The sequence below is a fragment of the Myotis myotis genome, unplaced genomic scaffold (assembly GCF_014108235.1).
Source record: "Myotis myotis isolate mMyoMyo1 unplaced genomic scaffold, mMyoMyo1.p scaffold_m19_p_19, whole genome shotgun sequence".
NCBI lineage: Eukaryota > Metazoa > Chordata > Mammalia > Chiroptera > Vespertilionidae > Myotis > Myotis myotis.
Window position 1 is genome coordinate 17,546,780 of NW_023416323.1, and position 125,868 is coordinate 17,672,647.

Below are 125,868 nucleotides of genomic sequence, written 5' to 3' on the forward strand. Positions count from 1 at the left end.
GCAAAAACCCTACACATTGCAGCACAAAATACTAAACATTGAGTTCAAAGTCTTAAGAATCAGTAACATGGATAAGCCCACCGTTCTCTCGGGACCCCAGGGAAGTGCTGGATTTACTAGCATGATCTGATTCTCTATCCACGAGCCAATCATTCACTCCAGGGACCAGATGCAGATAATTCTTAATCCCAGGCCAGCATCTCCTTGCTATGTATTTTGTCCCTTCCTGAGTTACGTGCTTCTGTCTGCAGCTGGGTGTGCTGATCCAGCTTAAGCAAAACTGGGAGGCTACATCTGTCTAAATACGTGGGAGTTGTTAGGTGGTGTGCAGGCTCTCTTTCAAACAAAGCTAGCTTTCACCTCTCAAACCCAGCATCCTCACCTGCAGGTAACAGTGGAGCCCTTTGCAGGCTACCAGGCGGCTGAATTTAAAAGCCCGGGCATACCAGTGGGGATAGCACCTCAAGAGTGGATCAGCCTTAGCTGGTTTGGCTCAGTGGATAGAACGTCGGCCTGCAGACTGGAAAGTCCTAGGATCGATTCCAGTCAAAGGCAAATGCCCAGGTTGTGGGCTCAATTCCACCATGGGGGACATGCAGGAGGCAGCCGATCAATGATTCTCTTATCATTGATGTTTCTCTCTCTCTCTCTCTCTCCCTCTACCTTCCTCTCTGAAATCAATAAAAATATACTAAAAAATAACGAAAGGAGTTTGTGGATTCAGTTGGAACTCCGAAAGTGGATATTAAAAATGTCCACAATAAAACTGGAGTTTAAAAAAAAAAAAGTGGATCAGTGTCGCTGCACAGCACATGTTGACCGACACCGAATGTCCCACTGGACTTAGTTCATCTCGACCACTTTTGAGAGACTTGAGACCTTTCAAAGGAAGTTTCTCAATACCTCAGTCATTTCCAACATATTTTGGGCTTGACACAATATACACCTTCGCAATTTAAAAATTATGTAGAAAGCCCTATTTGAGGGGAAACTTCTCATCTAAACACACAGGATGTGTTTTGAGACTTGAAAGCAGGTTGTGTAGCAATAACATTCTTTTGTGGCCTCTTGTTCGATTCCTGTGACAGGCATTCAGGCCAGAGGGCCCTGTTCTTGAGAGGGCGTCAGTCTCATAACTTTACATCTGAGGAGCCACGTTATCCTGCTGGGAGAGGATGGCCAGCACCATCGGTGGAGGCTGAGTGCCTGCTCAGGACAGATCAGCGTGCCCAACAGGAGAGACAGGATGACAGCATGACATCCTGGCTCACAGCATGACAACCCTGAACTCAATGAAGTGCTTCAGAAATGGGTTTCATTTCATCTTCAGCTGGGTTATTGCTGGTGTGGGTTGCTTCTCCCAAAGTTAATTGGGCTTCCAAACACTTGCACGTTATTTCATTGAGAGGCTAATTGTTACAGGACTTGTAAGTTGGCCGAGTGAATCGGAGTAGGGTCACAACAGGGTGAGTAGGCCGCGTGGCCAGTGATAGGACTGCAAGCTCTGAATGTGGGAGGTGCACAGGCTACGACTGGGAACACCAGGTGGCAGGAGGGAGAACTTGGGAAGCAGGCTCAGACCATGTACAACTGCTTGTCTGGAGATCCAAGGACATTTCTATGACTTGTTTGCATGGTGAAAAAGCGTGGCACTAGTGGCACAAGAGCCGCAGGGGTGGCCCGAGTGTGGCCATCCCTCCTCTCCACCTCTTCGGTCTAGGAAGGCTTCCTTTCCACGATGCGAGGGTGGCATCCGGTGTTAAGATGCCCCAGTGGCATACAAAAGATGCTAGGCCCATCAAAACCCACCACTTTGGTGACGCTGATAATGCAGTAGACGGGGGGGAGGGGGGTGGTGGTGATGGAGGGACAGACTGGGGGGGTTAGACACAGCACAGAAACAACTGAGGGAGACTTCACCTCCCCTTTTCTGCTATCCGAAGATCCAATCCCATTTACCCATCCAGTTCTCACTTGGGAAACATTAACCAAGCACAGACTGTCTTGGCGCGTCTCTCTCACACACGTCAGCTGATCCAAGAGCCTGCATCCCCGTCACTGGAAAAGGCACTCAGTCAAAGAAACACCAAGCACAGTGTCAGACCAACTTAGTGATTTTTATTGATGGGCGACAACTTGATATCCTAGGCATCACTAAACTGTGTACAACTGGAGACGCGGCATTAGAGAAGAGCAGGCAGCAAAAGTAAACAGAGTGGACTTGAGATCAATCTTCATTATTTTGCCCATTATTTCATTATGTGTACACAGAAGCATGAATGCAATTTGAAATCTTTTCATGGCAATAAAGTTACAATCACCCATCTATGTGACTAACACCTTAACTCCAAATATTTGATCTGTAATGTGTAAGTAAGCAGTTTCTCGTCACACAATTATTAAAATGTGTTGTTTTTTCCTATTAGAAACCAGCAACTCATTTTTTGTGTGTTTTTTTTTTTGAAGAACTATTTCTTCTCCAATAACCGGCTCATTTTTATCATTTATCAAAAATTAAAGGGTGGGGGAAGAAAGTGTGATGGATTAAAAAATTCATTTTTTAAGGAAAGATAAAATTCATTTTCACAAATTTACAAGTGTCGTTGCTGGTGCAGAATTCATCCTACTAAGCAATCAGACTGGAAATCAAAGGCAAGCTCCCCTCCAACTCAGGAATCAGCATTATTTCAAAATTATGGATTTTTGTGTATTTTCTTAAATCAAGCGACAGTCTGTTTCAGCCAAGTGATTTGATTTGGAAGTTAGAAGACACCATAAACTATGTTGTGCACAAACCCAAGGCATCTCCTTTTCATTCTAGCCCATTTTTGCAAAAGGGAGGAAGAGTTTCTCTCTAAAGAGCCACTAAAGAGAGGAAAGAAGTCAGTGAGAGTTGGTTCTACAAGCAGGTGTCGGCACACACAGCGCACAGGCGGCTACAGCAGGTCCACTCGGCGGTAATAGAGGAGGTAGGCTGTGCGGTCTGCAGCGGGCTTCACCACCTGGTATTGGTTAATCACCTTGACCATCTGGTCATCGATGCGCAGCCAGCCATTCAGACCAATCTGGAAGACGTCCGTAGTGTAGTGACCACCCGTCGCACTGCTGCCGTGATGGTAGACCACTGGAAGAGAGGGCCCGGTGGGGGACCCAGTGAGACAAGCACTGCACACCAACAGCATAAACACACCCACCAAAAATCAGACTACCTCCAAAACTCTGTCTTGTGAGACACTTACCAAAATAGGTGGGGGAGAGAGAACTTAATGACACAAGGCAGTTTATTCAAACACAAAGACCTTAAACAATTTACAATAAAAAGATATATACGTACATCTTAACATCTTTTAAATGTTCAATACGTCACAAACAATAAAACAAATCCTGATAAAATAGGGTTGTTCCATTTGTCAGCCCTTTAGGCAAGGGTTATCGGCCAGCTGAATATTTGTTTGTTTGTTTGTTTATTTACTTATTTATAATATATTTTATTGATTTTTTACAGAGAGGAAGGGAGAGGGATAAAGAGTTAGAAACATCAATGAGAGAGAAACATTGATCAGCTGCCTCTTGCACACTCCCCACTGGGGATGTGCCCGCAACCAAGGTACATGCCCTTGACTGGAATCGAACCTGGGACCCTGAGTCTGCAGGCCTACGCTCTATCCACTGAGCCAAACTGGTTAGGGCATCAGCCAGCTGAATATTTAATACTTTAGAGCGAACGCTGGAAATTAGAACATGAAAGACACCCCCACAGAGCCACAGTATAAAGTAATCAACATCTGAAAACACACCCAGAGACCTACAAAAAGTTCATGCCCTTGATCTAGCCAAGACCACTTTGAGACTGTTCTAAAAGAGTATCTGAATCTTAGACACAGATTTTATAACAATGAAAAAATGGAAAAACCTAAATACCCACTAGAAGGAATTAGTGAATTATATTACTAGAGGCCCGGTGCATGAAATTCATGAACTGGGGGAGAGGGGAGTCCTCAGCCTGGCCTGCGCCCTCTCGCAGTCTGGGAGCCCTCAGGGGATGTCTGACTACTGTGGAGGCGGCAGAGGCTCCTGACACCACCTGCAGCCGTGAGCCCAGCTTCTGGCTGAGCAGTGCTCCTCCTATGGGAGTGCACTTACCAAGGGGCAGCTCCTGCGTTGAGCATCTGCCCCCTGGTGGTCAGTGCACATCATAGTGACCAGTTGTTCTGCTGTTTGGTCAATCTGCATATTAGCCTTTTATTATATAGGATGAGAATTTTCATGGAACTGATTGTGATATAGGAATATGCTATATTACATGAAAAAATGAGAATCCTAAGTTTTCTATGAAATATCTTCCATGATGACTCACAGCACCCACCTCACCGAAGGCAATACAAAAGGAAGGATGACAAAGAAGCTAGAAAACGCTAATAAAGACAGCCAGAAAAGCAAACACAACTGTTGCAAATAACTATCAAAAGAGATACAAAGCTTCCAAGGCACAAGAGACTCAGGCTATAGAAGAGAAAGAATGGGAAAAAAGCCTAGAAGACAAGCTGGAACCACAGGGAGCTCTAGGCTCCCGGTTCTGGGACAGGGCTGTCCAGCACCCCCCTTAACCACCCCAGAGGGGGATTCCTGTGCCTGACTGAGAAGCATGTGAGCTCAGGCCACCTTCTCATGCACACCTGACAGTGCCATATGAAGAGTTTGGGACTCCTAACCCAGCTGGGTGTCTCCGTGTCACAGCCACTCCAAGCACCATGTACCACAGGTACCACACGGCAGCAGGAAAAGGTCACATTCTCAAAGTGCCAGGCTGGTGGCCTAAACCTACTCCTCTGTCTCAGAGACAGAAACAATCATGTCAAACAAGGTCTTATGTTGGGCTCAGTTTAGAGCCAAGAGGGTATTTTGTCAAATTCCAAGCACCAAATTTCAGGTAAAATACACATTTTCAAATGATTTCCTGACTTAAAAATTCCATAGCAATACCAATAGTGAAATCTATTCTTTATGTTAAGTGGCATTATGGCAAAATTGTGCCTGAGTAGAAACCCTTTTATCATTGCTTTAATAGGGAATTAGTGTACAAATTTACTTACCTGCAAATAGTCTATAGGTTCTGTGGCATTTAAAATTCTTATTTTTAACTCCTGGAGAAAGCAGCTCTGAAAAACAAAATATCAACAGCTCCGATCTATAAAAGCACTTACAGAGTCTCAGAGCAACAGAAGCAAAGACTAACACGTCTCCACTCACAGAACTACCTGGTAGACCAGGGAAACAAAACTCCATCCTTTATTTGCATAAAAAGTGGCCCATGAAATTAGCTGTGCAGTGTAGTAAAAGACATAATCAGCAACCAACCCATCAAAGAAATATGAGCAATATGCTGAAACTATTAAGCTCATGCTAGGAACCCCTTAAAAGCAGATGTTCTAAAAAGTGAGGGGGGGTGGGTTGCCCACTTACAGGCAAAAACAAAACAAAACCAAAACAGTCCTGGAAAACCCAGGCAGCAGAATATTTCACATGGGAGTCAGGCCACAAAACTTCAATTACACAACAGTATATGGCTTCTCCACAGAGGTTCCAACTACCAGCTGGTGCAGGCCAGGTCTCTTGCCTTAAAGCACCCAGTTCCCCTTTATAGAAGCGCCACTCAGATGCTGGGAAGAGTTCACCTGGAGATTACTGGCTCCTTCTCTATTTCTCAACTCTGTCATTTCTCTTTCTAGAAAGCATCTGAGGTGGCAGCTGATATAAAAATACATGTAACAAGAAACGCCATGCAAATAAAATCTGTAGGAAACCACACAAGTCAGTCCATCTAGGTGGTTAATTTGGGGGTGAGGGAAGGTGCAAGAGTGGGTCAGAGGATGCCTGTTGGACTGTTGGCTGTTTCCTGAAAGCCATGCAGACTGGGACGATGACCCAGTATGTGATTCTCCGCTGGAGTTTCTTCCCTGTTCTGGTCCTCAGATGGGATCAGAAAAACATGCTGCCTAGGAATGAAGCAGCTCACTATGAGAGGAGGGGAGGACCATAAACTAGCACAGGAGTCCAAATTTTCAGCCACAGGAAGAAATGGAACATCCCTGGGGTAGTAGAAGCCGATCATAAGCATAAGGCTGCCACCCACTAGTTCCTGAGTCATCTGGCCCAAAATACAGGGCAAGTGGGTGCTGTGCTGTGGGGAGGGAGGGGAGGGAGGAAAGGTGACAGGGACCCGGGGCTCTACCCGACTCAGAGATGCCATCCCATCCTCTTTCCTGTTTTTCAGACACTCTGATTATTTTGAGAATCACCTCTAACTTGTGTTGCTCCTGATCAAGCTTCATTATCAGAAAACATTTTTCACCAATTCTGAAGCTTTCAAGGAAAGCTGCTTCAAGCTGTACTTGTAGCAAGACAACCTGAGCTTGGTGCTTTTGCCAAGAATGTGCCGCTGCTGCTAAGCCCAGGTTACCTGATGGAGACTAGTGGCAACACACAAACCTAAAAGGTATGTTACTGCAACCGGGTCAGAGAAACCCCCAGAATAGGGAACATTCCCAATTCACTAAAAAAAGCCCATTTAGCCAGGCTGATGCACACAGTTGTTAATACATAGTATAAAAAAAAATTGTTTTGTACCATTAAACTATAAATTGATACTCATTTTGATGGATAAAACCTATTTTTTCTAATTTAGTAAGATATTTTATTTTTGCCTGTATTTTTAAAAAGCCATTTTAATGAGAATTTGAAAAAAGGTCTATTAAAGGTCAAGAAATTCCTTCATCTTGACCTTCTTCAGAAATGCTCATGTGTCAAATGCCCACTGGTTTCCAGGAGTACTGTCACCATAAACACTGTTGCCTTACATATTTCTCACCTTTACTAATTTCCAAGTCCACAGGATATTCAATATTTTTTATGAGCTTCTGACATCCGCCAGTCTTCTCGTAAACAAATCGTTTCAGGTGCAGCACGAGGACAGGAGGAAGCTTTTCCAGGGTCACCCTCCGGCTAATCTCCACCTGGGACACAAAGCACACAGGTCCAGCGGCCACCTGACTCCAGGCAGCAGAGGCCACGCCCCTTCCACTCAAAGACCTCCGAGGGCCGACTCCTTACAGTACATGGCAAAGCTTCTGGACATTTCCGGGGTTGTGAGATATTTTTAACACCTTAGAAATCTACTGGTGTCCTTCTTAGAAAAATGCATACATCTTTGTAAACACCACTGCAGAGGATCCCTTGGGTGCCTGAGCCCATCTGTGAACTCACGTTAACAATCTTTGCTCTGTGGCACTAATGACAAATTGGCATAACCATAAAAAAGCTAACTTAGTGGTACCTTGAATTATATATTTACTAGAGGCCCGGTGCACAAAAATTTGTGCACTCGGTGGGGAGGGGGGATCCCTCAGCCCGGCCTGTGCCCTCTCGCAGTCTGGGACCCCTCGGGAGATAACGACCTGCTGGCTTAGGCCCGCTCCCGGGTGGCAGAGGGCAGGCCCAATCCCTAGGTGCAGCCCCTGGTCGGGCTCAGAGCAGGGCCAATTGGGGAGTTGGGGCGCCGCCCCCTGTCATGCACAGAGCAGGGCGGATCGGGAGGTTGCCATGCCACCCTCAGTCACACTCAGGGTAGGGCCGATTGGGGGGTTGGGGCACCGCCCCCTGTCACACTCAAGTCAGGGTCGATGGGGAGGTTGCAGCGCCACCCCCTGTCACGCACAGAGCAGGGCCCATCAGGGGGTTGGGGCTCCGTACCCTGTCACGCACAGAGCAGGGCCGATCAGGAGGTTGGGGCGCCGCCACTGTCACACTCAGGGGAGGGCCGATGGGGAGGTTATGGCTCTACCCATCACACACGGAGCAGGGCCCAAGGAGGGGGGGGTTGGGGCGCTGCCCTCTATCACCCACAGAGCAGGGCTGATCCGGGGGTTGGAGCGCCGCCACTCTCACACTCAGGGCAGGGCCGATGGGGAGGTTGTGGCCCCGCCCCCTGTCACACACAGAGCCGCAGGGTGATCAGGGGGTTTGGGCGCTGCCCCATCACACTGATCCCGGTGCCGGGAGGCCTCTCAGCTCTGCTGATCCTGGTGCTGGGAGGCCTCACGGCTCTGCTGATCCCGGTGCTGGGAGCCATATTACCCTTTTACTATATAGGATAGAGGCCTGGTGCACGGGTGGGGGCCGGCTGGTTTGCCCTGAAGGGTGTCCTGGATCAGGGTGGGGGTCCCCACTGGGGTGCCTGGCCAGCCTGGGTGAGGGGATGATGGCTGTTTGTAGCTGGTCACACACCCTTCAGGATGGGGGTCCCTACTGGGGTGCCTGGCCAGCCTGGGTGAGGGGATGATGGCTGTTTGCAGCTGGTCACACACCCTTCAGGGTGGGGGTCCCCACTGGGGGTGCCTGGCCAGTCTGGGTGAGGGGCTGAGGGCTGTTTTCAGGCTGGCGGGTGACTGAAGCTCCCAACTGCTCCTTTTTATCTTTTTCTTTTTTTATTCTGGGCCAGCTTTAGCTCTGGCTCCAGCTCTGAGGCCTCTGCTGCTGAAAGCAGGTAACTGGTTTGTTTGGGTTCTATAATCGAAACACTGTATCAACTCCAGCTCTGAGATCCCGGTGGGCTGAAAGCAGGTTTCTGGGGTTTTGTTTAGCTTCTATATTTGTAACAATGTTTCAAACTGCAAGCTCAGAGGGCGGCAAGGCAGGCGGGGAACGTTGGTTTCCTCAGTCACTGAAACACGCAAGCCTCATGTTAGCTTCAAGCTGCCTGGCTGCCATCTTGGCTGGCAGTTAATTTGCATATCGCGCTGATTAGCCAATGGGAAGGGTAGCAGATGTACGCTAATTACCATGTTTCTCTTTTATTAGATAGGATTAGCTTGTTTTTTAATAACTCCCATAGTGTTGATAAAACTGAGGCTGATATGTTTCTTGAATCAGATGCTTTAACTCTAAAACTACTTATTCTAACCCTTTCATAGCTTCTAATAAATGCTTTTTATTAAATGCAACTTAATATATACTTTCACAGGTCTAATGAATGCTTATTAAAATGCAACTTCACAAAAAATACTTCACTCCTTTATTGTTCTCTATACTTATAAACTCTTTAAGAACAGATAACATGCCCACCGTGTATCTTTGTATTCTAGTGTTTCTGTATCTAACAGAATCTGTGATTGAATGGAAATCTGTGACTGAATGAAAAGCGTGACCACAGCTCAACAGTTGAAACTAGGAATGATGGCTCTGGATTCACCTGAGAACTGGGAGAGCTGGATTGAAGTATCTCTGGGATGCTTCTCAGTGTGGTGACCTGTCATTTTTACCTTAACCTATTGTGCACCATAAGCGTCTATAGATGCAATTAAATTCAAAATATCGTGGCATGCCCTAGCTGGTTTTGCTCAGTGGGTAGAGCATTGGCCTATGGACTGAAGGGTCCCAGGTTCGATTCCGACCAAGGGCACATGCCCAAGTTGTGGGGCTCGATCCCCAGTAGGGGGCGTGCAGGAGGCAGCCAATCGATGATTCTCTCTCATCACTGATGTTTCTATCTTCCTCTCCCTTCCTCTCTGAAATCAATAAAAATATATTTTTTTAAAAAAATATTTTTAAATCGTGGCGTGTGGGGATGGTTTCCATTTTGGACACATGGCAGTTAACTGGTTAAGCCTCAAGCAGTTCACTAGGTGGTTAATCTGAAATTCTTAAATGTGTTTTTTGGGTTTCCAGACAAATGAAGGCATACTTTCTTGTCACTCAACAAAAGCAGACCCTAATCACATTTTCCCATGGACCATCATCCTGCGTCTCCGTCCCCCCTTCCCCCCCACCCACAGACATTTGATCTAAAAGTATAATAAAATTAAACTTGGGCTTCGCCAGAGTGGCTCAGTTGGTTGAGTGTCATCCCATGGACCAAAAAGTCACCAGTTCAATTCATGGTCAGGGCACATGCCCAGGTTGTGGGTTCAATCCCCAGTGGCAGCATACAGGAGGCAGCTGACTGATGTCATCGATGTTTCTCTTCCTCTCCCTCTCCCTTCCTCTCTCTCTCTCTCTCTCTCTCAAATCAATAAAAACATTATTTTTTTAAAAACCAACTTGATATTTTAAAAAGTTTAAAAAACCACATTCCAGAAATTGTGTTATTTGCTCTTTACAGATATCACAAGTTGTCCAAAGTGTTCCTTCCTCAAATATCTGCTTTTTCTGAGTGTTCTCTTATCTGATAACCACACACCATCATGACCATGGAGCTAGAACAGCTAGAAGTGTTCTTTTTAACCTACAAGGCTCTGCCAAAACATCACTTCTTTCTTGAATCCTTCCTCTCAGCCTGCTACCCAGAACAAATCATCGTTCCTTAACACTCTCTGACAATAGGCCAATAACCACCTCTATCTCAATTCATACCTCCCATTCCACCTCCTCCCCAAACTCCAAGTTTAACTGCAGCAGAAGTAACAGAGGGAACAATAGATACATCACAAAGGGCATTCCCGACAGCCCAGGGACAGCCCCCGCAGCAGGACGAGTAGGCAGACCTGCACAGCTGGCTCAAAGAAGAGCACAGGAAGAGTGGCCCAGTGGCCAGGACAGTGCATCCACCTCCGGAGTCACAGCTGCCAGAGAACAAGCTGTGGACAGTCCCCACAACCAAGTTCACATTCCTGCCACACAAAGCAACCTCGCTGAAACAAGTACCCCCAGCTTTCTCTTCTATTAAGTCCCACCACTAGAATCTGCTTAGCTTATTCACAAAGCCAACTGCCAAGATTTTGACACTGGCTTCCACCACTTTTAATTTTAAACAAAACTGCCCAGGAGAAGGAATCAGAAAATATGGTAAAGGATTAGGCATAGTTTCTGCAAATCTCCCAAGAGCTGGCTTCACCAATCAATGCAGGAGACCCCAGAGGCACTGAAGTCCCCAGAGAAACACATCCTACTTCTGTTCTTCACTCAGGTCACGAGTCGCAAGGCAAGGGTATGCTCACCTTGGCTATGCAAGGATCTGACACGTTTTCTACAGTGGATGTCATTCTTCACCTTGCAGTCACTACACACTATTATTTCAATCAAGCTTCACAGGAATACTACAAACTGTTCAAAAAAGCACTGTCCCCCACTAGCCTGCACTCATTTCCCAACACATATGTATGAATTCACTGCCACAATTTAAGACAATAATGGAGAAGACATTCTCAACTGAAGAGCTGGAAACAGGCATAAACTGGCACATCTGGACAGCCAGGAACTAGGAAGCCCTCAAAAGCAGAATCTACCCATCTTGCCAGATCGAGCTGACAGGTGCACCACATTGAGCCACAATCTGTGTCTCCGCTCCTGAAGGCTGAAAGGCTTTTATCTTTTCCAGATCAAATCAAAGGGCAACAGGCACTAGAACAATGACTTCCTCTACTTCAATGTCCTGGAAGATCTACAATCAAATTCAAAACAGATGTGCTATGAATCTCTTTTATGTCCTGACTAATCTCATGAAACTGTGCTCTATGATAGCAGGAATGTAAACAAGCCATCAGCCTCTGATAGGGGTAGCAATGACTTTGTGGTACCATGATTAGATAGCCAGAAAATTAAACACAACTCGGGATAAATAATCTGCAAGACCGTTACCTTGTGCTACATGACTCAGAGCTAAAGGAGATTGTTAGGATCATCTGTTTCAACCATTTCATCTAAAAATGTGAAAAATCTCAGTCCAAAAAAGTTAAGCAACTGATTTAAGAGGCTGAACTCAAATCCACCTGTCCTCATTCCTAATTCTGTGTTCTTTCCACCATACCCGAGTGCCTTGGTAGACAGGTTCAGGATCAACTGTGAATATACCTCTTGTTTGGTTTTTGTGGTATAACCTTGGACAGATTCTCTTGCCACCAAGCTTTCCAATGCATCCTGGACGGTACGGATCTTGTCAGACTGGATATCCAACTGCAGCGTGAAAAATGGCTGCAAGGTGGCAGATTCTTTTGAACTCTGCTGGTAAACCACAGACCTAAGAATTGAAAACAAAAACAAAAAACTTAAGAGACCACTCCTTCCCACTTTCTCTTAAGATTATCCAACAGGAGAAGAGGAATAAACACTGAAAATAAGATTATTCAATATCACCTTCAGAAGACCAGAGAGAACAGAAAAGCCAAAAATATACTGAATTTAAAAATAATTCTGGCCCTAGTCAGTTTGGCTAAGAGAATAGAGCGTCAGCCCATGGACTAAAAGGTGCCTGGTTCGATTCTGGTCAAGGGCACCTCCTAGGTGTCGCTTGATCCCCAGCCCTGGTCGGGTGTATGCGGGAGGCAACCAATCAATGTGTCACTCTCACGTCGATGTTTCTCTCCCCCTCCATTCCACTCTCTCTTAAAATCAATGAAAAAATATCCTCGGGTGAGGATTAAGAACAAAAAAATAATAATTCTGCTGACTGCCACCTCCTAACTATTTCTAGCAACTAAATCCAGCAGTTGACAATTTCCTATTCAAGGGCTCTGAAGAAAACATATTTCACCTTCAAACTCCTTCACCTCCTCTCCACATTTTATATAATACACCAGTTAATAAATGTGACTATCTAGCATGGCCTCAAAATGCTGACACATTTTATTTTCTCAAAGTATCACAGCCTGCTCTAATAAAAGAGAGGAAACCTCAAGGTAAACAGAATATTTTTAATGGCATTTTCCCCTATAAAAATGACTTACAAAGAAGAGGAGCAGGGTGCGTATAATAAAAAACAAGTTAACATTCCAGGAAACAGGGCTACCTCCCTCAAGAAGAAGGCTGCCAATTCAACCTTGTTTTCTTAGCTGGTTTTTCATTTCATTTTTCTTTTTCTAAGTTTTTCTGAGTAAAAATGGTGTGTTGAGCCCATCTGTCACTTAGCCTCAGCAAGGAAACATTCCAAGAGTTCAACAAGGGATTCTATTTCTGCAGCCTGAGTGACCTAGTTTATAGAGAGAATAAAATGGGTGTGGCTAGATATTCAGACTTCTTAGAGCAGATGCATGAAGAGTGAGCTGAAAGCTTTTCTGCTTAGGGTTCGATTTTCATACACTGCTTTCCCAACACAGTCTGAGGAAGCATGTCCACACTCCTCCCCTCCCTTGGTTCCGAAGAGGAGTAGTGGGAAAACCACTAATTAAAGTTAGGGAAGAAATCAAGAAGTGGTCTCTTGGTTCAAAGGGCCTAGAGTTTTTCAAAAGCATCCCGGGGGAAAAGGGTGGGGAAAGATTCTTTCTGAGGGAATATATGGAAAACTTTCAACAATAAAGATTTAAAAAACAAACAAACAAAAAAATATTCTTTCTGTGGAAACTGAAAAGCCACCAGAACAGGGTGAATTTTAGAAGAAAACCTTTCAACTTGTTTGAATAGAGAATCATACTTAACGATGGCTGCTATGCATCCTAAAAAAAAGTTCCTAAATTATAAGAAGCAATTCCTTTTCTTTCCTTTGCCATTTTTCAAAAAGACGTATCAATAACCAATTTCAACACAAAGAACCCAGAGGCTGAGGCGAGTGACCATGGCAGAGCCATTCAGGCTAAGCCAGACATGCCGCAAAGTGGATTCTGGCTTTTCCCATGATTCATTCTCCGACAAATTTGGGAACTTGGGTGTGTTGGCCATCGGTGGCACTGTAATTCTGATACTACACCTGGGCAAAAACATGATGCTCTGTCCACACATCACCCTCTCTCCCATCCCTAAGTGAGTGTCCCAAGAATGCTAACATCAGGCTGCTGGTCTAATGGAGAGCTCAGGTCACACTCGGCCTCTTCTCACTGCTGTTCACAGACCTGGACCCCTGCTCTCTTCTCCCAACAAGGCCCAACCCAAGGAGCCGTATCTGGCAAAAACAAGTTACAGTGGCAGCGATCAGAGGTTGGGCATTCCCCAGAGCGCACCTGGCCACAGGCTGACACGGGAGAGACTCCAGAACAGAAAGGGGCCCTGGAAGTAATTCGCGGCAAAGGGCACAGCAGTGACTTGTTCAAGGTCACATGGCACGACTGGCTACTAAATCCAGTCCTCCAGCATCACTGACTAGCTTGTGAGGAGTCAGTGCGTCTTTTCTGAGGTTTTCATTGGCCTGTTGAAAGGTATTCAATCTAAGTTGTTCTAGAGCAGGGAGAGATTGAACTAACCCTTGATGCCTGGAAAGGGTGTTATTTCTTGTGGATACACAGCATTTGGGACAACGAAAGGCTAAGAGTCTCACTAAAACACCACCCTGGTAGGCTCTGCTATGAGGCCTTCAGGGAGGAAATGTGCTATAATGAGGTCCTTTCAGACCGGATGAGTAAATCTCCCTGTACATACGCGTCGTATTGAATTCAACATCACATCAGTACTGAGTGGCTGACGTATGTAAATAAAAGCCTTTTAGGGAGATTTGGTGAATGCATGTAAAGCAGCTGGTTTAGGGAACTGGGGCACAGGAGGTGCCAGGTATTCCAGGCGAGGCCACATGTCCTCCTTTATGGAGAAGTAGCTCTCCTACATCCCCTTAACTTTTAACTCACTTGGTCTAGTGCCTACAAGTCCTCCAATCAGATACATAATTTCTTCTCTTCCCTTCCACCCTAGCTGTGAACAGCTGCGCTGAGGGAATGTAAATGTTGATGGAGGGGAGTCAGGAGCGGGGGGTGAGGGGGGGGCAGACAGGTCCATGGGGTATAACACCCTCTGCCGAAAGGCCACAATGGGTAGGATGAAAGCAGTGGTGCCTGGCAAGAGAAGTGTTAGAAGTCCAAGAGGAGAGTACACAGAAGTGTAGAGGGAAACCAGCATGTCAAAATGTCTTAGGACAAGTCTTACACCTCCCCGCTTTAGCAAAATCTCCGAACCTTGAAAAAGGCAAATACTAAAATATTCCAGAAAAACATGAACCTGATGTGTCCCCCAAAAATGCCAGTGATTGGGGTCTGAACGAAGTCCGCCTGGCGAGTGACTGAAGTCTTATTTCTGGGGCCCACTTGCTCCCATTCGTCCTCACTTCCTTCACCTGGTTCTTCCTGCTCTTCCTCATTAACTGAGTAGCTTTTGGGTCCATTGGAAATAGGAAGTTCTGGAAAACAGACAGTCTGCTTAGGATACTCTTCACAAGAACAGCAAAAACATTAAAATAAAAAAAGTTCTACAGACATCACCTACACAGATTTGTCATTTGTAGTCTTAAGAACAAAATCAGGCCCTAACCGGGTTGGCTCAGTGGATAGAGCGTCAGCCTGTGGACTCAAGGGTCCCAGGTTCGATTCCGGTCAAGGGCATGTACCTTGGTTGCAGGCACATCCCCAGTAGGGGGTGTGCAGGAGGCAGCTGATCGATGTTTCTCTCTCATCGATGTTTCTAACTCTCTATCCCTCTCCCTTCCTGTCTGTAAAAAATCAATAAAATATATTTTTAAAAAAAAAAAGAACAAAATCAGGGTGTGTTCTACATCAAGACTCTACCCAGTGGTTCTCAACCTTCCTAATGCCGTGACCCTTTAATACAGTTCATGTTGTGATGACCCCCAACCATAAAATTATTTTCATTGCTACTTCATAACTGTAATTTTGCTACTGTTGTGAATCGTAATGTAAATATCTGATATGCAGGATGTATTTTCATTGTTCATGACCCACAGGTTGAGAACCGCTTCTCTACACCAAGAACAAACACAACAGCCCAGGCAGTGTGCTGAGTGATTGAGGTTGGACCTATGCACCAGGTAGTCACAGTTCGATTCCCAATTATGGGCATATACCTGGGATGCAGGTTCAATCCCCAGCCCCGGTTGGAGTGCATACAGGAAGCAACTAATCCATGTATCTTTCTGTCTCTCCCCCGACTCCTTCCTCCCACTCTCTCTCTAAAAATCAACGGAAAAAACTATCCTTGGGTGAGAATTAAAAATAAAATAAAATAAATAATTCTTAAGAAAATGTTCTCACACATTTTTGTAGCAAATATATCATAACCTACTATCATTATTTGGTGAGAGAAGTTTCTTTAGGTTCAACATTTCCTCATGAAGTCCATTTAGAATGAAGCCCAAGTATTCCTCGGCATCTTCTTGTCGACCCTGAAAAGGGCAAATGTAACCACATTAATTCCAACCGATTATTATGATCACTATCTAAGACCTGCAGGGAATGTAATTACCTGCATATTCAAACTATGCTTCCTCTTAAATTTTCAACACATTCTCATGTAAAGTATTTCCCCCTGAAACATGTGAGTTTTTCTTTGGACAGCTGAGATGGGGGAGGGGAAGACGGAGGAAAGGAGAGACAGATTAAACAATTATCCTTAAGTGATGGAACTAATGGGGTGTTTTTTTTTATTATGCTTTTCTGTATTTATGAAATTTTCTACAATAAATATGCAATTGCTTTTATAAGAAAAGTTATTTAAAAGTTGGTGTTTTGTTAAATGAAATAGAAGAAGAAGAACTAGTTGTCCAGGGCCACCTCCCTACACAAGCCTAGGACTCTCATTTACACTGGGAGTCATGAAATTAGCAGCCCCAAATGCCTCCTTTGGACCTGAGTGGCAGTGCAGGACAGGGATTAAGGAGCTGAAGCTAAAGCCGTGCTCTGCCATGTATAAGTTGTGTGACCTTAAGCAATGACTTCACTCTTCTCAAGCATAACAAGGAGAGAATAATCATACTTTCCTCACAGGGTTAAGTAAGTTAATATACGGAAGAACTTACAACAGTACTTGGTGCACAGTAAATGATACGTGAGTTGGTTCTGATTGTGATTATCACCAACCTCTTTAAATTAATCCAAGCAACTGACTCCATAACAAGCCTAAATCTACTGAACACACCCACCAATCACAGCACTTACACAGAGGGCAAGCCCTGAGTAAGCAACAGTTAAGGCACAAAATGGAGTAAAAGGCAACACTCCAGTGGCTACGTTAGAGGAGTCCCAAACCTTTTCAGACAGGCTCGACTTGATGACTGTCAGGAGTCTATAAATATATGTGGGTTCAAAGGCAGCTCCAGGGCGGATATCCCTCACGATTTTATCCCCAAGAGCTGCAATGGAAACAACATAGATTTTCATAACAAAAAGGAAGCCTAAAAATGACAAAAAGCAAAATCATCAAAACTCCCTCCCACACCCACCCAATGCTGAAAATAGCGTAGGTATAGTAACATCTATTTTTAAAAAAATTTTCTTCCCAATAAGACTGAATTTATCAAATTCAGTCATCTGACTTCAAGCTCCCAATATGTAATACATCAGAAGAGCTCATTTTACTCACCTTGTCTGGGTTTTGGAGGTACTGGCATATTAGTAAACTCATTCATTAGCCGAACACTAAACACGAGGGGGGAAAATGTTAGAAGTACATTATTTTATAAGAAATGCTCTTATTAAAAAGCCTTGATGGCTAAGTAGAATATTAATTAGTATGAAGATAGCAAATTTTAGGCAACCAATGCTATAACAGCTAGACAGTTCTTAAATCTTTTCTATATAAGCTTTTGGTATATTTTAAGTGATAAGCTAGTAAACACTAAAATTTATTTCACAGACTCTAAAGAAAACAGATAAACAATGCTTCAATTCCATTTCTGGATAACTTCCATACAATATCATGAATACTAAATTTTTTTTAAATAGCATAGGGCTCATTTGCAGGAAATCAAAAACTTTGCTAAACTATTTGGATTCTAATAATCAGAGAGGGAAAAACCCACTCCCCTTCAATAGATTTTTAAGCACCTTACTTACAAGCTGTCTATCATGGGTGTTGAAGTACAAGGTCTTTGCACTTTTGAGTACAGAGGAATGAACTTCATCAGGTGATACATCGGAGGGCAAGCAACCAGTGCCTGCAGTGTCTAAGTATTGGCAGTAAGGAAGTGTAAAGGAAATGAGACAGACACTAAGTTTCCAAAAGGCACATCAAGCACACGAGCACATAAAACTAAATCAGCCGAGGACACTAAACAACTTAGATATGTAAACACAAAAGAGAATAAACCAAATCATCACGGGGGTAACGGCCTTTGATACCCACTTAAGGGTTTGCTCTGCGATCAGCACTTGGCTCAACCAAGAGAAATCAATGAAAACAAAATTTCCATTTGTAAATGGTCACTCTGCCCTAGTATTTGGGATCGCTCTACTAAGGATAAAACTTGCCTGATTCTGTCATTACCAGATCAACAAATCTTTCTGGAGCATGAGGAATAACACTGTTTTGAAGCAAGGTAGGCAAACTAAGGAACCACATTTCTGGATTCAAAATTTAGGGTAGATGCCCCATGGAGGCTGAGGATGAGAAAACTGTAGTAAGTCGGCCTTGGGACAGCATCTAAGAAGGATACAGCATTAATGTAGCACCAGTTTCCTTTGTTGATCAGTCCACGGGGTTGCAATGAAACTGGTTTATGTATTAGGGTTACATTCTCCAGTAACTCTGAAAGAGTAAAGAAGCATATTTAAGAAGTTAATGACATCTAGTGAGTAACATTGAAGTAAATTCTTATGCTCTATCTGGGAGAGTGTTCAAAACCCCTCCAATACCACACATATCCAAAGGAAAGGCATACAGGATTAAAGTTTCACTCCATTCAACATCATGTACATTACTTAATGATTAAAATTTTTAAAAAGATTTCTCCCAAACACCAACATTTGTCTTCTTGTTTGAATATAACTAGGAAGCATGAGAACTATTTTAATAAGAAACAAATGTCAGTATTAGAGGATTTTAAAAAGACAGGCTTTTCTCTTAAAGACTGAGTTAGGCCTGCCTTGGTAACAGCGTGGTCTTGGAGACCTTGGCTATAAAGGGGTTTCCGTGCAGAGCCTGAGTCTCCTTCATGTCTGAATGAATCACCAGCAACTACTCCAGCACACAGTGGGTGCTCAATTACTGTTTTTTGGGGACTACCATCTTCTACTAACTGAATTGTATTTTTCATTAGAAGTCGAATTTAGGGACTGTTTTGTACACGGGAATTCCCTTATTCCATTTAGAAACAAGCTTCTTATCCTCGGATTTCACCCATGGGCATCACTCTGCTTCATAGATGGCTGTAAATGCCATCCCCTTCTACAATGCTGTAATGATTTTTAAAATTAAATGCTTTAAATATTATTTTTTTCAGAAATGTCTTATGACACTTGTAACAGTGACAGCTACAATTTATGGACACTGTCTACACTTAGCAAGTGCTTTACAATTTACATGTTAACTGGCTGTACTTAATCCTTATTAATCCAGGAGTACCATCACTATCCCCTTTCACCAATAAGGAAATTGAGGCCCTGAAAGGTTAAGTAGTTGCCTGTGATCACACAGAAGCAAGGTAACACATCCAGCACCTGAAATGCATAGTCTGTGTATGGCCAGACCACACAGCCTCCCTTTACTTTTACGTTGTGCACTCGGAAAGAAAGAAGCACAGGTGACCATACATTTAATGGCAGCATCCCTCCAAGGCACTGCTCAAACAAAAGAAGCCTTTTCTAAAACACAGTTGGACTGGCTGGTCCAGACTTAAGCATTAAATGAAGGAACTAATTTGCAAAATTCTAACGTCAACACACTCCCTCCATCCCTCCTGTGAGAGTAAATGCCCTCTTTCCTCTAATTGAGGAAGCACAGGGAATAATTTTCCCTTTTATAAAAAGGAAACCATTACAAGCTCAAGAGAACCCAATGGAATCTAGACTAAGCTTGCAAAACTCTTCTCACCGCTCTTACTACAGGGAACAGGACTGTGCCTTCTATGAGTAATGGATCATTTACAGAATTGAACCAGGGGCCTCCATGTGATAATACCCAGCACAGACAGTAGCCGTTATGCGGCAGACACTGTGCTGTTTTATCTGTATTATTCATAATCATCTTAACCCTATCAAGCAAACAGCAGTATCACTCCCATTTTACAGATGAGAAAACTGAGGCTGAGGGGTCAGGTAATTGGTGTAGGTCACATAACTGAACTGACACGTGAACCTGGGTCTACTTGACTCCAGAGGCTGGGCTCTTTCTTCTCAGGAGACAACGGGTTCCACTTTAAAATCTTTTGACTCTAAGGCGGGGGTCCTCAAACTACAGCCCGCAGGCCACATGCAAATACAAATATTGTATTTGTTCCCGTTTTGTTTTTTTACTTCAAAATAAGATATGTGCAGTGTGCATAGTAATTTGTTCATAGTTTTTTTTTTTTTTAAACTATAGTCCGGCCCTCCAATGGTCTGAGGGACAGTGAACTGGCCCCCTGTTTAAAAAGTTTGAGGACCCCTGCTCTAAGGTTTCAGATACTAACTTTTCTCCACAGGTTAAGATCTACTTAAAACAGATTTTTACATCTTGTCTTAGAGCCATATTATCACAACAGTCATAATTTCCAATGTGTGCCCAGAATGGAAATTACTTAATATAAACACTACAAAAACCCCTGCATTTTCAAATAAGCATCAATCCCAAATGAACATTCAGCATGACACCTATAAATCTTTGTCATGGTATTTTTATATCTAGAACCAATTAAGTTTTTACAGAACTGTAAGACTCAAAATCAACTGCCTAACCCGGGAACTCTGTTAAACGCCATGCTGCCCTTGGCAGAGCCCTGTCTGGGCACCAACTGCTGGAGGCACGGAGATGGAGAGGTGGAAATGGCTGAGCGCGGCCCTGCTGCAGGAGAGCTTGCAGCCAGGGAGGGAGGGACATCACAGGGCAGGCGAAGCTGAAAGGGGTCAGTGGAGGAGATGCTCAGCCCAACGCAAGGACTGGATAAACCCTGAGGCAGCCAGGGCTAAGGACAACAAATGGCAGCTGATACCAGAAGCACGTCCCCAGCTGGGATAATAGAGCCTTCTACCCACAGAAGAAATACAACAGGATGAGTGGAAAGACTTTTTGTTCTGTGCTGTGATGAGATAATGAGTTTACTTTTTAGAGGTGCTGAAAAGAGGTATTCAGATGACACCAGTAAATAGTACACTTACAATCACAGACCAGCAAGTACATCTCTATACTTAACACACACACAGGCCCCTGCAGCTTGGGCTGGAAGTGTGCACTCTGACAACACATGCAGCAAGAGAAGCAGCACCATGTCTACGCGACAGGCCAGGAGAACCCTTAACAGTGATCCAGAAGGACAGGGAATTTGAACTAGTAGACGGGGCAGAAGCAGGTTTCAGGGTCTCAAGGGCATAGGAGGCGAAGTCTTCTAGGGTGAGGGTTTGGGGTGAAGGTCCAAGAGGAAGGTGGAGAAGGGGCTTGATGACATTAATTCCTATTCAATACAGACACACTGGGGGAAAATGGAAAGAAAATGGCCAGGGACAGGTATGAAAGATCTAAAACTTCCCTTCCATGTCAACTGTTATAATAGACTCAAAACACAAAATAACCAATATATTTATAGATAATCAAAAGCACTCTAAATTCACATCTTGTTAAACAAAAAAATCATTTATGACAAGGCTAACTCCACTCTGAAAAAGGAAGCAGGTACAAAAACATTAAGAACTGCTCTCAGCTCCACTGAAAAGCCATCTCCTCTTATGTTCTTAACTAAGCCACACACCCAGTATAATCTGCACCCCTGGAGAATGAGACATTCAAACCCTATGGAATTAAGAGAACAGATCCAACTTAAAATTGACTACTAGCTGACTTCTTTCCAACGTTCAGCTGGGAAACAGCATGTATTGGTTGGATAGAAATCTTTAGTTTCTAATCAACCCTCCCCTTAACTGATGCCAACTTCTGCCCATTACTTTGGGTTTGTGTATTTTAAGGAGCAAGCAGGTAAAAAAGCCATTTCACTGTCCATCTTCCACAATATGAAATTCAAGTCTCTTAGCATCACCTAGTGGTTTCTTCAATAACTGCAAGTGACAGAACATTCCAAGTAGACCTCTCTATATATAAAAGCCTAAGCGACCGTTTGACCAATCTCGCTATGACGCGCACTGACCACCAGGGGACAGATGCTCCGACCAGTAGGTTAGCTTGCTGCTGGGGTCCGGCCGAATGGGACTGGGCAAGATGGGCCGGGCACTCCCTGGAACCCTCCCGCCGTCCCTCCCCAGCCCTAATTGTGCACCGGTTGGGTCCTTTGGCCCGGCCTGGCCTGTCTGCACCCTCTCACAACCCAGGGCCTCTTGGGGGATGTCGGAGAGCGGGTTTCGGCCCAATCCATGCAGGCCAGGCCAAGGGACCCCACCAGTGCACGGGCCTCTAGTCTATATAAATATATATAGCCCTAACCGGTTTGGCTCAGTGGATAGAGCGTCAGCCTGTGGACTCAAAGGTCCCAGGTTCTAGTCATGGGCATGTACCTTGGTTGCAGGCACATCCCCAGTAGGGAGTGTGCAGGAGGCAGCTGATCGATGTTTCTCTCTCATCGATGTTTCTAACTCTCTATCTCTCTCCCTTCCTCTCTGTAAAAAATCAATAAAATATATTTTAAAATATATATATATATATATATATATATATACATATATATATACATATATACATATATACATTCTACTGTTCGTTATGATGTACACTGACCACCAGGGGGCAGAAGCTCAACGCACAGGCATGGAAACATGAAACAGACTGATGAATCTCAGAGGAAAGGGAGGCAGGGGGGAGGGCGGAAAGAGATTAACCAAAAATCTTATATGCATACTAGAGGCCCGGTGCACAGATTCGTGCACCGGTGGGATCACTCAGCTTGGCCTGTGGGGATCGGACCGAAACTGGATTTCCAACATCCCCCAAGGGGTCCCCGATTGCGAGAGGGCTCATCCCAGGCCAAGGGACCCCAACGGTGCACGAATCTGTGCATGGGGCCTCTATTATATATCTATAAAATTAAAAACGCAAAAACTCTGAAACAATGTAGAACCACAGGATTCATTAGTAAATGTACAAAACTAGTTTATTCTTAAGTCTTTAGCATTCTTTAAGCCTTCTGGTACAATATTCATTAATGTAGATTAACAAGTCTTTACAGATTTAGGAAATAGAAACACTGAACAATCTAGAGTTTCCTTAATGATTAAGCTGTTATTCTAGAAAAATTTTCTCTACTGTGGCAAGTCTTCCATAAGCTAAAATACATAACCATTCTGTTAGTACTATCTTCCAAAGATCCTAAACACCACTCTCAAAGTAAGATTGGCTAACAAATGGAAACAGTCTTTCATGAAGGCATCTAAGTTACACACTGTATCTCCCTAGCAACAGACACTATCAGTGGCTACCTTGTAGGGGGGGGGGGGGGGGGTGTAGCTCCTTCCCTAAATAGACAGCTCATAATAGACAACACTTCACATTGCTAAGTACTCAGCTGAGTCTTCCCCGTCCTGGGTAACAGAACTTCATGGCCTGTCACTAACCTGATAGTGTCATCCCTATTGGCTACATCAAGTCTCCTCCTCATCTTTTGCAAATGATTCCTTCTCTTTCTGCTAATAAGAGCTGACATCTGTTCCTTTCCTATCTTATTCCGTAGACAACTCTCAAGGCAAGGCCAATTGTTACTCACTGACCTAGATAGTGAATGGCATACTGTAAGTACATATTAGACCAGGAATGGGGAAACTTTTTCCTGCCAAGGGTCACTTGGATACTTATCACATCATTCATGGGCCATACCAAATTTAAAAATTAGCCTGCTATATTTGGTCAAACTTTTAATTAACTCACCCCTAATGCCTTGGCAGGGCCAAGCCAGATTTCACGGGCCTTATATGACCCACGGGTTGGACGTTCTCCACCCCTGTATTAGACAGTAGCATGGGATGAATTAACCAACTGGAGACTGAAGTTATTGGTTATGGTAAATGGCTGCATTCCAACTGGACAGAAATGATCCAGTACACTTTAAAGGTCATTCTATCACATAGTTCAGAAAGCCCCCAGGAGGACCCCTGGGGAAAAGCAGGCAAAGGCAAGGGTCCAGGAAGATAAACCAGACACTGGGGTTCACACCCTGGCTCTGCCACTTCATTCATTTTACACTCTGGAGCAGATGACTTCACTCCTTCCTCACCTGTAACAGACTGTACCATGATCAGACATGGGGGAAGCTACTGTGTGATAATGTAACACAAGTACAGAAAACTCCTAGCAGGGTTGTCAGCTCATTACAGACACTACATAATCCTTATTAGAAAACTAGAGGCCCAGTGCATGACATCTGCGTACTGGGGGGTGGGGGTGGGGCGGAAAGGGGGGGTTCCCTCAGCCTGGCCTGCACCCTCTTGCAGTCCAGGACCTTTGCGGGGAGCAGGCCTAAGTCAGCAGGCAGACATCCCTGAGGGGTCCTTAGCGTTGCTGCAGAGGCAGGAGAGGCTCCTGCCACCACTGCTGTGCTAGCCAGCCAGAAGCTGGGCTCGCTGCTCCTTAGCACTGCCTCAGAGGCGGGAGAGGCTCCCACAACCACACCAGCCGTGAGCCTGGCTTCTAGCTGAGCCCCCAGCACCCCCACGCCCGTGGGTGAGCCCCCAGCACCCCCACGCCCGTGGAAGTGCACTGACCACCAGGGGGCAGCTCCTGCATTGAGCTAGTGCACGTCATAGTGACTGGTCATTTTGCTGTTCAGTTGATTTGCATAATAGGGTTTTATTATATAGGATAAAGCACTAATAGGTTCTCAACCTTCCTAATGCAGTTGAATACAGTTCCTCATGTTATGGTGACCCCCAACCATAAAATTATTTTCATTGCTACTTCATAACTGTAATTTTGCTACTGTTATGAATCGTAATGTAAATATCTGATATGCTATATGGGTTTTCCGATGGTCGTGACCCACAGGTTGAGAACCGCTGCACTAATATTAATTTATGGAAAAGTTTTAGAGTACAATTGTCAGTACTCCAAGAAGAAATGTTAGCTTAAATTCCTTAAAATTAAGTTCTGCCAACATATATTAATAAAGTTCCATTTCAAAAAGATTGCAATATTGTAAAAAATTACAATTTTCTTACTGACTAGGATTTTCTCTTAAGACCAAATATCCAAATAATTTAAAGGTTCATTTTTGTAACATATTGTACATTCTATCACAATTTGCCCAAATAATTTCAATAACCCCAAACTGAGACAGACACTAACTTCTGATGAAGTTTGTCGGTGCACTTCTCTTCTCCCTCCTAGTAAAATAGCACAGATGCAAGACCATTCTAATTTCTGTCATCACCCGTCACTATTATTGAATCCTGTTAAAATGAATGAATCCTATTTCTATAATTCAAAAGTCAATTATTCGTGACTTGCAGACAAGCCAGTATAAATGCTGCTTTTAATTTTTTCATAACTCATAGCTCTATTTAAGTTCCTTTTCTAACAATATCACCATTTCCTTCACTATTTCATTCCTAGCCTAAAGTCCAATAAGCACTATAATTATAAAAGTAAAAAGAATCAAATCCGCCGAAACCGGTTTGGCTCAGTGGATAGAGCGTCGGCCTACGGACTGAAAGGTCCCAGGTTCAATTCCGGTCAAGGGCATGTACCTGGGTTGCGGGCATAACCCCAGTAGGAAATGTGCAGGAGGCAGCTGATCGATGTTTCTCTCTCATCGATGTTTCTAACTCTCTCTCTCTCTCTCCCTTTCTCTCTGTAAAAAAATCAATAAAATATATTTAAAAAAAAAAAAAAAAAGAATCAAATCCATGCCCTGACTGGTTTGGCTCAGTGGATAGAGCGTCAGCCTGCGGACTGAAGGGTCCCAGGTTCGGTTCCAGTCAAGGGCATGTACCTTGATTGCGGGCACATCCCTAGTAGGGGGTGTGCAGGAGGCAGCTGATCGATGTTTCTCTCTCATCAATGTTTCTAACTCTCTAGCCCTCTCTCAAATATATTTTTAAAAAATCAAATCCAGAAAGGACAGTCATAAAGGAGAGAAGGCAAAGTTATTTCCTGAAACTAAAACTTTAAATCTGACATGTGGTCCCAAGTCAGCACTCTTAGTAAGCTATTTTCCCTTCTTTTTAGGGCAAATAATCACAAGTTTATTGTAATGCCAAACTTTTCCCTTCTTTTCAATCATCACTGTTGGTATAATTTACTACTCAGACCCATTCAGAGAGTACCTTTCCTAAATGGCTTCTCCAGCCCACCTTTCCCCCAGCAGTGAGTGGGCCTCCCCAAAACAATGATACTGGAATGGAACAAATGCCAGAAGGACTCCGTATCACAGACATGAGAAATTGAAACTGATGTCTTCACTTTTGTAATAGCTCAAACACTAAATGGCTGGATTAAAGTTCAACTTGGTGAAATCTGGCATACAGAAAAAATGAGTGATTAATACCGTTTCTTGTATTTTACAAGACATATATAGGAGCTTGCATGTTGCAACATACCATTTAAATGAAATTATTTATAAACTCAGTGGCAATTCTAGCACTGTAAAATTTTAAGTCAATACAAGCTATGATTATTCCTATACACATTTTACACATCAAATTTTGTTTTCCTAAAATCAGGATTTAGAAGTCATACTACCATTTATAATCCATGAAAACGCAAAGTGCAGAACTTTCATTGAGTCTTTCACTCAATAACTGGTCCCATAATTGACATTCTGATATGCTGACTTATTTTTCTGTCATCTTCCTAATCGTCCAGAACATTATCCAAGAGTTCCTCTTTTCCTCATTACATCACTATGGAAGAACATGTGCTATCTTGGTTATCTCATCATGTGGAGGACAGCAACGCAACCCAAATGTACCACTGATTACAGATCGGCTTATGTTTTTATTTAGTGGAGGGGCTCTCAGTTTAGTTCTATAAAACAAAGACACAGCATAAACATCAGTGAGGACATATACATATCGAATCAGATATGGATTGAACTCTCAACTCACAAGGGTGGATTCCTGCCAACAGGTGCTGTACCTCTTTTTAGCTTAGGGCAGTGGTCAGCAAACCGTGGCTCGCGAGCCACATGCGGCTCTTTGGCCCCTTGAGTGTGGCTCTTCCTAAGCCTTAGGAGTACCCTAATTAAGTTAATAACAATGTACCTACCTATATAGTTTAAGTTTAAAAAATTTGGCTCTCAAAAGAAATTTCAATCATTGTACTGTTGATATTTGGCTATGTTGACTAATGAGTTTGCCGACCACTGGATTAGGACATGCTACATTATCGCTACTTTGGAGAATTTGAAGAGAAAATGCAAACTATTTGAGAAATCATTTCCCAAGGGGGAGGGGGTGAATATAAATATGATTTACAAACCACCAAAACAAAGATCAATAAAAGGCTAAATTTTTGTTTACATTTCAATTAAATATGAACACAAATTCATTTTCCTGAACAGATTCAACCTGTGATAATTTTCTTGCTCTCTCCATTACTGGTGTTTCAGTTGAAGTGTTCTTCCCTTCAGAGTTTAGGTTTAATAGAGTTAAATAGAGTTTATGTTTAAGAAACAGCCAATGGAACAAAATGCTCACAAATAATCTACACTGTGAAGATGGCCCTGCCACCCAGAAGTTGAAGCAGAACCCATTCATGTAATGGTTAAACAGTCTACGAATAATCAAGAGCTGGTTGTATTCCACTTCAAAAGTCCTTACATATGATCTGTATTCTTTACAGTTCACTTGTCATCTCACTTGTGATTGTACAAAAGTTAGCTGAACAGAGACTTAATGACAGGGCTGATGATTCGGAAATGCGAACATCCAAAATAAATGAACCTGAGATAAAAACAAATTGGCTGTGGATATTGATACTATCCTAAGAATTCAAAAAACAGTTGACAATGTCTGAACTGTTCTCTTCTCCCTCTTTCCCAAAAGCTAGTAAGTATGATGATAAACATAAAAATTACTCTCTCAGTAGAACCAGCTAGATGCTAATGTAGAGCAAATGCGATGATAACCAACATCAACAGATATTTTAATGGAGCTAGAATTTCAGTCAAATGCTGCTTAAAATAAGTGGGCCTACACTTAAGTGCCCATTTAAGGACAATTTGTGATAGTGAATCTAACATAGCAAATTGGATGCATTTTTTATCACTTTTATAAAGTAAATCTGTAAGTAGGAGACTATGACAACGGGAAAAATATTCCAAACAATACCATTTTACCTAAGCTCTATATTATTCCAGTGTTATTTAATGTGACTACTACCACTGCATTATCTTACAGAAAGTAATACTGAGAACTGTCAGCAAACCACGTTCTATATTTCTAAGGCTCAATAAACAGGCTCAAAAGAACAAAGTATTTTAAAAGGAACTAAACTTTTGCTCAGATAATTAACTCATCTTTGTAACTGGCCTAATCAAAATAGGATTAAAAAAATAAATGAGGGGGGAGACACACCACATTAATTCAAAAATAATTATTTGGATTGTAGCAATGCTCTCCCCTAATACAAGTAACTAAGAGCTCCTACATTCATAGTATTTTACAAAGCAGGTTAACATTAGATTTAGCAGGTTAAGTAGACTTCAACACACGTAGAACAAAGCAAACTATGTATCAATCCACATTTAAAGTTATATGACTATAATGTTTTAAAACATTTGAAATGAAGCTTTTCTTTCTTATTGTAACTAAAGATTGAGAAAATTCCCCAGGAATGAGAGGTTTTCCTTTGTGAAGTAATTTTTAGGAACAAAAGTATAACTACAATGACTTCAAGACTTTCAACTTAGAATGCACATTTTTAAAAGCATCCCACCATGCATTTATCATTATAGGTTAAAATAAGCTTTTAACTTAATCTATACAAACTTATACTGCCTTATCATGTTAACAGCATTTCCTTGCAAGGAATACATTCTAAAAGTTATAATAAAAAGAGAAATCACCTGGCTTTTAAAAATAGGTATAAAGTCTAAAATGATGACTGGCCTATCAATTATCTCCTCTTTTTAAGAGAACTGCAGACACCAAGAGTATTCAAAATAATGTATTTTGTATAAGGAATAAAATGCTAACTTAAAAAAAAAAGTATTGCTTGCTGTCATCTTACTGCCATCAAAAGGATGTTTTAGGTCCTGGCCAGTTTGGCTCAGTGGATAGAACGTTGGCCTGTGGATTCAAGGGTCCCAGGTTCGATTCCGGTCAAGGGCATGTACCTTGGTTGCGGGCACATCCCCAGTAGGAAGTGTGCAGGAGGCAGCTGATCGATGTTTCTAACTCTCTATTCCTCTCCCTTCCTCTCTGTAAAAAATCAATAAAATATATTTTTTAAAAAAAAAGGATGTTTTATATTTGATGGAATTGTGACCTTTCATAAAAGGGTATACATTTTAGAGCTTGCTATTGCATTCCTCCTCATTCCTGGTAATGCTGTCAGGTGCTCCAAAATGTTAAATCAGAAGGTATCACAGGAAGCCTCAATAAGACAGCTTATTTTAACTGGGCTAATAGGGTAAGAACTCATTAGCATAGGCTACTAAACATGGTCTGATGAAACCTGATGAAATAGCTCTGGCCTCCTAGATACATATAAACATACATGCTCCTCTGTATTTACGACTTCCTACTTTAACTTAAAAAGTTTCAAATTATGCTGCTTTACATTTTTATTGTGAATTGGTTCTACTTTTGAGCCTTAGCACTTCAAAATAAAACCTTAACTTTGAGTCAAACTGTTAGGTATTTTTTGTGTGTCAAGAGCTAACTTCGATGTGTTAAAACTAAGTAAAATCCATTTACTCAATCCAAAAGAGGCATTAAAAAGAAAAACCCCAAATGCTTTCTTATATCTTAAGAAATATAGAAACAATGCAAAGTGAGTCCAAATCAGGAATTATACCAAAGGTGTACAATAGGTGTAACAGATAGGACAAGTCACAATGGAGCAGAAGTACTTGATCAAAGGGCAAGAAATGGAAATGTCATTTATCAATAGAAAAGGACTGGTAACAGAGATTTTTTCAAATAACAAACCTATGACAACCCCCTCTCGTTTTGTTTATATATTATTTTGCTTTTAGATAACATGTAAGGCACAGGCATTCTTCAAAAACTCCTATTAACAAACAGGTAATCTACTATTGCTCTGTGTAACAATCTATCACCACAGTTTATAAGCCCGGACTGTCTCAAACTTCTCCCTCAACAGGCGATAAGATCTGCTCCCCTCTTCACTTTCGACCTGTATCTTTTGAACGATACCTGCAATCTTTATGGCTACAGGATCCTCTGAAACTGGAACAAGCCCTTCCTTGATTTCAGCCTGCTTTTCAGACACCAGGGGAGATGTGGCAGGAAGGGAATACTTAGTTTCCACAGAAGCCACAGGCGAGGAGGAAGAGGACTTAGAATCATGGAAAAGACTGGCCCATGACTTAGGCTGACTGACAGGAGTGGTGCCCGCCACAGAGGCCAGGGCCTCGGCGGGAGGGGAAGCTCTCTCGGCCTTAGCTGGGTCCGAGTCCGTGCTTTCGACAGTGTGCAACTCCATCCCATTGGCAGCTGAGCCCTCACCCAAGGATTCAAGTATTTGTCCGTTAGTAACGCCAAGGTTTTCAGTAGTATCAGTCCCAACATAAGGGTGAGCCACAGCTGTCCTCAACAGGCTGTCCCTGTCAGCCTCTGCAGGAAGGCAGGACTGTTCAAAGTTAGGCCCCTGGCAGCCCTCAGGTGGCTCTGCAGTCCTAGCATTGCTGTCCAAGGCTCTAGGGAAAGAACCTCCAGGCACAGCGCCACTGATGAAGTCTGTGGAGTCCTGAGGGCTGCTACAAGTCCTGGGTGTTCCCAGCAAGGGCATATCGCCCATCAACTCTACATCCTCTGTGCATATGTGGTTCAGGATTGTTAGACTGGCATGGCCATTGACCATGGGGGAAATATTACCCTCGCTGCCATCTTTCAAGTAACTATAATATCCAGGTGGACGTTTTTTCTTCTTTTTACGCTCCCTTTGTCCAAGACCACCCGAGGTGCCATCGTTTTCCAAAACTTCCGCTTCTGCGTTGGAACTGCCATCCAGATCAAGGGCAGAGCCTGGGTACTGGCAGTCAATGGAGCTGTAGTTGGCTTCTTTATCTATGCCATCAGGGGTCTTTTTGGAAGTTGTGCAACTAAGAATAAATTCAGGGGCCTGAGGGTTCAATGTGCTTGAAATACTGTAGTTGGGAGTTCTCTGCAAAGTGTCATTGGATTCAATTACTTCATTAACACCAAACTCAATTCTCTGATATTCTTGTCCTATTTAGAAAGAAAACAGTCAGTAAACATCCCATTAGTTAAGAATACAGCAATACAAACTATAAAAATATCAATAATTATTTTCTCTTTAAAAACTGAAACACTAAAGTCTTCTTCTAATGAACAAAGTTGACATTTTATTTCTCTGCTGAATAAATAATTTGCTAAAGTAATAACTATAAGATTATATTTAATTTAGGGATATGAAAAACAGCTTGAATTTATCTTCTACTCTCAGGGTAGCTAATGGAGACTTCCAAAAGGTAGAAATTAAAATTATAATATAAAGCAAGTAAGATTCTGCCTGTCTAAAAACACCCCTCAATGAAAAGTGACTCGACTAGCTTTCATTATGCCGAGAGTAAGGTATAAGCTTTTTAGACAATTAAAAGAAAATCACGCCCAGCCAGAGTTGCTCAGTTGGTTCAGCATCATCCTGTGAACCAAAAGGTCGTCGGCTCGATTCCCGTTCAGGGAACAGACCTGAGTTGCAGGTTCAATCCCCAGGGAAGGCAACTGATCAATGTTTCCCTTTCACATCGATACCCTTCCCCCTTCCCATGAACTTTTAAAAATCTCTTTGGAGCCTTCCAATACTTCGTCGCAGCTGACATCCTAGATATTCCATCCATTCTAAGATGTGCGTTTTTTTCATAGTTCTTATCTCTGAAATTAGGTTTAGAATCAATTGTGTCTTTTAACAGACACCAAGCATCAATGTAAGCTTATAACTGATAAAATAAAGTTATAAATAAATTTTGCAGTTAAGAAAAGAGCACATGCCTTATAATTCATTTTTAGTGTATAACTGAAGATTTCTCCAAGTCTAGCATAAGAGGCCAACTTTTTTCAAGGCATGTATTTCAAGGAAAAAAAAATTATAATATATACCAAAAGAATTATGTTCCATTACAGAGTACTAAATATATTGGAAGTCTTTTTATAGAAGGCTTAAAAACACTCCCAGAGAGAAGCCAGTTGTGTGCAAGTTAGTGTGGGGCAGGGCCTAGTCTGCTAATTCTTCATTTGTTTTAACAAAACACCCCTTCCTTGGGGTTGGATGGCTGCACAACAACAAAAAGTTCCTGAAAAATGACTACTGACAATAATTACACTAACAGTAAGTTTACATGGGGGGGGGGGGGGGGAGAAACATTGATCAGTTGCCCACTGTACATGCTCTGGCTGGGGATGGAACCCACAACCTAGGTATGTGCCCTGACTGGGAACCAAGCCCACAGCCACAGCCTTTGGGTATACAGGACGATGCTCCAACCGAGCCCCCTGACCAGGGCAACAGTTCCTTTTCTTACCCAGGAATTCTCGGCATGGACACACATGTACACTGCACCGCAAGGCAGAGGTTAGCACAAAGCCCTGTCAAACTGAAAGACTGGTAGAAGTCCTGCAAACTAATTCTTTGAACATCCCTGTCAATATAATGGGCACATGGGAACTCGATGCTCAGGTCAGACACGCTGTGGGTTTGTTGGGAGAAGGAAACCCAGCTCAAAGAAAACAATTAATCCTCACATGGCGTTTCTCCAAGTCTGCTCACTGCAGCACTCGCAGTGAAGCCTCCGATCTCTAGCCTATGCCACTGCGAAGATGGTGGGGGCACTAACTGAACTAGAGAGAAAGGTTTAATACGAAAGGAAAATAATCAAACAGCCCTAACCGGTTTGGCTCAGCGGATAGAGCGTCGGCCTGCGGACTCAAGGGTCCCAGGTTCAGTTCCAGTCAAGGGCATGTACCTTGGTTGCGGGCACATCCCAGTGGGGAGTGTGTAGGAGGCAGCTGGTCAATGTTTCTCTCTCATCAATGTTTCTAACTCTCTATCCCTCTCCCTTCCTCTCTGTAAAAAATCAATAAAAATATATATATATAAAAAAGAAAAGAATGAAACAATTTAAAGCACTGAGTAAACAACGGCAGCATGCTCACTATGTGCAAAGTACATAGACACAGAGAAATCCAACTGACTCAGATAAAAACACTGCTGCAGAGGCTGGGCAGCAGGGAAAGGGCCTTTGGGTCCCTCTAGCTTCATTTATTTTATTCTCAACCTAAGCCATCATTAGAACTGCTCTTTCCCTAAGGTTTCCTGTATCATTGTTTCTTATAAAACTGCTGATAATTTTAGATATAACCACTTTCTGGTTTTACTATAAAGAGTTTAGTAGCCTTTTCAATGTTTACATTTAAACCTAAATTATAATTAAAACCCCTTTCACAGGTCTGACCATGTTAACAAAACAGGGAACCAAAGAAAAGGTCTAGCGTTCAGCTTCTCCAAAGCCAGCCAGGGCCTTTGAAGTGAACCAAACTGAAAAATGGTCTAGACCAGCCGTGGGCAAACTAGAAATGAATAAAACTATTGAAAAAAAAGACCGTACCCTTTTATGTAATGATGTTTACTTTGAATTTATATTAGTTCACACACAAACACTCCATCCATGCTTTTGTTCCGGCCCTCCAGTCCAGTTTAAGAACCTATTGTGGCCCTCGAGTCAAAAAGTCTGCCCACCCCTGGCAAATTTGAACTGTGCGGTGGTAGCCTGCAATACGGGCCCTGCTGTTATTTGAACATCAGGCACTTAATACAAAATCTCTGCATCTCAGCAAGCACATCTTCAGGAAGAAGCTCATTGTCTATGACAGACATCAAAAACAAGTAACAAGTCAGAAGGTAAAGGGGTTACCTGAATTCCCAAGAACATTCGGGACAAACAGGGTCATAAATGTAAAACTGCAGGAACAGATTCAAACCGCCACTGAGCCATGCCAAGAGCACATGCTCAGAGATTTGCCAGCTCAGGGCCCAGCAGCCTCTGCACCCAGACTGAAAGAACTCTGACAAAAAGCATTGGCTATGATGAATTGGTAATGGAAAAAAAGAACTGAACTACTACTTCCTTAACTAAACCTTGAATGTCTGACACTATGAAGCATAGAATAAACTTAAATACACTAGTCAAAGTGGTTCAGTGATTAAATCTACTACAGTTTACAGCCAAAACATCAAGGTATAAGGGAATGTTTATTCAAAAAGCATGAACAGCTCTGGCTGGTTTGGCTCAGTGCATACATAGAGTGTCAGCCTGGGGACTGAAAGGTCCCAGGTTCCATTCCGGTCAAGGGCACATGCCTGGGTTGTGGGCTCGATCCTCAGTCGGGAGCATGCAGGAGGCAACCAGTCAATGATTCTCTCTCATCATTGATGTTTCTATCTCTCTCTCCCTCTCCTTTCCTCTCTGAAATCAATAAAAATATATTTTTTAAAAAAAGCATGAAGAGGAAAACACTGTTTCCAGGTGACCTGTCCGCCCAGCACGTATGGCCAGAATCCACATCAGGGAAATAAAGAAAAAGCTTACCATCGGGTAGTTCATCTGCAGCCTGTGTGCCACACAGAACTGATCCATTGTATGGAGGAAGCTGCATGGGGAATCAGAAAAATTTTAATTCAACAAAATGTTAAAACCCAACACATGCTACTTCATTAAAGCACTTCACTAAAACTCTTTATCCCTGTAACTTTTCATGACATTTTTACCAAATACACATGGAAAGACAGTAAAAGTAAATCATCTTCACTTAAGAAAAAAATATCATAGGAATACTTTAAAATATGTTATTAAATAGATCCAAAAATGAGGCCAAAAAAAAACCAAAACTACAACTGACAAGTAAATCAGTTTCAATAAAATGCTTATGCGATATCCTTTGTTTCACAGGATGCTGATGACTGCCCGTAAACACCACAGCCACCTATCTCTGTCCACTGGTAAAGATGACTTAGTGACCGTCAGCACTCTGTGTTCACTATCACTACATGTCAGCACAGCCAGGCCTGTGGGTAGGGGATAGAGAAAGCCCCCTGGGAAAGAACAGCCTGGGAACTGTGGATTCCTTTTTAATACAATGCTTTAAATGACCAAATTAATAGCTAGAAATCACATTCCTTGTTTGGAAAAGATCAAGCAAAATGGCAAGTGTCTACAGAAAGGTATTATAAATACATCAAATTGTTCTTCTTCCCAGCTATTCCATAATATCTAAGAGCTGAAAATGTTTCAAATGCGTATGTTTGAGATAAGAAAGTTAGATGGGAAGGGAAGTAGAAAAATAATTATTACCTGAAGGCAGAACAAAATAACAAATAACACAATGCTTCTCAAGCTCTGCTTGCTGCAGCACTGGCCATACAATGGGCCCCGCCTGCGTGGGGTCCCAGAGCCTGCAAACACTCAGAGGCGCTCAGGTGATCCCCCTGCCCACTACTGCTGAGAACTACTGCTTAAGTGGCTTCCTCAACCGATTTCTCCAACTAACTCTTAGGAAGTCAAGTCAATAATCAGAGATAAAAGCTTATCGCTCCAAGAGTAAGTTCTCTCCCCAGAGAATTAATGACAAATAAGAAGCTGAGAAAATGTGGAGTTATTCAAAAGCAAATGACGGCTTTCAGGATTTAGGAGCTGCACATATTTCCACCATGCGGGGGCACCCCAGTAATCTTCACACTGACACAAAAGGAGAAAGCATTCTGTACCCAGAGATGTGCTACACCAGCTTTGCACCTGAAGTGCAAAGACCATTCATTCCACACACCATTCAAACACTCGCACCAAGTGCTCTAGCATTTACCGCTGGCGCGAACATAAGGAGCAGAAAGGTGCATTTGAAGAAGCCACAAATCGGAGTCATGTTCCTCTGCAGCCACAGAAGTTTAGCAGAATCCCAGACACAGAATGCCTTCCCTTTTTCTATCAACAACACTGGGGTGCCCCCTGGTGATAGAAATCGATACAATTTTAAGTCACTAGAAGTTGTGTGTGTGTGTTTTTTAATGTCCCTGTATTTCAAAATCTAGTTAAGTGGTAGAAGCAGAATTTGAAAAGTTATCACCCAGCAGACTCCAGGGCAATACTGCCATTTTCTGTTAGTGTGTTTAAAACACTTACTTTGATATACTAATCTGGTTAAGAGTGTAATTATGGGAATTACTGAATGCTGGAATGAGTTCCGGCCCAGAAGAAGTTTGTGTGTTTCTTTTTTTACTCTAGAGCAGTGGTTCTCAACCTTCCTAATGCCACCACCCTTTAATACAGTTCCTCATGTTGTGGTGACCCCCAACCATAAAATTATTTTCGTTGCTACTTCATAACTGTAATTTTGCTACTGTTATGAATCATAATGTAAATATCTGATATGCAGGATGTATTTTCATTGTTACAAATTGAACATAATTAAAGCATAGTAATTAATCACAATAACAATATGCAATTATATATGTGTTTTCCGATGGTCTTAGGCGACCCCTGTGAAAGGGTTGTTCGACCCCCCCTTTGGGGTCTCGACCCACAGGTTGAGAATCGCTGCTCTAGAGGCACATGGACCTTTAATTTCAACAAAACCTCCTCCACTCATAAGAAGTCCCTTGGATATAATAAATATACAGCAGAATAGTCCTGGCCAGTTTGGCTCAGTGGATAGAGCATTGGCCTGTGGACTGAAGGGTCCCGAGTTCAATTCCGGTCAAGGGCACATGCCCAGGTTCTGGGCTCAATCTCCAGTGGGGGGGCGTGCAGGAGGCAACCAATCAATGATTCTCTCTCATCATTGATGTTTCTATCTCTCTCTCCCTCTCCTTTCCTCTCTGAAATAAAAATATATTTTTAAAAAATACACAGCAGAATAAACTGTAATAATTGTTTGCTTAAAGTTCCCGCTTTATACAGCTATTTATAAGAAACAAAATATAAAAACCAAAGCAAAAACATAAAATCTCACACACAAAAGTACACTGAGCAATGTAAAAAACCAAATCTAGTTATATTAGATACAGTCAAATCACCTTAGTCTGTAAAAGTGCTAACAGTCTTGTGAAGACAGGACTTGGGACCTTTGATAAGGTAATGTTTTAAAATCTTTTTGGTTCTGTCACCATTTGTTCTGCTGTCTAAAAGACCCTCACAAACCCTAACTCTCTCCTCTGAAATATTAAGACACCAAACCACTGAAAATAACTGTCCTGATTCTAACATCCCACTCCCACACACATGCATGTGCTGTGCACCTATAGCAGTGATGGCGAGCCTATGACACGTGTGTCACAGGTGACACGCGAACTCATTTTTTTTGGTTGATTTTTCTTTGTTAAATGGCATTTAAATATATAAAATAAATATTAAAAATATAAGTCTTTGTTTTACTATGGTTGCAAAGATCAAAAAATTCCTATATGTGACACGGCACCAGAGTTAAGTTAGGGTTTTTCAAAGTGCTGACACGCCGAGCTCAAAAGGTTCGCCATCGCTGACCTATAGCCTACCTAATGCTATCACGGGCTTGTTATCAGTAGCTGGTTGAGGTCTATGTGTTGTCTCTAATGATGAGAGTCTGGTAAGTTTCAAGAAGAATTAGCATTCTCTCCCTATTTTGAACACCAATAACATGATTATGACTGGGGTTTATAATAGAGTCATTCATAAACTGACTGTACTTTTATTTTTAAATAACCCTGGCTTCTAAACTAGAACACAGCTTTAGAAAAGGTATTTTTAAAATTACCTTTAAAAATTTTATATAGGCATGCCTCATTTTATTGCACTTCATTTTACAAATGCTCTTCGCAGATATTGTGAAGAAAGCATATCAACACTGAGGCAAGACCCTCCACCAACAAAATGATTATTACCCACTGAAGTCTCAGGTAATGGTAAGTGGTTTTTAACAATAAAGTATTTTTAATTAAGGTATACACTTTGGTTTTTTTTAGACAATACTACTGCACATTTAACATACTACTGTAAGCTTTTATATGCACTGGGAAACCCAAAATTCGTGTGACTGCTTTTTTACTACAATATTCACTTTGTTGCAGTGAACTGAAAGGGAACCTGCAATACCTCCAAGGTATGGCTTTAAGATCACTCAGCTGAATCTGTTTCTTCTGATTCTTTTAAACAGCAGTACTGACCAACCTATCTTGTCAGTGGCAAGATTTCAAAAAGCAAACTGAAAGAGAGACAAAAACTCTCAGCTGAGAGGAATGATGCTTTTGTAGAAAGAATGTTTGTATATTTTAACATTTATATTTTTATTTATTTTACTTAATAATTAATTTATTTAATTTAATAAATTGTTAAAATTGAATTAAATTAAAATTTTATTTTTATTTATTTTACTTTTTTATAAAATTGTTTTTATATTTCACATTAGAGGCCTGGTGCATGAATTCGTGCACACTGAAAGGAAATTAATTAGAAGAAATATTTTAATATTGCTATTCACCCTTTCTCTAAAATAGAAGTGTCAACCAAATTCACGATCAACAATGACAGATGGAAACATATGCTTACGACTGGCGCCAGCAAGAGCTTTATAGATAGATAAACTTGCTTAATTAGACCTGCTTTCTGATTTAGCTAAACTTTTTCCAGACCAGTGAAGCACCCCAACTTCTCTTTCAGGTAATTGTCAGCAACACAGCAATAAATATCAACACAAAGCACATCATTATTGTAGATCACACAGAGAGAATAAAGGGTGAAATATTTAACTGCAGCAGTGTTTGTATTCTGTGCAGTGAGAAAACCTGAAGTCATTTTTCAAGTTCCACCATTTCTTACTTCTTTTCAGTCGGGTCAAGTTTCTAAACTTTCTAAATCTCCATTTTCCAGCTGATGATAAGAAAATAGGATTCCACCGAGTCTCCTATCTACATACTCCAGGACTTTCTGTGAGTAGCAAATGAAATGACTTTTGGTTAAAGCAGTGGTTCTCAACCTTCTGGCCCTTTAAATACAGTTCCTCATGTTCTGACCCCCAACCATAAAATTATTTTCGTTTCGACTTCATAACTGTAATTTTGCTACTGTTATGAATCATAATGTAAATATCTGATATGCAGGATGGTCTTAGGCAACCCCTGTGAAAGGGTCGTTCGACCCCCAAAGGGGTCGCGACCCACAGGTTGAGAACCGCTGGGTTAAAGGGTAAAATGTTTGCACCTAGCTATAAAGCAAGCTGTGTTCCTGGGCTGGAGAAACTGCAAGGAGACTAGTCACTAGGGAGAGGAAGCCGGACGTTGCTATGTGACGTCATTACCTGGCACCCACAGCAACTGTTTCCCGGCTGTGCTGTGGGCCGCATTTTGTGCCATGGGGTCTTGGCAGTGTAGGCTGCAATTTGGTTGGGTGTCACTCCAGGGTGGTGGTGGGGCCTGTGTCCCACTTGGGGGAAGCCAAGTGTTACTTTGTGGGCACCAGGTTCGCAGTGCCGTTTCTTTGTAAATGGCCAGTGCACATCACAGCAGCTCCTGCATTGAGCGTCTGTCCCCTGGTGGTCAGTGAGTGTCATAGCAACTGGTCGGACGGTCGGAGGGACACTTAGCATATTAGCCTTTTTTATATATATAGATTACTCAAATTTTGGTTGTTGAGTTCTTGGCCCAAGGGAAAAAAAAGTTCCTAATAGCCAAAAAAATATGAGGAACAGGGCTGGATTCTAATTTATGCCACCTGGTAGGAACAGTACAGATGAGAGACGCAATTTTACCTACAAAGTAAAAGGCCAAACAAAGGATTATGCAGAAGTGAGATAACATTACTCACACACCCACTGACCCAACCATGCATCCCCACATTAAACAGTCCATGTCCTATATTACTATCATACAAGCCCCCAAATATTAATATTTATATATTGAGGATAATAACTCAGCCCAATCATGTTAATTAGCCTATATTTCCCTTTTACAGGTTATTGGACAACATTTGATTTTGACAGACAGCACTTGTTATACCCTACCCCCATACACAATGCATGCTGAAAAGAAACAAACAAACAAAAAAACAAAGACGCCCCACATACTCCCAGTCACACTATGATTTTTTACTGTAATTCATTTTAATGAGACACAGCCATTACTTTTGCAAATAAAAAGTCTGACAGCCTGGCCAGTTGGTTGGGCATCATCCTGTGCACCAGGAGGTTGCCGGGTTCGATTCCCACTCAAGGGCACATGCCTGGGCTGAGGGCTCGATTCCCAGTAGGGGGCTTGCAGGAAGCAGCTGGTCCACATTGCACTCTCACATTGATGTTCTCCCCTGCCTCCCCCCCCACCTCTCGTCTTCTTCCTCCTCCTCCCCCCATCCCTTCCTCTCTCTAAAAATCAATAAACTATTCTTTAAAAAAAAAAAGTCTGACATAACTTTACCACCAGCATCCTTATATCCACTAACATTTATTATATACTAGGTATCACATCATACATTAATGATTTTCCAACATTTCTCTGAAGTAAATAAGCATTCTCCAGTTTTAATTTTTTTTTAAAAAAAAAAGGGGAAGAATGAGATGGAGGAAATTGCCCAAGGCCACTGAGTCTGTTTAAGTAGCGGAGTGAGAAAGGAATCCAGCTCTTCAGACTTGAAATATGGTACATTTTCCACGTTCATATTACCAGGAAAACCCAAGTTTTTAATCCAACACTTACTTGCAAACAGACATTCACAAACCTAACACATATGCACAAACCTGAGAAAAGCTTTCATAAAGTACAGAAGTTGGGCTTTATTGTTTTTCAAAACTTTAATTGCAAAGAGCACTGTTAGACTCTGGCAAGCACCAGCATATTTTACTGTGATTCAAAACAGAAATTATTTAAAACTTGAATCACTGGTAGAGTATATGAGATGAGGCAGGTGAAAACCTCAATTAGACAAGAGATCAAGACCGGAGAACCAAGATGGCGGCATAGGTTAACGCCGGAGTTTGCTGCCTTGAACAACTACTTCAAAAGTGAAACTAAAAAACGGAACGGACATCACCCAGAACCACAGGAACGCTGGCTGAGTGGAAGTCCTACAACTAGGAGGAAAGAGAAACTCATACGGACACTCAGAGGAGGCGCAGTGCTGAAGTCAAATTCTGAGGTGCGGAGTGCATGGAGCGGGCTGGCGGCGGAGGGCGCGGTTGGCGTTTTCAATCGGGAGGGAGTCGCAGACTCTGAGCTCCAGATACGGGCGAGTCTTTAGGGACCCAGACTCAAACGGGAGAAGCGGGACTGTCTGGCTTCGGTCAGAGCGAGTGCAGCTTTCTCTCTGAGTTTTGCAGCGGGTGCTGGGACTCAGAGAGGCAGAGCCCCTGGGGACAGGACTGAGAGCCGCCATAACTGCTCTCTCCGGCCCACCCTGTTGATCCTGTGCGACCCGCCCCGCCCAAGCCCTGCACAGAGGCATTTGCCAGATAGCCTCAGGCAAAGGCTAGATTAGCACCTCCCTAGAGGACAGAAGTTCTCTCACTGCAGACACAGCTGATTCTCATAGCCACTTGGCCTGGAGGTCAAACCCTCCCTGGTATTAGCTACAACAATCAAGGTTTCACTATAAGACTGCGCACAAAGACCACTAGGGGGTGCACCAAGGAAGCACAACAAAATGCGGAGACAAAGAAACAGGACAAAATTGTCAATGGAAGATATAGAGTTCAGAACCACACTTTTAAGGTCTCTCAAGAACTGTTTAGAAGCCGCCGATAAACTTAATGAGATCTACAAGAAAACTAATGAGACCCTCGATGTTATATTGGGGAACCAACTAGAAATTAAGCATACACGGACTGAAATAACGAATATTATACAGACTCCCGACAGCAGACCAGAGGAGCGCAAGAATCAAGTCAATGATTTGAAATGTGAGGAAGCAAAAAACACCCAACCGGAAAAGCAAAATGAAAAAAGAATCCAAAAATACGAAGATAGTGTAAGGAGCCTCTGGGACAGCTTCAAGCGTACCAACATCAGAATTACAGGGGTGCCAGAAGATGAGAGAGAGCAAGATATTGAAAACCTATTTGAAGAAATAATGACAGAAAACTTCCCCCACCTGGTGAAAGAAATGGACTTACAGGTCCAAGAAGCGCAGAGAACCCCAAACAAAAGGAATCCAAAGAGGACCACACCAAGACACATCATAATTAAAATGCCAAGAGCAAAAGATAAAGAGAGAATCTTAAAAACAGCAAGAGAAAGAAACTCAGTTACCTACAAGGGAATACCCATACGACTGTCAGCTGACTTCTCAACAGAAACTTTGCAGGCCAGAAGGGAGTGGCAAGAAATATTCAAAGTGATGAATACCAAGAACCTACAACCAAGATTACTTTATCCAGCAAAGCTATCATTCAGAATTGAAAGTCAGATAAAGAGCTTCACAGATAAGGAAAAGCTAAAGGAGTTCATCACCACCAAACCAGGATTATATGAAATGCTGAAAGGTATCCTTTAAGAAGAGGAAGAGGAAGAAAAAGATAAAGATACAAATTATGAACAACAAATATGCATCTATCAACAAGTGAATCTAAGAATCAAGTGAATAAATAATCTGATGAACAGAATGAACTGGTGATTATAATAGAATCAGGGACATAGAAAGGGAATGGACTGACCATTCTTGGGGGGAAAGGGGTGTGGGAGATGGGGGAAGAGACTGGACAAAAATCGTGCACCTATGGATGAGGACAGTGGGTGGGGAGTGAGGGCGGAGGGTGGGGCGGGAACTGGGAGGAGGGGAGTTATGGGGGGGGAAAAAGAGGAACAAATGTAATAATCTGAACAGTAAAGATTTAATTAAAAAAAAAAGAGAGATCAAGAAAAAAAAAAAAAAGAAAACCTCAATTAACAGTAATGCTTAGGGAATATAGGGTCTGATTATGTTTATCCTAGTTAACTATTTTCTTATCAGAAAATACTAAACTTCAACCCTTAAATTCTACAGAATTCTAAAATGCAGAGATACACTGTACAGTTTTAGGAAATAAAATATATAATTTAGCTTTCACTATATCGCATCTTTATGTTCCTTAAAACCATAACTGTTAACATTAATGAATACAAGAAATAGAGATGGCAGTGAACTATATGCATTTCTAAAATGAAACCTGATGTTTTATTTTCTTCCTTTTTTCTAAAATGAAAGAGAAAACAAGTAACAGATCTTTCTTACATCTCTAAGCTTAAAATAATACTTTCAATGAGTTCTCATTTAATCCCACCGCCATAACTCTAAAATTTTTTTAGAATCCAAGAAGCCAAGGTGAAGAGTAAAGAACTTGCCAAGGTCATGTGTAAGGGGTCCAGCCAGGCCCCAACCCTGGCCTTTTGACTCATTTTCTAAGGAACTAGCTTCTCCTGCCCCATTTTACCAAATAAAGCAACACCATACATAAATATTTAATATGCGTCCAAATGTACAACTGTGTATATTTACTTAATGACCTAAAATTAAGGGATCTAAAAGGCTAGTTAGGTTTCATTAAAAGTTAGCCAAGATTTTACTTGATACACTGTATACTTACTTCTCCCTCAGTGTTCCTTTTCAATGCAATTTCAATAGGTTGTGTGTGTGTGTGTGTGTGTTTCAATCCTTACCCGAGGATATTTTTCCACTGATTTTTAGAAAGACTGGAAGAGAGAGGGAAAGACAGAGAAACACCGATGTGAGAGAAACACATCGATTGGTTGCCTCCTGCATGAGCCCCGGCCAGGGCCTGGGCCAGGGAGGAGCCTGCAACCAAGGTACATGCGCCCTGACCAGAGTTGAACCTAGGACCCTTCAGTCTGCAGACCAATGCTCTGTCCACTAAGCCAAACCGGCTAGGGCTCAATAGTTTTTATATTTAAAAAATAATCTGGAAAAATGTTCCCGGTAAATTTTTATTAAACTAAAACAGAAACCATTAATCACATAAAAGGAGTCCTGAATAAGTGGAGAAATATACCACAATCATGCTTAGGAAAATTATCATAAAGATGTTAATTCTCCTACAAATTCATCCACAATTTTAATGCAATTCCAATTGAAATTTCAATAGGATTTTTCATGGAACTGGAGGTGCTGATCATAAATTCCTAAGGAAGAGTTAAGAATGAAGGAAAGACAAAATAACTTGTAAGTGTAAGAAGAAGGTGTGTACCCTGCTGGAAGATTGACAAGGTTCAGCAATTAAAACATGGTATTGAGACAGAGCAAAAGGGGGACCCAGAACCAACCTAGCATATATGGAGATGTGACTTGAGAGGGTGGTACTACACCTAAGGGCTGAGTTCTAGGTAATGGTGCTGAGACCACTTCTATTGCCATGGAGGAGGGGTTATTAGATTCCCCACCTCACACACATACAAAAATCAATGCCTCAATTTAAGTTGTATTACATGCTAAAGTAAAAACAAAAACCATAAGACTTTTAGAAAAAAACAAATGTCTTTATTAACTTAAGGAAAAAATTTCTTTAAGGGTATTTATTTGAAAACCTAAAATCTACAAACCATGAGGAAAAAGTCAATATATTAGACATTAAAGTGAAAAGTGTACTCTCTTTACCCTGAAAAAAAAAGTGAATCATATATGAAGTTTAACCTCATGCTGCCCTAACCGGTTTGGCTCAGTGGATAGAGCGTCGGCCTGCGGACTGAAGGGTTCTAGGTTCAATTCCGGTCAAGGGCATGTACCTTGGTTGCGGGCACATCCCCAGTAGGGGGTGTGCAGGAGGCAGCTGATCGATGTTTCTCTCTCAACAATGTTTCTAACTCTCTATCCCTCTCCCTTCCTCTATGTAAAAAAATCAATAAAATATATTTTTAAAAAAATAAAAATAATTAAAAGTCCTCAAGCTAAGAGAGATACCTGTAACATGCAGAACCAAGATTATTAACCCTGTAAGTCAATAAGAAAAAGAAAAACACTTGATAAAAAATACAGACAAGAGATAGAGATCGTGTAATTCACAGAAGTGGAAATGTATCACCACAGACATGAAAATAATAAAATAGTGCTCAACTATTTGTAATCTGGGAAATGTAAATTAAAACAATGACAATCTATTTATAATTCATCAAATTAAAATATATTAACAAATCTTAAGTATGCCTATACTGAGAATTAGGCAAGATTTTTTTGCTTTTAAATGAGGTAGAGAAACATCTCATGCACTGCTGATGTTAAAACCACTTAGAGCCCTGGCCAGCATGCTCAGTGGTTAGTGTCAGCCCGTGCACCCAAGAGTCACAGGTTCAATTCCTGGTCAAGGCCACATACCTGGGTTTCAGGTTCATCCCCAGCCTCGGTCGGAGCCCATGTGACAAGCAACCAATCGATGTATCTCTCTCACATTGATGTTTCTCTCTCCCTCTACCCTACCCTGCTGCCTTCCACTCTCTGAAAATCAATGGGGAAAAAAAGATCCTCAAGTGAGGATTAAAAAAAAAACAACCCTAAAACCCACTTAGCAGATAAGCAGTCCCTAGTAAAACTAAAGGTGTAAAGATGTTTATCACTTGCACAACCCAGCAGTGTCATTCCTAGAATATATCCTGAAGTAACCCAGAGGAGCACGAGAAGACATTTCAAATATGCTTATTGCAACATTTTTGTAATAGTGGGAAGAGCTAAAGACCTAAATAGTCCTCAACAAGAACTGTGATGTGTTCAATTAATGGTATTTAGCAACTAAAATCAAAGAACAAAAACAAAATGCATCGGCATAGATAAATCTAAAGAACATTGGCTTAAAAATAAACTATAGCTGAAACCGGTTTGGCTCAGTGGATAGAGCGTCGGCCTGTGGACTGAAAGGTCCCAGGTTCGATTCCGGTCAAGGGCATGTACCTGGGTTGCGGGCATATCCCCAGTTGGAGATGTGCAGGAGGCAGCTGGTCGATGTTTCTCTCTCATCGATGTTTCTAACTCTCTATCTCTCTCCCTTCCTCTCTGTAAAAAATCAATAAAATATATTTAAAAAAATAAAAAAAATAAAAATAAATAAAAATAAAAATAAACTATAAAATGATGAATATAGCATGAGACATTTATGTGACATTTCATATAAAACAATACAATGCACTATCTTTTGATAATACGCATGTAGTAAATGATAAAAACCATCAGAAAACAATACTTACCAATTTCAGCAGAGTTGTTATTTCTGGGAATGGGGGAATGAGATGAAAGAGGGGTATAATGGAAGTTTCAACCGTATCTGTAATGCTTTGCTATTTATAAATATAGTTAAATGTTAATGCAGGGTGTCCCAAAAAAATGGATACACACTTTAATACCTGATTCTATTACATTTTTAAAATGAAATTTATTTTAATAAACACTGCCTTTATAATTATTCAAAGTGTGTATCCATTTTTCTGGTTGGTGGGTTCAGGCATTTCTCATATTAGTTTCTGCACTTTTCTGTACCCTGGAATTCCTTATCAAAAAGCATAAATTAAAAAAGCAAAACTAAAACATAACCATTAACTACATCTACACATATACTCAATAAAACAAAGTTTTGTCTTACCTCAACTGAAGAGCGAGGAGTCACAAAGAATTGATTGAATTCATCAGGGCTAAAATCTCCAAAAATATACTGAAGGAAAAGAGAGAAAGAGAGTCATTGATCACATAAACTATACAAATTATATACTTTCAGAAAAAAACACCATATATTAAAACAATTCTATGATGTATTCAGGCTAGAATGCCCAAGATCCTTCCTTCATTAAATCAAAGGTCTATAAAGTAAGATTTCTAGGTGTCCTATTTTCCAATTACAAACAAGAAAATACTACTTAGCCTTTTCTACAAAACTGTCAAAGAAAACTCTGAAATTGTTAAAGCTTATTTTGAAACAGGTCAGTTTTGTTCACCAAACTCATAAGCAGAATCCTGCTTGCAGGACAATTTTTTGATTCACAAACATTTCCAGTTGTTCCATTTACCTTTCTGCTGACTCATGTTACTACTTCCATTTCAGTGTTTTCTGCCATACAGACTAAAGAAAAGCAGAAAATATGGTTCAAATGGGAAGATAGGAAAATCCAAAAAAAGGAAAATACTAATGATCTTAATGATTTTTAAAAATATGTATGCAATTTTTATCTTTAAAAATCCACTGACACCTGATGCACAGATAGACATATTACCTGACAGACACAAACCTAGCTGTGTACCCTCACTGCACAGAATTCTAAACGTGACTTTCTGAGGGTGAAAAAAATGGTTTAAAAAGAAGAAAAAAGGAACACACACACACACACACACAAAGAAAAATAATGGTTAAACTGCATGGAAGCAAGTGTAACAAGTGTGTGGCAATTCATATTCTCCCTGGAGCTCTAAGAAATAAGTTACTGACAAGAATAAATGTGACTAGATTTCTACAAAAGATAATCACTCACTGATTACTCATTCATTTAATTGGAAACTAACACCTACTAAGTGCTATGCACCATGATCAGTACTAGGAATAAAAATGATAAGAGTTGTGGTTCCTCTGCTATAATAAAGCTGACAGTCTAGTAACTTGCAGGGAAATTTACAAGCATGTGATTCAAAAACAACCAGTAACCAAGTATTATATGAATGGATATTACCCATTATTGTTGTAAATGTGAATAAATAAATGTGAATAAATAACTCTCGCAGCCTGTTGATAAGAATGCATTGCTTTCTGGGGGAAAACATTTCTGGTTGGCTCTCTTGCAGTAGCTACCAAAACTGTAAACATATATTTAAAAAACAAAAACATCTTGACATAATAATTTACATATACATACAAAAGTCCAGAAAGAAACTATGCATTGAAAGTGATGCTCTTCCTTTCTAACCTGGACCCAGCAGGATAGCTCCCACAAAGGGTGGTGAGAAGAAGGGCCATTCTGCCATCAATGAGGTAGTGACCAGAGAATACACCACCAACATTCACAAGCACATCCAGGGAGTGGGGCAAGAAGCATGACCTTTGGTCACTCAAACGATCCAGAAATTTGCCATGAAAACTGTCAAGGGAAACCTTTATCTCTTTATTTATGTAAGTGTGAAACATTCTCCTTCCTTTAGAGAATTTTTTAAAGTTGATTTTTAGGGGGAAATATTGTTTGGGGAAAAAAAAAAAAAAAAGATGAAAATGATTCTGTGTCTGATTTTACAGGATTTATGCCAGATGTCACGAAGCCCTTCCACCTCTACATGAGTGAGGTAAGGGGCATTGCCAAAGGGGTTCTCACCCAGACTCTAGGTCCCTGAAAGAGACCTGTGGCCTATCTGTCTAAGAGACTAGACCCCGTGGCTGCAGGGTGGCCAGCGTGCCTCCGGGCAGTGGTTGCCACAGCATTGCTGGTAAAGGAGGCAGATAAGCTGACTTTGGGCCAGGAACTAGCCCTGACAACACCCCATGCTGTGGAAGCCCTCCTTCGAGGTGCTCCGGAGCGATGGATGTCAAACGCCAGGGTCACCCAGTACCAAGCTCTTCTCCTGAACCAGCCCCGCATCCAATTCCATAAGACACTGGCCATCAACCCTGCTATCCTGCTCCCAGATGATGATTCGGAGGAGCCCATACATGACTGCATAGAGGTAACAGACGCAGTACAAATGGCTCGCCCAGACTTGACAGATGTCCCGCTATTATCACCAGATAAGGTACTGTTACATACAAAATGGGAGCAGTTATGTTCAGGATGAAATCTGGTATACAGTGGGCGGTGGTAGTCACCCTACACCGCCCAAGGAAACCAAGTTGCAGACCAAGCTGCCAAGGAAGCCGCCCAAAAACCAGTGGGGCCTTTACAAGAGGAGGAATTGGCAGAACAGAAGCAAGCTACCAGAGGACCAAATGGTTGGTGGACTCTACCAGATGGCAGACTGTTGGTCCCAGAGGCTCTAGGTCGGACGTTAGTTGCCCAGTTACACCAGGCTACCCACATAGGCATCACCAAGACTTCTGAACTTTTGTGAGGCAGGTCACAGGTAAATGCAAGGTAGCGGGTCCCCCTGGGAATTCAGGCCCATGGAAACTCCCCAGGAGAGCATTGGGAGGTATAAGTATAGACTCTTCTTGGGATGGGTTGAAGCCTATCCCACCAGGACAGAAACTGCCTCTATAACGGTCAAGAAATTACTCCAGGAGATTATACCTAGATTTGGACTACCAGCAGTCATAGAACCCAAGGTATCTCAACGTACAGCTCAAGTCTTAGGCATAAATTGGAAACTCCATTGTGCATACCGGCCACAAATTCAGGGCAGGTATGAACAGGACTCTAAAAAAACTTTAATTAAATTTACCCCAGAAAATGGTGAAAACTGGACCAACCTCCTGCCCTTGGCCTACTTACAGGCCAGGTGTACCCCCAACTGGGAGGGGTTCTCTCCTTTTGAAATCATGTTTGGTAGACCTACCCCTATCCTACCCAAAGTTAGGGGAGGAATTAAAAGCTAAAAGTAATAACCATTCCTTGCTCAAGTCCTTACAGGCTCTGCAGTATACCCAGAGAGCCAGCCATAAGCTTGTTCGAGACGCCCTGCCAGTGCCCACCTCGGACCCTGTACATCCCTTTCCAGCCTGGGGACTCGGTGTGGGTAAAGAAGTTCATGACCCAAGGACTCACCCCAACTTGGAAAGGACTATACACTGTCGCCCTATGGCTGTTAAGGTTGACAGCATCCAGACCTGGCTACACCACTCCCAGCTCCTGCACCAGGAAACAGACTTGATTCCGGCAGCCAGCGGCCTCACGCTTGAGATCCCTAGCCTGGGCTCCATGCAGGCCAGGAGGAGGCTCGACGCCCGCAGGAGGGGAACTGGGCTTCAGTGAGGACAGTACTGATGGGAACTGTGGCATTAGGGGCCTTGGTAACTGTAAGAACATTTTTACTAGCCCGTGAGAAAGTCCAGGGCCAAGTGGGACTAGATGTGCTAGGAGACAGGAGAACAGGAACAGAATAGAGAATGCCCTTAAAGGAAGTGGGGTGAGTAAATAGAAAACTAAATGTGCCAAGCAGGCAGTTTAGAAAAATTAATTCGGTCAAACTACTTGTAGTTAGGGGGCAGTACAATCCCCTAACTAATGAAGATGAGTCCATGATTCGACTCATATACATAAAACCAGTGGGGAATGAAGTATGGTAGCAATCGTCTCAGGTAGAAACTATAGTTTAACTTTAACCCTGCTGTTTGGTTTCTGTACTTATCTGCTTGCTAAAATAATGGCAGTTATTTTAATTTTCTGAATTATATAAATTACCCCATTCGATTAAATACTCTATTGATTGTAATGTGAATATCCCATTGGTTGTGGTCATACTGGTCTTAGAAAGCACATATTCCTTTACCTGGGAAGGACAGCACAATTATCCCAAGGTCAGAGGGCTCCAGTTAACGTGTCCCTGTTGACTCAGTGTTCCGGAGACCCAAAAACTGTAATTTAGATAACATGCTTAAGTCTGACCAGGTTCCTCATTCCAGACCCGAGGGCTCTAGATAATGTTTCTGTCAATTCAGTGATCCGGAGACCCAAAACTACAATTTAGATAACATGCTGCTTCTGCTTCTGTAAACTGCTTTTTTGCGAACCAGGTTCCTCATTCCAAACACTGGGATGTAATCAATACCTTTGTGATTTGTGCTTATATAAATCTGGTGTTGTGGCCATCTTATCACTATGAGATTTGGGAGAGCAAAATGCCCCCTTATAGTCCCATTTGCAATAAATGTGACTCTTTAATTCGGAAAAAAAAAAAAAAGATGAATATAATTCTGTGTCTGATTTTACAGGATTTATAATCAGTGGGGAAGAAAATGCCACTGACCACATGAATTAATTTGTCCTGTAAGACAGAGTTAAAACATAGGACAATTAAGTTTGCACGGGAAACTAAACAATAGGAACAAAGAAGTACATTTCCAAAGCTTGGTGCAGGGCTTAGCACATACAGATGCTCAATAAATGGGTGCTATGAGGATGAAACAAAAGAAAATGCCTGAAGTTCCTCTGGTGGTCACACCACATTACAGAAATGTCATTAAGAACTCTACTCTTCTAATAGCTGTATCAAATAAAGCAAGTCAAAACTAGAAATTGCTCTAGGTTTTAAGCAATTCCCACCAGAGGTAGGTGAATAATGGAGTCATGAAAGCTACATCAAGTGTTCCTTTCCCAGCTGCCATGACACTCACAGGAAAGGAGAACACATCACCAGGCCGTCCAACCTTTCCATGCTCCTTAAGAAAGCCAGCCTGGGAGGCAGAGTGGCTCTCCCCACCCCCAACTCCGACCCCCAAGGAAGAAAGCTCCCTTTTCCCTCATGTCCAACTGACCCCAGCTCAGGCTTACAGAACTCCCACTGTTCTCATGTCTTATTATTTTCTCATCCTTTCTAGGAGGACATGAAAAATACATATATAAGAAATTCTTGAGGAAAAAGGGGGCATGTCCACAACACAGTTAGGATGGAAACAAGACACCTCCCTGATGCACAGCCCCTGGGTGTAGCTGCGCCGGACAAGCCAACCTGTCAGAGGGCCTGGTCTATAAACCCTGGGGAAAGGGCTGGGCAAAGCTGAAAATACCAGTGTTTGTGCTAAAGGAAAAGCAAAGATTTTCCGCCCAAGGAAGATGGAGGAGGAGAGATGTTTGCTGTTTCCCTGCATTTCTCCACAGATCTAAGGTCCACAAACACCACTTTCTGCAAAGCAGAAATGGAGAACTACCACTACGTCATGGCACCAGGAGGCACTGCAGTACAGCCTATTGAGTCTTCAATCAAGCTTCCAAAATTTCAACTCCAGAAGTGTGAATGCATGTGCAGGGTGCTACCCAACCAATGTTCTCTGCTCTCCAAAACTCACGGAAATAGGAGATCAGCCTCTGAGGTAAACATTAAGATACAAAGGCAGTGATCAATACACACTTTGCTGCATGTGCATCGTACTTCACAGGTTCCAAGGCAGTCAGGCAACTATTCAGGAACAACTCCCATGTACAGATCCAAAGTCAAGCCTCACAGGGTGAAAGGACAGAACCAAGTCACAGATAAAAGGAAGCCTAGGAGAAATACAGTCTTCTCCCTGGTTTCCCGACCCAAGGAAACTGAATTTGGGATATGAGAAATATTAAGAACTAATAAACTGTTTTGAGTAATAAATGCCTTAATTTCATCTCTAAAATGAGGGGATGCTGGTCTAGACAACCTCCAAAGTCCTTCCCAGTTCCAGAGGATCTCCTGGATCTAACAAAGACTAAGAGAAACACTCGTTTGGAAATATTCTCAGACTAATACAGGCTACCCCCTAGGATGGACCCTGAAAACATGATGCTGAGTGAAAGAAGCCAGACTCAAAGAATCACATGTTGTATGATTCCATTCATATAAAATGTCCAGAAAAGGCAAATCCCTAGATACAGAAAGTAGATTCTGGTTGCCAAGGGCTGAGGGCATCTGGGGATGACATTGTTTAAACAGTCAAAGCACAGCAGGAATTTTGTTGATTTAACAATGTGTATTGAGCACCAACTATCCACAGTGAACTGTGCTAGATTATGAGAATAAACTTTGAATTAGACAAACACAGGGTTCAGGACACACCGACATTTAGTTTTGTAACAGTGCAAGTATACTGCAAGTTGCAATGAGTGTTACAAATGGCAGAGAGAGAGAGAGAAGAAAAAAGAGGGAGGCAGAGAAAGGCTTATTCCTCAACCAACTGGGTTGTAGCAGAATTCTGCTTTACTTTCTTGGGGCAGAGGAGTCCCAAAATGGATAAATTTTGTAATAAAGTCACACCCACAGATAGCAACCCTCCTTAGGATTCAAATGTCAAAGTACTAAAATTTAGTGTCTAGTTTCACATGGTTTGTGTATTTTATTCTATTTTTTAAAAAATATTTTTTATTGATTTTTTACAGAGAGGAAGGGAGAGGGATAGAGAGTTAGAAACATCGATGAGAGAGAAACATCAATCAGCTGCCTCCTGCACACTCCCTACTGGGGATGTGCCCACAACCAAGGTACATGCCCTTGGCTGGAATCGAACCTGGGACCTTTCAATCCGCAGGCCGACGCTCTATCCACTGAGCCAAACCAGTTAGGGCTATTCTATTAAAGTCCTATCAGAAGATATCCTCTCACCTTCCAAAGTAGGCTTTTTAATAGGTTGGCTTTAATATACTCTAAGTCAGTGGTTCTCAACCTTCTGGCCCTTTAAATACAGTTCCTCATGTTGTGACCCAACCATAAAATTATTTTCGTTGCTACTTCATAACTGTAATGTTGCTACTGTTATGAGTCGTAATGTAAATATCTGATATGCAGGATGGTCTTAGGCGACCCCTGTGAAAGGGTTGTTCGACCGTCAAAGGGGTCGCGACCCACAGGTTGAGAACCGCTGCTCTAAGTGCTTTCATGGAGATTCTGGGCTAAAACTTGTTTTTAGACTGCATCTCCAAATTGGAGAACCTGATTCATTTAACAAAAAGCCAACTTACAAACTTTCCAGTCTCATGTCTGAATTAGTTATATTACACAATGACAGTTAAATTTTAACTTTTGCTAAACTAGTACTAAACAGCAAGATAATAGAAACAACCCTCATTATTCAATAACTTGCTATATAGAATTTTTATCACATGGAACACAGCTAATAAATTAGGGAAGATTCCACCTATTTTCACAACCATTACAAACACCTGAGTGCTAATCAGAGTAAGGGGGAAGAGGAGGGACAGTGGGAGGGGAGGGGAGGGAAAGGGGATGGGAGGGGAGGGGGAGAAGAGGGCAGAGGGAAGGGAGGGGAGGGACAGGGGAGGGACAGAGGGAGGAGAAAGGAGGGGAGGGGAGGGGAGGGGAGAGGAGGGGAGGGGCAAAAAGAAAAAAGACTGTCAATACAAAAGAAAACTGAAACAGTACAGTTGACCCTTGAACAACACAGGTTTGAGCTGCACAGGTCTACTAACATGAATTTTTTTTTTAAATAAATACTTGTACTGTTTTTGATCCGTGGTTGGAAGTCCTCGGACGCCAAGGGTTTACTGATGGCGAGAGACAAGGGTCTGGTAGGGTTTTGGGGAGTCAAAAATTATATGCAAAATTTTGACTATGGGAGTCAACGCCTCTACTCCTGAGTTGTTCAAGGATCAACCATAGTTCTATCTTTGCTGGGGCCAGGGATGAATGAGAAGAGATTGCAAGGGAGCATAGGGGAAACTTTGGGGAGCTTTTGGGAGTGATGGAAATGGTAGAAATGGTTGTCTTAACTCTGGAGTTAATTACACAATAGTGGAGGTAATTACACAAATATATACATTTGTTAAAACTCATCAAACAATATACTTGTAATGGGTGAAATTCACTGCACATATACTATTATGCCTCCAAAACAGGAACCAAGTTAAATTCATCTTTGTATCCTGAACAGTTAATAAAGTACTTGGCATATAGTAGTAGGTGCTTAAAATACTTGGTTGAACAAATGAATTCAGGAAAAAGAGAAAAAAACACAACAAATGAAGTTCTAGGGATAAGGAATGATAACCTCTGCATATTCACAATGGTAGTTTAAACACCCAGACATAAGTGGGCTGACAAAATTTTAACTTGACTGCTCTGACTGGTTTTTATTGCTTTTAACCATCACCAGAGATGTTCCAGACAGGAGCACAATTTTCATTTTTAAATATAATCTTTAAATATAATTAAGATATAATATCTAATTTTTAAATTAAACATCATCAAGAAAGTTGATTAAGCTTTAAATATATTTTATTGATTTTTTTACAGAGAGGAAGGGAGAGGGATAGAGTTAGCAACATCGATCAGCTGCCTCCTGCACACCCCCTACTGGGAATGTGCCCGCAACCAAGGTACATGCCCTTGACCAGAATAGAACCTGGGACCCTTCAGTCCACAGGCCGACGCTCTATCCACTGAGCCAAACCGGTTAGGGCTGATTAAGCTTTAAAGAAAACTTTAGCCCTAGCTGGCTTGGCTCAGTAGATACAGCGTCCGCCTGTAGAATGAAGGGTCCCAAAGTTCAATTCCAGTCAAGGGCACATGTTGGGTTGTGGGCCTGATCCCCACTGCAGGAGGCAGCCGATCAATGATTCTCATCATTGATGTATCTATCTCTCCCTCTTACTTCCTCTCAGAAATCAATAAAAATATGTCTTAAAAGGTCAACTGCAAACTTATAATGGGTACATTTATTGTTAAAGTATAACACAATAAGGTTGAGTTTTTTTTCATGCACAAATTAACTGATGCACATCTACAATTGAGGATAAAGCTGTATTATAAAACAGCTCTTGAAAAACAACCACCTTAGAATTAATCTTTCATTTACATAAATAGAATTCTTAAGTACTCTGTATTTGTAAACATCTAATAACTGTCCTATGATCTGATTTGGGTTTGTTTTTGTTTTTTAAGATTTCATATTCCTTGTCCACACAACAAACACTACCAAAACCAGTGGTTCTCAACCTTGGCTGCACATTAGAATCACCTGGGAATCTTTTTAAAATCCTGACTTCTGGGCCTCATCCTCCAGAAATTCTATTTCTTTGTTACTAATGTTGTGGCCCCACCCCATAACAAAGAAACAGAATTTCCGGAGGATGAGGCCCAGAAATCAGGATTTTAAAAAGATTCCCAGGTGATTCTAATGTGCAGCCAAGGTTGAGAACCACTGACCTAAACTCTTGTGTGTATTTGTATTTTGCTCCATGCTATCACTGTAAGGGTGCCTGCCTTTAAGCCTCTATGCCATCATCACTCAATTACCACCTCAGATCGTTGGCACCTGGCTCAGCCTTGATAATTGCCTGAACCCCCTGACCACCTACTCAAACCCCACACTGCACACATGGACAACTACTGCCAACAACACTGAATCAAAACTCTAGTGTTTCATTAAACAGAGTGCTACATGGGCAAAAACTTGTAAATGCATCTGTTTTACAAGATTTCTCACTTAATGAAATATACTGGAACCAAGCCAACAAAAGCTTGGCTACTAAAGCCACCTGCTAGGAAGGAAGGTGCATCACTAAATCAGAGCTTCTACATAAATGATTTTCTTCTGATTTGTTGGTCCTTGCCAATGGTCTCTTCAAATACCTTGGAAAAAATCTAGAACTGCCTAACAAGAAGTATTTATGGTAGTTGGTACATATACCCTTCTCCTTCCAATCTTGAGGAAATACAGAATGTTCCCCTTAATGAGTTGCTTTGGTTAATGAAAACCAGTTACTTAGAAGCAGTAAAAAATGCAAAATTACTATCTGCTTAAAATAAAGAATGAACAACGGGTGCTGATAGCTAAGAATTTGCCATGTCACACTGAGGAAGCAGTATTTCAAAGATATTTTTACTGATTTTTAGAGAGGAAGGGAAGAGAAACATATATGTGAGAGCAAATCATTGATTGGCTGCCTCCTGCACTCCCCCTACCTGGGATCAAGCCCCAACTCTGGGCATATGCTGACCTAGAATCAAACCAACGAGCTTTCGGTGCACGGGACAATGCCCAACCAACTGAACCACACTGGCCAGGGCAGGAAGTAGTGTTTTAAATTAATACAAATTATTCTTCTATATTACTTAGCAAAATATAACTCCAGCTGTGCCTCCAAAATAATTAATGAATTAAAGATATTTATCCTTCAGTTTACTATTGTGCTTTAATTAGCTCTAAGAATCAACTCACAATTAGAAACAACTAAAAAATGAATCCATACACCTGAAACTAATACAAAATAATACTGAATGTAAATTGTAACTGAAAAAAAAATTAAACAAATGAAAGAAAATATTTAAAAAACCTAGTAGATTAATGATGACATTGGCTGAGATATCTACAGTGATAAAGGTGGCAAATATAAAAAATAACAGGCAAACCAACTGAAAAGTTCTCTTTCCAAGCTCATCACTGACACACAGGCTCTCTACCTGAAGGCTAACATCTCCTTGCCTTGGCTCTCAAATTTAGGGGATAAGGGCATCTGCTCTTGCCATGTCAAAGAAGGATCACTGCCATGGCCTACCAACTGGGCATGGGAAAAATATGGTGAAAACATCTTATTCGCATCAATAACTGTCCTATGATCTCAGAACTACATTTAAAAAAAAAAAAAAAAACAGCCCAAATAATGAAACAAAACAGAGAGAAATATCTGATATACAGGTCAGGCACCTGGACCGAAGAAACTACATAACAGAGACACAGAGAGCCATAAAAAACCTTAAAGAAAGCTAGAGGTCACCCATTATTATTGCAGAAATTATCATCAATCTAAAATACTTTAATAGCAGCCCACCTCTTCTTAATCATGGATCTGTATGCTGTGGTCCTGTTCTTCATTGCCAGAACCAGAAACAACAAAACAAACCCACATGCAGCCCTGAACATACTGAATGACAACCAGCTGTGCTCTTTATTTCCTTCAACTGGTCCCTCTGTCAATTAACTTATCCATCTGACACACAATTAAGGCAAGATGCTATGCTAGGCAGTGAAGGCACTGGAGAACCAGAACACACATATTCAAGAAAACCTTCCTGAGCCCATCAGATCACCCTCAGGGCCCCTGAACTCCTACTTAAGGGCACCGGCCAAAGCTCTAGTTAGACGACCATCTGTCTGGTGCTACCTTCACCAAGCAGGGCCATGTCTTCTTTTCACCACCCTGAACACAGAGCCCAATACAGGCCCAGCAGGCTGCAGGCCTCCTCGAATGGCCAACTGACCATAGGAGAAAAGATGAAGCACCTACAGAATCAAAGTCCAAAGGGCCCTCAAAGCCACATATATGGAATTACTTTCCTTTTTCATAGAGAAGTGATGAACTAATTAAAAGAGCTAACTCAAATCTATCACCCAATAAGAAATCAACGGCAAAGAAACAAAAGGTACTTTAACTTTCTGTCCACCTTAAAAAAAAACAAACAAAAAACTCATTTGGCCCGCTGGTGTGACTCAGTGGTTGAGCATCGACCTATGAACCAGGAGGTCACAGTTCGATTCCCGGTCAGGGCACATGCCTGGGTTTCGGGCTCGATCCCCAGTGTGGGACTTGCAGGAGGCAGCCAAGCAATTATTCTCTCTCATCATTGATGTTTCTATCTCTCCCTCTCCCTTCCTCTCTAAATCAATAAAAATATTTTTTTAAAAAACGTGTTTGTTCAACATGTACCTTGGGATGTGAGGTAAACTGTTTCCAAACTCAGCCCTGGTAACTCTGTGTCCAAGTCTAGTCATTGCTAGAATACTGCTACAGCATCACTGTGTCAAGTTCAAGTTATATTCAGCTAAGCTTCCAGCCAAAACTGAAGAGCATATTAAGATTTTTTTTTTCTCTTACCTTTCTCACTAAACAGAACTCTAGTCACAGATGAAAAATAAAGTTTATGCTCCTGGCACTTACCTCACACTGTGTAGTTGTTGCATGGAAAAGCCAAGAGTTCTATAAGAACCAAGAGCAGTCCAGCCAGCATGGCTCAGTGGTTGAGCATCGACCTATGAACCAGGGGGTCACAGTTCGATTCCCAGTCAGGGCACATACTTGAGTTGTAGGCTTGATCCCCAGTAGCAAGGCATGCAGGAGGCAACCAATCAATGATTCTCTCAATAATGATGTTTCTATCTTTATCCCTTTCCCTTCCTCTCTGAAATCAATAAAATTAAAATAATTTGCTATTTTCAGAAAGAATAGGGAGTATACATTTTAATGAGTTAAGATGAAAGTCTCTCAAGAGAGGCACTGCACCCTAGCCGGTTTGGCTCAGTGGATAGAATGTCAGGCTGCGGACTGAAGGGTCCTGGGTTCGATTCCAGTCAAGGGCACGTGCCCGGGTTGTGGGCTCAATCCCCAGTGTCAGGTGTGCAGGAGGCAGCCAATCGATGATTCTCTTTCATCACTGATGTTTCTCTCTCTCTCCCTCTCCCTTCCTCTCTGAAATCAATAAAAATACATTTTATTTTTTAAAAAGAGAGTCATTGCTGCCTCCTCTAATGTTATAAACTGTCTACAATAAAAGAAACACACATGCAAAAAAACCCACTAGTAATCCTCCTGACAGTTATCAGAACACCAAATAAATTCACAAGTTAATTGGTCCTGACTAAATTTAAATGAATATAATAAAAATAAAAATACACTGCACAGAGAACACTATGACACTATCATGTTTACGTGAAAAAAATGAATGCAGATTGTAACACCTCGTTAGACCAAAGGCAAATCAAAATTTTCAATGCAGAACCATCTATTAAATGTTCTTGGGCAGTTCTAGTTCACAAGGTCCACGGCTTGCAAAATGTAATTTATACTGATATGCAGCTTTACTCAATATATTAAACACAAAAATGAACATTTTTGACACATATTCACAATGGTAAACTTCTATTTTTGTCAACAGTGAGAAGACTAAAGTTGAGAAGATGGTCCAAAGAGCCATCCCCACCACTTGCAGTGCAATCAGTGGATCTCAGCTAAGGACTATATAGCTCAGGTGGGCGTTTGGGGGCTATAATACTCATGGGACTCCCATCCACAACAATAAAGGCAGTCTTTTTTTTGTTTTAAGACATACTTTATTTTCATTATTTTTCATCCTTACCCGAGGATATGTTTAGAGCAGCGGTCGCCAACCTTCCGGACCTCGCGGACCACTGTCCGAGGACCACCGGTTGTCGACCACTGCTCCAAAGGTTTCCTTAAACCAGCGGTCACCAACCTTTCGGACCTCACAGACTACCGGTTGGTGACCGCCGGTTTAGAGAGAGAGACAGAGAGAAACATTGATATGAGAGAGTGACACTGACTGGTTACTTTCTGGAAGTGCCCCACCTAGGGATTGAACCTGCAACCCAGGAATGTGCCCTGCCAGCAATTGAACCAGAAGCCTTTTGGTGCACAGAACAACAACTAAGCCACTCTGGCCAGGCAACAGGTGTAGTCTTAATTTGTGTTTTTTGGGGATTAGGGCCGGCGCCCCCCTGCCCCCCCCCCCACCCCCGCTGTCCCCGCCCCTGATGGGCCCTTCCTCCCAGCCAGCTCTGCCCCCAATCTCCTCCCACATCAATCAGGGGTGGGGCTGGGGCTACCAGGCCCCACCCATGCACAAATTTGTGCACTGGGCCTCTAGTTTCTTCATAAAGACTAAAGGGGAAACAAAAATCCACCACCATCAAATATGGGGGGAAGGTGGGGACTAAATGTAATATCAAGAAGGCAGAATAGTGGGGACCGCAGCCTGTCCATTAGGATGCACTTTCATTTCTAACACATTTCTAATACTTGAGTAAGAGAGTGCAGGCTTAGGAAGTGGCCCTCGAGCTGATAGCAGAAAAATAAATTGAGAATTGATCTAAAGAATGGTAACCAATAAAGCTGCAGAGACAAAATGGGATGGGCCTGAAAATCAGACTAGTCATCATGAGAGTGTAGACACTTGGTGGCAGGCACTGGGCTAACACTATACATGCTTTAATTCTCCGCACTGCCCCTCTCTCTCAGTCCCAAACCACACTTCTACCTCAATACCTCACCTACCCTATTCACAGGAGAGGACAACCACAGCATGGCATGCTTCAAGACAGAAGGCAGAAGGCAGAATGGAGTTAACTGGCTGACAGCTTCTGGTTTCTCAGGTCTTCTGCTGAAAATGGGGTATGGCCGAGGAGCCTTCAAATAGAAAGTAGTAGCCAGCTCGTGAAAAGTCTACATTCTGAGACTCCACATCTAGGTTTATGATAGATTCTACAATGTTTGAGTCTTGAAACAAATACTATGAACATACCCCTTGGGCTACCTTTATTACTAGTATGTATACCTACAGAAATTCTTAATCCAGCCAATGGACAGAAATGGTCATAGAAAGACTTTTCGGGAGAGCAGTTCAATAAACAGGAAAATTGCAGTCCAAGCACATGTAAGTCTTTGAAAATGAACATCTACACTGCTGAAGTAGCACTAAAGTGACAAATGACAGTAATCCAATGGCCTAAGGCCAGTAAATTCCATTGCAAACAGATTTATCTGTTTGGTGCCACAGTGATTTTTGTATGTGTGGCAGTTAATAGAAATATAATAGTCTAATTACCAATTCAAAAGCAAACTCTTCCTATTTTTTCATACTTGGCATATTAGAAAGTAAGACATGTCCTCAGCAACCACCTTTAATGTGCCACTTGAAAAACCAGATCCATTAGCAAGTACTTACATGTCTGAAATCTGCAAAAACGCTAAAACAAACAAAAATAACCTTGATGTAACTACTTCAAGTAGAGAGATACAACTTTCCTGAAGTACCTGAATACTCTCTTCTGAGCAAAGAAAGCACAAAGTAAATGTGTCACTAGGCTTGGCAGTAAATAACCATTAAGCTTTGTAATCATTTTCTCCTTTAAGTTTTCCTATGTGAACACTATTAAATCATGCCAGTTCCACATTTTAAAAAAAAGCTCTGGAATGTATTTCCTAACTTTTGCTCTAAGAGTTGTTCAGAACGAGGCAGATCCACTTATTATTCACTATAATTTCAGTACACTCTGGTCCCAACAATATGGGCTCCAGAGCATGAGGGCGAGGCCCTGGATGCCATTCATCTGCACCGCTGTTCTGTGGAAACCACTGAGGCAACAACCATCAACTCACAAACTTTAAACAGCATATTAGTCTTAGGATATGTTTCAATATTTTGCTGTCAGTATGCAAAGGAAAAAAGGTATCTCCAAGTATCCTGTGTATAAATAATTTTATATACTTTAGTTGCTCCTATGTAAGACTCCAATAAAAACGTATTTTGAGAATTATTAATACAGTTGTCAGATATAAAGATATTCATCAATATATAGGGTGTCCCCAAAAAATGTACACACACTTACTTCTATAGATTCTTTTAAATTTTGAAAATGAACTATATGTTAATAAGCACTGACTTTAGAATCATTCAAAGTGTATACATTTTTGGGGGGACACCCTGTAGTAACACTCTGCCATATGCTGTAAAATTGGGTCCAAAATATTCCATAGTGTAAAATGTGGGGGCCCCACTATTTCAAGGCAATGAAAAGACTGAGGTGAGCCTGCTGCAGATGACCAGGACAACAGCAGCTGCATGATATCTAATAGGGTATAGGAAGCATTATTGTGGGGATGTCATTATAAATGACTTCAATGATCACAAAAATTTGTTCTGGTTTAAGGCAAAACTAATCTGTTCAAATTAATTATCCCGAATAATTTAATCAGTTCCCTCTCGACAAAAAATATTCATAAATTAGAGAAGTACTTATATTTCAATTGTCAAAGTTCATCACTTGTATTTGTTAAAATATTGAAAGCTAAGTATATATATATATATATATATATATATATATATATATTGAAAGCTACTGGGATCAGAAATGTTTCCAAGTTTTGCAATGTTTCATGTCAACTCAGGAAACAGAATTCGATCAACAGAATGAAAATAAGACAAAATATATATAAAGTTTTAAAACTCCAACCTTAATCCAATTTTAAAACAGGACCCTTACTCCCTGCCGGTGTGGCTCAATGGTTGAGCATCGACCTATGAACCAGGAGGTTCAATTCCCAGTCAGGGCACATGCCAGGGTTCTGGGCTCCATCCCCAGTGGCAGGGCATGCAGGAGGCAGCCGATCAATGATTCTTTCACACCACTGATGTTTCTATCTCTCTCCCACTCCTTCCCTCTCTGAAATCAATAAAAATATTTTTTTAAAGATAAAATAAACAGCACCCTTACTGTTAATTTGTGGCTGTTATTCCCAATAGTAAACAAGCAATATGCATATCATAGTGCTTAGCTCAGGGTAAGTGTTCAATCAATGTTTGTTGAATTAATGAATGAATGGCCTTTAAGGCTGAAGGACCTTTAGGACAGCAGGTAACTGAGTAAAATTTATTAAAATGCTCAACCTGACTCAAGCAGGATCCAATAATTAAATCTCATCACCTATAACTTCATTACTTGTTTTCATTACTGTACTTTAAAAGAGAGAAATCCTACTATTTCCTTTACTAAACTCTCTATGCTAGAACTTAATATCATTTAAACCATACATACTTTAAAAGAATAACCCCAAAGTGCTGCTAGTATTTATGTCCAGCTAACTTTTGCCACTCCAATTTTATGAAGATGTATATAGGCCATATTGTTGTATAAAACATACAGTACTAGAACAATGAATGAAAACAAAATTACAATTAGGTTCACATATTATCACTGCTAATTAACATTTCAATCAATTTTGCATTGTGATTAGTGCCTATAATAATGGAAGTGAATTGTGCCTGAACATGCTTTTTTCATTTCAAAATCACTATAAATATTCTTTCTTTTAAAATATAGTTTTGTTTTGTTTTATTGATTTCTGAGACAGAAAGGGAGAGGGAGAGATAGTAACATAGATGACAGAGAAACATCAATCGCCCTGACCAGGAATCAAAACACGGCAACTTTTGGGTGCTCAACGACATCCAACCAACTGAGCCACACCAGCCGACACCATGAATGTTCTATTACACATCAGTTCACAATAACCCTTGAACCTGCCCTAACCAGTTTGGCTCCGTGGATAGAACGTTGGCCTGCGGACTGAAAGGTCCCAGGTTCGATTCCGGTCGAGGGCATGTACCTTGGTTGCGGGCACATCCCCAGTAGGAGGTGTGCAGGAGGCAGCTGATCGATGTTTCTCTCTCATCGATGTTTCTGTCTATCCCTCTCCCTTCCTCTCTGTAAAAAATCAATAAAATATATTAAAAAAAAAATAAAAAAAGATTCCACTGCTGCTGAAGCGGCCTATTTAAAAAAAAAAAAAATAACCCTTGAACCTGTCCATACTTACTATAATAAGCTATTTACATGCATATTTTAAGTTGAGAAAAAAGCAAATACCAAATATCTTAAAATCTTTTAATTACACATTTGTAAAAATTGTCCAACTACTAAGTCCCTTTTTTGTACAAAGTACGATACTAAATACTAAAGAGTAGATGTACATGTGAACAAAACGTTTAGAGGAGAAACTTTTAGTGCAAACTAACTACAGTACACACCAAAAATCTAACGAAATTGCAACTCTCTGTAGATTTAATTTTTATTTTTTTAAATATATTTTACTAATTTTTTACAGAGAGGAAGGGAGAGGGATAGAGAATTAGAAACATTGATGAGAGAGAAACATCGATCAGCTGCCTCCTGCAAACCCCCTACTGGGGACATGCCGTTGACCGGAATCGAACCTGGGACCCTTCGGTCCACAGGCCTACGCTCTCTCCATTGAGCCAAACCGGTTAGGGCTGTATATTTATTTTTTTAAAAGGTTTTCACGTTTTAAGTTCCACAACACGCATTAATTGCAACAGTTATTAAAATCGACTTCATTTCCAAAAAGGCAACAAAAACCAATACTTTAAAAGGGTTAGGATTTACCCGCCACCAGCTATTTACCGAATAGCTACTTTGTTTCATTCCCCCATATTTAATACACAAGCACAATGAGGCGGCAGAAAAGTGCAATGACTTCTAGGAATTCGATGTTAACAAATCAGCAGTCTACAGCAAACCTGACAAATAATAACATGTCGATTTTTTATACAGAGTATCTGTCATGGGGGAGGGGAGGAGTGTGACTCCAACTCAACTCGACACATACATACATCTCCCTAAAATCGAAAGGTGCATTTTACTTTCTTTCCTCTACGGGGTTATTATAAACATGCCCTAACTTTAGATACTGTTGTGACAGGGTGCATACTGTCAGGCAGGCTGACATGGATTCGTGCAAAAGATGTCACTCGCGAGTAAAAGTACAGCCCTGGCGACTTATTTTCAGTTTTCTTTGCAACAGTAACCTAAGGATGTTCCTTTCATGACTTGAGTCTACAAACGAGTAACCCAGCAAGCCAAGCCCCCCGTGGGGTCAATCGAGCTGAGAAAGCAACCATTGGAGACGGGGAGAAACAGGACACCCACAAATCTGCTCAGGGAAGAAAGGCTACGGGAGTGCTGGGAGCTCTGCCCCGCGATGGGCCTGCCGAAGCCCCCAGGCTGCCTCTCCGGGTGACAAGGGCCCCATTTCCACAGTCGGCGCGGTCCAGCCAGGGAGGTTTAACCCCTTCGCGCCCTCCCCCCACGCCCTCTTCCAGCGGGCCCGTGCGCCCCCTTCCCGCGGCTTCCTACGGGCGGGGGACGGCGGGCTCGGGCGCGGGGCGGACCGCGGCAGCGGGCGGCCGAGGCACGATGACTGCGGGAGGCTCGGGGCCTAGTCCCAGGCAGCGTGTCCCGGCGCCCTCCCCCACTCCCACACGCCTCGCTCCGGGCCAGGGTGCGGGCGCTCGCCCGCCGCCCGCCCCGCTGCCCGTCCGCCGCGTCTCGGGGCCCCTTCCAGCCGAGGGCGCGGGCCGGCAGCTACCTGTGGGCTGCGGAGGGCCATGGCGGCCCGTTTCAATGAGCCTTGTCGCTCGCCCGACTCCTCACGCTGCTTCCCCCGCCGCCGCCATCTTCTCGCCCGCACATAGGCACTCGCATCGGCCGCCGCGCCTGCGCACTGGCCGAGCACCGCGGGGCGCGGGGAGTCCGGGCGCGCCGGGCGCGTGCTGCGCCTGCGCGGCGGACAGGTGGGCGTGCGCGGCGGGAGCTGGCCCGGGGTGGACTCTGAGCCCGCGCCTGTGGGGCGGATGCGGCTCTTCCTGGAGCTGAACGGGAGCCACCGGAGGCCCGGTGCAGGGCCGGAGGGGGAAAGCGCAGGCGAGGGAGTAAAAACACCAAAGCACCAGGGTGGTCCCGGCTTCTCACCTGGTGGGAGGCTGTCGAGGTGATTGATGGGCGGGACTCGGGACGTCCGGTGCCCGGGAGCCGCAGCCCCAGCCCCAGAGCCTCCCTGGGCCAGGGTCTCCGGAGTGAGCGCTGAAGACCCAGAGGAGTCCTCTGGTGTATGGAGATCACGTTTCCGTCCATTCATTCACTTACTCACTTTTCATTCATTCCACAGATCCTGACAGCCTACTCTGCCATGCCTTTTACTTGACAATTGGAGGATACTGAAAAGCAAACAAGCAAACGCCCTTGAGGCCTGGCAAAAGGAAGCACCTTCGGTGCTACTCCTTGCACACATACCGCTGTATGTGTATCCAGGCAGCTCAGCTTTAGGGTCATTGGTTCAAGCAACGGTGAGCCCCCTTTCGGACTATGCAGTTTACCATCTGCTTTGGCCCCTTTTCTAGCCGAGCGAGGTCCGGCAAGCCACTTCTCTTTCTTAAGCCTTTGGTTTCCTCCTCTATGAATGAGACTAATAAAATATCATAAGATTTCTGCGAGGATCAAATTAGATGAGTGTGCGTACACTGGCTAAAAGAGCCAGCCCTCAGTGAACATTAGAGTCTACTCCTGCCAGACCCAGTGCTGCGAGATCAACAGATCGAGTCCTGCATTCCGTAAGGCATGTAGCCTGGTCTTTTTAAAAAACGGGATGCCATGAAAAATATGTCAGGAGAGAGACTGTTCTGACATAAAGAGCAGAAAAAACATAATCAAATAAAATGATGTGTGAGCCCTGGCTGCGTAGCTCAGTTGGTTAGAGCATTGTCTGATAAGCCAACGTTGTGAGTTTGATCCCCCATCAGGGCACATACATGAATCAGACAATGAATGCATAAATGAGTGGAACAACAAATCGATGTTTTTCTCTAAAATTAATTTTTTTAAAAATCAAATGCAGTGTGTGAATCTTGAATGGACTCTGTTATTTTGTTTTTGTTTTTGTTTTTGTTTTTAGCTAGTAAATACTTTTTTGACAATTGTAGAAATTTGAATATGGCTTGGATATAGATAATTTTAGTGAATCATTGGTAATTTTCATAGTATAATAAGTAGATTGTGTTCATGTAAGAGAATGTTCTCATTGTTAGGCTATGCATCTGAAGAATTTAGGGGTGAATGTCATAGTACCTATGAGTTATTATTTTTAATGGCTCAACAACAAAAAAATCATGTAAACACAAATATACATAGAGAGAAAGCAAATAATGCAAAATGTTAACAATTGTTGAATCTAAGTGGTACTATCAACTTTGCTGTATGTTTGAAATTTTTATAACAAAAAGCTGGGGAGATGGAATATAATATTGTATCCATGTTGTGGTTACAACCCCAGAAACATTATGTTTGTACATGGATAAACACTGGAAGAGATCTGAAAACCAGTGACTTATGATAGTTTGTATCTGATTTTTGTCAAAATGGTACTTGAACAAAAAATACAAATTACAATAAATAAGACACAGTTCAAACTTTTAACTCACTCACAGAGATATTAACACATAATTTCCATACAAGGAGAGAAATGATTTGTGACAGCAGAAGCAGAAGGGAGAGAGAGGAAAAAGGAAAGATGGAGTGGGAGGAAGAGAGGGAGAGGTAGGAGATGGAGAGAGGGGGGTAGGTGTCGAAGAGAGAGAGAAAGATGAAAATGCTGTGCTGCTGGCTTTGAAGGTGCCCCTCCGGAGGGGCATGAGCCAAGGAATGCAGGCAGCCTCCAGAAGCTAGAAAAGGCAATGAAACAGATTTTCTCCTAGAGCTTCCCGAAGGAATATAATGGATCTTGGAGCCTACAAATCTGTAAAGTAAATAATTTGCCTTGGTTTTAGCCAGGAAATTTGTGCTTGTTGTTACAGCAGCCATAGGAAATTAATACAGGGGTTAATACCACCTACTTTGCAAGCATGTTGCCAGGAGGAAATGAAGTTATGGGGCTAGCACATGGAATATTGTGCCTGCCAAATGATAACAGAGTTTTATTACCATTTTCAACAAATGGTAAGAGAGTATTTATTATAACCCAGGGAGGGTGTAGGTTTCCCCAAAGAGGTAACATTTGAGCTAAGTCTTGATGAGTATGTCATTGTCAGAAGGGATCCATATTTCACCATCTGAATCAATGGGCACATGATCTGATAAGCAGGCGTTAATTCCTGGCCCCAAGGGGACAGGATATTTCAATTAGGCCGATCCTACCTGGAAAATTCTTTTCTGGAACTCTGATAGCATAGAGCAGTGGTTCTCAACCTTCCTAATGCTGCGACCCTTTAATACAGTTCCTCATGTTGTGGTGACCCCCAATTTCATTGTTACAAATTGAACATAATTAAAGCATAGTGATTAATCACAAAAACAATATGTAATTATATATGTGTTTTCCGATGGTCTTAGGCGACCCCTGTGAAAGGGTCGTTCGACCGCCAAAGGGGTCGCGACCCACAGGTTGAGAACCGCTGTTCTATGTGATTTAAAATGAACAAATGACCACAAACTGGGGGCTTAAGACAATAGACATTTACTGTCTCACAGTTCTCGAGGCCAAAGGTCTGAAATCAAGGTGTCGGCCCTTCTGGAAGCTCTGAGGGAGAACCCATCCCATGCCTCTCTCCAGCTTCTGGTGTCACTGGCAATCCATGGCGTTTCTCGGCTGCAACTTCATCACTCTCATCTCTGCCTCCACTGTCACGTGGACTTCTTCCCTGTGTGGCTCTGTCTGTGTCACATAATAAAAACAACACAGAGGGTTTCTCATCCAGAGCCAAATCAAATCTCAGGTTGTCCACTTGAGCCCCTAATTATGGCTTGCTCTGCAGGGCTTGCTATTTGAAATCTGTTCATTGATGAACATCAACTTCAAACTCAGCCCAACCATCTGCCCCTGGGAGGGAAGGGAGCAGAGGGAGGAGGGGGAGGCAGATTGCTGCCTCTTACCTCACTCTCACTGAGATCCAGCCTCTCGCTGAATGGCTTGTGGAGTGGGATTGCTCACCCTTTTATTTCTTCTCCTTTTCTTGCTCTTTTTTTTTTTTTTAATTTTTGGTGACAGAACTCAATAGTCGAAGTCTCTTCTTAAGGCAAGTATCTGTATAATGCAGTACCTCTCCTATATATTGCACTATTTCCTTGTCTCTGTCCTTCCCCAGGTCTAGCCTGCTCCCAGACAGCATACCAGCTTGCAGACACCACATCTAAAAGGACTGTGGACGGAAGGGGCCCATGCTAACCTGACTAGGTCAGGGGAGGCTTGCATGGCAGTCTTGCAAACTCAGAGACCTAAAGTAACCACAAAGAATGGTCTGAAATTAAACTTTAACTAAAAGCAGTTATGGTGGGTAGTCACCTCCTAGGCTGGTATCTTCACTGATAAGGTCAACCTTTAACTGAGCCTATCTGTCTTTTTTGCATCTATGATAACATATCCTTGAAATATCTCAGTAACTTGTAACTTCCCCTTTTCCAGATCCCTTGGGGCAATGCGCCTGGGAGCCTGGACAGATACCACAAATTCCTTCAGTGTTATCATGTTAATTGTTCCTGCACCCACCTAAATATGTGTCCATCATTTTATTTCTTATCCAATCCCAGAGGTTTCCGGGTTTTGCCTTCTCCCGCCTCTCTAATCTATCACCAGTGGATTTCACGTAACCCTCCTATGTCCCCTCTTTGATGGCAATGTATAAAATAGATGAGAAACTGCCATTCTCCGGAGCACTATTCCAATCCATTGAGATATTGCTTCCTGGCAATTGTCAACAGTTTGGCTCAAATAAACTCACAAAAATTCTTTACAGGTTTGAATGTTTTTTACGTTAACAGGACCTTGGCCAGGGGAAAAATTGCTAAAGAAAGGGAGTAAAGAAAGTGTAAGAAGTACCATCGGTCTTTTAAAAAACATTTTTAGATATTCATTTTTAAATTACAGTTGGCATTCAATATTATATTAGTTTCAGGTGTACAATATAGTGATTAGACATTTATATACATCATGAAGTAATCACCCTCATAAGTCTAGTACCCATCTGACACCATGCACAATTATTACAATACTAGAGGCCTGGTGCACAAAATTCGTCCACAGGGATGGTCCCCTCAGCCCAGCCTGCACCCTCTCCAATCCGCGACACCACAGGGGATGTCTGACTGCCGATTTAGGCCTGATCCCCAGGATTGGGCCTAAACTGACAGTCAGACATCCCCCTCACAATCCTGGACTGCTGGCTCCTAATCGCTCACCTGCCTGCCTGCCTGGTCATCTCTAACTGCCCCCCGCTGCTGGCTAGGTCACCCTCAACTACCCCCCGCTGCTGGCTAGGTCACCCTCAACTGCCCCTTCCCTGCTGGCCTAGTCACTCCTAACTGCCCCCCCTGCCAGCCTGGTCACCCCTTATTGCTCCCTCTGGCGGCCAGGTCACCCCCAACTGCCCCCCCGGCCCCTGCCCACACCGGCCTGGTTGCCTCTTACTGCACTCCCTGCTCGCCTGGTTGCCCCCAACTGCCCCCCGCCACCAGCCTGGTCACCCCACATAGCCTGCTTGTTCAGTCGTTTGGTCGTCCCCACTAACCCCCCCCCCCCCCCCCCCGCCAGCCTGGTTGTAGGCAGCCATCTTGTGAGGGTGTGAGGGTTAATTTTCATATTACTTCTTTATGATATAGGATAATTGACTGTATTCCCCATACTGTGCTTTACATTCCCGGAACTGTTTCCATAACTGGCAGTTTGAGAAGTACCAGGGGTCTTAATTGCATTCTTAATTCTGCCTCTGTGTCAGTCTAAGACCTTGGAAGATTCACTGATTTTCTGTCACTCGGTTCCTATATAGTTAGGAGAATCCAATGCGTCCTGCCCGCCTCATAGGGGAGATAAAGAGACCAACTGGGATGATGAATGTGACAGCAATTTAAACCACGTAAAATGATCCATTAACCACAATGGATTCACATTATTAATGAGTTAAAGTGGCGACATCGCTACTTAATGCCCTTTCATTTTTCTTGATCTAGTCACCCCTCCAGACCCTTCTCCTTCCCATTCATCCAAGAAATTCTTATTTTTCATTGATTTTCACTTAATGTAGGTTTTTCTTTTCTGCCACACAGACAGCTGCGGGGAGGAGGGAGGGAAGGGAAGCATTCTTTCAATCACATCTAGCCTACAAAAACAAGTATCTTGCTCCTCGAAAGGCAAGATTGATTATTATAACTGTGGATGAAAGGGGCCACATGCTGACCTGACAAGGTCAGGGAGGCCTGCATGACAGTCTCGCAAACTCAGAGACCTAAAGTAACCACAAAGGATGGTCTGAAATTAAACTTTAACTAAAAGCAGTTATGGTGGGTGGTCACCTCCTAGGCCGGTATCTTCACTGACAAGGTCAACCTTTACCTTAACTGAGCCTACCTGTCTTTTTGCATCTATGATAGCATACCCTTGAAATGTCTGGGTAACTTTTAACTTCTCTTTTTCCAGACCCCTTGGGACATAACCTAATGTACCTGGGCACCAGGACAGACACCACAAATTCCTTCATTGTGAAGTATGGTAGCAATCATCTCAGGTAGAAACTGTAGTTTAACTTTAACCCTGCTGTTTGGCTTCTGTACTTATTTGCTTTGTTTAACAATAGAAAAATTACTTTGATTTTCTGAATTGTATAAATCATCCCATTCGATTGAATGCCTTATTGATTGTAACGTGACTATCCCATTGATTGTGATCTTACTGGTTTTAGAAAGCAAATCCTCTGTACCTGGGAACCAGGACAGCACAATTATCCCAAGACCCGAGGGCTCCAGATAATGTTTCCCTGTCAACTCAGTGGTCCCAAGACCCGAGGGCTCCAGATAATGTGTTTCTGTCAACTCAGTGGTCCAAAGACCCAAAACTATAATTAATCTTTGTAGATAACTAATCGGCTCAATCTCAATTCTGTAACTGCTTTGTGCAAACCAGGGTCCTCATTCCAAACCCTGGGATGTAATCAATACCTTTGTGATCTTTGCCTATATAAGTCTGGTGTTTCGGCCATCTTATCACTATGTGATTTGGGAGAGCAAGATGCCGCCTCATAGTCCCGGATTTGCAATAAATATGACTCCTTAATTCGACTTCTTGATTCGCGGGCTACATTACAACAATTGTTATTGTTATTATGTTCATTGTTGACTGTTAACTATCCTGTACCCACCTAAGTACGTGTCTATCATTTTACTTTTTATCCAATCCCAGAGGTCCCTGCCCCGCCCCCTCCCCCGCTTTGCTTTCTCCCGCCTCTCTAATCTATCACCAATGGATTTCATGTAACCCACCTACGTCCCCTCTTTGATTGCAATGTATAAAAATAGATGAAAAACTGCCATTCTCCGGAGTATTATCCCAATCTGTTGAGATACTGCTTCCTGGCAATTGCTGACAGTTTGGCTCAAATAAACTCACAAAAATTCTTTACAGGTTTGAATGTTTTTACATTAACATAACAAAAATCAAGAGATTTTTGAAGAAAAAAAATAACCCATGACTCAGCAGCAGGTGAACCTGGGTTAAGTCCAGCGCTGGAAGCCTCAGTTTCCTCCTAACATCCCCTCAGGGTCTCCCAGTGCCTTTGAGAATCAGATGACTGTTGGGAAACTTGAAGACAATGCTGTAATAGTCTGAGGTGACATCAGAGGCCATTTGGTGTCCCCAATAACATGCATTGGCATGGAAACCAGTGGAGGTGAGGTGGGAAGGCGGTGAGGCTGAGGAGCACAAAGAGACAGGAGAATGTCACAAGTTAAGAACCTGTAACTCAGAGGCTCTCAAACCTCTGGGTCGCGACCCTTTCACAGGGGTCGCCTAAGACCATCGGAAAACACATATATAATTACATATTGTTTTTGTGATTAATCACTATGCTTTAATTATGTTCACTTTGTAACAATGAAATTGGGGATCACCACAACATGAGGAACTGTATTAAAGGGTCGCGGCATTAGGAAGGTTGAGAACCAGTTACAGTTACAGTGTAACTGAATCCCAAGCTGGAGACAATTTTCAGGCTCCCGGATACGGCCATGCCTGAAACTAAAGAAAATTCATAGACTTCCCAATTAAGCCATCCTGCATAGGCTGCTGCAGAGGAGCTAGTTAACGGGAAAGAACTGAAGGAACCGATGTGAGAGGTGAGAGAGAGGCAATGCTAACCTAATGCCATACTCTGATTTGTTGGACTGGGTAGATGGGGCAGTCCAGGAGGAGGCATCTAACTACACCCACAACCTCCCTGGCTGCTCTCAATGTGAGGACAGAAACACAAGTTAAAAGAATGGCAGTGCTTGTCTGGAGGCACAGAGTTTATGTCTCGTCTTTCTCTTCATTTCCACCAACACACCTGAGAACATCACAGCAGAGCTCCACCATACTCCACCAGCAGCGCAGTATGGTGACCCAGATCTCCCGGCTTCAGACTTCAGCGCTCCTAAGCTTGAATCCCGGCTTTGCCCGCTCAGCAAGTGATTCAATTTTTCTCAGTCTGTTTCTTCATCTGTAATCTTGTGATAACAAGTCAAACCTCCAGCACAGCGGCGAGGTATACAGATTGAGACATCAAATGCAAAGCACCTTGCACGACGCCTGGTACATGGTAAGTGTTTCATAAGGAGTGAATGTGATGACGATCATTCTGGGACCTCCAAAGAGACAAACAGCATCTGACTAACTGGCCTGTGACATGGATTACTTCTTTCCAATTTAAGATGCTTTCTTTTAACGGAAGTTTAAAAAATAATAAAAGTGTAATTGCCATTTGATAGGTAATTACTATGCTGTGTGTGCTCTGCAATTAAAGTGATTTGCATATAAGATGATGTTGCTGCTGTTAGCACGATTGATATATTAGTTATACAATAATTTTGGATTTAACTTCAGTGGAAGATTCTGAGGATAGTAGCCTTCCAAGAGAGGGAGAGGGGCACCCACCACCAGTCTTGGGCTACCCCCAATAGTACTATGATTTCAAACAAATTGGATGAAGGGCCAGAGGCAGGAGACTGAGGATCCATCTTACTTTTAAAAATCCAGTTTGTTTTAATTCTTTCCAATCATAAAGGCGATACAAGCTCAATATGGTAAAGCAAAGAAGAAAAAACTCATTTCTCTTCAACGACAAACACAAACACTGCTGGCTTTTTGGTGTATAGTCTCCAAGGTGATATATATATATGATGATTTCAGAGAGGAAGGGAGAAGGATAGAGCCAGAAACATCAATGATGAGAGAATCATTGATCGCTGCCTCCTGCACACCCCACACTAGAGATCGAGCCTGTAATCTGGGCATGTGCCCTGACCAGGAATTGAACCATAACCTTCTGGTTCATAGGCTGATGCTCAACCATTGAGCCACACTGGCTGGGCTATATATATTTTTTAACATAATGGTAAGAATTTAGTTTAATGATGCATATTAAACACGCAAGACAGTACCTGGCACTTAGTTACTGCTAATGAAATGAGAATGTTCGTTCTTAAGAATATTAATGAACATCTTCATGCCTAAGGTCTTCTCTACATTTCAAGTTATCACATTGTATTAGTCAGGGTTTTCCAGATAAACAGAACCAATAGGATATCAAGAGATATAAATATACAATGATTTATTATAGGAAACTGGCTCATGTGATTATGGAGGCTGAGAAGTCCCACTATCTGCCACCCTCAAGCTGGAGACCCAGGGGAGCCGACAGTGTAAGTGCCAATCCGAGAGCAGACCAATGTGGTGAATATATAGTCTGACCCTGTGGAGGGAGAGGGCAGACTTCTACCTGGAACACTGTCAATTCCAGCCAAGAGGAATTGCTGAGCCTTCCAGGGTGGAAGGGGTAGAAGGAAACCAACTGGCCACCAAGTGGTAGGTGGGTCTCCTTGGTGAATGGGCCATATTTGGAACTCAACATTGGCCCATGTCCCTGGCAGTGGCAGCAGCTAGATGAGCCTTGGCGAGCGGAGCCCATGCGCAGCCTCTGTCCCTGCTGCCATGACTACTCTGTTCACGTGCCCATGTGCCAGCACTGCGGTGGCCAAGGACGCCTGGCTGGCATCTACTGGCAACGTCATCCTGCTCACTCAGTTGCTCAATGCCTCTTGCATTGTGGGTGCCCTTTAGAGAATATTACATGTGGTACAAAGATCTACACACTCTGTGCCCACTTGTGTACACCTACCCACATGCCTCCTCTCCAGTCCTGTTTGTCCCCAGTCGCCTTTTTCTTCCAAGTCTCTGACCAACCAGTCAAGCCAGTTGCCACTGCCCATGAATCTATACACGCTCTTATCTCAGCCTACTTTTCTTTCTCCATAAAGTGGATGACCAGCTGCATCAGCCAAAGTCTGCCTCTTGGGAGGAGTTCCCCTGAATGCTGTCTTTCAAAGTCTGGCTCATGTGCAGTGTCTTTGAGTCTGTTTTTTTGTGGATGCCCTATTAGGGTTCTCTACAGAAACAGAACCAATAGGGTGTGTGTGTGCCGGGGTCCAACCCCAGCAGGTCCAGGGGTCCCCAAAGGTGTGGACGGAGTCGGCGAAGAAGGAATGACACGGAGGCAGCGTTCAGTTGATCAGCAGCCTAGCCGGGATCTCTAGCCAGGATCTGCAGCGAAGTTCTGGTCTGGATCTCCAGAGAGGTTCTGCTTCGGATCTCCAGCCAGGTTCTGTGTCCATGTTCTCTTGCTAGGTTCTCCAGGTTCTCCAGCCAGGTTCTGTAGCCATGTTCCCTCGCTAGGTTCTCCAGGCAGCCTCTGTCCAGGTTCTCCAGCCAGGTTCAGTCACCAGGTTCTAGTCAGGTTCTCTTGCCAATTTCTGTAGTCAGGTTCAGTCCAGGATCTTTTGCCATGTTCTCTCCAGCGAAGTTCTTCTGTCTCTAGAGAACATTCTGTGTAGGTTCTGTGCCTAGGTTCTGTCTCTCTTGGTTCTGTCTTCTAAGTTCTGTCTGTAGGTTCTGTCTCCTGTTGTCTTGTTACATCTGTATTTATACCAGTTGACTCCAATCCTATCAATCTCTATTCCAAAGGTTAAGGCGTTTCTTATCTCCATTCCAGGGAGTAAAGATTATGTAGCTTAAGCATGATTGCTCGTAGTTAAAGTGATTAATTACCCGCCTGGCACTTAGTTAAGAGGTTTTATTCCCTCCCTAACTTCAGGGGAAAATCCCTACCTGGGGAAACAACCTTTCTCAGAGACCTTGGTTAAAACACATAGTGCCAAGAAGGTGAGAAAACATATTAAGAACAGTATGCCATATATGCCAGGTCCTTTGAAACAGCAAGGATGGACCGGCTCCCGGCATGTGTGTGTGTGTGTGTGTGTGTGTGTGTGTGTGAGAGAGAGAGAGAGAGAGAGAGAGAGAGAGAGAGAGAGAGAGAGAGAGAGAGATTTTAAAGAATCGGCTTATGTTATCATAAAGGCTGGCAAGCCCAAAATTTGCAGGGTGGGTCAGCAGGCTGGAGACCCCAGGAAGAGCTGATGTGGTTCAAGTCTGAAGGCCATTTGTCGGTAACTTTCCTCTTACTCAGGGGAGTTTAGTATTTGTTCTGTTAAGGCTTTCACTGGTTTGGATGAGGCCCACACACATGTCAGAGGGCAATCTGCTTTACTCAAAAGCCACCCATTTAAATGTTCATCTCATCCCAAAAACGCTTTCATAGAAACACCCCGGGTATCCTGGCTGGCACGGCTCAGTGGCTGAGCGTCGACCTAGAAACCAGGAAGTCCTGGTTCAATTCCCTGTCAGGGCACATGCCCAGGTTGTGGGCTTGATCCCCAGTGTGGGATGTGCAGGAGGCAGCTGATCAATGATTCTCTTTCATCATTGGTGTTTCTCTCTCTTTCTCCCTCTCCCTTCCTCTCTGAAATCAATAAAAAAAAATATTTTTTTTTAAAAAAGAAACACCCAGAGTAATGTTTGACCAAATGTCTGGACACTGTGGCACATGACATTAACCATCACAGATACATTAATCAAATTAAGACTCTTGATTTGCAAATTTGAAAACCAGGCCTTAAAACATAGTAACCACATCAAGCCACAGTCCCCCATGGGGAATATATCCTAAAAAGTCAACTGACCCTCTTCTTTGATGTCATCATGGCATCTTTCCTTGTGGGCTATGGGACAATCTCTGAATCTTTAGCTGTCAGAGTTGATGGGACATAAAATCTTCTAGCTTCCCATTTCCCAAATGGTATTGTGTCTCATAGAGTCTCTGTAGTTATTAATAGAGGGAAAAGGAGAGGGGCCAGGGGCAAAAAAGCTTGGGAAATATAAATTTAACCAAAGTTAGACAGGCATCTTTGATGGCACTTTGAGAGGTTGTAATATACAAATGTGTACCCTCATGTAAACCTCCAGGGAGGAGGACATCGCCTCTAGAGTCCCCCAAACCTTTCCTGACCAGAACTCCTTTAGGTAGCTGCTTAGGCGACACAGGTTGTGCAGGTCACACTCTGAGGGACACCAATCATCTCTAACCATCTCATTCCACAGCTTAAGAAACAGATTTAAGGTGTGAGGTGCCTTGCCCAGGTAGCATGCAGCAGAAGCAAGGCTAAAATCCAAGTTCCTGACCCACAGCCCAAGCTCTTTCCACATCACAGAAATGTGATCTGGTCCCCATTCTGAAAACAGGAGAGACACCGAGTGAGGCCTTGGTCGAGACTATTAGTTATAAACATTGTTCTGGAATCCAGGTCTCTTCATCTCATTCCGGAACCAAAATGGCCCACAGCTTCGGTGCACTTAGGAGTTCGGAACTGCGTGTAGGAATGACATATTTTTAGCACCTTCAGAGGACTGAAAGGGTGGGGCCGTGACTTCCAGGGAGGATGAGTCACTACTGTGGCTTGCCTGGTGAAATGATTGCATTGAGCAGAGCATGAAGTTGCCACGCCAGCGGACGCTGGAGACCGTTCAAAGGGCTGGGTCACGCATCAGGGCTTCCTGCCCTGTCAACAGGAAGTCCACAAACACACTTCACTCTGGGAAGCAGCAGGTGTGTGGCCCCTGCAGAGATTTGCTCCAAGACCTTCTCTAGCCTTTTCAGGCTGGAAGCTTCAGCTCCCCCTGGACTGGGTTGTGCTTTGCCGGAGAGAAGCCTGTGGTTCAGGTTTTGGCCATTGCAAACCCGGCACAGCTGTTAGCAGTTTGGCAGAGACTCCTAGCCCAGAAACGCCCGTGGATGGAGGAGGGAGACAGAACCCCCTAGTGAGCAGTGGTTCTCCATGGAGCATGCCTGAGACTCCCCAGGAGAGCTTGTGAAAACACACATTGCTGGGGGATGATTCAGCAGATCTGGGATGGGGCCTGTGAAACTGCATGTCTACCAAGTTCCCTGTGATGCTTACGTGGCCAGTTCTGGACCCACCTTCTGAGGACCACTGCTCTAGAGCGCCCCTGGAGGACTCCCTGGGGTCTGCACACACAGAATAGCTCCCACAGTAGGCCCAAAACGAATGCTGCCTTTTTTCTCACCCTGTTGTCCCCAATTTTAATGTCGGGGGTTTTTTGTTGTTGTTGTTGTTGCTGTTTTTTAATCCTCACCTGAGAATATTTTTCTGTTGATTTTTAGAGAGAGTGGAAGAGAGAGGGAAAGACAGAGAGAAATATCAATGTGAAACACATCGATTGGTTGCCTCCTGCATGCGCCTCAACCAGGGCCCAGGCCAGGGAGGAGCCTGCAACTGAGGTACATGCTCTTGACCGGAATCGAACCCGGGACCTTTCGGTCCGCAGGCCGATGCTCTATCCACTGAAGCAAACTGGCTAGGGTGTCCCCAATTTTAGAACCCAAGTAGGGAGATCCTGGCTCTTGGCCTATAGCTATCTTAGAGACCAACACATAGAACTCAGAGAATGGGGTGAATTATTGCTGTAATATTTTTAAACAGTTTTACTGAGATATAACTCACATAACATACAATTCACCCATTTAAAGTGTACAATTCCATGATTTTTTGTATAATCACAGACATGTGCAACCATAACCACAGTCAAGTTTAGGACATTTTCATCATCACGAAGAGAAATCCCATACCTTTAGATATTGCTCCACACCCCTTCCTATCCCTACCCCGGCCCTAAGCAACCGCTAATCTACTTTGTGTTTCTATAAATTTGCCTATTCTGACCATTGTGTATAAATGGAAGCATACAATATGTGGTCCTATGTGTCTGGCTTCTTTGATTTAGCATAAGGCGCATCCATGTTGTAGCCTGTGTCAGCACCTCGTTCCTGTTTATGGCTGAGTAATATTCCACTGTATGGATGGACCACATTTTGTTCACCCATTCATCCATTGCTGGGCTTTTATTTTTGTGTGAATAATGACTTGGCTATTTGTTAAGATTCCTGAACACACACAGAGTACATTTTCCTTATTTAATTTTTAGAAAAAGGACTTAGGCAGCTTTACTTCGTCTCCTGGAGCATTCCCTTGGGTTGCCCTGAGCTGCCAGGTGAGAACTCCTCAGCCCTCCCTGAGACCGCCATGTGGGAAAGGCCAGGTGTCCAGTGGTCCCTGCTGAGGCAGCCCTCCCCCAAAGCAGACATTTGAGTGGAGCTGTACCCCAGAGCCTCCGACTGTAGCAGTAGATCTAGCTGGGTCCCACCTACCTAGTTCAATTGTTTTAAGCCACCAAGTCCAGGTGTAGTTTGTAACTGGGGCAGCTGTGTGTTCCCCGGAGGAACTGACCGGGGAAGTCTCTGCCCCTGGCCAGCGTCATCCAGTGCAGATGAAGGTGGAGGCCTTCTGACGAAAGTGTCTCCCTCCTTCTACCCTTCCCCCTCACCTCCCCTCTACACAGGAAAGCGGCAGAGGACACGTTCCTTTGAAGAAGCGGCTCAGGGCCTCCTCTGAGCTGTTCCCAGCTCTCATTTCTCACCACTTTCTCTCTGGCCCAGTGCCCTTTGTTCCCTCTCACCTGCCCTGCACACTCCCCTCACAGAAAAACATTTAAAGCTCTGTTGAGAGACAATGCCCATACATAACATGTATTCACCTAAAGTGTACAGTTTGACAAGTTTTAGTAGTCCATTCATATCACCTGTCCCTACCTGCCCTGCCTGTGGTTCTGTTCTCCCCACCAGGAGTCAGCCTCGGGCAGGCCCCTTGCGGCCATGTTCACCACCATATCCCCAGCATCTGCAGCTGCGCCCGCCCGGCACAGAGCAGACGCCCAGTGAATGTGTCACCTTCTTGAATATAAAGCCAGCAAGCTCCACGGAGAAGGTGATAGGTGAGCTGGTCTTAATTCAAGGATACGGGCAGGTCCTTGAGACAATGGCCTGGCCTCAGCCGATGTGTGGTGAAGACCTTGTCCATGGGGGGCTCTGACCAGATGGGCTTTGGTCCTCTCTGCAGACCCAAGCCTCATGCAGACTTACTATCTTGTACCTGCTGCCTCTCTGCCATCTCTGAGTTAGGGGACAGCCATCTCAGCTGATGGCGGAATGAAAGTTAAGGTCTCCCCTGGTTAACACTTCAGCTCATATATTTGCGTCCTAGAGGGACGTGGGGACTTCAACTGGTGGTCAATTTCCAGTAGTCAACAGAGAGGGGTCTGAGCTGGCAGACTTGTGTCTGACACAGGCCCACTGTCCTCTGATGCCAGCCACAGCCACAGTGGTGGCTCAGGGCAGGCTCGGCGACCCCGACAGCACCCTCCTCTCACACACCGTGCTTCCTGCAGCTCCAACGCCTCTCAGACGCTGAACAGCTGTGTCCTCTCCGCCCACCAAGTCCCGGTGTAGTTTGTAACTGGGGCAGCTGTGGTGCGTTCCCTGGAGGAATTGACCAGGGAAGTCTCTGCCCCTGGCCAGCATCATCCAGGCCCAGCCCTCCTGATGCCTCCTGACAAGAGCGTCTCCCTCCTTCTACCCTTTCCACTCAACCTCTCTCCCCTCCCCTCCCCGGCAGGAGAGGGCATCCATGCTGAGAGAGCCCTGCCCAAGGGCAGAGGCCAGTAAACGCTTCCTCTCTCCTTCCTCTGCAGATGACACAGGAACACACCTGCTGCTCCAATGTGCTCACACTCCCCCAGCAAGAGATGCCATCTGTGTCCCCCATCCTGAATGGGGGGGCCGTTGTTATGATGGCCTCAAGGAGCGAAATGCAGCAAAGCGACACTCCTGTGACTTCCCAGGCCAGGCAGCTGCTGCTAATCACACTGGGGACCCTCCCTCTGGGAGCAGAGCAGGAGCATAAGAAGTTTGGGTAAAGTGACCATGTGAGAGAGACCCAAGGGGCGGGGAAGGGAGAGAGAGAGTGAGGGAGAGAGAAAGGGATGCACAGGCCCCATCGTGCAGCGAGCCTCCAGGAGCCACCAGCTGAGTGGACATGATACCCGGGTGAGAGTTGCTTAGCTGACCCAGTGAACCCTCAGATGTGTCTGCAAAAATAATTTCTTATTATGGTTTTAAGCCACTACTTAAAACCATAATCACTTACTATTTGGCAATAGATAAAGCACCTTCTTTTTCTTTCCTTTTCTTTAAAAAAAAAAACCAAAAACATTTTTATTGATTTCAGAGAGGAAGGAAGAGGGAGAAAGAGAGAAACATCAATGAAGAGAGAGAATCATTGATTGGCTGCACACCCCTACTGGGGATTGAGCCCACAACCCAGGCATGTGGCCTGGCCGGGAATCAAACTGCAACCTCCTGATTCGTAGTCTACATTACACACAACCAATGAGCCACACTGGCCGGGCTAAAGCACCTTCTTATCAGCTTTTCCTCCTTCTTTGTCTCCCTTGGGCTTCCTGGGGACCACCTTCCCAAAGAAACCACCTGCCTTCAAGTCCTTGTCCAAGGACCTACATTCAGGAGAACCCGGACCGATTCCAGCACTGGCCGGCGGGGAGGGAAGGCCATCCAGCTGGGGTAAGACCATCACCCCCAGCCTTGGATTCCTCCTTCCTCTCGAAGTGTCTCTAACCTAAGATTCTTCTGAGGTTAAAATAAAAGAATCCCAGTGACTTTAGCATCTGATGGCCAGGGTCCCATTTGGGGCAGCTCATTGGCTCAGAGGCAAATTCTTATCCAGTTTCCAGGTTTGGTGGGCATGGCAGGTCGCTCGCACCGTCCTCCCAATGCTGAATTGCTAAAGGGGCCCATCGTGACTGGGCTTGTCTGCCGGCCTTGCAAAACCACGCGGCAGAGGCACCATCTTGGGCCCTCGGTGGGGGGGTGGGGGGTGGGGGGTCAGGGATGTGACCGCTGTTCTCTTTTGTTTGTTTTTAATTTAGGAGTTAAACGGGATAGCACAGCATAGTGAAAGAGGCTTTAGGCTGGTCTATCTAAATCTATACACCCACACTCTTTATTTGTTTATTTGTACTCTTTATTTGTTTATTTGTTGTTGTTGTTAATCCTCACCCCAGGATATTTTTCCATTTATCTTTTAGAGACAGTGACAGTGGATTAGAGAGGGCAAGACGGAGAGAAATGTCTATGTGAGAGAAACACATCGATTGATTGGGCCCAGGCTGGGGAGGAGCCTGCAACCAAGGTACGTGCCCTTGACCAGGATTGAACTCGGGACCCTTTGGTCTGCAGGCCGACACTCTATCCACTGAGCCAAACCTGCTAGGGCGACCTCTGTTCTTATAGAGATGTTATTGTATCTTTCTGATAAAGATAATAAATTGCTTGTCATAAACTATGTTTCTCTGGTTTCTAGTTTCCTTTTCTAGTCAATTACCCCAAATGACACACATTTAAGTAAACAGTTTCATTTCAGGCCACAGAACTTAGTGCTGCAATCAAGGATCTGAATGAAATTCCTGGCAAAATATAATCATTAGAAGGACAATGAAAGCCGAATCAAAACGTCCCAGCACCCCACAACACTAAAAGGCAGTCTGGTAATTTCCAAATTATATTTGGCCTCAACATTCAAGGGGTTCTTTTTTATTTGGGCAGAGAAAATAGGACGAAAGAACATTACAATAACCACACAAGACTATGAATGCAATTATAAAATAAGCCATACCCTAGCAGGCAAATCATTTTAATGTGTTTCGGGAAATGAATACTCTGCATGGAATTAAAGAAAAAAAATCAACGTGCGGGAAATGAATTATACAGAAATAAGACACAGAAAAGCTTGGAGTGTCGTAACATTACAAATTCAAAAGCAGCAGATTAAAAAACAAGCACACGATTACAGATTTTGACAGCATCAGTAGCCAGAACATACCCAATGAATTACTTAATGGTCAAACATCTTACTCATTTTGACAGAAGGCTGACGGTAATGATTAACTTCGATTGATTCCAAAGGACTTTATTTGTCCTTCAATTTCAAGGAAACCTGTAAAGACGGCCTCCAGGAACTTTGAAAGGGTGGAGTCCTTTTTCTCAAAGAACTCACCTGCAAAGGGTGTTCCCTGCTGCCCTCTCCCCACCCCCACCCAATTTGTACATTCACTCAACTCTTTTAACTAAGGCAACCAAAAGATAATTTCTTGAGATCCCCAAAACATCATCAGAAGCCACAAATTCTACCCATGTTAAAAAGAAAAAGGAAAAAAAAAAATACCCCACAAAGAAATGAACAACCTCCAATGCTATAAAGTGCAAGACGGTTCACTGTTACAGATTCTGTGGATTTCATGCTAAGATTTCTTTAAAAGAATGGGTGGATGAGTGTGGATCAGGACCCCAGCCATGCCCTGGGTTGAGAAATAACCCGTATGAGAAAGGTGATCTATGGATCTGTCCTCAGGTATCTTTTCAACTCTGTGCACACTGCTGAGGTAGGAGCTTGAAGGAGTACGGGACGTCTTAAGGAAGTGGGTGTCCTCTTGGGGGTAACAGTGCCCTCTTGCTCAATTGGGGGCCTAAAGACAGTCATGGTCCTATTCATTGGCCATGTGTGACCTTACAATATTCAAGAGTTCTATCAGACCACAGCCACGGAGGAGAGCAAGATCCAAGACAAAGCCGCATGAAGCGGGCACTATCCTGGCACTGAGGACAGGACATCTGCTGTCTAGTGCAAGCTCAAGGGGGTGGGGACCAGGGGGTGAGGTGGAAAACCCCGGCAGGCAACCTACAAAACGGTTATTAGCAAATGGTATCAAAAAGTATCAAAACATTTCAAAAAACTTTAAAAACCGCCAGGCTTGGCAGATGCACTCTGCAGGATCTCCACGTCCCTGTGGAGCTGCCCTAGGCTCCAGAAGTTTGTCCTGGAGGCCAGGACACCGCCACTACCCTCTGAAGACACTCAGAATCTTCAGACAGCGAGGATGGCCAGGCCATGGCTGGAACTGCCTCTCCAGGTTAGGGACCAGCGGTCTGAGATTCTAGCCAAAAACTCCAAGAGTTTAAAGGCCTGTGAGGTACTGCTTGGGCTGGGACTGGCCAAGCCACATGCCATGGGGGACCAGGGTAGAGATAGGCTGGTAACTCTATAAGGGGATAAGGGGGTGTATATGTGTGTGTGTGTGTGGGGGGGGTGGGGGGCGGTCCTCTCCCAACCCACATTGCTCAAGCCACCAAAAGGCCACTCACTCCCAGACTTGGAGCCAGGGACTTCAAACCACAGGTAAACTCACCTGAACTCACAGAGGGAGTCCCTGGACCTCAGGGGAGGGACTCCACCCCCTCCTGGCATTTGGGTTTCCACCCAAAACTGAACACCTCTGAGGGTTGGCTTTTGGGGTTTATATTAAGTCATCATGAGGTCAGGTCACCTATCAGTCAGGGTCAAGGGGAGGAACATTCAGAATATAATACACACATGGGTTTTCTGCTCAGATCAAAATCTGGAAGTCCTACCTGTTAGTCTAGCTAATGTAGCAGAACGTTAAAAATACTGATGGAGCCATCCATACAGGCACATTGCTGAGACAGTCTCTGTACACTAGGATGTTCGACAGCAGAAAGACCACTCGAAGGAACAAGGGTTTCTCCAGCTTTTCTCTCCCCTCCCATGATTCCATTGATGTCTCAAGCAAACAAGGTTCCAACTGGGATGAGGATCAAGCTCAAAACCTAAAACTAATATAAAGTTAAAACTCTAGTTCTTTAAAAGAGGAAAAAAACCAACCCAAAATCTGAATAAAAGCCCACCATGCTTATTTTGAAGGATCAAAACAAACGATCCAGATACTCTCACAGTTCCGCTCGAAGCACTGACAATTTGATGACATGATGGCAAATGTTGCTGTTTTCGTCTCAAGATGGCAGCCTGCAAGAACCTGTCTTTCTCACTTTGGTTGGAAATGATGCCTTCAAGATTTTGCAGTTCAAAAGGCCACCTGCCAAACGGAGTTAAAGCCATTTCCTTCCATTCTTAGTTGGACGGCACAGCGGGGATTTCCATCTTGAATCATGGACAGCGAAAACCATGCTGGCCCCGCCATTGACCCCAAGGAACTTGAAAACCTTTCTTAGTGTACGTGGAGCCGCCACCAATTATTTGAAGTTGGTTCACAAGAGGACACTTACTTATCACGTCTACCTTTAAAGAAATGTCCCCTCGACCTCCGTATTAGCTTCTAAGCCATGTGGATGACAAAGTGCCTTCATAGTGGAAGGAGAGACATCACAAAATATTGGGGCAGGACATTGTAAGACCAAGGCACAAGTCAGAACAGAGGCCAGAGGCCTGCATCCTGGGACACGTCCCGGCGGTCAAGAATAAAACAGCTGGCTTAGGCTACAAACTGATGGCTCCCCTCTCCCAAGGTCAAAGTCATCTGTCTCCCAAGGCACAAATAGTCTTTCTATGAGCTCTTCCCCTCCTGCCCTTTGGTTCTAGTTGACCACCTCTTTACTTGGGCTGAGCAAGGGAGAACAAACCGTAGATTCTGTGCCTCCTAAGCAGCGGTTCTCAACCTGTGGGTCGCGACCCCTTTGGCGGTCGAACAACCCTTTCACAGGGGTCGCCTAAGACCATCCTGCATATCAGATATTTACATTACGATTCATAACAGTAGCAACATTACAGTTATGAAGTAGCAACGAAAATAATTTTATGGTTGGGTCACAACATGAGGAACTATATTTAAAGGGCCAGAAGGTTGAGAACCACTGTGACCTAAAGGGTCTTCAAGCAATGAACACTTTCCTAGAAAAGGGAGGGGCTCAGCTATCCCAAAGTTTGTAGAAGTTCTGCAAAATATGTTTCGTGGAGGGCTGAGACTAGGTATAAGACAAAAAAGGGTTTCAGGCTCAACAAAGTTTGGAGATGCTGGTTGATGGAAGGTTAATAGTTAATGCAGGACTTCTCAGAGCCTTTAATACCCAGAAGGGTTGTCAAGCCACAGTAAGAGTGCGGTTTTTTGGTTGGTTTGTATGCCTTGCAGAACTTCTCCACAGTGTGTAAGCCTCTAGGGACTCCCATATATAAGAAACTGGCTAACTGTGCAGACTTCTTTCCCAGCTAGCAATAGAGGGCCATGATTTGGGTAATGAAGCTTTAAACTCCCACTCTCAGCTCTCCTGGCTGCTATAAAAATCATGGAAAACCTTGAAAGGAAGGAAAGGGAGTAAAGAGACAAAAATAAAATAAAGCTAATTGATAGTCTTCTTCTAATGTCAATGCTAACAACGCATCTTGAAATTTTCTCATCTCTGCCAAGGTATAGATCATTAATGCCTCCTTTGGCCCATGATTAAAACTGGTCACATTCTTTTCCTCCCATCATACTTTGTGTTACATCGTGTCTTGGGACAGTAGTCTCAAGCTCTTCTTAAAGGGCACATACTCTTGATGCTCTAGAAACTGCAGCAATCAGTGCAGGGTGGTCACGTATCTCAAAAGGAGGTGCAGAATATTTTAATAGCTTATACAGACTGAAAGCTTAATCGCTGGGAGAAGCCTAGCCGTTACTTCATCTGACCCTGTTGCTTAATGAATGAGGAAATAGCTCATGACTTATTAAAGAATTTGCCCAGCAGCACAAAACTACTTAGCAGCCGATAGCTGGGACCAGGGCCTGTCGCCTGAGTTGGCGAGACACTCAACCTTCTTGGGGGTTAATGTGCGCGTACGCGTGTAAAAGCTTTCAAGAAATGCTTCTAGGAGCTGGAGTCAGAGAACAATGCTAAATCCTAGGGTGCTGCCTTTTTCTTTCCTGAGAAATAAGTGTAGGTTTGGGGGCTCAGTACGTCAGAAACAGTGGGTGCCAGGAAAAGGAGAAAGTTAAAAAAAAAAAAAAAGCACAAATTATAGAATAATATTTATAAAGAGCTTCAGGCCTTGTTTTCCCTTCTTCCCTGACTACTTAAACCCTTTTGGAATTCAGGAAGATTACTAACCAGGAAAACTGAGAATTCAGAAACAACAGTCACTTGATAAGAAAATCCTCCGGGGGATACCTCCCCGGTGAGAAGTCCAGGTTTCCCTAGGAGACCTGGTGAGCCCTGGTCACTCTCTCACCCTCTCCAGGTCCCTGTGTCCCCACTTATAAAAACAAATGCACTTGACCCTGTCCGTGATTTCCTAATGTGGCTGATGCTCAGTCATTCCAGGAACTGGTTAAATAGTTTCCAGCCACTCCCTTCACCATTCCTGGTAGCTTTAGATTCAGTCAGTCTGAGGCGGGGCGGGGGGGGGGGGGGGGGGGGGGCAGGAATCTGCATTTTTAAAAGCTCAGCCAGGTTTGGGGAGGCTCAGGGCTGGAGGATCTGAAATGTTCCACCGAAGCCTCTAGTTTCACTACAAACATTTCTACGTAACCCCTGCCCTTGCTACTCTCGGGGGAGGGGGGGGTGGGGGGGTGCTTGAAGTATCCCCCAAAATTTGTAATGTGGAGAGAAGCCCTGTATAGACATAAGGGGATACTTCCTGTCTAGGCCGAGGTTTAATTACTCAAGCAAGATACTATGTAAAGTTACGTAGAATATTTAATCGATTACGGTGATAGTATAGAAATACTAAGAATCATAAAAGTAAAAAAAGCTGCTAAGTGATACATCATGGTTCCAGGGTTCCAGGAAGTCGTTGCTGGCCTACGGACACTCTGGGAGGTGGCGGTGGGGACCAGGTCCCCAGCAGGCACGGTGGGGTCACTGGCCCCGGTCCTGGTGCCTCTTGGCCTTGCCCTTCTTCTTCTTGTCCTCCAGCCGTGGCTTCAGGGCGCAGACGCAGGCGGACACGCCGGCGATGGCCTTGGGCAGGTCGGTGCCTTTGCTCCACTTGTCCTTCTCGTGGTCATACACCTGGACCGTCTTGGAGAAGGCCGTGTTCTCCCAGCTGTAGCCGCCCAGGATGTAAATGCGGCCCTCCCACACAGCCACGCCCGACTCGCTGTTGGCGTGCAGCAGTGGGGCCACGCGGGTCCACTGGTTGCACTGCGGGCTGTAGGCCTCCACGCCCAGCACGTCGAAGCGCTCCATGGACTCCACGCTGTCGTCACTGCCCCCGATGGAGTAGATGCGGTCCTCCAGGCTGCACATGCTGTGCCAGCCCCGCGCGGTGGTCATGGGCCGGCGCTCCTCCCACACGTCCGTCCGGTGGTCGTAGCACAGCAGGTTCTTGCGGTAGGGGCCGATCTGGTAGTCATGGCCCCCCGAGATGTACACGAAGTCTTTGTAGATGGTGCCTGCGTGGCCATAGGTGAACCTGTGGAGGGATGGAGAGAGACAGAGGGAGCTCAGTGCTGTCCTGGGCGGGGCCTCCGGGAATGGAGGCTGCAGTCTTTTCCTCTCAAAAGGGGGACAACCTGTCGTCTTGTGAGGGGCCTGTGAGGGTTTGAGGGGCTAATGCAGGGAGTGGGCACCCCGTGAACTCTTTATGGATGGCAGCTGTCACCGCACAGGAAGTAAACAGACAGCTGTGCAGCCAGACTGCCTGGGCAAGAATTCTCAGCTCGCCCCCTCTCCATTTCCCCACCTGCAAGATGGGCATAATCATGACTGCTTTCCTTCGCATAAGGCAGCGGTTCTCAACCTGTGGGTCGCGACCCTTTGGCGGTCGAACGACCCTTTCACAGGGGTCGCCTAAGACCATCCTGCATATCAGATATTTACGTTGCGATTCATAACAGTAGCAACATTACAGTTATGAAGTAGCAACGAAAATAATTTTATGGTTGGGTCACAACATGAGGAACTCTATTTAAAGGGCCAGAAGGTTGAGAACCACTGTCGTAAGGGCTGGAAACAGCAACAGCATGCTACTGAGGCACACACAGGTACCTGATCAAGTTATATAACAAATGGGGAATGAAGTGAAGTACAACTCCAACCATAAGGTTCTGAAAAGTCGAGGCCAGGGAGACAGGAAGTGTCAGTGGTGGCCAGCAGTTCGGAGGTCGGGCACAGGGATGAAGCAGTGGAGCACCAGGGGCCTCAGGGCAGGGAAACTGTATGGGTCTGGAATGGTGGGTACCTAGCCCCTGAAACTCAGCAATGAACAGACTCAGGAACTGAGGGATCTTTGTCTAACGGCAGAGCTGACACTTGTACGAGGTCAGCCTAAACAGGAGCCCTGACTCGTCACCACCATGCCCTCTGCCTCTCAGGGTCTACCCACTGTTATTTACAAGCCAGGAGATTTTTTCCTGGAATTCGAAGCCTTAAAATCCAGAAAGTGAGGCGAACTGAACTGTCATCCAAAAGTCGTCCCATTGGTAGAGTTCGTACAAAACCGCCAATTACCTCGGCAAGCCGGCCACGTAGGACCAGGAGTCGGTCTTGGGACTGTAAGTCTCTACTGAGGAGAGAGCTCCATTCTCATTCCGGCCACCAACGGCCACCAGCATGTCTTCGATGGAGGCAAGGTAGAAGTCCACACGGCGCTGGTTCATGGAGGCCACCTGCGGAGGCAAGGCACCTGTTCCTTCCCTTCCCCAAACCCTGGGCAGCGTCAACATCCAGCATCACTTCCCAAAGGTGTTCTACGGAACACGGCCCAGAGGGCGAGGCAGTGGCCAAGTGAGTGTGGCGGAGGGGACTTAAACTTAAAGAAAGAAGGGGCCTTTAGGAGGGACTGCTCAGTCCTCAAGGACCCTCGAGACACTGCGACTCCCCAAAAGGGGTTTGGAGAACACAGCTCCCCAAACTTGTTTGGCCGCATGGCCAGCCTCATGTACTTGAATTCTGAGGACACACAGTTCATAACTGCTGATTTAGTGATTTCTTAAAGTAAAGACTCATCTTTCCTCTTGCCAACCCCTCAGATAGTTTTTAATGAATGCTGATTGCCATTGTGTTAACAGGCAGAAAGAGGAACTCAACAGGAAATTAAAAAGCGAAAGACCCAACATTCTTTTTTTTTTTTTTTTAAATAATCCAAGCAGAACACACAAGGCAACCCAGTCCTGCAGGAGACCATAGTTCAGGCTGCCACCGCCACCAAGCTTTGAGGACGGGCTCCAAAGCCAGGAGCCTCTTTCTAGCGTCAGCACTTACACCTTGGTGGGTGGTTTTAGATTTTCGAGAATAAAATCAAAAGATCAGCAGAATCCATTCTGAGTTTTGAGCTCAGAAGAACACCACGTTAAGTAAAGCCACTGAGGTATGAGGATAAAGACTGAGGAGACCGACTTTCATAGGTGTGGTCTAGAGAGGTGTTTGTGGGGGGAAAGGAACACTTTTTCACCTCTGCCAGGCACCGGCCAATCAACATGAGCTACATACAAGCCCTGAACCTGGAAGGTCGATGCCCTCCTCCCACCCATTTCCAGAGGAAGGAGCTGAAATTTGGAGAAGGCAAGGGACCAGTCTGACATTCCCAGCTATGACTTAGCCAGATTGGGATGTGAACTCAGGTCTGACGCCAAGACCCACGCTCTTCCCAGAATTAGCCACCATACCTGCCGGAGATGTGAGCCTTCACGGCCTCCTTGGACCAGCTCCACACCTTTCCAAAGAGGAGCGTGGCCGAGACTCTGAGCCACGGGAAGAATGTTTGAACTATGGGTCAGATCTCTAGCCCGGCGACATCCAATGGGGTGGCCACTAACCTCGTGTGGCCATTTACACACGAATGTAAATTAAAGTGAAATCAAATACAAAATTCAGTCCTTCAGTCCCACTGGCTACATTTCAAGAGCTCAGCGGCCACACAGAGCTGGTGGCTACGACATTAGAAAAGCACAGACCTAGAACCTTTCTAGGTGCAGAAAGTTCTAGACTGACCCTGCAGGTCGGGCCTCACTCCCCCAACCAGGTGCAGGCACAGGGGAGGGGGGGAATTAGGTGGCTCGTCACTTTATCATCACACCTTCTTCAGAAGCAGGAAGGGGTCAAGGCCAGAAAGAAGGGAGGAGCAGTCAAGGTTAGGTTAGAGAGATCAAAAGTCCTCAAGAGTAAAGAAAGAATCTGGCTTTAATCTCACCTTGATCCACTGTTTACAGCGGGGGTCATACCTATAAAGAAGATTGGACGCTGCGTCCCCTCCATTGTCCCTCGAGAAGCTGCCGCCAGCGATGAAGATGAACCCCCCCAGCACAGCAACACAGTGATGGCTCCGTCGGGCCGGCAGGGGTGTCTCCTTGACCCACTGCTCGCTCTTGGCGTCCAGGTAGCAGGTGTCATCACTGAGCTCCAGACACCGCTCGGAGACCTCGCCGCCCACGAACAGCAGGCGCTCCTCGTTGGTGCGGAGAGCCGTGCGCTTGGTCTGCATGACCGGCTGGGCCGCCAGGCTGTTGTGGTAGCGCACGGCCTCCTCGATGAAGCCCTCGCAGTTGGCCTCCCTGGGCAGCAGCGAGCACACGGCCGGCTTGACGCGGTGCAGCAGGTCGCTCTTGGGGATGAGCGGGAAGTGGATGTGTTCCAGCACCTGGTAGGCGTGGGCCTCGCGCTCCGGCTGCTGCGTCAGCCACTGCAGGGCGGCCTGCAGCAGGTCGTGCTCGCATTCCCGCTGCACCTCGCTGCTGCTCAGGTACACGCAGAGCTTCTGCATGGAGATGTTCTGCAGGAAGTCAGGGGTGAAGGACAGCGTGCCGAAGTGGCTCAGGATGAAGCCGTCGATGAAGGCATCCAGCCGCTTGAGGCTGTAGATGGAGGCCAGCTCCTGCAGGTACAGGTAGTTGTCCTCGCTCACCTCCTGCTCCAGGTACTCGCAGCAGAAATCCACCACAGTCCAGATCTGCAGCAGGTGGGCCGTCTCCAGGATGTAGTCGATGTTGCCGCCATCCAGGGCCAGCTCCCCGCCGTACAAGAAGTCCACCACGGCCTTGAGGCCGATGTAGGAGGCACCGATCAGCTCCACCTCCTTCTGGAAGGCCTCACGCATGCCCAGGGTGAACATGGAGTTGAAGTAGTCGCTGCACACGGCCAGCAGGTTGCGGTGGGCTGGCACGCGCTGCTCGTCGGCCACCAGGACGATGTCACAGAAGAGGCCACGCAGACGCTGCTCATTCAGCCGCTGTAGCACTGTGGTCGAGTGCTCAGCCCAGTGGTACACCTGTGGGAGAGCAGTGTCAGGGGCTCGCACCCGGGCCCAGAGAGGGGAAGCGTGCCAACCTGCCCCCTCACTGCTGCAGGAGTCAATCTAGTGGGACACAGCCAGCATTTTAAATACAGAGGAATGGCTCTAGCTGGTTGCTCAGTGGTTAGAGTGCCGACCCACAGACTGAAGGGTCACAGGTTCGATTCAGGTCAAAGGCATATACCTGGGTTGCAGGCTCCATCCCCAGTCCAAGTCAGCATGTGTGGGAGGCAACCAATCGATGCTTCTCTCTCTCTGTCTTTCCCCCCTCTCTTTTACTCTCTCTAAAAATCAATGGGAAAACATATCCTCAGGTGAGGATGAACAAATAAATACAGTGGACTGAAGGAGACTGGGAAACAAAATACAGTGCACTGCAGGAAACAAGGCTTATGTGTATTGGATATATCTTCCTTCTTCTTTTTCTTTGTAAATAAAATTCCTAAAATCAATCTTCTTTCCTCTCTTCCTCTTACCTCTCTTTTCCTTCTTTATAAGTAAAATTCCTAAAAGGTTTCTTCTTTCCTTCCCTCCCTTCCGTCCTGTGGGTCAGGGGCACATAGATTTGAAAAACGCTGTCCTGTCAGGAGAGAAAAGTGGCTTCGGACGCAGCCTCTAAGGCCAGACGGAATCGAGGTTTGCATCCAGCTCTGCCACTTACTAGCTATGTGATCGTGGTTGAGCCACGAGGAGGCTCTGAGCCTCCATTTCCTCATCTCACAGGTGAGGATGAGGATACTCACCACTCAGGTGGCTGAGGGGCGGGGGTGTCATGGCGGAAAGCCTGCCAAGGGAAGCTGCTGTGATGAGCAACCCCCGCTGAGGCTCTGTGACCCCCACTGAGGTGCTGTGACCCCCACTGAGGCGCTGTGACCCCCACTGAGGCGCTGTGACCCCCACTGAGGCTCTGTGACCCCCACTGAGGCGCTGTGACCCTCACTGAGGCGCTGTGCGGGGGAAGGCAGCTTTCTCTGTCTTAGAAAGGCGTGTGGTTATGCTAAAGAGACCCCCGTTTCTAGTGATGCAGACTAAGTGCTCTGGAGACCCTCCTTCCAGAAACATGGCTTCACCAGCCACGGCAGGGTTGAAAGAGATACACTGTATGTGAAATGCAGAGACGCTGTCTTTTTCTGGGGGCTTACATGTACCCTGCACTGTGCCGTGCACCTGACATGCACTCTCATTCGAGCATCACAAAAACCCTCCGAGAGAACGTGTATTATAATCCCCATTTTCCAGATGAGAAAACTAAGGTCAGAGAGACTAAGAAACTGGCCCAAAGCCTCACTGTGATTGCGGTGGAGCTGAGATTTTAATGTAAGTCTGATTCCAGAGCCCAGACCTGTGATCGCCATGCTACACTACAATGAACAGATCAATTAATGTGAATAATGAATAGGAATCCATCCCATAGACTCAGACTGGCAGACACTTATTCGGTGCTAGATGCCTGCCATGTGCTTTCGAGGATACAAAAATATGTCATATCTACACAACAGTTTCCAAATCCTTGGAGAACTAATTATGCTTTGGGCTTTCAGGATACTGCACACCTGCTTATTTCCTCACCATAAAAACAACAAGAACATTCAATATGGGAAAAGCAGGCCTTTAGAAACATCAACTAGGGAGTGAGTCGGTTTGAGGGCGATTGAGGAAAGGGGCTGGCTGGGCACTAAGTCTAAAAAGGGGAAACTGAGGAAAGGAAGATGGACTGAGGGCTTAGATGTGAGCATCTGTGTGGCTGGCTTCCAGGTGCCCGAATTCTTACAGGTTCTTGTCAACATGTATCCTACAGCAGTGGCTTTCATTTCTCAACACCCCCCCATCAACCCCATCTGCTCCTGACTGCCTCTAACACATCTGTAATTGAGGTCCTTTATTTCCCCTGGTCCTGCCTGTCTGCCTTGCCTGGCTAATTCCAACATCAAATGCTCCACCTACATCACAGGCACGGACAACGGCCTCGCATTCTGACGAGGACACCAGACTAAAGCTTCCTTCCCATTCAGGTTTAGAGAGCCCGGCTCACTGCTCTCACATCACAGGACGGTTTCTCCTGGGTCCTATACGTGGATAGCTCCGCGTATTCTGCTTAGTAGCAGAGAGAGCCAGGCTGGCCTGGTTTTGGCTTCTAATTAAGCAGGAATGGTCTGGGCTCCAACACACACTGGCTTGGGGCCCCGCTCAGGTGTGGACTGAAGGAAGGAAATTACAGAGCATCGCAGCAGCAGGCTCCCCTGTAGTAGTAAAGGCTCCCGAGAGAAGTAAGTGAGGGGCATCAGGTGGGCTGTCTGCCCACCCTGGGCCCCTGGTCGTCTCTAAGCTGAGGAGGCTGCTGGGACTCCACACTTAAATTGGGGTACACATGACCCCACGCTGCTGAGTAAAAAGGGAAACAGCTCCCAGGGCGGATATCAGGGAAAGCCCGGATGACAGCTGCGGCAGGGCCCTATCTGCTGCAGGGAGCCAGGGCAGGGAAAAGGGTAGCGCTGCTTCTAAAACCGGGTCTCCATGCTAAGCAGGCGCATTTAATTCTGTACCTGGTTATTCTGGCGTCGCTGCAGATAGAACATTCAAAAAGCAGACAACACCATTTCCCGGTTTTAAAGGGGCATCAGTAACAGACTGGCAGCATTTTGTATCCTTTCGAAGTCCCGGCCTCCAACATTCTCTGATGGTATTGATCCTGGTTATTCCTTTGTTTTCTATGTCAGTGCTTTTAACAGAGGCGAGGCAAGGTGGGTGGAGAAACGCAGGGACTCAGGAGCTAACATTGCACAGACGCAGCAGGTATGGGGTATTTCATAATAGAAGAATGCAGCATCAAAATGGACCCACACATTCTGGAATAGTTAAATGAACAGCGGTGGTCGCCTGATAGGAGACTCCACTGCGCTGGGAAGGAACAATCTACCCCTACACACCAGCTGGGCGAGACTCTCAGATGCAGAACGCTGAGTGCAAGGAGGCAGGCACAACAAGAGCACCTGCCCTCTGGCTCATTTACATAAAGTTCAAGGGCAGGCAAACCTGCAGGATTGGAAGTCGGGACAGTGGCAATGTAGGGACTGGAGAGGTTTGGTAATTTCTTTTTTAAAATCTGGATACAGGCTACATGGGTGTGTTAATGTCTAGAAAATCAAGGTACGCTTATACCTAGGAACATAAATGCAATCAACCAAGAGGTAGAAAACCCTACTCCTAAAAGCTCTTCTGATTCAGAAAGAAACCAACGCAGAGGCTGGCTTTCAGGGACCAAGATTCCCAGCGCTATCACACTTAGAAAGTGACACCGTCTCCGCAGCCAAGCTCGGAAACAAAGCCCCTTTGAGACAGCAGGGAGACCTTCCTGGGTTTTCACAGCAGATGAAGCCAGGCTTGGCAAGCCTTCCCAGGACTCGCAAAAGGAAATAGGAAACCGCTTCTCAGGAGACTGAACTCCCCTGAAAATTACAACCCGGCTTTCTTTTACGCACATCTGCAGAAGCTCTTTCTCTTGTTTTTCCTCAAATCCACGGTCTCTCCACAACTCCCTTTATCTAATGTGGTCTTTCTCAATCTTTCTTTTTCAATCTTCTTTTAAGGTTTTTTTTCTAATATCCCCCATGGAATTGTGACCACCACACACGTTCTGTTTGTCCATGCATGTACTACATGCACAGCTGTGCTTTAATCATAAAAAGAGTAAAAGTCTTTCCATTCCCCCAAAACCAATTCCACCCCCCCTTGGGGAAAATATTGGCTTCACTGAAAATGATCTAAGGTAACCATAAACTTTAATCTCCGCCAAAGCCGGTTTGGCTCAGCGGATAGAGCGTCAGCCTGTGGACTGAAAGGTCCCAGGTTCGATTCCGGTCAAGGGCATGTACCTGGGTTGCAGGCACTTCCCCAGTGGGGGATGTGCAGGAGGCAGCTGATCGATGTTTCTCTCTCATCGATGTTTCTAACTCTCTATCTCTCTCCCTTCCTCTCTGTAAAAAATCAATAAAATATATTTTAAAACAAAACAAAAAAAAACTTTAATCTCCAAAAAGGGCCACTTTTAAAGAGGGTGGTACTGACATGTATAAAGAGGCAGGTGGAAGTGAAGACTGTCCTGAAAACCAGGCCCCCCCAATCCTTACTTATGCAGCTGTGGGGAGAGGGCTGCTCCCAGGCCCTGGAGGAGTTTGATGAAGGCACAGATTCCCAGGTCCAGCTCTCAGAGTTTAACTGAGCAGGTATGAGGTGGGGCCAGACATGCATTTCTAATGAGACACCCTCACCTTCTCCCAGGGTGATTTTGATATACCCAGTGTGATACAGGTTGGTAGCCCAGCCCGGGGGAGCCACCCTTACTCACTCAGACGGCCCCAGAAAGTCATGTCGGGGGAAGACCCTGGGCCCTTAACATCCAGGTATGCAATGTGCTGCCCCCACTACAAAGTCGGTGCTGGCTTCTCAATGGACTTGTCCTTGGAGTTTCTGAGCCCCCAAGCGGGGAATGGCTTTCATCCTGTCCCACCCACGTCAGGGTTGAGGTACAGAATCCCTCCCTTCCCAGCTCTCTGATTTTATGATTCTTCCACTCTGGCCTGTGCTACCTCTAAGGAAATGAACACCACTACCTCTAGAAAACCAGTCTCTACATGAAGAATGGGCTCATCAGAAAAACATCACACTTCCTAGGCAGTTTGCACAGGTGGTGAGCGACCATGCACAGACCTTTGAAGACTCGCTGATCTTGTAGGGTCGAGACACTTTCGTCAGCCGGCTTCCCTCCATCGTAAGAGCGGTCACAGTCCTACAACAAGAACAGGGTTCCTGAGCACACAGGGGCAGTCATGACTCCAGGTCATTCATTCATTGCAGGCTCTGCTCGACCACAACAAGGACAACAGAGGTGACAAGTCACACAGCGGACAGGGAGGGAAAGCAGTGTGCTGCAGAGAACTCATGCTGTGAGACGAAAAAACGTCAGGTTGTTAGGACACATTTACGAGTGTTGCTCTGGCATCTAAAATCCAGACACCAAGTCTTTTAGCGAAACCACCTCCTACAAATACCTACCTTTTGATGCTTGATCTCACATAGATAAAAGCCTTTTGGCTAGACTAAGGTTATAGTGACAAGAGTTATCATTTCAGAGCCCAGACGATGACCCTGGAACCAGGTGACAGGATTTATTTCCATGTGCTGCCTTGTTTAACCCCCACAACTACTTGGCCGGGCTGATGTCACAAATCCCATTTCACAGATGAGGATACTGAGTTAAAGGCCACAAAGCTGCTCAATGGCTGGGAACCAAACCTGAGCCCTTAACTGTGATGCGCTGCTGAATGCGACCGAGTCTTTGCGTGTCATACTTGTAAAATGCCATGACGAAGTCGAGTGGGGCAGCGAAGACTGCCATATACAAAGCATGTTCTAGACTAGTGATGGCGAACCTTTTGCGCTCCGCGTGTCAGCATTTTGCAAAGCCCTAACTTAACTCTGGTGCCGTGTCACATGTAGAAATTTTTTGATATTTGCAACCATAGTAAAACAAAGACTTATATTTTTGATATTTATTTTATATATTTAAATGCCATTTAACACATTGCGTACCGCATAGAAATCTCTAAGACATACGCCAGGGACCGCACGTTTTGGGGCAAACTGCACGTTATTTAAATCATCATAATGCACTTTAGGTGTTGTTTTTCAATAATTATAACATGTTTATTTACAAAAACAATTAAACTATTAAACAATTAAAGTTCCTAGTACTTTTTTAACGTATGGTACTGCGTAAAACATTTTCCCCTGTGAAGAGGGACCAAACAAGATTTACATAAGTATCTAGATTCGCTCCTTTTTCCATGGGCGTGAAAAACGAGAACACTCGTGAGTGGTCCTTAACAGATGGCGCGCGAAACACGAGAAAACTCCTGAGCAGTACGAAAAGTGTTAACAAAGAAAAATCAACCAAAAAAATGAGTTCACGTGTCACCTCTGACACGCGTGTCATAGGTTCACCATCACTGTTCTAGACATAGGTACTAGTTCAAGTGCTTTCCTGATTTAATCCGCACAACAACCCCAGGAGGCCGGCACTATTGTTATCCTCAGTTTGTGGAGGAGGAAACCCGTTAGCAGCAGGGGAAGTCACTAGACCTCGTCACACAGGAAGAAGCTGTGGGATTCCAACCCACAGCGCCTTCCACGCACTCAACCCCTAGGCCAGTGGTCGGCAAACTCATTAGTCAACAGAGCCAAATATCAACAGTACAACCACTGACCTTTTGAGAGCCAAATTTTTTAAACTTAAACTATATAGGTAGGTACATTATTAACTTAATTAGGGTACTCCTAAGGCTTAGGAAGAGCCACACTCAAGGGGCCAAAGAGCCGCATGTGGCTCGCGAGCCGCAGTTTGCCGACCACGGCCCTAGGCTATTCCACCAGGCTATGACAATTAAAAAAGAGACAAGAAAAAAGCCCCCAGGCAGGACACCTGCTGGGGCCTTGGCCCTGCCTGGAACATGGGAACTGGGGCCACGTCCGGACCGGAGGGTCCCCAGGGTGCCTCTTCTGCAAGCTCCTTCCCCGGCTTAAGCGAGCAGGGAGCATGTTAACCTCTCTAGACCTCAGGGTCTTGTCTATGAAATCGGCCGGTTTACCAGGTGACATTGAGGTTTCTTCCAGCTTTGAAATGCCAAGCGACTCATGGACAGCACAGAGGCGGCAGCCTTTGGGAGACTTGGGGATGGGGGTGGGGGGGCAAACAGAGGAGGCGCTGAGCCAGCAACATGGGGTATAAGTTACATACTGGGATTGAGGGTTTAAGGAGGAATTCTTTTTCCTGCTGAGTTAAAAAGAGTCAATTTGTTACCTACTGAACAAAACAGTCTTTGCTAATAACAAACAATATAACAAGAAGTCAGCACTGTTTCAAGATAATCCGGGACATGCAAAGGGGGCTCCAGTGTCCCCAAGGGAGGAACTTCAGGCACAGTCCACGCTGTCCAGCTCCCGGGAGAGAGGAAGGGACAACTAGACTTCCCCTGACAAATGAGCAACTTTGGGACAATGACCATCTGTACCCACCCCTGTCCTTCCCGAGGGGTCCTTAGCAGCTGGAAGACTCTGAGCGGGGAGGGAAGGGAAGGAAGGCACCTTCATGCGGTGCCTACTGCACACCCCGACTTCCTTGTTTCTCCTTCACCCCTGAGGCAGGTGGCAGCGTCACTTCTGACACTTAGGCTCCCGTGGAGGAGGGGCCACCCAAGGTCACACCACGGAAAGCGGCAGGTCCCTCTCGCCACCGCTCCAGGCGGCGGCGATCCGAGGCTCCGTTTGCCACGAGTGAGAAAAGCTTTCTTTTCTAGGCCAAGATTTCTAGAGAGTTTCCCCTTGTGTAGGTTCCCTTTTGTCTCCGGGCAAGAGGTATGGGGCCGCTCTCTACAAGTGCTGGGTGTCTGCTGCCTCCGTGCTGTCCTCCACATGGACAGGATGCATGAGAGATCTTCGTAAACACGGGAACCGGGGCCACGTCCGGACCGGAGGGTCCCCAGGGAGCCTCTTCTGCAAGCTCCTTCCCCGGCTTCCACCCTGGACCTGCTCGACCTCAGCGCGCGGGGAAGCACGCGTCGTGGAGATGTTCACGGCTGCCCGCCAGCACTCACGGTCGCCCGCGGGGTCTCCGGGGACGCTGCTGCCGCTCGCTCGGACCCGGCACCCCCGGCTGCACTGCCGGCCCACCACGGCCGCCCCGGCAGGCTCGAGCCGGCTGCGAGGAGGAAGAGGAGGAGGAGGAGGAGGAGGAGGAGGCAGAGGAGGCGGAGCCGGGACGCCACCCGGACCGACCGGCGCCCCCGGCGGGACGCGGGGACACTCACCTGGGCCGCGGGCCGGTCGCCCGGACTGCACCCGTCCCACCGGCGGGGGCGGCGCCCCGCCCCGCTCCGCCGCACACCTGCCCCAGCACAAAGGGGCGCCGCGGGGCCGGGCGGGGAGGCGCTCGCCGGGCCGGGGTCCTCCCAGGCAGGCAGGCCCCCGTCCCCCGACGGCGGCGCGCGGCGGTCCGGGCCGGAGGCGGGCGCGGAGGCCGCCCGGAGGCGCTACGGGCGCGGCGCGGGGGCTCCCGGCGGGGGTGCCGGGCGGGCGGGGCGGCGGGGCGCGGGCGCCGGAGCCCCGGGGCCGGCCCGGTGCGCAGCCATGGCTCCGCCAGGAAGTGCGAGGCCGAGGGCGGAGGCGCGCGCGGCCAATGGCGGCGGCGGGAGGGGGTGGGCTCAGCGGCGCCGAGGCGGGGCCTGCGCCCGGGCGGGTGGTGCGCGCGGGGCCGCCACGGTCGCGCCGCGCGAATGCCTAGTAGGTGCCACGCGCTGTGCCAGGCGCGGGCACACGGCGCGGACGGGCCGGGCCAGGTCCCCGGGGGAAGTGACGGTGTCCAGGCGCCGAGGGCTGGAGGGGCACCGCGGGCATCTTGGCTCTCACCTTGCTTCGGTCTTCGCTGGAAAGTCCCCTGCGCTCTGCCCAGGGTGAAGCCTTCCCTGACCTTCTTCGTAGCCACATCCTCTCTCTCTCTTCACTTCCAGCTTTACACTTCACTCTAGCGTCTAATATTTTAAATCATGTTCTTTTTCATTCGCTTATTGCCCCCCCTCCCACCACCCCCAGTAGAAACCCTCCAGGACAGGGTCTCTGGCTTGGCCCCCAGGGCTGGCACCCAGGCACTCAGTGAATATTTATGGAATGAATGAATCTAACCATCACCAATCGACCTGTCCGTTGTGAAACATCTCCTGCTACAGCAAAGATGAACCTTGAACCTATCCTACTGAAAGGAGCCAGATACAAAAGGACACATGTGTATGACTCCGTGTGTATGAGAGGTCCAGAACAGCAAATCCATACTGACAGAAAGTAGATTGGTGGTTGCCAGGGGCTGGGGGAGGGGGGTATGGATGTGTGTGTGGCTGTGAAACAATAAGAGAGTCCTTTGGGGGATGAAGAAAATGTTCTGAAGTTAGGTAGTATGTATTGATGATCATACAACTCTGTGAATATACTAAAAGCCACTCAATTATACAGTTTAAAAGGGTGAATGTTATATGTGACTTATCTATAATAATAAAAGCATAATATGCTAATTAGACCGGACGACCTTCTGGACGAAGCGGGGGCTTGGAGGGAAGCCCGGGTCCGGGTGCCAGAGGGAAGCTGGTGCCGGCAGGGGGGGAAGGAAGCCTACTCTTGCACAAATTTCAAGCATCAGGCCTCTAGTATTTCAATAAAGCTTTAACCAAACCAAACCAAACAAAAAAACTCTCTCTCTTCCTGTTTTTCTATTCCCTGTCTTCTCCTGAAGGGATCTAGAGCATCTTTCAGGGCTGCATAAAGCATGGCTAGATGCAGACACTAAAGAAATGTCAGAAAAGAAGAAAAAATAAGGGTTGGGAGTCAGCATGACCAGGTACATCCCCAAGGCCTTTCTTTGTCCCTTCTGTTCTAGACACAACACTCAACTTAGCCCCTTCCATGGATGTTCCAGCGAGGTACTTTGTAGGCCTCCCCTCCCTCCCAACCTTCAGGCCAAGCTCGCTCTGTCTCTGTCGCCTCCCTCTCCATAGGTTGGATGTGGAGGGATCGCTTCTGATGCAACAAGAGTTTGTGCAGTGATGGAAGGATTGTGTGTCTCTAGGCTACAAGAGGGGCAGATTGGCACAGGTTAAGTTCCATCGCATTCTTCTGAGTGACTCTGCCTCTGAGCCTCAGTGTCCTCATCTGTGAATGGGGTCAATAAGACAGATCTCCTGCTCTGGTCTCCTGACCTTTCTATTCCTAGTTCAGTCTATTGCCCATCCACAGCCTGCATCTCTGCAAAAAGGGTTACAGTTATGGGAATTTTTTTTTTTTTTTTACTTTTGACAACTGGGGTTTGTATTTAATATCATTATTTGTTCAGAAACAAAAGTATAGAAAATTTTTTTTAAATTAAAGGGAGTGAGGGTAAAACTAGCCCTGGAATCACCTAGAGGATCTTTTAAATGATGTTGTCACTGCCTGGATTGCTGTCCCCTATCTCTCTCCCCTTTTCTATGGGAACAAACACATGTTCACTCTTCAATACTTTATTCAGGCATCGCCTGTACTCTGAAGCCTTACTTACCCATTTTCGACCCTTCCTTGACCCCTCTCCCCTAAACAGAGCAAATCCCATGTCTTGCTCTCTGCCTGTATCTTGACACACAAATCTCTGCCATTACACAAATTCATGCACTCCTTCATTTATTAATTCATTCAACAGACTTACAGGGAATTCCTGCTATGTGTCAGGCACTGTGGTAGGTACCAAGGATAGAAAGAAGATGCTTTCAGGGATCTTAGGGAAGGAGGCAAACAAGTAAATGAGCAAATTATGCTTGGTCCTGTGTTAGAGTGACAGAGTGCTGTGGGTGGGAGGTACTCTTTTTCATAGTTAGGGTTGAAGGCTCTCTAGCAATAGATAAATATAAATATGGATACAGATAAAGACATAGATATGGATCACTCTGTACATATGGATATATCTATATCTTTCTAGAGAGATTAAGTTAAGAGCCTATAGCTTGGCATTGGTGTCATCTCTCAGACGTTGGGCTCTTTATGCAGGAGTACATGCACAACCTCGGGGGAAGCCTGCAGGAAGGGCCTGGGACAAGCTCAGGCATCCACATGTGACCTTGACCTGAAAAACAGGCAGGTTTGGCTAACCCGACTTCATCCTGTTCTCCCTAACACCACTTAGTGAACCACCCTTTCGCTTTCTTTTCTTTAATTGGCATTTTCTCTCAAATTATGAAAGTAATGCATGCGTAACTTGGGAAATACAGAAAAGTCCAAAAGGGAAAATAAACCACCCACGTTTGCACCATCCACAAATAATAATTGTCAATATTGTTGTCTCTCCCTATTTCCCCCTTATAGACTGTGACACCACTTACATTAACAACTACTACATACAGCTCCCTGGACTGCTCTCAGCTCCTGCACATGTTAACTCACGGAATCTCCTTGACCCTTTGAGGGAGGTAACATCACTTTCCCTGCTTACAGATGGGGGAACTGAGGCCCAGAGAAGTTAAATCACTTGCCCAAGTCGAAGAGCTTATAAGGAGCAGAGCTGGGCTTTGAACCCAGGCAGTTGGCTACACAGGCTGCCAGCCCGACCTTGCTCTCTGCACGGTCATGCCGCACTCTGTGCAATGATAAGAGGGATGCATGCTCCGTGCAGAGAACTTGGAAAACAGGCGCGTTCAAAAGCGAAAAAACCACCCACCTGAGGAGAACAGCTGTCAGTATTTAAGTGTAAATCATCCCAGTGTTTCCCCCGTGCATATATTCACACGTTCTCCATGCACCTGTGGCAATGAAGTCATGCAGTGCGGGCTTTTTGGTACTGCCTTGTCCCCCCCCCCCCTTTTTGCAAATATGAGTTTTTCTCAGATCAATGAGTTCTGCTCTACATTATGATTGTAACAGTGCATCTGATCCCTGGATTTGGGTCATGGCATTCATCCTCCCTCATTGTTGGGCATCGGCCGGTTTCATATGATAAATGATGCCAGGTAAATGGTCTTACCCACGTGCCTTTGCACACGTCTGATGGCGAAGTGGAGGTGCCGGCTCAGAGGAATACGTACTTGTAAGGCTCTGACCTCCCTCCCACCAAAGGCTAGACTATAGGACCCCTGACAGTGGCTTAGCACTCACTTCTGAGGTCCAGGCCCCAGCAGTGAAACCGGGGCCAGCTACATCATTTTCAGGGGCCGGTACAAAATGAAAACGGGCCCCCTTGTTCATTAAGCAGGGAGAAAGCTTTTTCCTTTGTTCAGCAGCCTGTCTCAGCCTGTCATGGTGCGTTGCATTTGCTGTTTCATGTCAGGCTCCCTTGGGCATGGGGACTTGTGGAACTCACACAGAGCCTCACAGGTGCCTGGGGCCCCACCCTGTGATTCGGGGGACAGGACCCAGAGGCCCAGCCCCAAGCCTTCCGGTACCTGTGTCCAGGCCCCCTCTGGGAGGTACTGATCTCTGGACAGGGGCAAAGGTGTGAGTGGCCAAGAACCATCCTGGAAAGGCAGGGGGTGAGGAGAGGTGGGATCCCATATGAAGAGAGGCTCCATGCTCTATTACATGCTCTATTGTCCCATTGGGTTTTGCTTACACAACACAAATTCAGAAGAGAAAATCATGAACGATTTTAAATCAATAGTCACAGAGCGGTAAACCCCAAGTGTGGGGCCTTTCTGAGTGTAGGGCCCTGTGTGACCGTGAGCCTGGATCAGTGATGGCGAACCTTTTGAGCTCAGTGTGTCAGCATTTTGAAAAACCCTAACTTAACTCTGGTGCCGTGTCACATATAGAAATTTTTTGATATTTGCAACCATAGTAAAACAAAGATTTATATTTTTTATATTTATTTTATGCCATTATTTAAATGCCATTTAACAAAGAAAAATCAACCAAAAGAATGAGTTCGCGTGTCACCTCTGACACGCGTGTCATAGGTTCGCTATCACTGGCCTAGATGGTACAACTGGAACTATCACCAAAGAGGAACACTTTAGGCTCATGTTATTTCCATTCTCAATACCTCAGTTCAAAAACAAATGTCACACCCTGTAAAGAAACGTGTCATCTGGACACACAGAATGGCACAAAAAACGGGGGTGGGGGTGGGGAGAGGGAGGAACGCCTAGGCCAGTGGTTGGCAAACTGGCCCCTTGAGTGTGGCTCTTCCACAAAATACCACGTGCGGGCGCACATGTACAGTGCGATTGAAACTTCGTGGCCCGTGCCACGGAGCCAAAGAGCCGTATGTGGCTCGCGAGCCGCGGTTTGCTGACCACCGGTCTAGGCAAGCTAGATCTAGGTTAATCATGGGTAATGCACAGGCCACGTGCAAATACTCGCTTGATCACCCGTGGAATCCTCCCCGTAATCTAAGGGGTCCATGCTATTATCCCCATTTTACAGCTGAGAAAACTGAGGTTTAGAACGATTGAAAGGCGCATCAAAAATCATACAGCTGATAAGTGCAGCAACCAGCATGAGGACTCAGACCATTGTATGCCAGCACCCAAACAGCTAGCCAGTGGACTAGCAGGCTGGAAGGTTCACCGAAGGTGCACGCTGCTTTTCTTTCAGGCCATCGAGTTGGCTCTGACCTGCCTGGTGCCCAGGAGTAGCAGCTGGCCATCGAGTTGGCTCTGACACGCCTGGTGCCCAGGAGGTGGCAGCTGGTACTAAGGTGGCAAGGAGAGATGTCAGCAAGCTGCCAGCCACGCTCCCGTGACCAACAGAGGCGGGATCATGAGAACTGCTCCTTGCAGCTGCACCCTTCCCTCCCCCAGGGTGTTTCCTGGGTCCCAGTCTCCCGGAGGAGGAGGCAGGAGGGAGGAGGCGGTGGGGCCTGTTCTTTAAACACTCTGTTCTTCTCACCAAACGTTGTCCTTGGCCCAGCTTCCCTCCCAAAGGCTGAGTAATCTAGAAAAATTGCAGCACAGCAGAAAAAAATTAAAAAATAAATGAGCAGGCCTAGGGGCCAACCGGTATCATGTCCGTAAGCGGAATGCTTGGCCCGCTCATTCCTGTAAGTTTGTAACTGTTTAGACCAGAAGACAAGAGGCAACAGTTGCCTTGGGAGTATCAGACCAGACAATGGACAGAGCGACAGTGGGAGCCTGGGCCCGTCCTTGGGCCCCTGATCTCCAATGAAAGAACAGCTGCCTCCCTCGATTGGCACTTGCTGGTTCCTCCTTCTTCCTCCCCCGATACTTTTCTCCCCAGCCCTGTCTGGATTGGGGCCCTGGCCTGGCTATTCCCAACTGTATGAACTAGACCAGCTCTGTAGCTTTGTTGTGCCTCAGTTTCCCCATCTTTAAATGGGGCAGCACGTGTCCCTTTCTCATGGTGTTGACAGAGAGCTGAGTGACTTAATACATGATGGCGTTTCTGACAGTTCCTGGTACATAAAGCTCCATAAATATGAGCTCAATGTGAACTCGGTGCTGATGCTGCCTGACGCTCTTCCAATGAAAGAGCCGTCCTTTGGCTTAAGCCTTTGCTTCCTGTTGCAACAGAAACCGTTTGGAAATGGACACTTTTCTCTTTGTCATTTACACTTTAGCCCTCATCAGCTTCAGGAACAAGATCTTTCTCAAGATCATGTGACTGGAGGGAAAGGACGATACCAGCCCCCAGACAGGCTCAGGAGAGGAGAAGAGAGGAGAAGCAGGTACCAGGTATAGGATGCACAGGAGGCTCTCTGGTGTGACCTGACGCTGTCTCTGTCTTAGAGCCTGTTGGCTCAGAACTGCTCGTCCCTTAGAGCCGAGGTCCCTAAGTTGGCATCACCGGGCTGACCAGGCATGCCAGGCCGACCACATGCTCCTCTTTTTGCCAACTGTTAAAATGAAGTGCTTGGGGTTTCAAAGTTGCAAATTTGGCTGGCGTCCAAGGCCAGCAGGTAAACCTGTCCTCCTCTGGAACCTTCCCATCTCTCCTGTGTAAAGCTAGATGAGATGAATAAAAGCCTTCCCAGAATTGTTGTGGCTGGAAGAGCACCTATGCACTTGCTTGTAGAGTCATGCATTGCCTACACTGCCTGCCCTCCCCCATGGAATTATCCCTGAAAATGTCTCTTTGGAGAACCTGGGCTGTGCGTTCTCTGAATCCCGAATTTAGTGTCAGCCTAGGATAGTCAAGCCCTCGGGCTCTAGAGCTGCATTGTACCAAATGGTCACCACCAGCGATGTGGCCATTTCAATTCCCATTATTTCAGATTGCCTAAAATTAAAAATTCAGTTATTCAGTCACCCAAACCACAGTTCGAACCCTCAATAGCCACATGTGCTAGCGGCCGCACTTATGACCTTGAGCAAGTGACTTACCTCTTTGGGCCTCGGTTTTCTCATCTGTAAAATCGGAGTTAATTCATTCAACAGCAAATACGGAATTGATTGCCTGCCCTGTGCTGGGTGCGGGGGATACGGCACTAAGCAACACAGATAAATAAAATCATGGCCCCCATGGAGCTGACCTTCTAAAGGAGGGACAAAAACAGCACTTATCTCCTACAGTTAGTTTGAGAATTAAATGAAATAGAGAGGAGAAAGCATTTAACATGGTGCCTAGCACAGTTTCAGTGCTTAAGAGATGTTAGGTGCTATTATTACTAGTAATCTGCCTAACTCCCTTCTCCCATAGCCCTGCTACCTAGCATGGTTAACACATAATATTCATACCCTCACTTCCAATCCTGTATCCATGACAGACATAGCTAATCGATCACAGCACACTTTCCCATAGAGCCCAGAAGTACCTGTGAGATTCTAGGAACAGAGCAACAGGCAGCACTCCCAGACACTTCCTCTCAGAATTCACAATCACCCTCTTCGACGTTACCTCCGAGTTCCCCTACGATCTGCTTGGCGCCCACAACCCTGGATGCTGGGACCCCTTGGTTCTGGGGAAGCTCAGACTGCAGGCCCAGGTCTGCCCCTCCTCAGGGGAAAGAGCAAGTGCCTGGTCAGTACCTTGTCCGTTGAGCTGCTGGTCCTGCTCTGACCTCGTGCAAATAACTGGCTTCTTGCTTTGCTGCCTCCTGGAGTGGGGATTTGGTCGTGCTCTCACCAGGGCTCCTGGAGTCTCAAATCCTGTCTCTCCCCTTTATTCAAGAAAAATGAATCGTTTCAAAGCTGGGCAAACAAGTTCTGGCCAAAAAGGGCGGAGTGAAACCTGGCCCCGCATCTGAAGTGGGAGAGACAGACACGTGAACATGCAATTGCAATATGGTGAGATAAGGGGGAGGGTGGAGGCTGGTCCTTGGCTGTGGGGGCCCAGGGGAGGGAGGAACACTGGGTCCCTGGGGAATCTGCTTCACGGAGGGGGTGCCCATCTTGGGCACCTTCTCTACCTTGGGCAACCAGAGCCTTTGAACTGCCTGTCCTTCGATCTCTCCCCCACTGCAGGGATTGACTTGAATGGCCTGACCTGACTCAGCAGAGCTTTCCTCTCTGGATCTTGCATTACTTTGGTTTTGCTAGTCCCATTCATTCCATCGTTCATTCAGTACAGTGTTCGGTAATGACACGTGGTGTAAGTTTGAGGACCCCTGGTGTAAGTGGTCTGAGTTCAACACTTACTTCTGCCGTGTACTGGCTGCGTGACCTTGGGCAAATCACCTAGCCTCTCTGTGCCTTGCTTTCCTCCTCTGTAAAATGTGGTTTGCAATAGAGCCTACCCCCCAGGGAGGATTTAGTGCGCTATTGCCTGGAGAGGGGTTAGCGTGGTGCCTGGGGCGCTGCGGTAAGTGCCTGATACTGGCTCGCTGCCACTGTCAGTCACACACCCATCTCCGGTTTCCCAGAGATTTAGAATTCTCTTTTACTCTAGTACCAAGGTAAATTCTAGGAACTGAAATTCTTTTCAAGCACTGAACTTTCCTGGCAGCCTTCAGATAAAGCTTATCTGCTCATGGCATATAACTGTTGGGGCCGTGTTTGAGCTCTGTTCGAAAGGATAAGTGGGGGATCAGCAGGCAGATGAGAGAGGAAAGGGGACCCCAGACCAAGATGGAAGGCCTGGAGGAGTGAAGCAGCAGCTTGAGTCCAGGAAGAGCCTGTAATCTGTAGTCCACAAACTGTCGGATCCCCGCCCAGATCCCCGCCCCCTGTGAATAGCGGCCCTCCTACCCTAGAATGCCTGTCAGGGTTCAGCCCCCTCCCCCTGCGGGCAGCCAAGGCCTGGCCATATCAGAGTATCCAGGTCTACCTTTCCTCTGGGGAGAGGGCACAATTTTGTGGCTCTATTCACGCTCCAGAGCTCCTTCTGGGATTCAGCTAAAACCACCTTAGTCAGGTTTTCTCCCGCCCTGTCCTGCTTCCTCAGCTCCTTACAAGTTTCTTCTGAGAGCTCTCCTCCATCAAGCGCTGCCAGGGAATCCAGGTCTCAGGGGCTGCATCTCAGACGCCTGATCCAAGATACCACAGAAGAACAAGTGAATGAAGGGGCAGGGCTGTGGGTGACAAATCTTGTTTTTGTCCTCCGTATAAAGTACTAACCCTGTCCCTACCAATGCCCCCCTCCAGCCCGGGTTCCCCAGAAATGGACACTGAGGCTAGAATTCAAGTTAAAGTAGTTAATTTAAAAAATGCAGGATACAATGACTGGGAAGAGAAGACAGTGAAGGGAAGGGGTCCTAACAGCACAGATAAAGCTGGCTGATTCTGAGGGTGGTTGGAGCTTTATACACAGGGAACTCTGGGAAATAGTGAAAAACATCCCCCTTAAAGCCTGATAGGGTACAACATCCTTTCTGGCTGACTGCTGCTCACGGGGTTAACCAGGCGCACTTCCTGCCTGCTGGGCCAGGAGGCAGAGCATGTTCTGCGAATCTGGGATGAAGCCCTCCACCCAGAGCTGCAGATAGGGGCAGCCGGAGAAGTAAGCCCTGAGGGATATACATGGAACACCAACAGCATCTGCTGCACCTTCCTTTAGGGAATTATTACTCCCCAAAGCCCTTCCCAAAAGCTTCTGTTGAACCTCACAGGCCCCATTCACAAGTGTGGGCACATGACCCATATCTAGCCAGTCATAGTAGCTGATTCCTTGGCTACGGTGATTGGCTCAAGGGGTGGAGATGTTATTCAAGCAGGCCCAATCAGAATTGTTCCTTGGGATTTTTATACAGTTGCTGGGAGAGAGTTCTCTATTTTCTCTGTCACTAACTGAGTAGAATGTAAGCTCAAAGTCCTCTGCATGGAAATAGCTCATCTGCAATAGAAGTGAATGTGGCCAACATGCAGACAAACAGAACTGAGAGATGACAGAGACCGAGAGAGAGGATGGCAATGATGATGTTGAACCCCTGGTCCCATTGTACCTCTAATTTACATGTGCCAGTACATTCCACATCTCTCCCCTCCCCCAAAACTATTGGCTTGAGCTGATGTGATATCTTCTTCTTTCACTTGCAACAAGTGAGTCCTAACTAACGCCAAGACTGTTCATATTTTAATCCCTCAGACTCAGAAGTGGCAGCATTTCAGGGATGAAGATGTATTTGTTGACCAAGAATGTTGGTTGGATTGTGAGTGTGAGTAGGAGAGGCCAGACCATTCCCATGCCGTTCGTTCCCAGAAGGCTGAGACCAATTGGAAAGCTTCATATTTTTCTTTTCCAAGTTACACAATACACATGATTCCAGAAAGTAGGAATGCAGCATGGGGTGTGAAAGAGGGAATCAGAGGTTGCTGGGCCAGGTATATACCAAGTTGTCCAATGCTGGGGTGACTGTGTGGTCGATCCTATGGGACCTCCTAGGGAGCCTAAGAAATTCATCTCAAAACTGTCCACCCAGGAGATGAAAGGGGACACATTTGTTTATCATTTCCTGCACCCATTGCCGAGTTCTGGGGTATGCATGCGTGAGTCCCTAGAAGGCTCTATGGTACTGCGTGCCATGGTATCTGAAAAGCCCAGGGGCTGAAGGTGAGATGTACATGGTCCTGGGTGGGGGTCCCCCTATTTTCGCTTTTGCACAAAGTAGCTGAGGCCTCTGCAGAATTGCTAGCTGTGCAGTAACAGGGGTAAAAGGTGGGGAGAGAGGATCTGTGACCATTTCTCATCTAACAGATTGCAGGCTACAGTCCACCCTTACCAGGACTTCCCTGAATCAGGATGAACACTGGAGAGTTGTCACTGCTGCACCTTGTTGAACTTCAATCTCTTGCAAAGTCCCTTTTCTGGTCTAGGCGTCACCTTCTGGGAGTCAAGAGGTTTGGCAGGCCTGAGTCTGCCTATCTGTTTCCTGCCCCTGCCCACTCCCTCTGACCCCCTCGGTGGGCTGGCACCAATACTGCCGTTGCTGGCAGGTCCTCTCCCTGCCACTTCCTCTCGGGTCAGTCTCAGAGAATTCTTAACATTATAAAGGAAAATCAAATTCTGACCTTATCAATTACACCACCCGTAGGCAAGAAGGGTGGGCTGGTTACCCCCCATTCACTCGCTCCCCGGACCCATTCTCTACCTGCTCTGCACCCTGGAAGCCTGACTTTGATGGGTGGCATCACCTGGGCTCCCTCCCTTATGACTGCCTGTTGGGCTCAGCCAGGAGATTGGAAGGGGGGAGAAGAGCGGTTGGGGCATTTCTTCCCCGGCACACTCCCCGCTTTGGGCTGAGGTTCTGTCAGTGGCTGCTTCTTTCCATGGACACATCTCCTGCCAGGAGACGCTGTTAAAGAGAAATTATTCTGACACTTGGTAAAGATGCAAGATAGACTTTATTTGAGACTCTTGCAACAAGGGGAGAGAATCTGAGCTCACCTCTGAATATAGCAGAGACAGCTGGCTCAGTGGGTGGAAAATCACAAGGAGGAGACATCAAGGATGGGGAGATCCTTGCTACACTGACTTAAGAGGATTCTTGCTAAAGGCAGGCCAAGGATGTCAAGGGTCGGGGATTCTTTCTAAACTTAATTCGCATGATTATTTGCTAAAGTTGGGCTCAGCGGGCCAAAGACAAGATGGGGCCACGGTTGAGGCCTCATGGAGAAGAGGGCTGAGAGGGGCCTGACTAAAGTTCAGTTGTTCAATTAAGAGTCTTTGCAATCCCTCCAGTAACACGCTCTCCTGTCTTTAGGCCGAGGGTGGTGACAGCTCCATTCTTGCTAGTTCCTGCGTGTCTCAATAGGCCTTGTTGGGTCTTCTAACTTGATTCTCTAAATAGTCCCTTATTTAAATTCTCTTCAGAATTCCATCTGATGTGACTTCTGTCTGCCCTTAGCACTCTGGCTCCCTATACTGGGAAAAATTGCCTTTCCATTCATTTATCTGTTGTTTTCCAAAATGGCTTTTAGTTGCATGCTTTCCACCTCATACTGTCAATACAGAGAACCTGAACTTCTTGTCAACGGGGAAGACAAACCTGAACCCACAGCATTGCATAGTACAAAGCGTCTGAGGATCTATAATCAGGAGTCCTGGGTTTGAGGCCTGGCTCTATTACTTGCAATGTGTGGGAAAATGGACAAATGGCTCAACCTCAGTCTCTCCATCAGTAAAATGGGCATGATAATACTGACCCTGCTAATCAGCCTGCAGCAAGCACTGTCTAGTATTGTGAGATCAGGGAAGGCATATGTATTAAATGACAGAATAAATGAATGGCTGAACAAAGTGAGCTAATGCAAAAAAGTCACCTCTGACTTGTAATGTTCAATCAAATTTTAATTTTTAAACAACATTTTTAAGTTGCTCTCTTGACCAATTTTCACTTAATTGACCGACTAGATTAACATACTTGCTGCATTTCTCCTGGGAAACACATTAGCAGGCTGAACTCTCCACCAATATACTTCCTCCTCTACCAGTGGGTCTACAGTATATGCTTATCTAGAGTCAGCTGTGTTTGCTCTGAAATTTGTTCATGGTAGTTCTGTTTATTATTGTCATTAATTGGTTTAATTAAGTGATACAGAAATTGTGGGAACACGAGGGTAAAAAAGAATATTGTCTCTATGAAAACTAAGGTGAAACTCAGGAAGTCTTGACGTGCGAGGCTAAGGAAAGTGAAATTGAATTCTCTGTGGAAACTGGGAAAGACCACGTGGAAGGGACTTGGGAGCCCTAGATGGAGGGAATGATTCTGCACGTCGGTTACTCTGAGAGCATCTTTCGGTTCTCCATCTCTGGAAAGAAGAGGAAACTGGGCATTGAAGCAGGAAGGTTATAGACGTGGCCTGTGTGAGAAAAAGACACAGGACTATTTCAGCCAGCTGTGCCCATAGAACGTACACTCATACATATTAGGTCAAGCAACTGACATACAGTATGGATGGATTTACAGTATGTGATAACTGACTTCTTAGATTCACAGTTAGCCGGTTGACAGGGTCCTGATTTTATAGGGTAAGAAAGCTTCCTCGTCTTTCTAACGTTCTCCGTCTGCTCTTTTCCCTAATTCTCCCCGGTTCTCTTTTTCTCTGCTGTTCCCACCCCCGCCTCCGTCTCTGTCTATATTAAATGTCCAAACATGAAACAGAGTTTTAAATTTATTTAATCCATTATATTTATTGGATTAAATGGAGTATTCTCTGTCTCTGTTAATTAACTTAAACAATATTTCTTTCCCCACTGCATGCTGCTGTTATGGGTCACTTGACGCCAATGAAATGCTTACTTTAACAAATCCTGCAGGCAATTGTGGCTTTTTATTTGCATATTGTCCATATTAAGTTCTTCCTCTCTGTGGGCCTATAATAGTTTCCCTTCTCCACCATGAAATTAACATCTCAGAAATTTTTTTTTATTTTTTTATTTTTTTTTATTTTTTTATTTTTTTTTTTTTTCTTAAATCTTTATTGTTCAGATTATTACATTTGTTCCTCTTTTTTTTCCCCCCATAACTCCCCTCCTCCCAGTTCCCACCCCACCCTCCGCCCTCACTCCCCACCCAGTGTCCTCATCCATAGGTGCACGATTTTTGTCCAGTCTCTTCCCGCATCTCCCACACCCCTTTCCCCCCCAAGAATAGTCAGTCCATTCCCTTTCTATGTCCCTGATTCTATTATAATCAACAGTTCATTCTGTTCATCAGATTATTTATTCACTTGATTCTTAGATTCACTTGTTGATAGATGCATATTTGTTGTTCATAATTTGTATCTTTACCTTTTTCTTCCTCTTCCCCTTCTTAAAGGATACCTTTCAGCATTTCATATAATCCTGGTTTGGTGGTGATGAACTCCTTTAGCTTTTCCTTATCTGTGAAGCTCTTTGTCTGACCTTCAATTCTGAATGATAGCTTTGCTGGATAAAGTAATCTTGGTTGTAGGTTCTTGGTATTCATCACTTTGAATATTTCTTGCCACTCCCTTCTGGCCTGCAAAGTTTCTGTTGAGAAATCAGCTGACAGTCGTATGGGTATTCCCTTGTAGGTAACTGAGTTTCTTTCTCTTGCTGTTTTTAAGATTCTCTCTTTATCTTTTGCTCTTGGCATTTTAATTATGATGTGTCTTGGTGTGGTCCTCTTTGGATTCCTTTTGTTTGGGGTTCTCCGCGCTTCTTGGACCTGTAAGTCCATTTCTTTCACCAGGTGGGGGAAGTTTTCTGTCATTATTTCTTCAAATAGGTTTTCAATATCTTGCTCTCTCTCATCTTCTGGCACCCCTATAATTCTGATGTTGGTACGCTTGAAGCTGTCCCAGAGGCTCCTTACACTATCCTCGCATTTTTGGATTCTTTTTTCATTTTGCTTTTCCGGTTGGGTGTTTTTTGCTTCCTCGCATTTCAAATCATTGACTTGATTCTTGCGCTCCTCTGGTCTGCTGTCGGGAGTCTGTATAATATTCGTTATTTCAGTCTGTGTATGCTTAATTTCTAGTTGGTTCCCCAATATAAGATCGAGGGTCTTATTAGTTTTCTTGTAGATCTCATTAAGTTTATCGGCGGCTTCTAAACAGTTCTTGAGAGACCTTAAAAGTGTGGTTCTGAACTCTATATCTTCCATTGACAATTTTGTCCTGTTTCTTTGTCTCCGCATTTTGTTATGCTTCCTTGGTGCACCCCCTAGTGGTCTTTGTTCGAAGTCTTATAGTTAAATCTTGATTGTTGTAGCTAATTCCAGGGAGGGTTTGACCTCCAGGCCAAGTGGCTATGAGAATCAGCTGTGTCAGCAGTGAGAGAACTTCTGTCCTCTAGGGAGGTGCTAATCTGGCGTTTGCCTGAGGCTATCCGGCAAATGCCTGTGTGCAGGGCTTGGGCGGGGCGGGTCGCACAGGATCAACAGGGTGGGCCGGAGAGAGCAGTTATGGCGGCTCTCAGTCCTGTCCCCAGGGGCTCTGCCTCTCTGAGTCCCAGCACCCGCCGCAAAGCTCAGAGAGAAAGCTGCACTCGCTCTGACCGAAGCCAGACAGTCCCGTTTCTCCCGTTTGAGTCTGGGTCCCTAAAGACTCGCCCGGATCTGGAGCTCAGAGTCTGCGACTCCCTCCCGATTGAAAACGCCAACCGCGCCCTCCGCCGCCAGCCCGCTCCGCGAACTCCGCACCTCAGAATTTGACTTCAGCACTGTGCCTCCTCTGAGTGTCCGTATGCGTTTCTCTTTCCTCCTAGTTGTAGGACTTCCACTCAGCCAGCGTTCCTGTGGTTCTGGGTGATGTCCCTTCCGTTTTTTGGTTTCACTTTTGAAGTAGTTGTTCAAAGCAGCAAACTCCGGCGTTAACCTATGCCGCCATCTTGGTTCTCGAAATTAACATCTCAGAAATTTTTTTTTAATATAAACCTGAATGTATATTTGAAATGTTCTAGGGAAAAATGACTATTTAAAGGAATTCTGTGGTAGATTTTTTTTTTGGGGGGGTTTGTTTATAGTAAAACCCAGAACCAAGATTTCTATATACCGTGTTTGCTCAAAGTCAGGCAGATCTGCAAACACTTTCCTGTCTGTGAGGAATTTACAACCTGTTAAGAGAAAATAAGACAGGATTTTTACAAAGCAAGTTGAAAAGATTCACAGACGCCCTAACCGGTTTGGCTCAATGGATAGAGCGTCGGCCTGCGGACTGAAGGGTCCCAGGTTCAATTCCGGCCAGGGGCATGTACCTTGGTTGCGGGCACATACTCAGTGGGGAGTGTGCAGGGGGCAGCTGATCGATGTTTCTAACTCTCTATCCCTCTCTTCCTCTCTGAAAAAAACAAAAAAACAAAAAAAAAAAACCCAAAACATTAAAAAAAAAAAAGAAAAGAAAAGATTCACAGACAATACAAGATCCTCTGTTACTGGGACTTCTGTGATGTGCCAAAGGTAGAAATAGTTCAGAATAGCAACAGGCACCAGATCAAGAATGAACTCTCATGATTCCTTTGCTGCGACAGGGAACTCACTACCTCACAGAGGAGGCCATCCCACCTCCATTGGAAAAAGCTTCTTTATATCGACTCCAACTCTGTCATCCTCTAACCGGTTTTGACCTGTTGGCAGGGGGTTCACATAAGAGACTATCATGGGCTGCAAAAGAGAGTCCCTTCCACATGCAGAGGGCGTTCTCATGTCGTTCCTGAAGTTTCTCTCCTGCAGCATAGCATTGCCCTGTGGCGTGTCCTCCCTCCCGGCCTGAGCGCTGCCCTGGGCTGGCCGGGGTCCTCCTCTAAGCATGACCACAGCCACATCAGACCACAGTTCTCAACGTGTGGTCTGACCAGCTCACGGGAGAGCTTTCCCTTTTTTATTTCCTGCTGCTCTGGAGCCTATGAGATCTGCTTGTCCCTCTTGCCCTCCTCTGCTCGGAATCACTGTGGGATATGGGTGGACTGGGGCGGGGCTCCCCCTGCAGGCTGCAATTCCCAGGCTCCCTGGTCAGTGGCTTCCTGGCACTGGATTTGGCCAAAGGGAGACAAACCCGGGTGGGAGACCGGAGGTGGGAGGGAAGAAAAGATTGGGGTGTATCTACCCCTCTCTGAGCAAATCTCTCGCAGCCACATGCCCTCTGTGCTGCAGCTTCCCCTGGGTGACCCCAGCCTCAGGACTCTGGTATCCCCTCCTCCTCTCTCTGTCCCTCCAGCCGGTCTTTGTTGTGGCTGACTTCTGGGTGCCTCACCAACCCGCTGGGCTTCTCAGCTTGCCCCTCCCTGGTGCAGTCAACACCCTGCATTCAATGCTTCCTGCTTATGTACCTGACTGAGTACATTACATAGTTCTTGTTGCCCGGTGGACGTGAGTGCAGTGTGCTACTAATAATGTAGTTTAAGATCACATACAGATCTGAGGGTGGCACCGAAATGCTGGCTGCTGTTATGTCCTTTTATATGCATCACCCCATGTGCCCCCACCATTGTAGCTGTTCCATGGAAGTGGAAACCGAGGCTCGCGAATGGCAGAGTGAGCTACTGTCCAAATCCGTCACCTTTAGGGCACGCTGCCCGGCTCAGCGACTGGGAGCCGCCTGCCCTTACTCACCGGCAGCTAAAGCTGCAGGTGACATTAGCCCTTCCTCGGTCTTGCAGCCGGACGTCTGGAACCCAAGTGGGCTTCCCTCCGAGAGACTCAGTTCCCGAGGCAGACCATGCAGGGTCTCTGGCTTTCGCTCCCTCAATCAGTGGCTCAGCACCTTCGTTTTTCAAATGTCCCTGGAGCCTCTTTTCAGAGATTTGACAATGAGCGAGCTCGGAGCCGATTCTATAAATATCGTTTGCTATAAATATCCCTTTGGCGTAAGGCACCTGCTTCACAGTGACACCCACCGTGCTGAGAACAGCAAGTTTAGGTTCTGTTTTATTCCCATCTCTAATTACTGCTGAGGTGGGATTTCTCTCTCTTTTTCTTTTAAATTTGTGGCCCCAAGGAAAATGTGGAAACTGGGACACATCTTAAAGTTTCTGTAAGGTTTTTGCAATGAAAGAAATAAAGCCTAAAAAATAAAAATAAAATAAAACCTATGGGAAAATGATGGTCTTCAAAAGCCAGCACCGATTTTTCTGGTTGTCTCGGAGCACAGGTAGCTGAGCTACCCTGGGTCAAATGTCTCCAAACTCCGCTTCTTGGCGGGGAGGCTCAGAGCCAGGTCAGGCTGCCTGCATTCAGGTAGTATCTCTGCCCCGTCCTAGCTGTGCAGCCTGGGGAGACGGCTTCCCCTCTCGGCTCTCCGTTCCCTCACTTATGCCAAGGGGTTAGTGACAGTGTCTCTTTGGGTTGAGATGAGAATGTCTGAGATACTAGTTAGCGGTAAAGCGCATAGCATGGCGCCCGGCACATAGAGCACAATCCACAGGAAGACATGGCTGTTTCTAACACTGGGTAACCTAGTTACTATATAATGTAGGTGGCATAAATTATTATCACTAATCTATATATATAAAGCCAAGTGACCAGAATGGCGGAATGACCAAAATGACCGGAACGACCAGCCCACCCCAACTTCCTGTGGCCCTTCTCCTCAGCCAACCCTGCCCCTGATTGACTCCAACCAACCCGATAGGGGGCGGGGCTGGCTGGACAACTGCTCTCGGCCCCTCCCCCCAGCTGGCACCATCCACCATCACCCCTCCACCCCCATCCGGGGCAGGGCCGACTGGCCAGTGCCCGCGACCCCTCCCCCGAGCCTGCCCGGCTGATTGGCCCCCATTGGGCTGGGCTGGCTGGACCCCACCCATGCACGAATTTGTGCACTGGGCCTCTAGTAGTATATAATATTATCATGCTTCCATCTATATTATATAACTTGCCCACCTGGCCAGGGAGCTCAGGTGCTCACACACACTGGTCTCTGTCCATTGTTCATTTCCCGGGTCCATAGCAGATTTAAGCATTTACTTGTGGGCTTCTCCCACTTGCTGACCCCTTCCTCTCTCCTGGCTGACATTACAGGGTGGTCCTAGTTCGTGTGGTGCTGATCATTTCCCCTTTCCTGAGACACTGCCTCTTTCCTTTCTGGGAAGTCCAACTCAGTCTACTTTGTAGGCTCCTGTTCCTTTAAGTGCTGGTGACCCTTGGGGCTACGTCAGAGACTTTCTTCTTCTATCTAAGCATTCTTCCTCGGCCATCTCAAACATCCCTGGCCTAATCACCCTCCGTGGACCATGGCTTCCAGATCTGTGTCTCTGTCCTGCAGGTCTGCTGGACCTCTCCACGCTGATGTCCCATGAGCAGCTCAAATGCCATGTTCCCAAATTGCACTAATCTCCCCCACCCACTCAGATGTTCAGGCCCCCAAACCAGGAGACTTCCTTCACTCTTTTTCAAAAATTTCCTTAAACATTTATAAGTGTTCAATTCAGTTATTTTCTCATATTTTTACAAGTTTTTGCAATCATCTATAATAATAAAAGTGTAACATGCTAATTAGACCAGAAGCCGAAAGACCTTCTGGATATCATTCTGGAAATCCTTCCAAACTAAGTCATGGCGGTGGGGGCCAAGACAGAAGTGGTTAGGGGAGATCAGGAAGGCAGGGGAGTGGTTAGGAGCCAGTGGTCCCAGATTGTGAGAGGGATGTCCGACTGCCGGTTTAGACCTGATCCTGCAGGATTGGGCCTAAACCGGCAGTCGGACATCCCCTGAGGGGTCCCAGATTGCGAGAGGGTGCAGGCCAGGCTGAAGGACTCCCTCCCCACTCCCATCTAATTATCACTATCTTATTCCAGATCATTTTTATCAATCCCCGAAAGAAACCCCATACTCATTACAGTCACCTCAGGTACCTCCCCTCCTCCCCTGCTCCCCTCCCTGTGGCCCCTGGAAACCTCTGTCTCTAGATTTGCTTATCTGAACTTTTGATATAAATGGAATCTTACAATATGTGTCTTTTGCAACTGGCTTCTTTCACTTATCATGATTCATCAATTTTGTAGAATAAGTCATTCCTTTTTATGGCTGAATAGTATAATATTCCATTGTATGGATAGCCCACATTTGGTTCATCCATCATTAGGTGATGGACATTTATGTTTTCACTTTTGGTTATTATACTATATAATAAAAGCATAGTATGCAAATTGTCCCCTCGACCGAGAATTCGACCAGGGGGCAGCCAGGGGAAGGGAGGAAGGCCCCAGCCAGCAGCTGGCAGCTGCTAGAGACCCTACCAGTGCACAAATTCCATGCACTGGGCCTCTGCCCTATATAATAAAAGGCTAATATGCTAAGTGTCTGACTGTTTGTTCGACCATTCAACCAGTCACTATGACATTCACTGACCACCAGGGAGAAGATGCTCCCACTGGTAGGTTAGCTTGCTGCTGGGGTCCAGCCAATTGGGACTGGGCAAGATGGGCTGGACACACCCTGGAGCCCTCCTGCGGTCCTTCCCCAGCCCTGATCATGCACTGGTGGGGTCCCTTGGCCTGGCCTGCAGCCTCTTGCAATCTGGGATCCCTTGGGGGATGTTGGAGAGCCGGTTTCAGCCTGATCCCCGCAGGCCAGGCCAAGGGACCCCACTGATGCACGAATCCATGTAAATAAATAATACTAGTAAATAAATAATACTACCATGAACCTATGAACATTCAAACAGAAGTTTTTAAAAAATTGATTTTAGAGAGAAGAAAGGAGAGAGAGCGAGAGAGAGGAATATTGACCGGTTGCCTCCTGAATGCACCCTGACTGCAACCTAGGTATGTACCCTGACTAGAATTGAACCTGCCACCCTTTGGTGTACAGGAAAACACTTCAACTAGCTGAGCCACACTGGCCAGGAAATCAAACATAAATTTTAAAAATATATATTTTAATTGATTTTAGAGAGGAAGGGAGAGGGAGAGAGAGATAGAAACATCAATGATGACAGAAAATCATTGATCAGCTGCCTCCTGTATGCCCCCTACAGGGAATCGAGCCCACAACCTGGGCATGTGCCCTTGACGGGAATCGAACCTGGGACCCTTCAGTCCACAGGCAGATGCTCTATCCACTAAGCCAAACCGGCGAGGGCAAACATAAATTTTTATTTAGACGCATGTTTTCATTTTTCTTGGGGTAATATTCATAAAATTGGAATTATTGAGTCATATGATAACTCTAACTTTATTATGAGGAACTGCCAAACTGTTTTTCAAACACATGCACCATTTTACATTACCACCGGCAGTATATGAAGATGCCAGTTTCTCCATGTCTTCACCAACACTTGTCATTGCTGCCTTTTTAATTTTAGCTATCTTAGTGGGTATGAAGCAATATCTCATTGTGGTTGTGATTTGCATTTCCTTAATGACTAATCTTGTTGAGCATCTTTTCACATACTTATTGGCCATTTGTATATATCATCTTTGGAGAAATGTCTATTCAACTCCTTTGCCTATTTTTAAATTGCATTGCTTGTGTTTTTATTGTTGAGTTGTAAGAGTTTTTAAAATATATTCTGGACCTTATCAGATACGTGATTTGTACATATGTTTTCTATTCTGTGAGCTTTCTTTTTATTTTCTTGATGGTGCCCTTTAAATCACAAAATGTTTCATTTTGCTGAAGTCCAATTTTTTTCTTCATCACTTCTGCTTTTTGTGTCATATCTATGATATAGCCAAAATTATGGAGATTTATGCCTGGTTTCTTCTAAGAATAATTTTTACCTTTATGTCTGTGATCCATTTGGAGTTAATTTCTGTAGATGGTGTGAGGTAGGGCCCCAACTTCATTCTTTTGCATGTGCTATACGGTTGTTCCATCACCATTTGTTGAGAGAAGTATTCTTTCCCCGTGAAATTATTTTGGCATCCTTGTCAAAAATCAATTGACCATAAATGTAGGAGTTTATTTCTAGATTCTCAATTGTATTGCATTCATCTATATGTCTATTTTTTTTTCTTTTTTTAAAATATATTTTATTGATTTTTCACAGAGAGGAAGGGAGAGATAGAGAGTTAGAAACATCGATGGGAGAGAAACACCGATCAGCCGCCTCCTGCACATCTCCCACTGGGGAAGTGCCCGCAACCCAGGCACATGCCCTTGACCGGAATCGAACCTGGGACCTTTCAGTCCGCAGGCCGACGCTCTATCCACTGAGCCAAACCGGTTTCGGCTATATGACTATTTTTATGTATCACCTTCCTGACTCTTCTCTCTCCGTCACTCCGCATCCATCCATGAATTGTGTATCTGTCAGGAACGGGTGCTGTGGTTGGAGATAGGTATACAATTGTGAGCAAGATGAACACTGTTCTTGCTCTCATGGACCTGACATTCTTCTGGAAGTAGACAGGCAGTGGATGAGTAAAGAGACAAATGAAAAAGGTGGTTTCAGGTAGTGGTGAGTGCTATGGGAAACAAAAGAAGGTTGTGTGATAGTGACTGTTGGATTTTACAGAGGGGGCTAGTTTATATTGGGTTTCTAGAAAAGACCTCCCTGAGGGGTAACAGAATTGGAAGTCAAACATTCAGAGTTTGGGGTAGGTTGTGCCAAGCAGAAGGGTAGCATTTGCCTATAGCTGAAACTGGTGCACACAGGAGGGCAACATAGAAACATACAGAAAGATAGAGGCAGAACCCTGGTGAGAGCATGCCTGAATGCCACTGAGCTCTGGGCTTTGCCGTCATTGAGCCATTGCTTCCCCTTTAACATTGTTTAAGTCTAGTATTTGAATTGAGGGCTCTGTTGTTAACAACCGGCAAACTGCGGCTCGCGAGCCACAGGCGGCTCGCGAGCCACAGGCGGCTCTTTGGCCCCTTGAGTGTGGCTCTTCCACAAAATACCGACTTCTGTGCATGGGCCACGAAGTTTCAATCGCGCTGTATGTGCGCGCCCGCACGTGGTATTTTGTGGAAGAGCCGCACTCCAGGGGCCAAAGAGCCGCCTGTGGCTTGCGAGCTGCAGTTTGCCAACCACTGCCTTAGACCATTGGAAGGCTTGGCACGTTCATGCTAAGATTCCTGCATGGCAAGTAGGGCAGAGCTGCGAGCCAGCAGCCCTCTTCAGATGTCAGTTCTGAAGAAGAAACTGACAACCCAGAGGGGGCAGCACTGAGAGGATCACTAAACTCAGAACATTTTCCTTACAGGCTGCTTTCTTGGCTCATTTACAGTACGTGCCTGCCCCCTACAGGCAAGCTGTTTGCGAGCCCAGCACCAGAAATGAATGAATGAGTGAATGAATGAATGAACGAACGAACGCATAAATTTATACCACTCCCTCAATCCTCAATACAGTACACAGCACATAGTGTCAAATATTTCGGTTTCTTTTCTAAAGAAACAAATTGCATGAGATGGCTTTTTATATTGTGTGGATCTCAATCTAAACAAATACGAACACATAGTATTTATTTCTCATGTGCAGTTTACTTTCTGCCTTAACTAGGCAAATTGACTTCAGGGTCTCTACAAAATCAGGGTTCTCTCTAAAACCAACCCTTTACTTTTTCAGTCCAGCAGAGGGCGACAGCAACACTGACTAGAACAGCAGTTACAGGTGGAGTACATGAAAGGTCTCATCATGCTGAACCTAGGAGTCAAATTCAGGATGGGGCCACATTCTTTGCTTGTTGTTTAATAATTTCAATAGATAATGCATTTATATGGTTAAAAAATAAAATAAAATAACATGTGGTAAAAATTCCCTCCCACCCCTCTCTCCACGGTCAACTGTTCTTTTCCTCTTGCGTGCTCCTTCAGAGGTTTTTATACAAATACAAACAAATATAAATATCCATGCACACTGTCCTCCACTTTATCCAAAAGGCAGCGACAACAGGTGTTCTGGATATGCTGTTCTGTGCCTTGCTTTCCTTTGTTCATGATGTATCTTGTAGAACGTTCTGTATCAATACATAGAGAAGGTTCTCTCTCTCTCTCTCTCTCTCTCTCTCTCTCTCTCTCTCTCTCTCTCTCTCATAGTTTTCCATGGCATATTTATTTCATTTTCCATTTATCCAGCCCCCTACTGATGGGCATTCTGGTCATTCCTAATCTGCTACTAGACATTAAAGCTCAGTGCATAACATTGAATATATTTTGCACACACACGAGTGTATCTATAGCAGTGGCTGTCAGTCCCAGATGTGTATTAGAATCACCTTTAAAAATCCCAACACCCAGGGCAACCCACCTCAGATCCACTACTTCAGACTCTCTGAGAGTGGGACCGGGCATCCTCGTGATTTTAGTGTCCAGCCAGGAATGGGCATCACTGACTGTTTAGGGGAAATCGATTGGTCAAGAGCACATAGATTGGTAAATTTGCTAGATATTGCCGAATGGTTTTCAGAGGGGCTTATGCCAACTTGCACTCCCACCTGGTATGGGTAAGAGGGCCTGAGACTCACCAACAAAGCAGGCCCATCAAACTTTGTTTTTTGCCAACCTGCTAACTTTTTAAAAAGTATCTCAGTCCTGCTTTAATTTGCATTTGTTATTAGGGGTTGATATTGAGTATCCTTTTGCTTTTACACTTTACACATGAAGTAATATGTTTTTTTCCCTTGAAGAAGACTTACTTTTTTTTTTTTATCACCTGAGGATACATTTTTTACTTGAGAGAGGAAGAGAGAGAGAGAGAGAGAGAGAGAGAGAGAGAGAAATGAATTGGTTGCCTCCCATACCCTCCCTGACTGGGATTGAACCCACAACCTAGGTATATGCCCTGACTGGGAATCAAATCTGTAACCTTTCAGTGTATGGGATAACAGGGCAAGACTTTTTAAATATTTGAATGTATCCATCTTTTGTTATTACTCCTGACTTTTTAAAAAAATATATTTTATTGATTTTTTACAGAGAGGAAGGGAGAGGGATAGAGAGTTAGGAACATCGATCAGTCTACGGCCATACCACCCTGAACGCGCCTGATCTCGTCAGCTAAGCAGGGTCAGGCCTGGTTAGTACTTGGATGGGAGAAACATCGATCAGCTGCCTCCTGCACACTCCCTACTGGGTATGTGCTCGCAACCAAGGTACATGCCCTTGACCGGAATCGAACCTGGAACCCTTGAGTCTGCAGGCCGATGCTCTATCCACTGAGCCGAACCGGTTAGGGCTACTCCTGACTTTTGATCATGGTGTTACTGGCTGGGACCTCAGCTCCTCAATGCAGAAAAGATTTTAAGGTCAATGAAAATGAAAGTAAAACAAAGTCGGATTTACTGAAAATACACTGCAGAGGAGGAGCTGGCCACTCTAGAGAGGCAATGGCCGGGCTGCTTCAACTCACTGGGAAGTCAGAGAAAAGGGGGCCTAGGAGACAGGTGCAGGGGGTTAGCTCAGGACGAGCTGCCGCTGCCCATTGCTCCCCTGGTTGCAAGTCTCGTGGGATCCCTTAGAGGCTGGGGGATACGTGCCTGTGGGGGAATGGCATGGCCTGCTCCTCGGAGGGAGAGCTCGCGCTGGGTCCTTTGTCCGAGTGTTTCTCTCTCTCTCTTGCAGGGAAATCTTCGGGGTGGTCTCAGGGGCGGGCCTTAATAGACTACCCACCAGCTCTCCAGGTGTGCTCCTGCAGGGCCTGGCCTCCACTGCTTGGTCGGTGCCAGGGCAGAGGTTGTTAGTCAATGTAGCTGGTGCTGAGCAGCCACAGAGTCACTGGTCTGGTTTTGCTGCTTTTCTGGGCCTAGAGCTGAAATACAACTGAGGCTTAGATGTTATCTTTAGGGAGGAAAAGTGGGGGGAACTAAACTGCCTGGTCAGAGATATGAAAGGTCAGGGGTCCAAACTGCATAACTGGTGAAATGCCAGGGGAGGATAGGCTGCCGGCTGGTTCTGAACCTGCCCGCTGGCGGTCTGCAGGCTGCTGGGCCACCCATGGAGGGGCGGTCTGAAGGCAATGTTGGTCCGACTCCTGTTCCGGACCCCAGGGCAGGTCCCACCCCAGCTGCTCAAGTCTAACTTCCTACCTAACAATGGTTAGAAAGAGTTTGCCCATTCCAGACTTACAATGGAAGCTCTCCTTGTTTTCTTCTGGAACTTTCTGGTTTCAATTATTTGCATTTAAGTTTTTGACCCATTTGGAATTTACCATGATCATTGGTGTGATGTACAGGTCCATTTTTGTTTTTCTTTCCAATGGCCAATTGTTCGATTACCTTTATCGGGGAGTAAGGTAGAAACTGCTTTGGGCTGCAACAAATTGGAATTTTTGTTGTCTTTTTTGTT

At 45.0% G+C, this 125,868-nt stretch overlaps 2 protein-coding genes across 3 annotated transcripts; both read right to left on the reverse strand.

Annotated features, from left to right (window-relative positions):
* Window positions 1–2,096: 2,096 nt before the first annotated feature.
* USP10 (ubiquitin specific peptidase 10) lies at window positions 2,097–65,638 on the reverse strand. The gene is made up of 14 exons (XM_036345266.1): window positions 65,461–65,638; window positions 46,539–46,607; window positions 34,559–34,619; window positions 30,147–31,181; window positions 18,353–18,444; window positions 17,754–17,863; window positions 17,281–17,336; window positions 16,947–17,050; window positions 15,985–16,084; window positions 14,908–15,085; window positions 11,845–12,010; window positions 6,869–7,013; window positions 5,094–5,159; window positions 2,097–3,124 (listed from the first exon to the last, which is right to left on the reverse strand). The coding sequence occupies exons 1-14, from the start codon at window positions 65,479–65,481 to the stop codon at window positions 2,937–2,939; spliced, it is 2,391 nt and encodes a 796-aa protein (XP_036201159.1). The 5' UTR covers window positions 65,482–65,638; the 3' UTR covers window positions 2,097–2,936.
* A 22,092-nt stretch (window positions 65,639–87,730) lies between these two features.
* On the reverse strand, window positions 87,731–100,390 carry KLHL36 (kelch like family member 36). 2 transcript variants are annotated; one of them, XM_036345545.1, is made up of 5 exons: window positions 100,145–100,390; window positions 96,990–97,068; window positions 91,185–92,258; window positions 89,504–89,661; window positions 87,731–88,466 (listed from the first exon to the last, which is right to left on the reverse strand). In XM_036345545.1, the coding sequence occupies exons 2-5, from the start codon at window positions 97,047–97,049 to the stop codon at window positions 87,911–87,913; spliced, it is 1,848 nt and encodes a 615-aa protein (XP_036201438.1). In that variant the 5' UTR covers window positions 97,050–97,068; window positions 100,145–100,390; the 3' UTR covers window positions 87,731–87,910. The 2 variants fall into 2 exon arrangements, with proteins under 2 accessions (XP_036201438.1, XP_036201439.1); XM_036345546.1 differs by lacking the exons at window positions 96,990–97,068; window positions 100,145–100,390 and adding an exon at window positions 94,826–94,962.
* Window positions 100,391–125,868: the final 25,478 nt, after the last annotated feature.

Coding starts and splice junctions, on each gene's coding strand:
- USP10 (XM_036345266.1), bottom strand. CDS start 65,481: ATGGCCCTCCGCAGCCCACAG. Junction 17,864..18,352: donor ACTGGTGCTACATTAATGCT/GTATCCTTCTTA, acceptor GCCAATACTTAG/ACACTGCAGGCACTGGTTGC. Junction 17,337..17,753: donor ACACCCATGATAGACAGCTT/GTAAGTAAGGTG, acceptor CCTCGTGTTTAG/TGTTCGGCTAATGAATGAGT.
- KLHL36 (XM_036345545.1), bottom strand. CDS start 97,049: ATGGAGGGAAGCCGGCTGACGAAAGTGTCTCGACCCTACAAGATCAGC. Junction 89,662..91,184: donor GCTGTAAACAGTGGATCAAG/GTGAGATTAAAG, acceptor TTGCCTCCGCAG/GTGGCCTCCATGAACCAGCG. Junction 88,467..89,503: donor TACGTGGCCGGCTTGCCGAG/GTAATTGGCGGT, acceptor ATCCCTCCACAG/GTTCACCTATGGCCACGCAG.